Source organism: Gopherus evgoodei, chromosome 7, assembly GCF_007399415.2.
Source record: "Gopherus evgoodei ecotype Sinaloan lineage chromosome 7, rGopEvg1_v1.p, whole genome shotgun sequence".
NCBI classification, from domain to species: Eukaryota; Metazoa; Chordata; order Testudines; family Testudinidae; genus Gopherus; species Gopherus evgoodei.
The window spans coordinates 106,771,987-106,902,833 of NC_044328.1; the positions used below are offsets into that span (position 1 = coordinate 106,771,987).

The following is a 130,847-nucleotide window of genomic DNA, read 5'->3' on the forward strand; positions in this document are numbered from 1 at the left end:
TTCAAACTGGAACAGGTCCAGAGACGGGCTACTAGGATGATCCGAGGAATGGAAAACCTGGCTTATGAAAGGAGACTCAAAGAGCTTGGCTTGTTTAGCCTGGCCAAAAGAAGGCTGCGGGGGGATATGCTTGCTCTATATAAATATATCAGAGGGGTTAACGTTAGGGAGGGAGAGGAATTATTTAAGTTTAGTACTAATGTAGGCACGAGGACGAATGGGTACAAACTGGATATTAGGAAGTTTAGACTTGAAATTAGATGAAGGTTTCTAACCATTAGGGGAGTGAAGTTCTGGAACAGCCTTCCGAGGGAAGTAGTGGGGGCAAAAGACTTATCTGGCTTTAAGACTAAGCTTGATAAGTATATGGAGGGGATGTTATGATAGGATAGTTTAATTTGGGCAACTGATCTTGGATTATCACCAGATAAGTCTGCTCAATGGTCTGCGGGGAGATGTTGGATGGGATGGGAACTGAGTTACTGCAGAGAATTCCTTCTTGGGTGCTGGCTGGTGAGTCTTGCCCACATGCTCAGGGTTTAGCTGATCGCCATATTTGGGGTCGGGAAGGAATTTTCCACCAGGGCGGATTGGCAGGGGCCCTGGAGGTTTTTCGCCTTCCCCTGCAGCGTGGGGCATGGGTCGCTTGCTGGTGGATTCTCTGCAGCTTGAGGTCTTCAAACCAATTTTGAGAATTTCAATAACTCAGTCCTGGGTTAGGGGTTGTTATAAAAGTGGACGGGTAGGGTTCTGTGGCCTGCCTTGTGCAGGAGGTCAGACTAGATGATCATATTGGTCCCTTCTGACCTATGAGTCTATGAGTCATTTATCCGTCTATGGCACGCCAAGGGTTATAGACCTTGCCAGAGTGGTTTCTGCACAGGTAGTTGCTGTGGTACGTCTCCTCCTGCTCCCTCATTAGTCCTGGGGTATCTGGCTCCCCTGCATTAATCCTGAGGCCAGATTTACTGGGTTGGTTGGCTCCATTCTCTGCTCAATTCGGGCTCCTCTGATGTAGGTTCAGCCGAGAGCCCAGGTCTGTGCTATGTCTCCTCGCCTCCCCTGGCCAGATGCCAACCTCTCTGTCTCAGTGGAGGGAGCAATGCCCCTCGCTGGCTCAGCAAAGCAGCCCAATAGGCCCCTCTCCCTGCAGGCCTGCGATCTGGCAGCTCAAAGGGTCCTTTCAGGGGAGGGCAAAGATCTCCTGGCTCAGATGGAACCGGCCTCCACACCCCCAGCCTGTGCCCACAGCGGTGACGCAGGCCGAGCAGAGCCACAATGCAGGGGTTTGTATGGCACACAATGGGGAGAGACAGAGCCAAGGGACTTGCTGAGCAGAACAGGCTAGGAGTGAGCCACTGGGGAGGGGACCAGAGAGATGCTACCGAGAACATTTTGGCCTTTCGTATGGTGCCCTTCCCTCTCCCACCATTCAGTGCAGTATCCACCTCCCCTGCCCCATGCAGCAGCCCTCCGCCTACACATGTGAATGACCCCACCTCAGCGCACTGAGCACACGAATACCCTGACACCAACCTCCCTCCCCCCACTGAATGCAGCCCCCTGTCCCTGACAGACCCTTTCCACCGACCTCCCCCGGCCCGCGCAGGGCCTTGTCTGGCTCAGACAGCTCCCAGCCACAGTCCCCGTTTGGCTGTGCTCTGCAGGTTTAGTATGGACAGGCCTGAGAGTGGCTGCCTGGTGACAAGCTGCACCCAGGAAAGGCCTGTGGCAGCCGGGGCTACCCTGCTTATCTGCTAAGCTGGCTCTGGCTGGATGCCCTGAGAGAAGCCAGCCATAATCTTCACACTGCTGAGAGACCAAAAAGGTTAAATCTCTAGAGCTCGACTAGCCTGGAGACACCTGCTGCCCCACATTGGACCCCACATGCCCCTGCTTCAGGCTACCCTAGGGCTCCCGCCTATGCCTCAGTGCTCCCCAGAGATCCCACAGGCTCCCACTTCACTCCTCTCGGGACCTGATCCTCTCAGACCCTGCATTTGGGGATCCCGCAGCCCGTGACTCCTCCACATGAAAAGTGGGTATTTCCTGGCCCAGCCCTAGAGGTGGTTTTGTTTAGGGAGGTGCTGTTGGGGTGTTTGCCAGTCCCAGGCACATGCCCATGCTCAGAGCTGGGTTGGCATGTTCTCCTGAGGCTGGCATCCCCGCAGTGCTCAGAGGTGCACACGAGCTGGGCATGGTGACCCTTCCAACTCTAGCATCCTTCCGGGCATATGGACACAGTGAGGCAGCTGCAGGGAGCTTATAGATTAGAACAGAGAGAGGACAAGTAAACATCTTGCGTCCTTGGATCTGGGCTAAGAATAGGCAGCTGGGTGAAGCCACTTTCCTTGGATTGTATGGTAATGAGCGTTATGTAACCCTTCTGCCCTAAGCTGAGTCTTTGTCAGGTCTGAGCGGGATTCCAGCACAGGCAATGATATGCAGGGAGCAACAGCTGAGATCTGTAGGAGTCTTATGATCCTATTCTATTCCCAGCATGGCCTAGCCAGGTGACTGGCCAACTCAGGGGTCCTGCCCCAGGGCGGTAAATGGGTTTTATTTACCAGCATGTGTCTTTCTTACCGAAACACATTAGGCTGTAACTGCACCAACTCCTACAGACTAGTCAAGGGCAAGTGTGGGCAGAGTTTGGCTGAGAGACCCTAGGGAAGCACAATGAGGAGTGAGTTAGCTGACGTTGGTTCAGCATAGACTCAGACGGGAGCTCTGCTGCTGGCAGTCCCAGCTGCTGGGATTTTTACAGTCCCGCATTGCATTATGACAACATAAACGCCACCTGCAGTTTCACTTGGTTATGGGTGGGCTACTACTTCATTTCTCTTCCAGAACTACTGAGCATATTGTGAGGTTAAACAGCTGCAGTACCCAGAGGTGGCTGCATTTCAACGGTGGGTAAAGCAAGAAAGCTAAGGCCAGAGTTTGATCTAATTTCCTCCAGTGTAAAACCAGAGAAATACTACTGACGTGTGTGGTGAAGGGGGGCTCAGGCGCTGGCCCTCTGGGAAGATTGTGGCGTGCTTTGGGAAGTTGGCTTGATGGGGGCCTTGTGCATGTCAGCCAGTCAATAAGATTTTCTTTTCCTTTGTGTTGCCTGGTCATGATGCTTCAGGGGATGCACAGGGGGCAGGGTGCTTTGGGGCTTACTGTAAGTGTCTATTTAGCCCAGTACTTACATGGCCCCAGCGCTGTAGTAGCTGTGCACATCACAGACAGTCATGCCTCTCTCCTCACAGCACCCTGTGCAGAACAGAAGTGCTGTTATCTTTGTTTACAGATAGGGAAAGCAAGGCACAGATGGCCCATATTGTTGGAGCCCTGCTGTTTTTTTATACTCGCTCTGTAGGCATAAAAGACCTATCAATCTGCTATACGGGCCCCACTGGGATGCCCTGGCATAGACAGAGCCCCCAGTAGGTGCAGAGCCAGCATAGTCAGCTCTGTGCCTCCCCTTGCATGAGCCCTTAGCAGAGTGAGTGGGCTGAGTAGGGAGGAGTGGCAGGCCATTCCTACTACCCGGCTTTTCCCAACTGCTGGAACAGCCCATAGCATAGGGGCTCTGTCGGAAGCTAGGTGCAGGTTAGGACAAGCCCTCAGGCTGTGCTAACTTACCCTGCGGGAAAAGGGGCTTCAGCTGCCCCTGACTAGGGAAGGCACAAAAGTGGGATTAAAAACCACCTTTACTCCCCTCCTCCACATCCTGTGCTGAGCAGGGAGGACTTCAACTCAGATATCATGTGACTTGCCCAGGGTCACATGGAATTCTCAGCCAGGTCTCCTGAGCCCCAGGCCCAGACCATTCGGGGCATCAGCCCTCCTGCCACTGGGGAGTTGATGCTGTCCAAGGGAGGTGGCTGTGGTGACTGTTGCTGTCCGAGAGGTGAAGCAGTTTGCGTCAGGTAGGAATGCAATGTAGCCTGAAACACAACATCTCTGCTGATGCCACCCAGGAACCCAGCTTACAAATCACAAGATGATTTTTCTGTCTGCCGAAGCCATGAATTTCTCTGGGACTGAAAACTCCAGCTCAGTTCTTTCTGCTTCTGACGTCCCCTTTGTGGGATGAGCTGCTAACTGGGGTGCAGATGTGCAAGGCAGAGGGGATTCCAGCTTGCTGTCCCCTCATGGGATCAACTGCTGCAGGGTTAATGGGGCTAAGAATTATGTGTTAGTAGGATCAGTGGATCCAGTGGGGTAGGGCTCAGGGGTGGCTCAGAGGAGGTACACAAGCTGAGTAAGGAGCAATTTTTCCAACCTAGTCACCTCTCCGAACAATAAACCCACTGGAAGGTAGCATAGCCCACAGTGTCGAAGTCAGGACACAGAGATTTTAGTCTTGGTTCTTCCACTGACCCATCATATGACTGACAGAGGGCTAGGACCTGTTAGCTCCAACCCAGGAGTACTCAAGTGTTGGAACCTCTCTCTGAGTGGGAGGGAACTGGGTGTGGGCATGCCCTGGGCCTTGGCAGCAGTCTGAACCTCATGTGTGTCTGCAGTTCTGAGGGTGCAGAGGGGAGGGGATGCCGCACATTCCCAGGAATCTTTGATCAAAGTATTTTCCACTTCTGTCTGTTTTCCTACCTGTAAAATGGGGCTAATGCTACCCCGCTTCTGTAAAGTGCTTTGAGACCTAGAGAGAGAAAATACTATGCTAAGTATTATCATTACCAACCCATTGACTGAAGCAGGGGGTGCTTGTGGGTTTGGGGGGTGCAGAGGGGTTATTTGGGACTGAAGCAGAATGGGGGGGTATTTGTATAGGAAGCAGAGCAGGGGCATGGCTTGGGGGGCAGTGGGGGCAGCTGGGTTGGGGAAGGGGTCTTGAGATGAGGTGGCAGTGGATAGGGGTAGTGGGAATAGGAGCCAGCAGTTGCAGAGAGTCTCAGATCTGGGCAGACCTGGAGAGAGGATTGGAGTTTCCTCCCAGAGCTGACAGCAGCAAAACCATAAAGCCAAAGCACTCAGCTGCATTAACTTGTGTCCTGGGCTCATGAGGTGAGAGCAGCTCCAGCTGCTGAGGACACAGACATTGTCTGCAGCTGCTGCCTTGTTACCAAGTGACTCTCAGGAGCAGGAGAATCTGCCCAGAGCAGCTCAGCAGAAATTCAAAGCCCCTTTCTTCTGGGGGACACAAGGCTGGGAGAACCTGACTGCTTGTTTCCCATCCATTCATTCTGGCGGGGGTGGGAGACACTGACTGGAGCTGCAGGAATTTGATCCCTAGGTTGTTATTAAAAAGAGCAAAAGGCCCAGGGTCTCTGGAGCCCTGTAAGAACTTCCCCCAGCCCTGGAAATCTTCAGTGGTTCTGATTTTCTGACCATGGTGCTGGAACCACAAATTTTCTCTCTCTCTCTCTCTCTCTCTCTCTCTGAGGCTGTGTGCAAGATACTGGGACAGATTCTCCGCTGGTGTAATTCCCCTGCCGTTAGTGGGGCTGCTCCTGGGATGAATTTGGCCCATTTCTGTGTGTGGGCTGAGGAGGGGGAATCTCCTTTTCATTCATCCCACTGGACCATCTGTGTGGGAATTGGAATCATTGTATAACCTCTGGCCATTTGAAGGCTGTTCATGCCCCTGAATCTCCCAGGCACCCTTAGCTGAGCTCTCTCCTCAGGCCAGTAGCTGTGCCGAGGTACCAGATCCTTTCCTGGATGTTAATGGCTAGGGAGCCCTAATGTCCCAGGTCTCAGAACAGCTGGGACCAAGCCTGGTTGTTTTTATTTTGCAACGTGACTGTGGGAGAGGTTCCTTCCAGGCTGTTCTGTTCAAGCAGCGAGCCCAGCCCAGTGCAGATGTATTGCAGAGACTGGAGCACATAGATCCAGGGAGGGATGCAGAGAAGGAATCTCCCGGGCCAGAGGCAGCCTGCCTGGCTCATCAGTCTGTCTCTCGTGGCAAGCCTTGAGCTTCACTAGCACTTCCCTCTGCCCTGCATGACTGGCCTGTTTGCCATTCGAATAACCACATGTACAGTAGAGTGCAGTGTCGCTGCTGCCCACGTATCAGCTTTGGGCATCCAGTCTGGCCCATCAGCAGCCTGTTTCTTTCGGCACAGAGGCCTCGCCGTGTACACCCTGGTCAGTGAGGGTTTTGGGTAGAAGGTCCAGCTGGAAGAATTCCTCTGGGCTTCTTTTTCCCTTGCTGGTGGCTGGAGGGATGTGACAGGTTGTGGCAGGGCCAGTGGGAGCCAGTGCTGGCCTGACTGACTTGTCATGGAATCAATTGCTTGATGGCACTTGCTCTGTGCCTGCAGAGTGGAACCGCTCCCTCTCTGGAGCGCTCTCTGAGCTGTGGCTCAGATGGGCTTGCAGCTGAGGCCCCGGACTGGTAGTCAGGATTCCTCATTCTGGTCCCAGCTCTGTCACTGACTAGGTACAAGTAACTTTAGCAGCAGTTGCCACTGGTGCTGCTAACTACAAAAGGTGCAGGGCAATGATGAATTTCATGCTCTGTGATTGAGCTCCTCTGTCTCTGAAATGAGAGTAAAACTGACCTGCTATCACAGATCCTCAGGATCTATCCTATGCCCCCAGCTTTTACATAGCCCCTTGGAGGAGCCCCTTCTTGGAGGGTCCCACCCTTCCTTCAAGGTAGGCGCTGCTGCTTCACCACCTCCAAGACTGAGCTCCGGGACTCTAGCACTCCCGTTTCACACCATGAGTTCTGTCCAGCTGAGCCAGACTCCTGGTAGAGACTTGTCCACTCTTCAGGGAGCAAGGCACCTCAGCAAGTATTTGAGTGGCACCAGACAGTGGTTTCAAAACAGAGCAGGGTTGGTAGTCAACTGGAACTTAGCAGAGAAGAAAATTAAGCATGGAGAAACAAAGATTAAGATATAATCCATCTGGCCAAGCCAGTGCAATTAGCCGGCCAAGCTGCTATGGACTCCATTCAGGCTCTGTCTCCCTGTCTTTTTATTAGACCCAACTGAGAGCAGTTGAGCCTTCCCAGAAGCCAGCTCTTATCCCCTTACTGTCACCTCTCAGGCCTTTGTCTTCTGGCAGAGCCATGCTGAGTTCACATCGCCTGCCTGCCACAGCTTCCCTCTGTTAAGTGTCCCTTGTACAGTACCTGGGGCTTCTATTGTCTCTGTGGGTCCTCTGTTGATCTGGGTCTGTTTCAGCCATTCATTCCACCCAAACAGCTAGGTGACACACACACCCCTCATGTCTCCTGCACTGCCCCAAGAGCAGTCTTAACCCTTTGCCTTCACTGGGTAGCCATGTAAAATACAGAGGGAAACAGAGGCACTCATAGGTGTGATGACAATATTACAGAACATTCCTGCTTTGTCACACTACATTGCAGGGAACTCTGAGGACTGGTTAATGTCTGATTGTAAAGTATTTTGAGATCCTTGTTTGGAAGGGGCTGTGAGAACCTTTCAGATGATGCATGTGAAATGGGGGGCTGGATGCTTTGAACTTGATTTCGTGGTGCAGCATGTCTTGTCCCTGTATCACAGACTTTGCAGGAGCCCTAGGTTTTGCTGTGCAGAGTGGGGTGCAGGAAGCTAGCATCACCACAGGTTACAGGGGTGCAGGGCTGGCAGCATTGGGAAGTCTCCTGTAGAGCATCCTCCTCTGCACCATGGAGGCCGTGCAGCATGAAATATGGTCAGTGCAGGCTGAGGAGTTGTCATAAACAGATAGCTAAGGGTTAATGTCTCTTTCACCTGGAAAGAAGTAACCTGAAACACCTGACCAGAGGACCAATCAGGAAACAAAACTTTTTCAAATCTGGGTGGAGGAAAGTTTGTATCTGAGTCCTTTGTCTTGTATCTGTCCCTCTCGGCTATGGGAAGGATTTTTCTATTTCCTGCTTTCTAATCTTCTGTTTCCCAGTTGTAAGTACAAAAAGATAGGTTTGTTTTTTTGTAGTTACATGTGTGTAATTGCTGGAGTGCTTTAAATTGTATTCTTTTTTAATAAGGCTGTTTATTCATATTTCTTTTAAGTAATTAACCCTGTATTTGTCACCTTAATACAGAGAGACCATTTTTATGTACTTTTTCTTTCTTTTATATACAGCTTTCTTTTTAAGACCTGTTGGAGTTTTTCTTTAGTGGGGGACTCCAGGGAATTGAGTCTGTGCTCACCAGGGAATTGGTGGGAGGAAGAAGTCAGGGGAAAATCTGTGTGTGTTAGATTTACTAGCCTGACTTTGCATACCCTCTGGGTGAAGGGGAAAGTACTTCTGTTTCCAGGACTGGAAATAGGGAGGGTGGAATCCCTCTGTTTAGATTCACGGAGCTTGCTTCTGTGTTCTCTCCAGGAACACCTGGAGGGGAGAAGGGAAAAGGTTTATTTCCCTTTGTTGTAAGACTCAAGGGATTTGGGTCTTGGGGTCCCTAGGGAAGGTTTTTGGGGGGACCAGAGTGCCCCAAAACACTCTAATTTTTTGGGTGGTGGCAGCTTTACCAGGTCCAAGCTGGTAACTAAGCTTGGAGGTTTTCATGCTAACCCTCATATTTTGGACGTTAAGGTCCAAATCTGGGACTAGGTTATAACAGGAGTGGGTATGTCTACTGATTCAGTTTATTCCTTGAGCTTCTGTGGAGCTCCAGCCACCAACCAAAGCTGCTTTACTTAAGGAGGTGGGAGGGTGATCACCCTAGAGCACAGCAGCCTGGGATCACAATATTGGAGTCTGTCTATCATGGGCAGGGCAGAGGGGTGGCTCAGTTTTTGAGTTCTGGATGAAGAGCCTTGTGCAGCATGTGACACCCTGGGCTGCCTGATTCGAATGCCCAGGACAGAGAGACCTCCCTCTACGGACAGGAACCAAGGTTGGTAATGTTGGGTCTGCCAGCAGTGGCCCAATGTGTCCCATACTCACTGCAGTCCTGAGCAGCAGAGAGGGCAGCCTGGCTCTTAGGTACCCTTCCTTGGCTCAGCCCAGGCCCTAGCCCTGGCGCGTGCTAAGTGTTAAATATTTCCTGAGTTAATATGTTACAGTTTATAGTCCTGTCTCTTCCCCCGCCCCACCAGGACCTAGGGCTATTTACCTGTGCAGGAGTCATTCCCTGGCTGAGCAGCTCAAAGAAACCCTGAGCGCTCGCTGCCTGGCATATATGACAGGGAGAGAAGTGTTACCCAGCAGAAGTGCGCACATCCCAGGGTAAACAGGACACAGTCATGACATGCAGCTTGCTGTGCGTTTCAGTCTAGGCAGCTGAGAGCCTTAATCTAGGGAGCCCCTGGAGCACTGCAAGGAAGGGGAGAGCTCCCCAGGGTGGGTCAAAGGGCCCTGCACATGCGAGTCTTCCCAGCAAAGGAGGAGGGAACCCAGTCATTGACTCCGGAACAGGAAGCTCCACAGCACCAGCAAGTAAAGGATCTAGATGTGTCTGGTTTGTGCAGGTGATGGGCATGAACCAGCAGGAGAAAACAGTACGTGCCATAACACAACCAGACACCAGCTGGGGCCCAAGGCAATGGCCCAACCCTAGCCAGACAGAGGAGAGGGACTGGCCCAGTCAGCTCCTTAGGTAGCAGTGCCGGCACAATGGACCTCAGAGCCGGAACTGGCATTGCATGGGGCTGAATGGAGGCCAGCAGAGCAGCTGCACTGTGATACCAAGCAGCACTACGCTCCCTGGGGCTACGTTAAATTATGCACTCCCAGCACCGTTCCACACTGGGCACTGGGCAGGGCAGTGTTACAGGCCACAGTTGCTCTCTGCCTTGCCCGGGATCTCAGTGTCTCTGCCTTCCCAGCCACTTGCAGCAGCACAACTTACAAGCCAATTAGGCCCAAAATGTGTGTTTAAAACATAAAAACAATTGTATAATCTGCCCTATGATCCCCCTGCCAGGGCAAAGACACTGTGTTTCCAGACCCTTTTATTCTCTTCCACACCCTCTCACTCCCCCTGCTTCCCAGCCCAACGCTGCCAAAAGCTTCCTTTTGGACTAGTTTCTTCCTCTCCCCGCTTTGACTTTCTTGTAACTCGTACCCCAGAACCGACACTAATCGTCCTATTTGTATGCCTGGCTGGAGGGGAATTCCCATACTCCCATGGAGCTGCACTTAGATGCTAGGTAATTTTGTTCTCCGCTGCACCAGTGCATGGACTTCAGCGGGCTTGCATGGGTGTAAAATGAGAGTAGAATTTGGCTCCTTCGCTCTTTGATCTCGCAGTTTCTCCTGCCTGCTTAATGGATGGTTCTATTACTTCACAGTCAGGGGTAGAGGATATGTCTCTGTCACAGGGAGGACATTAGCTGCTGGTTACTTCTGGCAGCAGGCAGTTCTCCAACCCACCCAGCATAGTGATGGAAAACCAATATGCTGCCCTGGCAACGAGCAATGAGGAATCACCCCCAAAGGTGGAGGAGGAGAAGCCATGTATCCCCAAGGCTGTGAGGACTGCAGCCACACTCCCAGGAGGAGATGTAGGGTAGTGTCTGTTGGTGACTTTCTTCTGAGGGGGACAGATGTGCGCATCTGTCACCTGGACATGGCATCCCAAGAGGTATGCTGCCTTCCAGGGGCCCGTATCCGAGACATTACAGAGGGATTTTTGAGGATCATCTGGCCCTCTGACTACTATCCCATACTACTCATCCATGTGGGCACTAATGATATTGTGAGTATCACCCTGAGCAGATCAGAAATGACTACAGGGCTCTAGAAGTAAGGGTGAAGGAGCGTGGGACTCAGGTAGTGTTCTCTTTGATCTTTCCAGTTAAGGGTAGAGACCCAAGCAGAGACAGATGTATCCTGGAGGTGAATGCCTGGCTGTGAGGATGGTGTTGCCAGGAGGGCTTCAGCTTCCTTGACCACAGGATGGTGTTCTGGGAAGAAGGACTGCTAAGCAGAGATGGGGTCCACCTATTGTGGAAGGGGAAGAGCATAGTTGGATACAGACTGACTAACCTATGTTCAGTGAGGGCAGGAGACAATGCCCATAGGTAAGTCAAAAACATGGAGACCTGGGAGAAGTGTCAGAATCTGGGGGTAGCATGGGCAATTATAGCATGGATGAGGGAGAGAGAAGAGAGAACATGGGGGAGGGAATCAAATCAGTATCTTAGATGTCTGTATACTAATGTGAGAAGTATGGGGAATAAGCAGGAAGAATTAGAAATGCTAGTTAATAAACACAACTATGACATAGTTGGAATCACAGAGATTTGGTGGGATAATACATATGACTGGAATAGTGGCATAGAAAGGTACAGCTTGCTCAGGAAGGACAGGCAGGGAAAAAAGGGAGGTGGTGTTACCTTATATATCAAAAATATATACTCTTGGACTGAGGTTGAGATGGAATAGGAGACAGACTTGTTGAAAGTCTCTGGGTAAGGATAAAAGGAGTAAAAAACAAGGGTGGTATTATGGTAGGGGTCTAATACAGACCACCTAACCAGGAAGAGGAGGTAGATGAGGCCTTTTATAAATAACTAACCAAATCATCCTAAGCACAGGACTTGGGGGGCAGGGGACGGACTTCAGCTGCCCAGACATCTGTTGGGAAAAGTTCTTGAAATGTATTGGAAACAATTTTTTATTTCAGAAGGTGGAGAAAGCCACTAGGGGAGAGGCTGGTCTAGATTTGATTTTGACAAATAGGGAAGAAGTGATTGAGAATTTGAAAGTGGAAGGCATCTTGGGTGAAAGTGATCATGACATGATAGAGTTCATGATTCTATGGAATGGTAGGAGGGAAAACAGCACAATAAAGATAATGGATTTCAAGAAGGCAGACTTTAGCAAACTCAGAGAGTTGTTAGGTAAGATCCCTTGGGAAGCAAGTCTTTAAAGGAAAAAAACAGTTCAAAAGAGTTGGCAGTTTTTAAAAGAGACATTAAAGGCACAACAGCAAACTATCCCACTGCGTAGGAAAGATAGGAAGTATGGCAAGAGACCACCCTGACTTAACCAGGAGATCATCAATTATCTGAAACTCAAAAAAGAGTCCTACAAAAAGTGGAAACTAGGTCAAATTACGAAGGATGAATATAAACAAATAACACAAGCATGCAGGGTCAAAATTAGAAAAGCCAAGGCATAAAATGAGATCAAACTAGCTAGAGACATAAAAGGTAACAAGAAAACATTCTATAAATACATTAGAAGCAAGAGGAAGACCAATGACAGTGTAGGCCCGTTACTTAATGAAGGGGAGAAAACAACAACAGAAAATGTGGAAATGTCAGAAATGCTAAATGAATTTTTGTTTCAGTTTCCACCGAAAAGGTTCATAGCTATTGGATGTTTAACATAGTGCATGCCAGTGACAATGAGGTAGGATCAGAGACTGAAATAGGGAAAGAACAAGATAAAAATTACTTAGACAAGTTAGATGTTTTCAAGTCACCAGGACCTGATGAAATACATCCAAGACTCTTCAAGGAGCTGACTGAGGAGATATCTGAACCATTAGTGATTACCTTCAAAAAGTCATGGAAAATGGGAGAGAATCCAGAGGACTGGAAAAGGGAAAATATAATACCAATCTATAAAAAGAGGAATAAGGATAACCCAGGGAATTACAGTCATCTTAACTTCAGTACCCAGAAAGATAATGGAATAAATAATTAAGCAATTAGTTTGCAGACACCTAGAAGATAATAAGGTGATGAGTAACAGCATGGAATTGTCAAAAACAAATCAAGTCAAACCAACCTAACAGCTTTCTTTGACAGGGTAACAAGCTTTGAGGATGGAGGAAGCAGTAGATGTGGTATATCTTGACTTTAGTAAGGCTTTTGATACTGTCTCGCCTGACCTTCTCATCAACAAACTAGAGAAATGCAACCTAGACGGAGTTACTATAAGGTGGGTGCATAACTGGTTGGAAAACCATTCCCAGAAAATAGTTATCAATGGTTCACAGTCAAGCTGGAAGGACATATCAAGTGGTGTCCCGTAGGGTTTGGTTCTGGGTCTGGTTCAATATCTTCATCAATAATTGCGATAATGGCATAGAGAGTACACTTATAAAGTTTGCGGATGATACCAGATTGGGAGGGATTACAAGTGCTTTGGAGGATAGGATTAAAATTCAAAATGCTCTGGACAAACTGGAGATATGGTCTGAAATAAATAGGATAAAATTCAGTAAGGACAAATGTGAAGTACTCCATTTAGGAAGGAACAATCAGTTGCACACATACAAAATAAGAAATGACTGCCTAGGAAGGAGTACTGCAGAAAGGGGCCTGGGGTTTTCAGTGGATCACAAGCTAAAATATGAGTCAAAAGTGTAACACTGTCGCAAAAAAAGACAACATAATTCTGGGATGTATAAGCAGGAGTGTGGTGAGCAAGACACAAGAAGTAATTCTTCTGCTCTACTCCATGCTGATTAGGTCTCAGCTGGAGTATTGTTTCCAGTTCTGAGCACCACATTTCAGGAAAGATGTGGACAAACGGGAGAGAGTCCAGTGAAGAGCAACAAAAACATGACCTGTGAGGAAAGATTGAAAAAAAATGTTGTTGTGTAGTCTGGAGAAGACAAGACTGAGGGCGGACATGGTAACAGTTTTCAAGTACATAAAAGGTTGTTACAAGGAGGAGGGAGAAATTTGTCTTTTTAACCTCTGAGGACAAGACAAAAAGCAATGGGCTTAAATTACAGCAAGGCCAGTTTAGGTTGAACATTAGGAAAAACTTCCTGTTGGGGTGGTTAAGCACTGAAATAAATTGCCTAGAGAGGTTGTGGAATCCTCATCATTGGAGATATTTAAGAGAAGATTAGACAAACACCTGTCAGGGATGGTCTGGATAAGACTTAGTCCTGTGTGAGAACAGGGGACTGGACTAGATGACCTCTCGAGGTCCCTTCCAATCCTATGATTCTATGATTATTTGGACAAGTTAGACGTATTTAACTCCTTTAACCTTTCCTGGGAAATCAGGCCTCCTAGGCCATTAATTGCATGCATTGTTCTTCCCTGAATTCTCTTAGTCTTCTCCATCTCTTTCTGGTACTGAGGGGCCTAGAACTGAACCCACTATCCTTCGGAATGGGGCTTAGATCACCCATTTTACTAGATTATTGCCACACTTTGGCTATATAACATGATGATGGATAAGTCAGAAGGTGGCAGGAGCGTGGATCTCATCTCCTGTTTCTGTGAATGGAACACAAGAGCTGCCTGGGGGAGGGCAGAGCTTCACTTGCTTCAATCCCAAGGAAGGCAGTTGTTGCTGAAATGTTAACTGAAAAGTTGTTTACTCCCAAATTAAAATTACTGGAGAATATTGGAGAAACTGAGAGGCACGTGGTGTGATACGTATGCCAGCTGGCTACTGTCACAGAGTGGTGGCTGGGGAAAAGCCCGTGCCAAGGGGGAGAAAGCCCAGTGTTGAGCCTGTCTTTGAAGCCAAGGCCAATAATGTGAAGAATACTTCAGAAGCGGTGCCACCCTCCAAAGGCCTGAGAGGGAATATATGGAGATGGTTCAAGGAGGCTGTAGGCCAGAGAGCTGGGGACTTGCTATGGGGAGGCCTGCTGAGGATGCTGCAGCTACAGGGATGGCAGAGGCTGGCTGTAAGGGCCACAAGGGGTGTGGATGGAACTGTGAGGCAGAAGGAGAGACTGTGGGTTTCAGAAGGTACCGTGGGGAAGTTGTAGGGAAGTGGCAGGGAGTGTTGCAGTCAGGGGAGCCGCTAAAGGCTGCGTGGGGAGGGGACTAGGAGGCACCAGAACTCTTTTAAACTCCTTTCGTCTCTGGCATTTTAAAAATAAAATCTATCTATTTTAAAGGGTAAAAATATAATCTCAGCAGCCCAGTGTTTATACAGCTCTGCTGCTCCAGCCTCCAATTATCCCCCTCATGCCGCTGTATAATTTATTTTCCTGAGGAGAAGCTGTTGTGATGTGGGAGGTAAGATCTCGTGAGTGGTGATCACGGTACCTTAAAATTACCCCCCGCGCCCTATTGGGTGTCATTATCTGGCTGCCTCAGAATAGGCTGTGAGCTGTTGGCTACTTGTTTGCATTTTTTGCCCAGGAGCCCCATGTTTGATAAAACCATCCTACCTGCTAAGCAATGCAGCCAGCCCCCCACCCCCCAAGGGACCTGTGGCAAGGGAGGGTGAGCTGGGGTGATGATCCCTCTGTCCAGGACACAATGTTGCTCTGGGAGGCAGCAGAAGAAGCCAGGATCCAGTTGGAGCCATGGATGCGCAGGGTGTAATATCCATTGAGTTTTATTTTCACTCCCTCCTAGGTAACTCGCCATCTTTGAGCTCTCCACCCACACTGTGGGTTTGGATTTCAGGTGTCTGCTGCAATTCGGTAAAGCACCCCAGAAGCCAGCTGGACCCCCCCCATCCGCTGCATGGAGCTGTCATGAGGGCTCAGAAGTGAATTTCTGCAGTGAGTGGGATGCCAGCTGGGCAGTAGTGGCGGCGAATCCTCCATTTGTCTATGCTCAGCGCAGGTTCAGCCTGGGCAATGGCCAGGGGAGCTCCCCACCATGGAGGCACTCACTTCACTTTGCCCATTAGCTTGACCATGACCTAGAGGCTTCCTCTCTAAATGCAAGAGGGGAGCGCAGTCTCCGTGGCCCATTCCATCCTTGATGTCTCTTCTGAGGCAGCCAACAAGGGGCCACACAGGAGCCATTTTTGTGATGTCCCCTGGTACTGGAGTGAGAGCCCCCATTCATGTCACAGAGGGATTCAGATGGTAATAACTTCTTGTTACTCCAGACATGCTCTAGAATAGAACCAGTGTCCAGGTGCGGAAGGCTCTGTATCCCATTCCCCTCGCTCCTAAGCCATCCAGTCCCCTTTGACCCAGGGTCTTACTAAGTGCAGTGCTATAGAGATGAAAGGCCGTGTGGCCCATTCACAAGCCTCCCTGAGCTGTCTTTTGAAAAGTGCTCTGGATGAACAACCTTTTCTTGTTTCATGGGTCTGGCATACAGGAAGGATGACTGACTTTGCAGCTGAAGCACAGGACTGGGAGTTAGGACTTCTGAGTTCTAGTCCCAAAAACTGCCACATACTTGCCACTGGATGGTGGGCAACTTATAACACCCCTTGGTGCTTCAGTTTCTGAGAGGATATGTTTGTGAAGTGCACTGCGCTCCCCCAGTGAAAGGAGCCAGAGAATGGCAGCGCATGGTCACTATTAAGGTATAATCACTAACAGACTCAGAGCTACAGGGGCTCATTTCTCTAGCCCTTGGCCCCACATGGTGCAGTGCAGGCAAGATGTCATTGACGTCACTGGGGTGTGAGAGGGAGGAAGTGGAGCACAGGAAAGCTGCTCTAAGTTTCCTTCTACATCCTTCTGCACTCTCTGCATTTTGTTAAGTGTGTTGGGGTAGCTGGAGGAGGAAAGGGGCAAATTCCAGCTCTGCGCCTGTCTGGTTTCTGCCTCCCCCAGGCAAAGGCATTCGATTTCTTCTGGGGTTTTATACCTATAGCTACAGAAGGCAGAGAAACCCAATCCAGGCCAGGCCCTGGACATGGGCTAAGGAAATTCAGCAGAGAGCCGATCCCATGGCATGCGGCATTACTTTTACAGATGGGGCGTACCTGCCTTTCCTTAAACCCTGTGATCAAAGTCCCAAGCAACAAACTACATGGTGGGTCACTTCAGTTCTGTAATTACAGCTCCACTTTAAACATGCTGATGGGGGTGACATACAGGATCCTCAGGGCTTGGGAAGGAATACATGTCAAGAGGCAAATGGAATGTATAATCAGCAACAGAGAGCAGCTGGGTGAAGGCAAAGAGCTTGTTTTTGCTGAGCAGAACTAGCTGGGGCAAGCCAGGCGAAAGGCTGTGGTAGTTTGTCTTGGGACGTGCAGCGTGCGAGTCTGCATAGAAGATCCCTTTGACAGCACTCTCCCACAGGCCACTCTGGGAGAACTGGCTTCTTTCCCCTGCCGTGCTCCCTGGACCCACACAACCTTTTGTCGTCTTTGTTTCTAAGAATTCCAGCTGTTGACAGCAGCTGAATGTTCCTTCTTTGCAGTCTGGAGGGAGGGGCCCAGGGCTTGGGAGTCTGTAGATTCTGAGCACAACAGATTATGCAAGAGAACTCCTGAAAGTGGAGAAGAAGGAAACAAAACAAAACAAAACAGCCCTCCAGCCAGTCACCCAGAGACGGCCAGCACTCTGACTGCGGTTTCTGTTTACTTCTTGCTCTCTCACTGTGAGTCAGGATTGAAAGCAGTGGCTGGCTGGGCAGTCTCTCATTGGTGTTTTCAATTAGGGCTCCTCAGATGCTCCCTTTCCCTCACCCCTTCCTGTCAGCCTGCTGGCCTTGTTTACACTATGCTGCTGCTGAGATGATTTATTCTCTCTGTGAGGTGAGCGCCTTTCCCCGATGCTGGCAGAAAACCTTCATTTTGGTGCTTGTCATCAGTGGAACTGGGGAGGGGAAGCTGCATCCATGAGATTTTAACAGTTAAATTCACAGGTGTTAAGCACTGACCGTCCTAAGGAACATGATGATCCTATGGAAGTGAGTTCAAAGCAGTGCTCCCCGCCTGGAACCGCGTAGCACTTAAAGGGCCTACATATAAACAAAGTCATAAATACATAGGTCAACGACTGACACCCAACCACCTTCTTTCCTTCTGTGTTTATTTCCATACAATGTGCACCTCTGCATGGCACAGTAATGCCACATATTACATTAGAGGAAGTAAAGATCACACACGAAGGATTCAGCCCTGGCAAAGACCGATGCATCTATGTAGCATGAGTGTCAGCCATCAGTTATGTGCAGCTGCCCATATAGACAGATGTTGACCTCACGTCCAGCCACTTGCATCTATGCAGCACCTCTGTAGTCACCTGCAGGCAATGCATGGGTAGCTGGCCATGGGCATGCATGCCTTTGGTAATGGAGAGCACACACAAAGCATATAATGTGTGAGCATGGAAAGGCTGCCCACCTACTTGTATTGTTTTGAAGACAGAAAGGCTCGTAGCACAGGTACGGTTGCCATGTGGCTAAGCATGAGAACTTGCACATTACTAGAACAACTTTACCTTCCTGCTCAGAAGGGGAGAGCTGGTTTGGGTTTGAATAGGGAGGTAGCTCAGGCCCAGCAGTCTGGGGTCCAAGAATTTCCCCCAACCCCCAATAAAGCCAGGGGGTTGTGTTGTAAACTACAGACTGGGCTGGTTTGTCTAGGATAATCCAAGCAACAGCAGGATGCTGAATTGGCAGCATTGCTAAATTGTGTGCAGCAGAAGCTGGGCCATGCAAATGCCGCCCTCACCTGCAGACACAGGAAATAGCATTGATTAGACCAAGAGGAAAGAGGAAACCCAGGGGCCCCTCAGGGCGCTGTGCCTTCAGTCCCCTCTCAGTACATTGCGCCAAGCACAGGGTGAGGCCCTGGCACTGTCAGAGGCTGCGTGGGAGGTGGGGGGTTGCTGCATTCACTTCATGGTACATGCTGTGCTGCTGACTTCATGGAAATAAGGCTCTATTATCCTCTGTGCAAACAGCAGCTGGGCACATGCCAGGGAAGGCGCTGCCTGCACCTGGCCCCAGAGGTGCTTGCTGTGTGCAGAATGGAGACGGTGCTGATAGCCAGGTCTTCAGCAAAGCCCTGGGCCGGTTGCACGGCCAAGGGAGTCTGGGCAGGGGATCCCATGGGATGGCCTGGCTTGGGGGGCTTGTGTCTTAGTGCAGGATACAGGTGGCACCACTGAGCAGGGTGTGCAGAGTAGGGGGCAGGATGTCTCAGCAGGAAAGGAGAGGACACGGTGTGGGAACCAGAAGGTTCTGAAAGGGGCAGGCTGCAAGGGAAGTGCACTGTCAGCAGCAGGAAGCCCTGGGAGGGAGCTAGTGGGGAGAGGTGCAGGAAAGGGACAGAGCAAAAGGAGAAGCCAAAGGGCTCTGGGAGAAAGGAAACCCTGCCCCACAACAGGTCAGTGCAGCTCATTGGGGTGGGGGGGAAGGTTGCTCCTGACACTTTAAATACCAAACAAACCCCCTTATCCCCTCCGGTGCCCTCCCCCAGCTGGGTGAAATTCTCACCCCCGAGGCAAAGGGGCACGGTCTCCCAGGAGGAGAGAGCAGGCTCAGGGGGGCAATGCAGGTCACGAGGGATTTACGCGACATGGTGTGGGGATTAGGCCCAACCAACACAGCAGCGGTCCCAGGTCACTCATTGCCAAGGGGGGCTACAGGCATCAGCACGCCAAGTGCGTGCTTGGGGTGGCAAGCCGCGGGGGGCGCTCTGCCGGTCGCTGCAAGGGCAGCAGGCAGGCTGCCTTCGGCGGCATGCCTGCGGAGGGTTCGCTGGTCCCGCAGCTTCAGCAGACCTCCCGCAGGCTGTCGCTGAATTTGCAGGACCAGGGACCCCCCACAGGCAAGCTGCCAATGGCAGCCTGCCTGCCATGCTTGGGGTGGCAAAATGCCTAGAGTCGCCCCTGCTCATTGCTACTACAGCGGGCAAAAATCCTCCCCCAAACCAAGGTTTAAATCTTCAGAGACAGAAAATAGTAGCACAGTATCCATCTCCCCAACACACCAGGAACTTGCATTGCTCTGATCCTGTTCTGCTACATCAGAGTCATAGGCTTTAAGGCCAAAAGGGACAACTAGGCCATCTAGTCTGACCTTTAGCCCTACGATTTCACCAGATACCCCTGCACAGAGCCCAGTAACTCGTGTTTGGCTAAATCGTATCTTCCGGAAAGGCAACCAGCCTTGATCTGAAGTCTTCAGAGATGGAAAGATCCACCCACCTTCCCTTAGCGGTTTGGTCCAATGGTTAATCACCCTCACTGTTAAAAAAATGAATAAAAAACGATGCCTTATTCCTATTCTGAATTTGTCTGGCTTTTACTTCCAGCCTTTCTTTCTTGTTGTGTCTTTCTCCGCTAGATTAAAGAGGCCTAGACAATCACCAGTTTCCAGTTCAGTGATCAGTTCATCTTTATCCATTATAATGATCACTCCCACCTGGGCTTTTGTTAGCCGGCACGCCGATCCATATGTATTCAAGATCCTGAGGTTCTATATTATCAATAACTAATATCAGGACTGGTGCCTTGATGTCACCCTCAACACACACACACCTCTTCTACTGACGCAGTCCTTCCTAAACAGGCTGTAACAGTGAATGTAACATTCCAGTTAGGGCAATCGTCTCGTCAGGTGTCAGTAATGACTGCTGACAGAGCGCTTTGTGCCCTTTACCTGTGGTGCACTGTGGCCTCCCCAGCACCAGAGCTGCTAGGGACAGAGCTTCATTTACACGCAAACCCCTGGCTGATCTGCAGTGCTGGAAAAGGCAGGTGAACCTGCAGGGGTCTGGGTGAAGTCCAGCTTTATCCGAAGAGGGATGGGGTCTGGGCAGAGACCAGTGCAGACTTTATCATTTCATTTTTTTTTTTGTTTTTTAAAGGGAACTGAATTCCCCCAGTCAGTGGGAGAAATGTCCCTTGTCTTGCTGTCACCCCCTTCTCCGTGCTGAGGGGGTGCCCTTGGGATTGGGTTTGTTATACTAGCTGTGTTAGGTAAGGGTTTTGTCCCTCTCCCCCTTTGCATGCACACAGCCCCGGGGCCGTGGGAATTAGCTGTGATCCAAGCCCCTTGCTGTTGTGCTATCTGGTGAGAGTTTGGGTTCGGCATGTGGAACATTCCTATTTTTGTCCTATAGGCCCTTTGTGAGGTTCCTGGGTGCAGTGTGTGCAAGTGCACGTGACAGGGAGAGGCATTTTAGAAAGACGTAAGAGAACAATAAGAACAAACAGCAAAGAGTGCAGATACAGCAGATCCCTGCCCTCCTCCAGAGGGCTGCAAGCTTACCACCAGGACAGGTGCAATGCTCCCCCCACTCCACCCTCAGAGCAGGGCAGGGAGATATTCCTTGTTCACTGGTAACAGTTGTAAAGCATTATCGCCCAAGCTCTCGCCCAGGCAGTCATGGCCACCCACTTTTCCTTGAGGGCTAGCTGGGACAGGGGTCCCAAAGGTTTATTCTGTTGTAACATGAGGTTGTGGTATGGAAACATTGAGAACCACTGTACTGTACAAGTGTTAAGGTTGGTTCTGCTTCATCTGTGACCCCTTGGCAGGTTCTGAACAGTGACCCCTTGACAGGTCTGATCACTCTGGGTATGTCTACCCTGCACTCAGGCTAGGGCAGCACAGGCAGCTGCATGGGCCCTGCCCAGGACCCTGGATGCACACTCGAGTAGTCAATGCTGCTGCTGCTGCACTGCTATTGTTACTAGAGCTAGCTTTGATCTATCTAGAATAAAGTTAGCTCGGGTGGGTCTACACTTGCTGCAGACACCCCTGATTGCAGGGTAGACCTACCCTCTGAGGATGTGTCTACATGTGGAGCTGGGGGTGTGATTCCTAGCTCAAGGACACAGGCGTTAACTCTCAGAGAGCTAGCGTGCTAAAATAGAGTGTAGCCACAGCAGTACAAGCAACAGGCAGGGCTAGCTGCCTTGACTTATGTGCCTAGGGTCTCTGGTGGGTATGTGCCCTCCCTCTGGCTGTGCAATCACAGCTCTCCTTTAACTGGCTCAATCTCAGCTAGCGTGAGATTCACACCCCTAGCTCAAAGTGTAGATATACCCTGAGAGGTGCAGGGAGGGATCCAGTGCAGAACTGCGTGCTCAAAGAGCTTTGCTGCTTTGATGAAATACTTGCTTAATTTTTGCTGCTTCCATGCCTGACCTGCTGGATCACTGCATGCAGAGGAGGCTTCATCTGACAGCCAGATTCCTCCTTCCCTCTCCCATTGCCTGTTTTACACACTAGTGGAGTAAAAAACATTAAAATGACAATCAAGCCCAGCTCCTAGCAGATTCCACAGAAATATGTAGGTCTGCACTGGACAGAGTCTAACGTTCCCGAGAGACAAAGCTAACCTCTGGCCTTTTCCTGGGCTCTCATTCTGTCATTAGCTCAGGCCCTCTCTCTCGAGGAAAACCTGGCTGAGGAGCTGCCTGGCCTTGTGCATTAGGCTATTTTAATCTTGGCTGTTTTTTTTTTTAAATACTAGTGAGATCATATAAAGGGCTAAATGGCAGATGAGTGTCCTCTTACCCACTTTCTCTTTCACAACCCACCTAGAAGCGGAAATTTTTGGTTCATCGGTCGCCTACATTTCTGCCCAAGAGAGAATTGGCTCACCATAATAAAACACATGGGGCCAGAGCCTGCTGTCAGTGACACAGGGTGGAGTCCTCTGACTGCCATGAAACAATTCTGTCTTTGCCCTCTGTGAGAGCCAAATGAGCCCTATTGACTCAGGGCTGATCTACACGGACAACTTGCACTAAATCAGTTTCCCAATGGATGTAATTAAATCATTGCAGCCCTTTCATCGGGACATTCTTAAGCTGGTTTAAGAAAGTCAATAGAAAGCACTCGGATACCAAGTGAAGATTTCACACCTGAGGGGTGAGTGCATGGCATCCATTTCACTCAATCCATTTGGAAATCTACTTAGTCAAACCGGGGCAATTTCCCGCATCTCAAACTGTAAAGCATCAGAGGTAGCAAAAGCCTGAATGAGGTTCTTGGCCTTTAATTGATTGTCTGGTGTCTTTTAAAAGTTAGTGGCTAAAAGCAATTCTCCTTTACATGGTTCTGTAGTGACCTGGAGCACGTCTAGAGCCCCTGCAGTGATCATCACCGTAGTCCTATGGGGAAGTTAATTTACATGTTCCCTACCATGTAAGTTGCTGAGCACCCAAAAATCCCATGGAGGCCAGTAAGAAGCTGTGCAGACCAAGTCCTTACTGTGCGAATAAGACAATACAGACCGTGACAAGGGAAGTGAAGTAATATCTTTTATTGGACCAACTTTGATGTCTTTTTCACCAAGAGAAGTTGATCCAATACAAAATATTACCTTACCCGCCTTGTCTCTCTCATATACTGGGACAAACACAGCTGCAACAACATTGCGACCAATAAGACAATGCAGCAGATAGGCGAGGGAGTATGTTAGGTTATTAATGATGAGAAGGGGCTGTTTAAAGAGATGGCTTCTAAGAAAGGATTTGAAGGAGATATCAGTCAGGGAGACTGTTTTTTACAGGGGCCAGCACCGTAGAAAGCTCAAAGCAAGGGAGCATGCAAAGGAGATGAAGATAAGAGGCAAAAGAATTGGGATGCATGTATGAAGTGGGAAATTAAATAGGAGGCTCAACACTGGGAATAAATCAAGGGGCACCAGTGTGCTTTGATGTACTAGACCCAGTCCCACCCTCTGATCTGCTTACACACTTCTGGTGAACTCCATTGTGTGAATCTTGGGGCACAGTTGGGCCCATTGCATTCTAAAGTACCTGTACAGAAAACTGACAATGAACCACGATCTGATTGTTTCATGAATCTTGACTGCCCTCTGCTGGGTATTCATCAAACCAAAGACTGCTTCATTTCCACTGTATTTTTTGCATTGTTTGCTGCTGGTCACTGTTCTTTGAACTTTGTCTCATTTTAAGTGATTTTGTGAATTCTAATTTTGTCATTGAATGATAAGAGTCCTTCAATATTACACAATATTACTTTCTAAATGTACCTGACAGCAGCCCACTGCCTGGGTAGAATGAGTGAGAGACTGATTTCAGAACATAGTAATTGTTACACTGAATCAGACCCTAATTCCAACTAGGCCAGTTCCCTACTTGTTATGGTTAGAGGTTGACTTCAATGCTAAAGTAAGAAGTGTTATATCCCTGCTTCATTTTATTTTATTTTTATTACGATAACTCTGCATATTCTTCCTATCCATATAAATGTTCAGTCCCTCTTTGAATTAGGCCAAGTTCTTGGTTTCAGTGACAATTTCTGGCTGTGAGTTGCACAGATTAATTGTGTGTTGTGCAAAGAAGTGGAACCCAGGGACCCTCACCTTCTCAGGGAGGTGAGTGGCCATTTTCCTGGGGTGCCCTCCAAAGTGGCAGGCAGGCTGCCAGCCATGCTGCCATTCTATGAAAACTTCTGAGATTTTTTTCCCTCCTGTTCTGCTAAGGAATTTTTTTTTTTCAAAATCTCAGATTTTTGAACAGAACAGAAAATCCTGTATCCATCTGCTCAGCTCTGCTTTTGACCTTAATCTCTCTGTGCCTCAGCGCTCATCTGTAAAATGGGGATAGTAATACCCAATCATCTGACAAGGCAGTTGTGAAAATAAATTAATGTTTGTGCAGCACTCAGATGCTATAGTGATGAGTACCATAGAGAAAACCATGAGGAAACTAATAAATCTGTCTTAGAGCAAGGTTTGGATAACGTGCAGCAAATAAAGCCTAGGGCCACAACTGAACAAGGAAAAGACAAATATTGAATAGCAGCTCATTCAGTGAGCACTGTGCATCCAGCCTATGAACTAAATGAGGAAGGGGTCTGGTGGACAAAATAGTGCGTGATCATGTAATTAAAGACTGTACTGCAATGCAGATGCACAAGGGGGTTGAATTAACTTTATTAATGTTCTTTTAACATCACTGTTATGTCTGTAATGATATATACATATATCATGTCCCCTCTTCTTCATCTCCTTTCTAAGGTAAATATCCCAATCTTCTCCAGCTCTCTTCCTGCACGCGTTTTTCTAGCCCCTTGATCACTCTCCTTGTTTGCGCTGAACCTGCAATATTCTGCAGTAGTCTTTTTGAGATGTGGTGATCAATACTGCAATACTGTACTGTGGTGATGAATACTGCACAGGTATTCCAGACAAGAGTAAACCTTTGATTTACATAATAGTATTGTGTTTTTTTTCCGTATTATTCCCTATCTCATGCTGTATGCATCCTAATATTTGTCCCCAACCGTGGGGGATGCTCTAACTTACAGTAGCTTAGTGGGCATCCAGTGGGGTGTTCTGCATCTCAAAATAGCCAGAGTACAAAGTGCTGCGGCCTCACTCTTCCTGCCCCTTCCACCTTCGCCTCTACCCTAAGTGTGGCAAGGTGCTGGGGGAGCATAGGGCAACATATGTCAGACCTATGCTACTCCTGCACCATGTATTTCCCCCAGGGGCTCTTGTGGGCCCTTTACACTGCTGGAGCAGCATAAAGGAGATGGAATCCATCCCAGTGTATTTTATAAAACTCATGTCCACATTCCAAAATCATGGTTCTACAACACTCTGCAGTGACTGGAGTCACATACGAAGCATGGGGTGAGGAGGGCACCAGGGGAATGGTAGTTTGATACTGGAGGCAGGGAGGGGGGCAATCAGCAAGAGTGATTCAGTGTGGGGATGCTCTCTGAGGAAAGGCAATGGTAGCCAAGCAGCAAAGGGTTTATATGCCGAGAGAGGGCAATGTGGTGGCAGAAGTATTATGGGACTTGCAGGAGGAGATGGGAGTGATGTGGTACGGGAAAATTGGCATATGCTGGTGGAGGGGGGACGGAACACAGTAATGAGCTGGGGGGAGAAGCTACATGCAGGGGGGAGGGGATGCCCTGTTGGGGGGGACAGAAACCACGCGGGTAGAGTGGCTGCCGCTGTCCCATGCGGGGGGACAGGAGCCATCCAGATGGGAGGGGATGCCCACTGCGGGGGGAGCAGGAGCCATGCAAGGGGGATGGGATGCCCACTTCAGGGGGGGTGCAGGAGCCATGCAGGAGGGAGGGGATGTCCCCTGCGGGGGGGGGGGGGGCTGCCCCGGCAAGAGTCACCCGGGGCGCGCTCCAGCACACTCGCTAGGCGGGCCCACCAGGGAGCGCTCACGTCTAACAGAAGGTGCAGGGAAGAGGGCGGGGCTACGCGATGACGTCATTAGACATGGATGACGCGACGCGCTGGTGGGTGGGTCCGTGTTGACATCGGGAGCCGGCACCTGAGGGCCGCGTTGAGTCGCCGGCCACTCGCCCGCCCGCCGCTATGTACCGGGCCCTGTACAGCTTCCGCTCCGCCGAGCCCAACTCGCTGCCCCTCGCCGCTGGGGAGACCTTCCTGCTGCTGGAGCGGAGCAACCAGCACTGGTGGCTGGTGACCCGCGCGGGCTCCGGGGAGACGGGCTACGCGCCGGCCTCCTACCTGCAGCGGCTGCAGGTCAGGGCAGGGCAGCGGGCGGGCGGGGCCGGGGAGATGGGCTCGGTGCTTCGTGGCGGCGGCAGTGCCCTTTCCCCAGCGGAGAGGGGCTGGGTGTGTTGGGGGGGCGGAGCGGGGAGCGGGAGACGGGGTGTGTTGGGGGGGCGGAGCGGGGAGCGGGAGACGGGGTGTGTTGGGGGGGGCGGAGCGGGGAGGAGAGAGCGCAGGTTGCGTTGCAGGCAGGCCAGGCTGTACGGGGTTGCTGGAAAGGGGGAGGCCAGGCTGTGTTGGGCTGGGATGGGGAGGATACTACAGGCTGTGTGGGTGAGGGAGGTCCGGCTGTGTGGGTGAGGGGACACACTACAAGCTGTGGAGGGGACCCTCTCCTGCAGTGGCTGTAGACTAGCAGTTGGGGGTACAGGGCTGGACACTATCGTGGCTGTCCCACGTCAGAGGCTGAAGCGTGGCCTCTTATCTCTGTAGGACAGGGCTTAGCATGAAGAGCAGGGAGACTGTGCATCAGAGACTGACTGTGATCTGAACTTCTGGAGTGCAGGCTTTAGAGGGTACATCTGGGGAAGGGCTATGTGCAAGCCTCTTCCCTCAAAAGTTACAAGTCATGGAGTGCTATACTAACAAGAAAGTCTATGCACAGGCCTCCTGTCCCCCAGAGAGGCTTGTGTCAAATGATAGTCATGAAGTTCTTGGATCAGCTTTTACTGCCCAGGGGAGATGTGACTTATCTGCAGCAATATAGGATCATGAGGCTAAGGGCAGGTATGAGGACCTCAGCCCTGGAGGGATGGACTTCTTGCATCTTGCTGAGGTGACACTTTGGATGTTTTGGTGGTCAAGGACCAGGAAGCACTGGCCTGGTGATGTGAGCTGTGCACTGAACTTCCATGGTCCTGACCTACACAGAAGAGATATGGGACTTAACTCTAAGGACACAGGTTATGTGTTGGGCCCTACATATTATGGTTACTGATGAGAAGACAAAGGAGTTGGGGGGGGGCATCAGTATGGGAGAAGAAGTTTTGTGCTAGTTCCCTATCACCTGCACTCATCAGAGAGCCGAAGAAGGAGAAGTTCACATGGCCTATGTCAGTGAGACTATATATATACTTAGTCTACTCCCAGAGGCTATGAGTGAGTGGATGGCAGGCTGTGTGCGGCTTATAACATCTGGAGTTACCAGTGTGGGTTGCCTTTAAATTATACAGTTATCACAATCTATGTGTTGAAGCAGATGTGCAGAGAATTGATTTGAGAATGACTATTCACAGCTACTACGAGTATAAGTGAGAATGTTTAGCAGGAGATCAGCAATCACACCCATTCCACTAATGTAGAGAGTAATACAAGGGCTAATAACAGGCCTGTCCGAGCACTGATGAGGGGGCTGGAGAGGAAGCCAAGAACAACAAGCTGTAATGATAGGGGCAGTAATTATAGTTAAGTCAGTGACATTAGTAATTATAGAAAATAAGAGTACAGATTCCTCCAACCCTAACAGGAGTCAGAGTGATGAGGGCTCATGTGGTAATCACAACAGCAAGGATAACCCATACGTTTTTGTTGGTGCTGTAGAAAATAAAACTGTATGCCTTCTTTTATGGTGTGATGGCATGTTTTAATGGCGGGTTCCTGGGCAAAACATGGATCCTGCAATACCCTTGTTATATGTACAGTTTGGGTCAAGCTTTTTATCCTACTAATCCCAGGATTTACAATGATGCCTACAACATCTCTAAGTTGCATACACCAAATAAGTCTGTATAGAAGTACACACGTTGCAGGTACATTTTTGGTCTCCCTGAGAAATACAGCCCAGAATGTCAATAGAAGACAATTTATTCTAATATGCTGGTGATTTTCAGATATCTCTAATCTTGTAGTAAAAATAGTAAATTTTGTTTCTAAATAATTTCAGTGACTTGGTGATATGTTCTATAATTAGATTTCAGCAATCCAGTAACAAATGTGAACTCCTGAAGCACTGGAACAATCTTATCATGGAGTCACAGACAATCCTATTGGGTACACCAGTCTATCTTGTCACCCCGGCAATCTGGATTTAGTGATAGTTGGTTTCTGTACACCAAGGATCACAAAAGATTCAGGTTGTTTCCAGTCTCAAGAGATCAGTCACTTACCCTAGGTCCGTTTATACCTCAGATCTCACACCAAAAACGCTTGTAGCCAATCCTATAGTAAACTAAGGATTTATTAACCAGGGAAAAGAAATTAGAATTATTTACAGATTAAAGCAGGCAAACCTGTATACACAAATTAGTCTATGGTTTTAAAAGATTAGAGTTGTAGTCACCTGTCAGCACTGAATGCCTTTTAGGGCTAACCCAGGTTGACCTAGGACCTCTTTGCTTCTGTTTCATAGCTCCAGCCCTGTAAGAATCAAACAGCAAATGAGAGAGAGAACATTTTCTTGCATTCCTGTTTTATCCCCTTCTTCCAGCATTCAAGCTGATGGGAGAGGCTCCTGCTCCAAGCACCTTCATGGGTTTCAGAGGGACATTAACCAAGGCTTTGTATCCTGATGTTCCACAGTGGCTCATTTAGTTTTGATGGTCCTTCTTGATGGGCAGTGGACCATTCTTCATGACTGGCTTCACAGGTTCAGAGCAAGCATTTTTACATTTGTAAAGCAAAACTTGCATATCACCTTATAGCATGGGATAGAGACATTATGAGACATTTAATATTAATAACTAATTTTAAAATGAATATGAAAGCAGGGTTTGTCATAGTATAATTCCCAATTCTGAACCTTAGCGTCCAAAATGTGGGTACTAGCATGAATTCCCCCAAGCTTAATTACCAGCTTAGATCCTGTAGTGCTGCCACCAATCAGGACTTAGAGTAGAGTGCCTGATAAACTCTGGTCTTCCCCAAACCTTCCCTGGGGACCCCCAAGACCCAAATTCCTTGAGTCTCACAACAAAGGGGAATAAACCATTTCCCTTCCCCCCTCCTCCCCTCCAGGTGTTCCCTCCCTGGGCTCCTGGAGAGATATACAGATTCAAGCTTTGTAAATCTAAACAAAGGGATTCCCCCTTCTCCTTTCTTCCTCCCAGATCTTTCCTGCCCTGGGTACCCTAGGAGATCACCTTGAATCACAACACAGAGAAATCAGGTGGGTTCCCCCCCTTTCTCTCCCCCTCCCTTCTCCTTCCCTGTTAAGTACAGACTCAATTCCCTTGAGCCTCAACAAGGGGAAAAATTAGACAGGTCTTAAAAGCAAAACTTTTAATAAAAGAAAATAAGAATAAAGATAATCACTGTAAATTCAAGATGGAATATTACAGGGTCTGTCAGCTTCTAGAAACTGGAGAAAAAGCCTCCTCCAGCAGAAATACAATTTAAAATACTTCCAGCCAAATACACATTTGCAAATAAAGAAAAACAAATAAAAAGACTATTCCGCCTTTCTATCTTTGTACTTACAGGCTCTCTAATCTTCTGTTCCAATTTTGTAGGTACCTGTGGTCACTCTCAGAGCCCAGAGAGAACAAAACCAAACCCAAAAAACACAAACAAAGGCTTCCCTCCACCGAGATTTGAAAGTATCTTGTCTCCTGATTGGTCCCCTGGTCAGGTGTTTGATTCCCTGTTTGTTAACCCTTTACAGGTAAAAGAGACATTAACCCTTAACTAGCTGTTTATGACAGGGTATGACAAGCCATGAAAATGGCTTCTGGTACTTCTTATGTGTTCTCCTTTAGTTCAAACCTGACTTTCCTAACTGCCATTTCAACCTGTTACCAGGAAATAGCATGGAGGTTTTTCTGCCACCTCTGTATTTGACAATAAAGATTCTGGAGCCAGAACTTGACTGGTGATCACGCTGATGACAAATGAGGCAGAATAAAATTCAAATGGCTGCTCTGTCGTTATAACAATGCTTAATTGTGTTGACTGCCTCTCACTCAGTGATGTGATATAGTGCTTTCAGGTCAGCTTTTCAGAGCTGTTTGGAGTCAAAATTTGCTTTTATCAGTTAACCAAGTAGAACTGACATGGAAAAAACTTTTTCTGACTGAAGCTTTGCTTTAAACAGTTCAGTGGACTGTCTGAGATAAGAATGCAAACAAGTCGTACCACATCTCTCTTTAATAAGTTTAATGCTAATTAATGACAAGATGCTGAGAGGTAATTAATGTCACCATGATCACTACAAGAATAATGAAGCTAATGATTAGTGACAATGTATACTGAGCAGGGAAAGAAAGCATGTCAGCAACGGGAAGGAGTCACCATGGCAAACATAAGTCAGCAGATTCATTAATAGTGTAGTCAGGTTGTTGGTAAGCAGTACATGTCACAACAATCACAGTCAAAAGAAGTAAACATCTCATACTACTAATGCTTCCCAGAGGAAGGATATTAAAGTAATGTCAAAGGGGAACCTTTGCAAAGAACAGGTGAGTTTTCCCTGGCACTGTCTGTACCAGGAGAATTACCGTATATACCCATTCATTAGCCCGTTTGTTTAGAAGCCGACCCCCCAAGATGGATAGATAAAAATAGCAAAAACTATATGACTCTTTCATAAACCAACCTTGTATTTCAGGAGTTGGCAAACGTTGGCTCCTGGCCCCTTAGGGTAAGCTCCTAACGGGCCTGGATGTTTTGTTTACCTGGAGCGTTCACAGGCATGGAGCCTCTCGGCTCCCAGTGGCCATGATTTGCCATTCCCAGCCAACGGGAGCTGCGGGAAGTGCTGCCACTTCCCGCAGCTCCCATTGGCTGGGAACAGTAAACTGTGACCACTGGGAACTGAGAGGCTCTATGCCTGCAGATGCTCCAAATAAACAAAATGTCTTGACCCGCCAGCAGCTTACCCTGACGGGCCGGGAGCCAAAGTTTTTCAACCTCTATTACGTTTTAAAAAGTTAGTGTCACAAGAAACATTCAAAAGTTTTTGCTAGAATTATTTTAATGTAATCTAACGAAAAACCAGTTTATAATAACTGAACAAATATGTATTCACCTTCAAAATTAGTCAATATTTAAAATCAGTAAATAGATATTTAAAACAAGTAGCTTAGAACAATATGAGACTTTAAAAAGTCTTAAAATCCTTCAAAGTCTGACTCAGTCTTTGATTCACCAAACAGTTCATTAAACTCGACTTCAGTCACAGCTGCACCTGCATTGTCATCGCTGATGTCGGCAGTGTCGTTTTCAGACTAGATTCCTTCTCATCATCAGCTTCTGTTGTGTCATCATCAAATATGGCATCATCTTCTGACCCGTCAAGTACATTGCTGATACAGCATTTCTGAAATGATTTTTCTATCATTTCCGAGAGAATGGACACCCACGCATCCTTGATCCACTGGGCGAAGGGATTGATTTCGGGCTTCATAAGATTCCTGCATTTTGTCAACTTCGCCATGCCTGAGCACATCCATTCAGACCACATTTTGCATAGCCTGTCTTTAAAGGGTTTGTTCAGGCAGACATCAAGCAGTTGTAGAACTGAAGTTAAGCCTCCAGGTATTACAGCCAAAGTAGTTTTCATATTTTTGGACACATTTTTCACCTCCTCCATCTCATGTGCCCTGAACATGTCCCAAACGAGCATAGCAGGTTTCTTGAAAAGTGCTACTGGTCTCTTATTCCACACTTTTTCCAGCCATACAGTAGTCCCACTTTCATCCATCCATCTTTTTTCATGTGCACTTACAATGACACCAGCAGGAAATTTCATGTTTTAGTCAAGATTTTTCTTTTAAAAATAACAGGAGGGAGCTTTGATCCATTTGCCAAACATGATAAAACCACCGTAACATGGATTTTTTCATGGCCAGTGGATTTAATTAAAATTGTTTTTTCATCAACACGAGTTACCGTTCTGTTCTCGGGAAATCAAATGTCATTGGTGTTTTTGTCCATATTTCCTATTCCTGTTCCTTTCAATATTTTATAATAAACCTTTGGAAAGATTCTATTTTTTTCTTCCAGACGTCTTGGCACTTTTGCTCTATCTTTGTTTGCTGATGAAGACAGAGACCGTGACGGGTTCATGAAGCGAGTACACCAACCCCCTGATGCAATAAACATTGATGGCTTTACTGACTTGTATTTGTCATCTTCTGACATTTGGACAGCATGCAGACGAATTCCCGTTCTACTGACAATGTACCTATTTTGTCGACATTCAGCAACCTAATTATTGAGATCTTTTTGCAGCTCAGGAAATGAAGCGCACCTCGTTGGACAGTTTTTCTTGCTTCTTGGCATGTCCTTTAGTGTTTTTACTTTTTTGCCATTCTCTTACTTAATTCTCATTGGTACAGAATTCACCAGCAGTGGTGCAATTATTGTTTGCTTCTGCATATCTAACAACTTTAAGTTTAAACTCTGCGTGATAAGTAGACATTTTCTTTTCATTTCACCATTCATTTTAAATACTAGTATGAAAATAGATTATTATTATTATAGTTATAGATTTTGTAGGACTTTGTATAGGAATGTCACCTGCTTTATCACTGTCAAATTATTATTGTTCTTTGTTTCAAAGCAGCCCTATAGATTGGCATGTCTGTGACGATAACAGGCTATTTAAATTTTATTAGAGATTCCATCGATTCTGCACATTATATTTTCATATTGGCTCGAGACTTATGAGGTCCTTTGGTAGAAATGCATGAAGAGATCAAATTACACAGCGTACTGACACCAGTGCTATAGTACTATCGCTCGTTGTATTTTTCTGATTGGCTTGTAAGGTGTAGCTTTTTGTGAAATGCATGGGTCAAATGTCGTGCAGATCTGCAGCACTGCTCTTTTAGTATTCATTTCAAGCCAATCTAGTCCAGTAAACAAAGCCTTTGCAACTTTAAAAGGCTGCAGTATTGACATCAATAAATGAGTCGGCAAACTTTGGCTCCTGATCTGTCAGGGTAAGCTTTTGGCAAGTCGGCACATTTTGATTACCTGGAGCTTCCACAGGCATGAACCCTCTCAGCTCCCTGTGTCCACGGTTCACCGTTCCCAGCCAATGGGAGCTGTGGGAAGTACTTCCTTCAGCTTCCATTAGCTGGGAACATCCAACTGTGGCCACAAGGAGCTGAGGGGGTCCATGCCTGCGGATGCTCCAGGTAAACAAAACGACAATGTATTAGATATTCAATTCAATGATTCCATAGAGTTAAAAATCATCAAATTTTGGTGGATCTGTTGATAAGCCAACCGCTACTCTTTGATGTGTCACATTTTTACCAAAAATATTCAATTTATGAACGAGTATATATGGTACCTTTCTTTTTAAGTCATCTCTGATTTTCAGGCTTCTCCCTTATTTATAACACAGGTGGAAAATTCATACCTTAACTACTTTGGGAAGAACATGCAGTCCATATTAAAAACAACTCTTCTAAACATATTCTTCATAAGCTGCCAGTGAGTACAGGAGTAGATTTTCTAGTTTGTTGGTATCCTCCACTTACAAAATTGCTGACATTTTCTACTTTAATCTCAATAATTTAAATGGTATTGCCATGAAATAGGGAGACTCAACTGTAGAAGCAAATACCTTTTAGAGACAGCTGATCCCTTTGCTTAGCCCACAACCTATTTTCTAAAGGCAAGAATGCATGGTGCCTGGTGTGATTTGGATGTTGCAGCTGACTGCAGTTAACGGCAGGTTGCTTAAAAAACATTTAATTGCTGTTGATATTTCTATAAATTTTTCACTCCTGTAGTTCTGTGTTGGCTATATTATGGATTAGTAAAGAGTATTTCAATGGTTCGATGGGTAAATACTAGTGATAGGTTCCCAAAAAATAAACAAGGCCCTGTCTACACTTGAAAAGTTTTGCCGGCATACCTATGTATATAGAGCTATACTGGCAAACCATCCTAGCATAGATGTAGCTTATACTGGCATAAATGTGTTTCTGCTGGCACAGTTTATGCCAGATCTCCAAGAGACATAAGCTATACTGACAAAAGCATGTTTTTGCCCTTATAAACTGCATCTATGTTAGGGCTTATACTGGCATGGCTATTCTTTGGTTTTAAAAAAAATCATTCCCCTAATCAACATACCTTTTCTGGTATACATTTTAAGGGTAGATTAGGCCTGAGGGAAAGATAATGGGCCCGCTCCTACTTTTGCATAAGAACTAGCACACAGTTTGAAGCAGAAATAGTTGCTTGCTTGAATTTAGACCTTATATGTGAAGCCTCGGTTGAGCTCTAAACTGTAAATAGAGATTTCTCGATGCTGGCAGACTCTGAAATAGCAATATTAGCAAGCAAAACTGTAACAAACAACAAAGCTAACAGGTGCCGCTGATCAAACAAGTGAGAATCTGTACCCGACACTGAGCCGTCCGGTAATGGCAAATAAGATAATTGCCTTGAGTTATTGACATAGCAGAGACAAACACTGCTAATAGCTAATGCCAGGCAGATGCTGTCATAGTGAAATCATCAACACAAAAGCTTCGTATCTTCTGATTAAATGGGAAGGAGCCAGTTGGCAGGAGGTTTAGTTTTCGTCACAAACTGCATGGGTGACACTTAAGTGGTTTCTGAGCAGTAGAAGAATATGGAGATTAAATTGGAGTCTGACTTTTCAGTCGGAGACAGTCATTCATTACAGAAGATGAGCCTTTTGAAGTTTTTATATGAAGTAGTAAAAAATTCATTTTTAAAAGCTTCCTTTGGAGCAGGGGTTTTATTCTTTGTATCAGGGAGGAGAGTGGCTGCTGAATAAGGGAGAAGGCTGAGTGTAATGAATAACAAGGGTCCTTTCACTGGGTTAAAGAGCCCATATGTTATCATCATCATGGTAAAATGTGAAATTACTTAATGGGAATCTGGAACTCTTCCAAGTTCTGGCTTCCAGCCTATGAAGGTTTGGATTGTACCACCACAGTGCTAGAAGACCGCCTACTCTCCAGCAGAGAGGACAATGGAGTTGACACTGGCAGTATCCAGACCGCAAGGCCAGAAAAGGCCACTTGGTACATAGAATCTGGAGTTTGCAAGGCTAACTTCTCCTTCCTTGGAGAATAAAGTAGAGAATAGTTGCTTCAGCCTTCTTACTAATACTGACCTAGCCCTAATGGCCAGAGATCCAAGCATCAGTTTTCAAACACCTAGCTTCTTGGGGATAAGTTTCAATCCTGGCATGGTCACCTCAGTCCTTTATCCTTCCTAGCATTGAAAAATATGGGTTCCATGTTCTCAGCTAAAATGTTCCCTCCCATATCCCACTGTTGTGCATTGTTGACATTCAGCCAACTCTGGGGTGGCAGGCAGCAATCCACTAGCACACAGCAACAGTGTTGTATTTGTGTAGACTGCAAAGCATTTTATCTAGTATCTTCTAATGTCACTGCAATCAGGAAGCCTCCACCCACCAACTACCTCTAAAAATATTTCCCTAATGTGTAACTGGAACTCTTTCTCTTTTAGTTTCTGGTTATTCCTTTTTGTCCTGCTGTCTCTGAAACTGAATAATTTCAATCCTTCCTCTTAAGGTTGCCCTGAAAGTATTTATAAGCTGTGAAGAACTGAAGATTCCAGTAAGATATGAACTACTCTGACACTTGGTTAAGAAGGCTAGTGTTGCAGTCCCTGAGCCCTGGATCGGTGTATTGTGGCAATCAGTCTATTATAGGGTTCTCCTGTGTTGCTGACTACCTATATGACTCTGAAATGACAAGCCTGTTACAGGGAGGGGCTACTACTTTTCTCTAGAGCAGTGTTTCTCATTGACTGGTCCATGGACCGGTGCTGGTCCTTGAGACATCTGTGACACAGTTTAGGAAGGCAGTAAGCCGGTCCCTGGTATCAAAAAGATTGAGAAACAGTGCTCTAGAGGCATCTGGTATTGGCCACTGCTAGTGTCAAGACACTGGATGTGACTGACCACTAGTCTGACCTGGAGTGGCAAATCCTATCTCATGAATGCCTTTGAAATATTAGATTTGTTGCTGCAGATTTGCAGTGATCGCATTAGTGGAAAGCATGGAATGAAAACCTTCACACTCTGCGTTTTTAATGTAATCTTACCCATCTGCCACTCATGCATTGCTCTCACCATGCCCCATTACAACTCCTGTTCTTCCCTCTCTTCCCCCCAGTGACTCCATTTCCCCTTCCTTGTTGCTCTCTCCCCTTTACAGTTCCCACAAGTTAAACCAGCTCCTTTTTCCATCCCCATCCCAATCTCCCTCTCTCCTCCCATCAATCCACATCCTTATCCCACATCACACCTTCCTCCTCACCCTTGGTGATGTTTGCCCGAATCAGGCTCTTTCTCCATCTCATCTGTACCTTCCACACCCATTCCCACCCCTCTTATGCTGCTATTCCTGACCTCATGCCTATCCTTCCTCCTCCATTTCTCTTTCTGGAAGGCCCACTCTTTTAAAACCATAGCCATCCATGACTGATTCATATCTCACTCCCTCAAGTTCCTGGCTCTGAACTCTAGCTCCCTTTGTCTGACACTGCTTCTTCCTCTGTCCTCTCTTACAGAGGCCTCTCTTCCTGTAATGTTCCCTCCATTGTGTTAGATCATGGTGGGGATGTTAGGTTTCCCCTCTCTCTCTCTCTCTCTCTCTCTCCCCCTTCCTACTCTTTCTTATTAGAACAGCACTGAACCTGACTTTTTTCTTCTCTGCCCCTCCATGTCACTGTCATCTACTGTTTGCCCAATTCCTCCCCATCAGCTTCCTCTCTGATTTCAGTTCCTGGCCTTTACTCTTCCTCTCCTCACAGTGTCCCACCTACACTCTCGGCGATTTCAATTTCCTTGTTGATGACCCATCCAACGCCTTAGCTGCATGTTTTCTCATCCTCACCTCTTCATTCAACCTGCTTCCCTAGTTCAACTGTCCCAGTCGTCAGAAGGGCCGCTCACTTCATTGATCTTTGCTAAGCACTGCTCTTTCTAATCTCTCTGCTGCCCCATTCCCCCTGTCCAGTTCTCTCCTGGTCTCTTTCAGCATCGCCCTACAGCACCTCCCACGTGCCCTGTCTGTGACTTCCATTCCATCAGCATTGATGATTCTTGTATGCTCTCATCCTTCTTCCTGTTGTCTCTTACTTTCTTCCATTGAGGGATAGCTTAGTGGTTTAAGCATTGGCCTGCTAAACTCAGGGTTGTGAGTTCAATCCTGGAGGGGGCCATTTAGGGATCTGGGACATAAATCTGTCTGGGGATTGGTCCCTGCTTTGAGCAGGGGGTTGGACTCAATGACCTCCTAAGGTCCCTTCCAACCCTGATATTCTATGATATAGTTTTTTATTCTCTCTGTGCTTTACTTTCCACCATCCTTGACTCTGTTGTCTCTCTCTCCCTTTACAAGGTTTGCTCTGCCAACCTCCAGACCTGGCTCACTCCCAGCATCTGCTTCTGCCACTCCTGCTTTTGGGCTGCTGAGCAGTTCTGGCAGAAATTGTATCACCAGACTGACTTCCTCCCTTCAGTTATGCCACCTTCCTTGCTAAGTAGCTGTACTTTTCAGCTTAATTGAATTCCATGCTCACAATTACCACCTTTGACCTACTTCTCAAACCTTCCCTTCCTCCCGCCTCCAATTCTCTCTCCAGTAGGATCTCTGATGGTTTGTTTTTCTAAGACACCATATTTTGTCAATTTTATAAGTCCCTCGGCTTGCCTTCCTTTCCTCTCCTCTCCTCTCCTACAACTGTTGCCTTTCTCCCCTCTGACAGATGCAGAAGTTTCTCATATTCTATAACCTTGCTGTTGCCCCAGTGATCCCATCCCATCTCCTGATCACTCTGTCACCCATTGTCATCCCCTCCCTTACTCTTTTCCTTGACCTCTCACTCTCCTCTGGTTCTTTCCCCTCAGTACAAACAAGCTTTAATCTTTCTCATCTTAAAAAAACAACCCGATCCCACCTGCCTCTCCAGCTACCACCCCATCTTCCTTCTCCCTTTCATCTCAAAGCCTGGTGCACCCTCTGTTTACGATTGCTCTGTGGAATCCCTCTCCCCCAAATTCCATCCTGAACTCTCTTTAGTACAGCTTCTGCCCCGACATGTCACTGAAACTGCTCTTGTCAAAGTCTCTAATGACCTTTTCATAGCTGGCTCTCAGAATTACCACCCCATCCTCATCCTTCCTGACTTGTCAACTACCTTTGACACAGATGACCGTGCTCTTCTTGAAATCTTGTCACTGACATTCTGCGACTGTCTTCTCCTGGTTCTCCTGTCCCTTTAATTGATCCTTCTGTGGAGGATCCTCTTCATGTGGGTTCCACAGGGATCTGTCTTTGGTCCCCTTCTCCCTCTAGCTCTGGCTAATCTCCTCTGCAAACACACATTTAACTGCAGTCTTCATATTGATGACTCGAGGATCTACCTCTGTACTCCAGACCTATCTCCTGCTGTCCAAATTAAAATCTTTCTGTCTCTCTGACATCTTGTGAACGTTTAGCCACCAGTTGAAGCTCAAAGGCGAAAATAAAGCTCTTAATCTTCTCCCAAGTTGCCTTCTCTTCCTCCTTTCTCAGTCACTGTGAGCAACACCATCATCCTGCCTGTTATGCAGGCCCATAACCTGGGTGTCATCTGGACCTCTCTTCAGGCTATGTCTAAGTATTGCCATTTCTTTCTGCATAATAGCTCTAAAATTTGGCCTTTCCTGTCCATGCACACAGCTAAAATTCTCATCCAGGCTGTCATCATTTTGTGTCTTGATTACTGCAATATCCATCTATCTAACCTTGACAAATGCAGTCTGGCCCAGCTTATACCCATTCAGAATGCTGCTGCAAAGATCGTTTTCCTAGCCCGTCACTTTGACCATGTCACCCCCTCTTTATATCCCTCCATTGGCTTTCCCCTTTTCAATTGCATCCACCTTAAGCTACTTGTCTGCACTTTCAAGGCTCTTCATGGCTTATTCCCTACCCTATTGAGATGTTGCTATTGAGATTTTGCTTCCTGCCGCTGATCAGCCCAGGATGCCAGCCTCCACTTGCCTCTTGTTACATTTTTCAAACAAGCACCTCTCATGCTTGGGAGGTGCTCCCCATAAAAATCTTCCCAGTATGTTGGAGAAGAGATTTTGGGGGGTGGCGGCACAGAGCTCCTGGCATGAAGGAGAAGTTGGGAAGTGTTGCAGGGAACCTATGAAATAGAGGGAGATGAGAGGGTGACACACGAAAGCCCTTAGCGTGTGCAGCCTACTGAAGAAACTAAGTGTGCAACCCTCTAGTTTTATACTGATGTACGCTCTTTGGGGCAGGGACTGTCTTGCTCTGTTTTTGTACAGTGCCTAGCACAATGGGGTCCTTGTCCATGTTTATGGCTCCTAGGTACTTCAATAATAGAGGCGGTAATAAATTAAATTGATGGGCCTAAATGGATATAAAACACCAAATGTGCAAGGGTAGACTTAGTATTTCCTTTGGCCTTTGGAGGCCCTTTTGGCTGGAGAGGTGACTTTCATTCATGCTCTTTTCAACTTAAGGATATGCCTTTTTGTTGGTCTGGGACTTCATTTTTCTTTGTAAAAAGGAGTTGATTCTGAGTAGGAAAATTACCGTGGTGATGCTATGGCTACATTGGGAATAATTGATGTTCCCCCTGCACAGGAGTTCCTGACAGTGAGAGAAGGTTCCACTGTTACATGGCTTCCTACTGTAAGAAGGAAATAGTCACTCTAGTTCGCTAGTTTAACTTTCTGTTACGGCAGTTATTAGAGAAGACAAGTCAAGCTTGGGGCAGCACTTCCTGTTTGCACCTGCTATGCCTCACTTTGATCTCAGTGTCTTTATCAGAGCCTCTGAGGCTCAGCTTGGCTTTCGCATCATTTATAAGTCTTTTACTCAGGGCTAAGAATTGAGAAACTTCTCTGTACTCCCAGTGCTGCTCACTTTGAAATGGCTTCCTTTTTCTGATCTTTGACTGGGTGCTTAAACTACAATTTAGCCCTGCCTCTGTGGCTCAGTCTCTACACTGTCCAGTCCCTAATCCATTATTAAAAATAACTGATATTAATACTGCATTATGTAAAGTGAGGAGATAATGTCAGTCTTATAAAACACTGGCCTCCCATTCCTGGACTGGAATTTATCAAAAATAAGTGGCAGGTGGAGACGTTTCTGTCTAAAGTGGGAGCTATTTGTCCTGTAACAAATAAGCTGCTACTCAGCTATATTATGGGAATAAAAAATAGCATAGAAAATATTACACTAGCATTGTCAAAATCATTTGAGCACTCCCTAACTTGGATATTGCATTTGGTTTGGCGGTCTCCATCTCTGAAAAGCAGGAAATACAGAAGGTCTAGAGAAGGACAACAAAAGTAGGATACTTGGTGGAACAACGTTTTCATTTCTGAGGGGGTGAAAAAGTATGGGCTGCCTAACTTGGAAAGGTGATAAGACCAAGAGAACTAAAATGTTTGTTAGGGAGTGTCTCGGGCTGCTATTTACCCTGTCCCTTTGTACAAGAATAAACAGGCACATGATTAAATTAAAATACTGCTTCATGCAGTCTATGTGTAAGCAATCTGTGAAATTCACTGTTGGAACAGAGTATTGAACCAGTATTTTAGTGATACTCTGGAAAGGACTGGCTGTTTATATGCATAGGAATAACAGTGTTAGTTACTTAACTGAGGTTGCTTTAGGGTGTGAACTTGAGATAATTCCTTGAAACTCGTCATTGCCCTCTTATTAATTTGTATTGCAGGATTGGAACCCTATTATACTTAGTGAGGTAACAATGCAAAATAAGGCAGTTCTTGTTCCAAAGAGCTTATTATCTCAATCAGTTGTTTTCAACCTCTTTTGATGTGGATTTCACATGGAGGTGCGGCCCCTCTGCAAATTCAACCTGTAGTCTGTGAACCCCTACCATAGAAAACTTAGACTGAAAACTGATTGAACAAACTCAACGATAAATGTTGCGCATGCCTGGCATGGCATTTGATGCAGCATGAGAAAGGGCGCTAAACTGTGGGTTTCTAAGGTAACAACAATAATTCTGGGTTTTGACCTATAGGGTGGGGTATTAATAGTTTTGATTAATCAGAAAAACGGAATGCCTTTTCTGGGATCTGAAACTTCATTTTCCCTTAGACATAGTGTGCAGACCACCAGAGGTCCGTGGAGTTGAAAACCACTGATCTAAATAGTGAAGTCATGTCAGGTGGCTGAGCTAATTGAGATGGAGGAGAAAGACAAGAGTGACAGCAATATGAACTCAAAGTTACATATATAGTAAAGTGCACAGTGTTGCACAATTAACCATCAGCTCTATTAGGTTTTAACTCTTTCTGAGGAAGCAAGTACTGGTCACTTCCTGGGATCATGGGAGTTGAAGCATTCGTGGGTAAGTTCTGCCTAATAAAGGCTCTCCACAATAGCTTATGGATAAAATGGGTGAAATTCTGGTTCTCTTTAAGTCTGAATTTTGACACTGACTTCAGTGAGTACAGGGTTTCACCCTATATAAATAGAGCAGGGGTCGGCAGCCTTTTGGAAATGGTGTGCCAAGTCTTCATTTATTCACTCTGATTTAAGGTTTTGCGTGTCAAGTAATACATTTTAATGTTTTTAGAAAGTCTCTATAAGTCTATAATATATAACTAAACTATTGTATGTAAAGTAAAGAAGTTTTTTTTAAATGTTTGAGAAGCTTCATTTAAAATTAAATTAAAATGCAGAGCCCTCCCCCGGACCGGTGGCCAGGACCTGGGCAGTGTGAGTGCCACTGAAAATGACACATGCCATAGGTTGCGTACCCCTGAAATAGTGTTCCCTTGTAAGAAGCAGAACTCATTCTTGAACAGTGCAGATAAATGTAAACACAAGTGCAATCCGTTATGTAAATCTCTTAAATTTCTGTGGCACTTGAATAGCTTTTTTCTGTGTGCTTCTAATGTGGCAGAGCTTCTAACGAGCAAGAGAGTCTAATCAGGGCATTGACACAGTACTGAATAAGCACTTAGGCTAAGAATAAAATTTTATTTTAGAGCATAAGGAGCGGGTAGCAATTTACAGCTGAGCCTGCACTTCTAAGCACTCTTAAGAAACTGAAATAAAACATTTTTCTTCAGGCTGTCAGAATAGCTGAGATGATATGTCAGGGCCCACTAATGCTTTGAGATGAAATTTTATTTGAAATTAAATTACTCAGCCAGAGGAATTATAGCCCTTTCTAATTACTGTAGCTAAAGACTTCATGTTTTAACCTGAAATTCTAGAATGTTTCACAGTTTTGAATGATTAAATTAGAAATACACTAGTGATCTTTAATGCCTTCCCTCTCCCCCTTTTTTTTTTTTTTTTTTTTTGTTTGACTGCTAAGATAAGCTCTCATCACTTGTGACACATTGATTAAAAATAATTAGGCTTTTTTGAATCCAATAAAACTTGTCTCCATGCCCTGGATTGCTGCGTGTGAGCTATGTTGGTGGCCCAGAGGACAAATCCGTTACTCCTTAACATTCATGAACATGCTTAATAAATGTGTACAGTGGTCATGACTGGGGGACAGGAGGGACCCTCAGTGGTCTCAAAGTAATTGCTCAAAAGTGGAGATTTTACATTGAAACCAGTGGCTCTCAACCTTTCCAGACTACTGTACCCCTTTCAGGAGTCTGATTTGTCTTGTGTATCCCCAAGTTTCACCTCACTTAAAAACTACTTGCTTACAAAATCAGACATAAAAATACAAAAGTGTCACAGCACACTATTACTTTCTTGTTATCATTTAGTTATGAAATCTATTGGAATATAAATATTGTACATACATTTCAGTGTATAGTATATAGAGCTGTCATTCTCTGTATGAAATTTTAGTTTGTACTGACTTTCCTAGTGCTTTATATGTAGCCTGTTGTAAAACTAGGCAAATGTCTAGATGAGCTGATGTACCCCCGGAAGACCCCTGCTTACTCCCATGGATATATGTACCCTGGTTGAGAACCACTGAGTTAAAGGGTCAAATGCACCTTTCAGGTGGACGTGGCACTTCCATTTACTTAAAATCAATTAATGGTATAAGTATGCATCTGAGAGCACAGCTTCATTCCTAAATAGTGTGGGTTTGGTTATTGTATTTGAGGCTGTTAATGGTAAGGGAAGAGAAAGGAGTATGAAGGGGAGATACGAAATGAAGGATTGGTGTGTGCTGTCTTCCTCTAGGGTTTCAGGAAGCACTTTAGTAGATTGGTTGATATTGAGGATGGAAAGTGTCCCTGGGGTGACTCAGTCAATTTTGCTGCCTCCCCATCACATTCAGTGTCTTGCAACAGTCAGAGAGTTTTGGTATTGGTTTTGGAACACATCCCCCCCACATAATGCCTAGCCTCAGCCGTTCACAGCTAGTTCTCATCTAATTGTCCACAAGTTGTTTTTGGGGTTTTCAGTTTCTGCTGCTAAAGTTTTGTATTATTACTTCCTCACTACCTCTTGGTCTGTGATGTTGAGACTTCAGATCTGTTTAATCAAGAGATCAATTAAAGTTACAAAATGCATGCAGTATGTATGTATTAAAGAATCTTTCCTATTGTTTACATCTGAACAAATGATAAACCATTGCTTAATTACAAGGGATGAATTGCTGTTTCAGACACAACATCTGTACATTGCTCTTACTAGGTGATGTGTCCCTGGAATGTGCTGTCTGTGGTGAGGAGCAAACACAGATGTCCTTGTTTTGCACGGTACCTGTTTTCAGGCAAGGTCTTTTCTTCTGATCTGAGATTACATAGCATGTGGTGTTTGTGAGCAGGCCTGCTCTTGTGGTTAAGGTACAGGACTTGGAGTTAGGCTTCTCTTCGACTTGGTGCATGACTGTGCAGGTCTCTTAATTTTTCTGTACCTTGTTTCCCAGTCTGTAAACTGGTGATAGTACTGACCTACCTCACTGGAGGATTCAGGTTAAATTAATGTTGTTGTCAAAACATTGAGATACTTAGATGAAAGGTACTAGCTATGGACAAAGGACAAGGAACTTAAAGGCAGACTTTAACAAACTGAAAGAAATGATAGGCAATGTCCCATGGGAAGAAAATCTAAGGGAAAAAAGGAATTCAGGTTCAGGAGAGCTGGCAGTTTCTTGAGGAAACAATGTTAAAAACACAGCTGCAAAGTATCCCAATGTGAAGGAAGAAGAAGAAGAATATAGTAAGAGGCGAATATGGCTCCATCAGGATCCTACAGAAAGCAGGAGCATGGACAAATTGCAAAGGAAGTATACAAAAGAATAGCCAAAGCATGTAGGCATAAAATCAGAAAGGCTAAGGCACAAAATGAGTTACACCTAGCAAAGGACATACAAGTCAATAAGAAGAGGTGTTTTAAGTCCTTTAGGAGCAAGAGGAAAAATGAATACCTACACTTTCCTTCTACTTAGCAGGGAAAGAGAGCTAATAACTGATGAAGAAGGCTGAGGTGTTTAATGCCTGTTCTGCTTCAGTGTTCACTAAAAAGGTTAATGGTGTTCAGATACTCAACACAACTAATATTAACAAGGGGGAAGGACAGGTTTAAAGAATATTTAGGTGTGTTAGAGGTATTCAAGTTGGCACGGCCTGACAAAATTAATCGTAGGCTACTTAAGGAACTAGCTAAAAAAGTCTGGGAACCATTAGCAAATCTCTTTGAGAGCTCATGGGTGAGGTCCCAGAGGACTTGAGAAGGGCAAACATAGTACCTGTCTTTAAAAAGGGGGTCAGTGAGGACTCAGGGAATTACAGACCAGCCAGCCTGTCTTCGAAACCTGAAAAGATACTGGAACAAATTATTAAACAATGTTGAGAATAATAGGGTTATAAGGAATTAGCAGCATGGGTTTGTCAAGAGCAAATCGTCAAACCAACTTAATTTCCTTTATTGACAGGATTACTGGCCTAATGCGTTGGGGGGGAGCAGCAGACATGATATATCTTGGGTTTTTTTGTTTTTTTTTTAGTAAGGTTTTAGACAGTCTCACATGACATTCTCATAAGCAAACTAGGGAAATATGATCCAGATAAAATTACTATAAGGTGTATGTACAACTGGTTGAAAGACCATACTCACAGTAGTAATCAATGGTTTGCTGTCAAAGTGGGAAGGCGTATCTAGTGGGTTACCACAGGGGTCAGCCCTGGGTCTGGTAGTATTCAGTATTCTCGTTAATGACTTGGATAATGGAGAATCCATATAATACTAGATAAACTGTTCCAATAGTTAATCATCCTCACTGCTAAAAATGTATACCTTTTTTTCTAGTCAGAATTTGTCTAGTTTTAACTTCCAGTCTTTGGATCTTGATATACTTCTGTCTGCTACACTAAAGAACCCATTATCAAATTTTTCTTCTCCTTGTAGGTACTTACAATCCGTGATCAAGTCACCCCTTAACCATCTTTGTTAAGATGAAAAGATTGAGCTTCTTGAGCCTTTTACTTTAAGGCATGTTTTCCTGTCCTTTTAATCATTCATGTGTTGTGTAAGTATTGGGATTATTGCTTAGTTTGTCAGAGTGGTTGTGTGGGCCCTTCGGTGGGTCTCTGCAGGGCCCTCTGCAGTAAGGTGGTGGCACAACAGTTTAGAGTTACAAAGGACTTTTATTGGGAAGGGAGGAAGATTTATTTTTTTGTTCTGTTTGCAACTGACTCATAAAACAGTGTAAACTAATCAAGGCTCTAGTCCCAGATACCATATCCTAGTCCCTTGCTAATCCTCGGATATTCCTTGCATGAACCAGGCATATTTATGTGGCCATGGCAAAAATCAAATCCAGAATATAAAATAAGCTCTTTGTCTGACAGTGAAATTTGGAAAACCGATGAATCTGTCTGTTAACATCATTGTTACTAGAGCTCTGCTTTCGTTCCAAGAAACAGCCTTGCCTTTTTCTTCCCCTGCCTGTAGAGTTTAGATGTTATTAAAAATTCTGTTTATTTTTATTTACATCTTGGCTTGTTCCCTAGTGAAAGATTTAAATTTCATGCCATTACAAACCAAGATTATCTATTCAGTAACTGAGCTGTCGGTCTGGGCACTGGTAAAAGAATCAATTCCGCAAAGGCTATTATTAGAAAAAGAAATACAAATAGCTTCAATACATAGCACTGTACAGTCTGCAAGAAAATTAGACTTCAGAGACAAGGTCCTATATAGTCAACGTCATAACCCAAATTTTATGAGTCATAGGTTCTAGTGGAACTATGTGTGCACAGATTTTAAATTAAATGCATGTGATCTATAGTTGTTCCAAAAGGCGAGGGTGTTAATCTGAAACCTTTTTTCTTGGCAGTAGCAATTCCAGTTTTGTAATTTATTTCACCACAAGATGCATTTTGAATACAGAATTCTTACTGTTGCAAGGGCCAAATGTGTCCACTGCCAGGTTGGTGATCAACTGGTACTTAAGCTGTAATAGATCTACCCCAGATCAGTGGATTTCATTGTTTGACATCTTATCTGTTGTTTATAGTAGTGTTTGTTGCAAAGTGCCTTGTTGATTCAGATGGGGTAGGAATGTCCTTTCTGGTCTAGTTTATTTAATTGCTGTGAGAAGAGCAGCCTTCTCCATGACTGTGTGTTAAATGTCTAGCTGTGTTCTCCACATGCAATGACTCCACTTTGAACAAATGCAGTAAACGTGCTGCACTTCATGGAGGAAGGAAACTGATCTGACAAGGGTAGGTGACAGACTGTATTTCTTCTTGCTGCAGTTGGACTTGTGATTATTCGTTAAATGTGTGCACATGGATTGCTTTGTCATCCCCTTCAGGAGTCAATGAGATTAACTTCTAAAGGGGAAAGAGTAGCCATTCTCAAGTCTTGGCAAGTGGACAAAGATTACTGTTGTCATCAGACAAAGTAGGAAGAATTTTGAAACTAGATGCGTTCTCCCCCAGTGCTTATATTAATGGGGTTCAAGGAGCAGCAGTGCTACAGTAGAGAGATGGGCCTATCACAGGGGTCTCAAACTCAAATGACCATGAGGACTAGTACATTGGCCCGAGGGCCGCATTTACTGACACCTCCCTCGCACCGCCATCGGCCCTGCCCCCACTCCAACCCTTCCATGAGGCCCCACTCCTGCCCCACCTCTTTCCACCCCTTCCCTGCTGCCATTCCAACCCCTTCCCTGAAATCCCCACCCCAACTCTGTCCTCTCCCTGCCCCCAGGGGATGCAGGAGGGGTGTGGCGGGGGCTCAGGGCAATGGGTAGGAGAGCAGCGGGGGCTCAGGGCAGTGGGTTGGGGTGCAGGGTGCAGCAGGAGTGTGGGGTGTGGCAGAGGGCTCGGCTGCATGAGAGGTTTGTGGGGCGGGCTCCCTGCCTGCCTGTCTGCCCTTCCCCTGCGCCGCTCCGGGAAGCCGACGGAACCTGGGGAAGGAGAGGCGCAGGGGTTCCCCGTTCCCGGCAAATGGGAGCTGCTGGGGGCAGTGCCTGAAGCAACAGCCCCACACACCCCTGATCCCCTCCTTCCACATGTTCTGCTGGCTTCCCGGAGCAGTGTGGGGGCAGGGCAGGCAGGCACTGTGAGCCTGCCCTGCCCCGGTGTGCGTTGGGCAGGAGCCGCTATAGGTAAACACTGGGGGAGGAGGAGGGGGCGCAAGGAGCTTGCGGGCCTCAGAAAATAAGCCTGCATGCCACGTGTTTGAGACCCCTGGCCTAGCATGTTTCCCACTTTCTCCCCTAACCTTGACAATCAATACAGAAATCTCCATTTGAACCCTTTGCTAAGGTGTTGTCGAGTTTCACTTTGAATTACTTAATTGCAATAGTGGGCATATCTTTGCTCTTGTGTATCTGAAGACCCCAAACCATTTTACAAACACTAATACGTTTAAGCTTCAGAGCTAAACCTATAAGGTTAGGTAAATTTTTTATTCTCATTTTACAGCTGGGGAAACTGAGGCAGGTGACAGGTAGGTGATTTGCCAAAGACCACCTGGAGAGTTAGTGTCAAAGCAGAAATTAAACTCGGGTTCCTGATTCCCAGCCCTGTGCTCATCTTTTAGAACACACAGCCTGTGGTGTTCTAGAAACTTGGTGAAAGTGCGCAGCCCCCTTTTCTGGCTATTCTCTTCCCATATAGGGTCGGGGGTGAATTCATCTGTCCAGATGCTGCATCTTTCTTTTGGCTGGGAGTGGGGCTTTCTACGTCATTGTTGCTCCATGAATTGGATGAGGTTGGAATACCTGACCTTCTGAATCTGCACATAATCTCCATTGTCTAGAGGGAAGTGAGAATCCTAGATCAAAATTGTGAAATGTCTTGCATCTGTCTTGAGGCTTGTCGGGACACTTTTGAAATGAAGGTCCCCCTTTTCTGTATAGGTTGGCCAAGGATTTCCATATATGGGTGTGAACAGCTTCCTTACATACCCTTGTGGTCTCCAGGGGAGTAGCTCTGGGGAAAGGGCTTCATGAGACTACAAAGCCCAGCCAGTGGGGTCTTGATGAATAGGACTTTCGCAGGAACTCACATAAAACTGAAAGTCTTGAAATTTGTGTTTGTACCTCTAGACCTCTGTTTGTCTCAGAGCCCTATATGGAATCAAAATAACATGAAATCTGGTCTGCTCACTTTATTTCTGTTTATTCAAATGCTAAAATCCAGTGAGGAGACTGGATCTAGCCCCATGGGAGGAATCAAAACCATGTTTCTTTTCAGCAAGTTCAGGAGCAGGGGAGATGTGCTTTTAAAAATTCCTGTGTGTGTTAAGTGACAGTCCCAGTTTAGATCTGGTGAGACTGGGTTCCTCAGAGATTGATGAAGATGAATGTAACTTTTTCTCAACTCTTTTTATTCTAGAGCTCAATCTTTGAACCATTTTGACTTTGACCACCCTGTGCCCTCATTGTTTGTCCAATCTCATAGTGGCAGAAGCATCAGGGTCCAAAGTAACACAATTTCAATTCTGCTGTTGGTGGCTCTTGAATAAATAAGAACTTTGACTTTTATTGAAGAGATCAGCCAACCCAAATTCTCCCTGATTTATTTCACACAGCAAAACCTTTGTGATACAAAATGTAAGAGACTTGTCATGTGGGAGGAATGGAAATGAGACTGAAAACATGATTCATCAGCTACTGCATCTGTTTCTCTATATTCCCCCCCGCCCTCTCCTCCCCATGGTAGTCTGCAACAGTATTCTGAGCAAAGATCCATTACCACTAAAGAAAGATCATTGCTCTGGACCCAAGGCTTATTAACTTGCAGCAGTGATGAGGGTTAGCTCTATTTTAATTTTGTATTCGCTTCCTGCCATGTATGATTAATCTAACTGGGTAGCTTGCTTTTTCTTGTGAAAGAACAAAATACTAGATTGTGACCCTGAGAGCCCCTCAGTACCAACTGGCAGAGGGCCCAATGTTCTGTGGGCGCCTGTCGGGCCTGAAACACTTACTACAGCTAACACGTTACTGTCATAGTATTTATCTGTCAAAAGTGTCGTGTAGTATCAAACGAAAGCTTGTGACATACCAGTCAATAATATTGTATAATTCATGTATGGATAGTGTATAAAGAGGGGTGGGTGTGGGTGTGTGCGCACGCGCACGCTGGAAATACGTTCCTGAAATATTTTCAGAGTCAGACTTTCCCTGAGCTTTGCAGAATCAAAGGTATTGGAGCTGAGAGCTCTTTTCTGGTTAGCCAGAAGAAAGCGCAGTTCCTTGAAGCTTTTCAGTTTTAAATAATGAAGTTTGTGTCTGCCCTAGCATCATCTTTATTGACTACGAACCCCGCCACCCCTACAGCCCTTTAATTGTTGGAATCGATTTCAGGCTTTTTCTTCCGTTATCTTGATGGCATGAGATAAAAACAGTATTAGAAATAATTATGTGGCTGTTATTCCAAAGGATGATCTTGTGTGCTCCAGGAGGTGGGGAGATGGAGGGAAATCGCCTCCAGCTGTAAGGTTTGGGGAAGTCTAAACTTGTTTGTGGTCTTAAGCTTTCCTTGTAAGAGCTTGGGCTGGCTTCAGAGACTATTGTATGTGTGGACCACATTTGATCTTGCTGTCTAAATTCTGAAGTTCTGGCTCAGAAGCTTCACTTCTTTCCAAGCCAGGGGATTGCTGTTTGCCTAACCCTGGTGTAGTGGCTTCCTGAAGAATGCACAGCAGAGAATTGAAATAGTGGCATGCCAGGCCTAAAGATGAACTTTTATTTTTTTTAAGTGCCATCAGACAGTGGGCACACATGTGCTTGTTAAGGGCTTATTGACTTGTGCAGTGATATTATCCTGGTCCTAAAAGTCAGCCCAGGCTGTGCTCCTGTTTCAGAGGGTCTCACTGTTGATTAATGGGACTCCAATTGATAGAAATGTTTAATGTGCAGCAACCACTTATCAGACCCCCTTTCCCACAACGTTATCATTAATTGGCTGGAATTCTACAGCTCATAACTGACTCATAGATTCCTAGATGCTAAGGCTGGAAGGGACCATTGTGATCATCTAGGCTGACCTTCTGTATAACACAGGCCAGAGAACTTCCCCTAAAATATTTTAGAGCAGATCTTTTAGAAAAATATCCAATTTTGATTTTAAAATTGGCAGTAATTGAGAATCCGTTGTGACCTTGTAAATTGTTCCAATGGTTAAAAACCCTCAGGGCTTGTCTACATCAGAAAGTTGCAGCGCTGGTGAGGGAGTTACAGCGCTGCAACTTAGGAGGTGTACACATCTGCAGGGCACCACCAGCGCTGCAACTCCCTGTTTGCAGCGCTGGCCGTACTCCCGTTTTGTCTCGGGTGTAGAGGATCCAGCGCTGGTGATCCAGCACTGGTAATCAAGTATAGACACTTACCAGCGCTTTTCTTGACCTCCGTGGAATAAGCAGGTATCCCAGCATACCTGAGGAAGCCTCTGGTAATCAAACTGGTCTCCTTCCCCAGCTTGCTCTCGCGTTCCCCGAACCCCGAGCAAGCAGGTCTCCTTCCCTGAGGTTTGCTGGGTGGTTCCGGGAACGCGAGAGCAAACCGCGGCGAAGCTGGTCTCCTTCCCCGGTTTGCTATCGCGTTCCCCGAACAAGCAGGTCTCCTTCCCTACGGTTTGCAGGGTGGTTCGGGGAACGCGAGAGCAAACCGCGGCGAAGCTGGTCTCCTTCCCCAGCTTGCTCTCTCGTTCCCCGAACCCCCGAGCAAGCAGGTCTCCTTCCCTGCGGTTTGCAGGGTGGTTCGGGGAACGCGAGAGCAAACCGCGGCGAAGCTGGTCTCCTTCCCCGGCTTGCTCTCGCGTTCCCCGAACAAGCAGGTCTCCTTCCCTACGGTTTGCAGGGTGGTTCGGGGAACGCGAGAGCAAACCGCAGCGAAGCTGGTCTCCTTCCCCGGTTTGCTCTCGCGTTCCCCGAACAAGCAGGTCTCCTTCCCTACCGTTTGCAGGGTGGTTCGGGGAACGCGAGAGCAAACCGCGGCGAAGCTGGTCTCCTTTCCCGGTTTGTTCTCGCGTTCCCCGAACCCCCCTTGAAGCCGCCCAACAGCGCTGCAGTGTGGCCACATCTAACACCACTTGCAGCGCTGGTTGCTGTAAGTGTGGCCACTCTGCAGCGCTGGCCCTATACAGCTGTACTAATACAGCTGTAACAACCACCGCTGCAAAATTTTAGATGTAGACATGGCCTCACTGTTAGAAAATTTACTCCTGATATCCATTCTGAATTTGTCTAGCTTCAAGTTCCAGCCATTGGGACATGTTACACCTTTCTTTGACGAGCCCATTGTCAAATACTTTGAGTGCTGGCCCCTCTGTGTATTCCATGAACTTGAGACTTCTAGCAACCAGTGTCCCTGGGTCTTTGCCTGCTCCCTTACTCTCCTTGTGCTCCATGCTGAGGGCAGAAGGGGCAGTACAGAAAACTCTCAAGTTCTTTCTTACAGCCACGTGGCCTGAATTGGAATTTCCGGAACTGAAATTCTTTGACAATTTTTTTTGTAAATATTTCAAAGTTCTTGAATAGTTAGTTGCTATTGTTAGGAGTTTTTATAAGTTTAGATAGTAGTTAAAATCTCTGCCCCAGGGGAATTCTCTGCTCTCCTGATTTAAGATTTAGAGTATGTCCAGTGTTCTGGTCTTTAAGAATTGATTCCTGCCCCTGATTATTTTTTAGTCATCGGTGACCGCTTGTACTGCCTCTGTTTCCTTGAAGAAGTTCATATCTCCACTAAGTGCACTACCTGCCACTCCTTTCCCAGCCAGATGTGGCAGGCAATAGAACTCCAGCTTTGGAAACACCTTTGGAACATGCCATCAGGCCCCAGTCAAATCCAGGGGAGACCTCTCTGTACATTGATCTGAGACATCCCGGAGTGCACCTCCTAGTTCAGTGTCTGACTCAGGAGCAGAAACAGTTGGAGCAAAGGATCCTTCATCTAGGCCTTCTCATAAGCGTAAGACACGAGCACTCTGATAAGCTTAAAAACAGATCCCTTCCTAGATCTACTAAGGGAAGGTATTCCTCCCCAACCCTGTCCAGGTCGGGGAGTCCTCATGCCCAGGACACAGGGACTTAAGGAGTCTAGTCTGTGAAAGAAGCTTATTGGAACATCTCTGAGGGTGAGATATTACCTATAATCAGTTTCTTAATGTAGTAGGCTTAGACTTGCATGTTTTTGCTTTATTTTGCTTGGTGACTTACTTTGTTTTGTCTGTTATTACTTGAAACCACTTGAATCCTACTTTTTATATTTAATAAAATCCCTTTGGGTTATTAATAAACCCAGACTAACTGATTAATACCTGGGGGAGCAAACAGCAGTGCATATCTCTCTGTCAGTGATATAGAGGAGGAACAATTTATGAATTTACCCTGTATTAACTTTATACAGAGTAAAATGGATTTATTTGGGGTTTGGATCCCATTGGGAACTGGGTGACTGGGTGCTGGAGACAGGTAACCTGATGAGCTGTTTTTAGTTAAAGTCTGCAGCTTTGGGGGCATGGTCCAGACCCTGAGTCTGTATTGCAGCAGGTTAGCGTGTCTCGCTCAACAAGGCAGGGTTTTGGAGTCCCAAGCTGGCTGGGAAAACGGGCTCAGAGGTAATTTCAGCACATCAGGTGACAGTCCCAAGGGGATCTCTGAGACCGAACCCATGATACCATCATCTTCCCATATATAGACAACTGGGATCTTAAGGCAGGACATGTCCAAAAATCATAGCATGAACCTGGTCACTGCACCATCTCTTTGCATCTGCCATGGGCAGACTTATAGATCAGGTTATGCACAACCCTTGTACATCTGTCCATATTTTCCTTACTCTCCTGTGTCACATGATGTCATGTACTTACATAATGCTGTTTTCCAGATGTGTCTGCTGCCTGCAGGCTTGGTTTGAACAGTATACACACGGAGCAAGCAAACAGTATGAACGCTGTAGTGACCATCTCCCCATCAAGATGAGGGCCTCTCTGGCTTAGTGGAAAGAATCCTGCAAATTACTGGGGGATGGGTGGTGATTAGGCCTTTCTGTAGGTAAACTCTTGGGCCTGGTCTATACCTAAAACTTAGTCCAGCCTAGCTATGTCACTCAGGGCTGTAACAAATTTCATCCCCTGTGCAACGTAGGTACGTCAACCTAACCCCCACTGTAAACGAAGCTACATCAACAGCAGAATTCTTCTATCAGCCTAGCTATTGCCTCTTGGATTTACTACAGCAATGGGAAAAAACCCTTTCAGTGCTGTAGTAAGTGCAGCAGTGCCACTGTAGTGCTGACTTACCCTCAGATTGCATGCTGAGTATAATCTGTGTCCAGTACACTGGAGGCTCCTTTTCCAGCCTGGCTGTTAATTGGTCCTATAGGTGGCAGGCTGTCTTTGATCCTCAAGTCCAGAATAATCCTTGTTTAAGGAACTTCTCATGGCTTCTTTAAAGTTTATGCTGATGTTAATGAAAGGTTGGTAGAAAGGAGCACAGTCTTTTCTCTCAGGCCCTAGGGTTCTGTTGCAACAGCTGCTAAAAAGGTCCTTGGGATTTTCTGTCTAGTTTACATTTTCTTTTGTGCAATTCTCACATCTGTCCAGAAAAAAAAAATTAACTAATGACTTTCTGCTCAGTCTGCCCCTTGAGGGTAAGTAGTGCTTTTTCCTCATTAGTGGCTTTAATAAAGTACATATTGTTGTGTTTATGGAGCATATACCTGAAAGCTACATTTGTGCTCTATGTGGCAGACTTAGGTTTTGTCTAGTCTAAATCCACAGCTTACCTGCCACTCTCATTGATTCCTGTCTCTCAAATCCCTAGCTTTTCTTTCTCTGCACCTGGCCAACCCTGCAGGTGACAAAGGTGCTGTGAGACTGCTGGCAGCTTCCCTCTAATAACTGCTTGTTGATGGTTGCTATTGATCTAGCAGCAAGCAATGGCTCAGGGGATTGAGGTCAGCTTTATTTTTCTCCCTTCTCTCTCCTGTCAAGTCAGACACTCTCTTGAAATGGTTGAAACAAACTGTAGAACTTGCTGCTAATATCTGTGCCTGTGGTTATTGGCAGTATGAGTATTGACAGCAGAACAAGGTTGTGATTCTCCTTTTCCACCACCCCCTCCTGCCCCGGGGGAAGAGAAATTACTGTTGGAGGAAGGGACACACCTAAAAAAACTCTGCAAAGTGGTAGTAAATAAAGCACAATGCACAGCATCTGATTGATCTTGTAAACATATCCTTCAAACATAAAATTGTCTAAACTGAAAAGCTTGAAATTCTGTAGATATACAATAAAGCCCAATAAAGCTTTGTATTTGCCCCAGTTTTCTGTGCCTGTCCTTGAATACTGATATAATTTTACCAGTTTGTGTTTTCAGCCCTAGTTTGCTACAAAGATTCGACCATACCAATCCTACCACAGCTGCTGAGCTGGGTATGTAGAAGAGTTCTTTTGAAAAATGACAGCATTCTAAACTCAACTGTTCTGTCTTTCATGATTTTATCTTCCATTTTCCACCATTTTGCTGCAGCCTCCTTCCTAAACGTAGATTTGGGTAGAAATATGGATCGTCAATCTTAAATGCTAGAACAGAAGAAAGGAACTCAGCTTTAGGTTCCATCAGCCATGTTTCAGCTGTTGATTCCTCTTGTGGACGCCATCCTGTGACCTCTGTCTTTAGGATCAGTCATGTTTGCCAAGTAATGGGACAGTTCCATAGCTTCTGTGAATAGTCTTTCAGTTTTCTCCTTATGTAGGTCCAGTTCTTTACTAATCAGTTCAAGACAGATTTCAACTGAGACTACATCAGTCTGTAATATGGCAAGTACCTCTAAAACCACCTTCAACTGCTTTTGTAATTAGTGGTCATATAAAATGTGAGCTATGTTTTGACCAAAGTTTGCTTGTGCTTTGTAAACATTTCAATATACTTGCGGTAATTGGATGCAGATAGAGACCAAATATCACTGAGAAACTGGGGCATCAAGCCTCCTTTTTCAGCCATTAAACTGGAGGCTAATGGTAGTTGCGGAAAAATTTTTGGACTTCTGTAACTACTACTATTACTGATTTTTTTTTTCAGTGAAGTTTAAATAGAATGCCAAACACCCATATGTCAGAAGTTTAGAATAATTGTCCTTGAGGAATTCTGTCCTTTTTCATAGCTTCATTAAAGACCATCTTGTCATACTTTTCACTTCATTCTTGAATGGCATCTTCAGCAAACACAGTGGTCTGCAGTTTCCTTTTCAACTGTAGAAACAATAGCTGAAAGAAGGTGCATGTTTTTCCCCATGTAAGTGTTTGTAACCATCATGGGTCACTTCTCAAGATTGACTTACCATTTTGTACTTGTGTCTATGTGGATTCTTTTTCTTCTTTAATTTGTTCTCTTGTTTCACTTCTGCCATCTAATAATGGCTATGTGAACTTAAATCTGTTCTGAGAAGCATATTCAGGGTAAAGTGCTTCAATCATTTCTTTAAACTGCTCATCTTATATTACATTGATGATTATGATGTTAATGTGAAGGGTGCAGGTTTGATCTGTAATAATTTATAAATACTGTATCTTACGTAGTCATTGTCCTGCTGGGTTATTGGATGCATTTACTGCTTTGTTAGCACAAATCTTAAAGAATAAGACTTTTTCAAGCTGGTATCTTTCCTAGGTAATGTCCATCTCTAATCTTTGAGTAACAAAGAATCAATTTTGTGTTGTATCATAGTCCTTGGGTGCATCTGCTATGGAAAAATAAATATCCTGATTTCAACAGTCATCAACAGTGCCATTGCACCAGAACTGAACTGCTAATGGAGCGCCTGGTGTTCATACTACTGTCCGGAGACCGTGAGCAATGACATGATGGTAAAATAATCTGAACCCCTGTCTATGCCTAGGGAGGTTGTGGAATCTCTGTAGTTTAAGAGCAGGTTAGACAAACACCTGTCAGGAATGATCTAGATAATATTTAATCCTGCCATGAGTGCAGGGGACCAAGCTAGATAACTCTCGAGGTTCCTTCCAGTTCTAGGATTCTATGCTGTCTTACAGCATTGGTAACACTGAAATGTGCGTAATGACTTTGCTAAAGCACATGATCAGATGTCCCCATGATCATGAAGAATTGGGAGAGACTGGGAGAGATGGAATATTGTTACCTTCTGTCTAACCTTCCCAAAGGCAAGGAAAAGCTTGTTTTAGAAGGGAGACTTTGTAGGGCCTGTCATATCTGTAATGGGCCAATGCAGTAAATATGTAAATCTTACATACGTGTGTGTGCACAGAGCATGGCTGCCGTCCATTTTCTGTTCACTCAGCCCATAAGAGTCTATTTGTCTAGAAGAATGCTTGTCTGAAACGTATGATTATTCTGGACTGCTGAACAAGTTCTTCGCTCTTATTTGCATTTAAAGAGCCCAGGCATTTTGTAGAATGACACTTTTTCAGATTAATGCAAAATGAGGAAGGAGGGAAAGTTTTTATTTTTGGTGGTATTAGGGAAGTAGGGAGGGAGGACTGTTGAGGTGAAAGGTTAGAATGCCATTGTACACAATACACCCACTGGGGTTTCCTGAGAAATGCTAAAACCCTGAATCAACTGAAATTTCTCTTCCCAGTGCTGGAAGAAGGATAGCAAGAATACTGACAAATTCTGAATTTTATTTTTCAGGAGGGGGAAAAAAATTCAGATTTTTAGAGGGTTTAAATATTTCCTGCCCTCAGCTGAATGAGGATATCAGGAATGAGAAATGCATGCTGGTTGTCCATCCCTGTCCCTTTGGGATCTGGGAAAGGTGTGCTGCTCCAGTCACAGATTGGCTGGTTGGCCAATCACTGGTTGGCTGTGCTTGGTGGCACAAAGTGTAGATCTGTATTAGCCCCTTCTCCCCCCATCATAATGTTTGCTCTCCATGCTACGGGGTAAGAGGAAGCCTGCAGACCAGCTTTAGCGACATGCTTCCTGTTTGGTCATGCTATCAGTAGAGAGAGAGATACTGATTTATGGAAGGTAAAGAAGGAAACCTCAATTCTTGTATACTGTTCAAGTGCATATTTAAATATAACCTGTTAAGTGAATTTCACATGCATAAGAGATTCTTGTTGTATTTGAGGAGCCCCATTTTATAGGCTATAAACTGAGGTATAACTAACCCAACACTAGTGTGGCCAGTGGCTGTCAAAGTTAGCTGCTCTTCCCTCTGCTTCGCCTTCGGTATCCAGCCTACCTGTGCCAGGCCAGATGTGGCGCACAGTCTCTCTTGATACAATTTTTTTTAATTGATTTAACAAAAAACTTGCAATTAATCTCTCTTCTCGTACGACCTTCTGGAATGAAAATCAGTATAAATGGTTTTTCAAATAAAATCTATCACTACTGTCATGGTTGCCAGGCTAGCTGCACCACTAACCCATCTATGGATCTTACCAAGTGTATCACCCCCCAGTTTGAGGCCTCGAGCCTTTGAGGGTATGTCTACATTGCCATGCCATCTGCCTTGGGCTCGTGGGGCTCTGTCTGCAGGGCTGTTCGTTTGCAGTGTAGATGATCAGTCTCTAGCTGAAGTCTAGCTCTGGGACTCTCCCACTTCTCATGGTTGAAGAGCTTGGGCTCCAGCCCACACTCAAAAGTCTACATTGTAATTAACCAGCCTTGCCCTGGAAGCCTGAGTCAGCTGGCATGGGCCAACTGTGGGTTTCTAATTGCAGTGTAGATGTAGCCTAATCCTTGGATGGAATTCTGCAGTTCACCTGCTCTGACTGGGACCTGGATTACAACCCTTGGGCACCAGCTGTGACTACTTCAGCAGGTCCCACTGGGCTTGGCACCCAGAAGCCCTTTTTCTCTGGGTGTCTGTGACACTATATGTTTGTAGTGATATAGAAATAGCTTCTTCAAAAGATGCAAAGCATTTATTGTATTTCCACAATGCAGTTAAAAATCTGCTGCTGGCCCACATCAGCTGACTCTGGCTCTTTAATTGCTGTGTAGACTTCTGGGCTCGGTGATAGGGTGCCAGAGCTTGGGCTGCCCGAGGCCAGAAATCTACAGTGCAATTAAAAAGCCCTGCAAGCCCGAGTGAGGTGGCACAGCCAGCTGCGTGTGTCTAATAGCAGTGTAGACATATACTTTTCTCTAAGCATAACAGTGAAAGGCTTACACTGATATTAGTTACACCAGCATAAATCCCTCATATCCCAGTTAACTCTATCTCTAGCTGGGTTTAGCTGCCTGCTCACAGCATATGTCTCTCCCTGTCTCCCAGCTGTCAGCTTTTCCTTTCTGACCCAAATCCCCTCTCCCTTTTCTGTGGTCTCTTAAATTGTTTGTGTTCTTTGATCCCAGTTGGCCTTGGGGAGGGTACCCCATTCTAGCCTGGATGGAGCTATCAATTGTTATCTTCTTTACAACTGTGCAACTGAAATGGACTTATCTGTGTCATTGTTTTACATTTCTTACTTGGCACCTCTACAGCCCCCTTTGGTTTAGCTGTATGTGTTCGAGTAGGCAGCAGTACAAAATAGAACAGGGAAACTGAGTGACATATAATATTAATCAAAATATTTTCCCAGTTTATTACAAATACATCTCTAAAATATCGGTCTGACTCCATCCATGTTAGTTAAGAGTATCCTATTGATTCTTCTTAAAGCACTATTGTTTAGAATTGTGGCTCGGCAGCCCGGTCATGGTCCACCACTGCATTGTACAAACACAGAACAACAACAAAAAATTTTCAGTGCGGTTGGTAAAAAAGCAAGGAACATCTGAATAGCCCTGTGAGTACACTCTGCTGTATCCTTGTACATTCACTTCCCCACCTGGGGATATATTAGAAAGTGCAGCTTCCACCACCCACTCACTTTCTTCTAGACGCTGTAGTCAGTGTGTCCATTTAATCCCTGTCAGCCCTTGTTCCTTTCCAGGAAAGTGAGCGTTTCCTTGTCTACGCAGTATTTTTCATAGTCCATATAGTCAATAGCTAACAAGAATTTTATAGTTCCACTGACCACTTAATTATACTTAGGGCTCCATAATCCGGTATCCTTGCTGTTGGGGGCCTGCTGATTTGGTCTAAGTCAAATGCATGGGCATTTTGCCTTTATAGAATCCATAGTCCTTTCTGACTGCACACAATTTTTCTCTTTTCTCCGACGAAGTGGGTATTCACCCACGAAATCTCATGCTCCAATACGTCTATAAGGTGCCACAGGACTCTTTGCTATATTCATTATAATGATGTTTATTATGGTAGTGCCTAGGATGGGACTCCGCTGTGCTAGGTGCTGTACAAACACTGAGTAAGAGAGAGTCCTCTGCCCTGAAGATCTTAGTCTAAATAGCCAAGTCACCCAAAGGATAAGAGTAGGGTTGCCAGGCATCTGATTTTCGACCAGAATGCCTGGTTGAAAAGTGACCCTGGCAGGCCTGCTGTTAAAAGTCCAGTTGATGGTGCCGAGGTGGCTCAGGGCTAAGGCAGGCTCCCTACCTGCCCTGGCTCCATGCGGCTCCCGGAAGCGGCTGCCAGGTCCCTGCGGCCCCATAGGCACATGGGTGGCCAGGGAGGTTTTGTGTGCTGTCCCCACTCCAAGCGCTGGCTCCACAGCTCCCATTGGCCGGGAACCTTGACCAGTGGGAGCTATGGGGGTGGCGCCTACAGGCACGAGTGTAGCACATGGAACCTCCCTGACTGCCCATGCACCTAGGGGCCACTGGGACCTGGCAGCCCGCACCCCTTGGTTCCAGCCCGGAACCCCCTCTTGAAACCCTGGCCCCATCCCAGAGCCCACACCGCTAGCTGGAGCCCTCACTCCCCACACTCCAACCCAGAGACTTTTGCACCCTGAACTCTTCACTTCTGGCCCCATCTGGAGCCTGCACCCCCATTCCAGAATCCATATGCTCTTCACCCAAACCCCCTACCTCAGCCCGGAGCCCTCTCCTGCACCCCAAACCCCTCATCACCCCAGAGCCTGTACCCCCAACCGGAGCCCTCACTCACGTCCTGCATCCCAGCCCAGTGAAAGGGAGTGGATGGGGGGGAAAGTGAGTGACAGAGGGAGGGGGCTCAGGAAAGCAAGGATGGGGGCTCAGAGAAGGGGCAGGGTGGGGCCTCGGAAGGTGAGGCAGGGGTGTTCAGTTTTGTGCAATTAGAATGTTGGCAACCCTAGGTAAGAGAATGGGATATATAACATGTAAGTAGAGTTAACAGTGTGGTGGATTGCAAATTTCTTGTTAGTTCTGTACCTTGATTTTGTTGTTTCATTCCTTTCGATGTGGATTAGCTGAATGGTAGAGTAAAGGAATGGAGGGGGCAGGAGAGGCAGCAGCAAACAGCCAATCAGCACAAGGTATGCAACACAGTTATATAGCACTGCAAGCATGGTGCTTAAAGACCAAAGGTGTAGTCCTTGCCCTGATGGGCTTCCAGTCTAAGTGAATATGTAATGGAGCAGTGATTAACTAAAGCACTGAGCCTTGGGGAGAGTGAGATGAGTCACCGTAAGATCAGGCAGTGGCAAGATTTGGTAGTGGTGCACACTTTGTGGAAAGCCTGAGAATTGTTTTAATTGTGCGGTATGATGTGAATGGATATACTGGGAAGTGAGTGCGTCATTTGGTAAGCAAGCCCTTTGACCCAGGTCAGTGGTGGTACACCTCTACCCCGATATAACGCTGTCCTCGGGAGCCAAAAAATCTTACCGCATTATAGGTGAAACTGCTTTATATTGAACTTGCTTTGATCCACTGGAGTGCGCAGCCTCTCCCCCCTGGAGCACTGCTTTACCGCATTCTGTCCGAATTCGTGTTATCGGGTCATGTTATATCGGGGTAGAGGTGTATTGAGAGGCAATGGCAAGTGCTGCATCACACCTTCAGCGAGGACATTTTGGAGGCAGTGCAGGGGCTTTGCAGGTGGAGGGACTAAAACATTTTTATCAGAGGAGCTGTTGGTAGCTTTCAGGGAAGTTGCCCTCCCTCCTCTGGGGAGGGAACCACTGAAGAGTTCCTTACAGTTATACTTTTCCTGTCCCAGAGGGGAAACACAGCTCACCTAAGTTTTCTCCTATCTTCTCAGAATGTGAAATGCCTTCTCTGAAATGCTTTGCCTTTCCTCCCTTTCCAAACACTGTTCTAAATATATTCAGGTACGCCCTGCTTGGGCTTTTAAATTAGATCTTTCATTAGAGGTGGAGAAGTCTGCCTATGAGGGGAGGGGTTGAGGGGGATTTTTCCCTGGGTGCATGCTGGGCTGTTAGAGGTAGCTTAGCTCACATCTGTGGTGTTTAATGAGCAGATATTTTTATTTTAACATACTTTGGATTTGTCTCCTAAAACAGATTCCCCTGCTGTTTTCTCCTTATTGCTTGTCTTACAAAAAAAACTAAAAATGGTCTCTTTGAAAAAAGTGTTTCAGAGGCACTTTCATTCCCTGCCTTGTTTGGCATTTTTCAGTGTTGTCTGCAGGTTGCTGTAAATACACATTTGGCTTAGTAATTAATCAATGTATAAATAATACATAGTGTGTTATCAGAGCCTGCACACCAGTGCTGTGGAGGCAGCGCATTCAACCCTTGTGGAGAGGGATTGCCTTGTGCTGCTCTGCAGCAACCCCCCATGGCCAATTAAGGTGCATCCTTGATGAGCTTCCAAATGCTCTTTGGCCAGATAAATGGTTGCTGTGATGTGGGCAGGGGGTAAAGCAAGGAAAAATGAAGGAGATCCTCAGCATTCAGACAGATGGAGTGAATGCCTGATTACAACCAGAAAACTCATATGCACTGAACTGAGAATGCAGGCAGTGGTTTTTTTAATGGTCAGCACACTCAACCCAGGAGTATTAATTCCCAACTATCTATATTCAGGGTTCTACTACTGACTTGTTGTGACCTTGCACAAATTACTCACCAATACATTGTCTGCCCTGGACCTCAGTTGCCCTGTGTCTAAAAGTGAGACTTGCGTAATGATTGTAAAGCACTTAGAGAACTTCAGGTGGAAGGTGCTGAATACGTGTAAAGTCTTAATATACAAAATCTTTTAGGAATATTTCAGGCATAACGGCTAACTTGAATTTTTCCTGTCCTTTCATTCCAGTCATTCCTTGTAGTGCAAGCTATTTGGCCCTGGTCCAACTTGCCTTGTGTGGATAAGCACCTAGCCCGGGTTTTGTAGCATGGTGCCTCCTCCATCTCTGCTAAGTGGGTTGGGAGAAGTGGATCTAGGAGTTGAAGTCTAAATAGACAAAGCCATGGTGCAAAATCACTGGGGAATGGAAGGTCCAAAGTCCATGTTAAAGGAAGATTGACCTGTAATTCAACTAGGTTGGGGAAACTGCTGCAGTTTTAAATCCTGCCAGTGTGGTGCAGTATTATTTTCCTGAATGCACAGCCACTGTGAATGACAGTTAAACCTGTTCCAAGGCTTTTGGACATGGTCTGACTGATGAATTAGATGTTTTCTGGTGTTTTTCATCTTGAAAAGCTGGTATTGTCAACAAAAAAAGTGCTAAATTGACTGGCAGGCGTGTAAATAGAAGAGCAAATGATACAATGATGACTTGAGTGGGAATCTGGAAAAGCCATTTCAGCAGCAAAATTGTTAGAAAACTAGCAAGAAAAATGTGAATAAAAGGACAAACAGTACCGTAGCCAACTGGCATGAGAGGGTCTCCAGATACTTGGTGTGCGTGTTACTCCAGAGGTGGGTAAATGTAGCTGAAGGAATGAGCATGGAACAAACTGTGTGTTGCAGTGGAAACTCAAAAGCTTACTGCGGCAATCTGAATGTGAAATTGATCTGAAGAGCTGTTCCATGCTCTTTGCGATTGATCTTCATGTAATGAATTATTGGAATTCAGGGCTTGGAAGGCAAGTGCATGGAGCTGTGATGTGTTTTTCATCTCTAACAATAAATCTTGAATAGACAGAATCCATTTTGTGTACACCTGCACATTTTAAAAAAATCAGTTTTTAAAAAGTTGGTTCTTCAAAGAGGTAATGAACAGACCAGAACAATTGACACTATCATCATATGCTGTGGTTCTGGGCAGCTGAAGCCTTTTTCTTGTTTCTATTAGTCATCTGAGTTCTCTGCACTGCCTGTTCCTGTGGATTTCTTATGCTATCAGCTTCCCTCACTGTGAAGTGCAATGGAAAGGAATCTGAAAATTAAGATATGGTAACCTGTAGCGTGTTGTGTTCCATAGGTGCTGGAACAAGATGTGGTTTTGCAGTCTATTGACCGAGCTATTGAGGCTATCCACAACGCAGCTATGAAGAATGGAGGCAAATACAACTTGGAGCAGAGGGATGTCCTCCAGTAAGTACAGCCAGTACCTGGGACAGATTGGGACTTGACAGCTCATGCTCTTTCCCAAGAGGCAGAGAAAGAGTGAACTTAGTGGTACAGCCATGGTGGGAGTTTGATCACTGTTCCAGTCCTGGGTGTGGTTAATAAGGGATGGCCGGGTTGGCTGTTGGTAACTGGCGCCCCACTGCTGCTAAGTAAACAAAGGACTGAAGTACTCAGGGAGCCCTCCAACTCACTGATGTGGGAGCCAGGTGATGAACAGCTGAGTCTCCAGTCACCACTGCAGTGCGTACTCTCAATCTCTGCCCACAATTCCATTTTCCTCCAAGCAAAGCAGTTTCTCCAACTCACGGGGCTCCTGTCTGCCAATCTAACTCACCGCATGTGGTTTAGAGTGTCACATTGGCTAGAGGCTTGCTTAACAGTTCTCTCTACAAGTGTGAGGGAGTGGGGGATACTCTGGTTCAATTGCAATCCAGGTTGGGAAAAGAGATTTTGCACCTTCTTTGGCCGTTCCAGTTTGCCCTCTCAGATGCAGCTGTCCCTCTGGTTCCTTTCTCCCTGCCCCCAAACTCGTAGGTCACTTGGCCTCTTGACCTTTATATTTAAATCTGCTCTTGGTTAAAACATGAACTAGAGAACATCTCTCCGCTAAAGTCAGTGATGGAGTGTTAAGGTCTAGAGACGACTTGTTTCTCTCTGTCCCTTGGCCCTTGCTCCTCCAGGATGAGGACTCTTCCTTCCCTGGTGATAGCACGGTAATTGCACCTTCTGCAGTTGCTGTCCAGCCAGTGACACTGAAACACCTAGGCACTTTTTAGAAGATGGCTCAGAGGTGTGATATTTCAGCATCATGACATTGCTGCTAAGTGGTTTCAAGGTTGAATTTGCCAAATGCATCATGTAAAGGAAACTATGCAGCTAGTAGAGTGACACAACTCCCCTGCCCTGAAATAAAAACCCACCTGAGCAGTGGTGCTCACTGCATAGTGCATGGCTTGCATCTCCTCTCCTTGGGTGGTCTGAGTTGTGCTTAAGGCTCCAGATGCAAAGGTATTGATCCTATAGGCACTGATGATTTTTGTGTATGTGTGTTCACCCAACCACAAACACACAATTTGTAGTGGTTGGATTGGAGAAGAGCATCTCTAGAAGGGCATCTCCACTGTGGATACTGGACCTCAACCCTCTGCATCCCTCAGAAAAGCCCAAATAAATCACTGCATTGTACGCACAATTTTCTCCATGGGAGAGGGTCTGAGGGAGAATACATCCGCACATGACAAATGTCAGCCACATTGCTTAATGCACTTCTGGAAGGCTCTGAGACACTACAGTGCTGAGGACAGTATAAGAACCTGTACAGAATACAAAGAATAGGTATGTTATCTTCAGTGGGCAGCAGTTGCAGAGTGATCCTTCAATAGCCCACTCCTGGAGGACAAAGAAAGTGGCATTTAAAGATGGAGAGAGGCTGAATTGGTGTCCAGAGCTTGCTGAAGTTGGGTGCTTTTGTTTCTTTCCTTCATTGCTTAAAAATGTAAATCTGTTGGGATTAGCGAACATCAGAGCAGGGTGTCTTTGTAATACACCATTAACGATTGCTTGCTATGAGACTTTCGATACCTTGAGTTATGGATTGAGGCATATCTATTTCACCTCAAATCAAACAATCATGGACACTGTAAGGGAGCCATAGAGCTAAGGTGCAGGCAAGTCTAAAGCGTGTGGCAGAACAACTAGCCCTCTGTACTATGAAGTGTAGATACATCTGTGAACCCTGATTCACAAATCATGTGCTTTTTACAAAGACCCTTCCTTCCTCTTTGAGAGGTGCTTCCTTAGTAGTTCAGTGGAGTTGGACTTATTCTATCCTCAGTAAAGATCCGTACTATGGAGACGTCTATTGTAACCACAGTCCAGTTTCAGACTTAAGCTTCTTGGCATTGGGTACTGACTTCATTGCTTCACCCATGTCCCTAATGCCCCTGTTTCCATTCCATCTGCCAGGAAACTGATCCATCATCGGAAGGAGACTGTGTCACGGAAAGGTCACTCACCAGCCAGTCAGGGAATGATTATGACCCCATCGTCCAGTGATCACCATTTGGATTTAGCACGACAGCCCAATGGCATGTGCCGGACAGGTTATGAGCGACATCACAGCCTGCCAAACACAGAGATCCAAGAGGATGATGAAGGTCTTTACCAGGTAACAGCATCTTGGCCTCTTCTAAATTCTTCCTTAAAGGGTCCCTCCCTCTCGTATCATACATAATATTCCCTGTGCAGTTTTAGTCACACTTGTTGCCTTGAGCTATAGTGTAGCTTCACTATTTGCTACTATACAGTTGCTGTGTCCCATCCCAGGCACGGCTGGTATGATCTCTGTGTATTCTTTACATTTATAAAGCCCATTGGGATCCCTGAGGATACAAGACTATGTAAACGTGCAAGATCTTCTCTAGTTTGTGTTACTGGCTCTTTCTTGACACCTTTTTAAAGAGCTACTGATTCATCAGAGAATACTTTGAAATACATTGTTTTTAGAGACAGTTCTGCTTAGGTCATTTTTTTTTCTGTGCTTTTATTTCCTCCTTATTAAATCTGCACAAAAACAGGATCTCTGTTCCTTAGGAATTCCTCTGTGTATCTGCTTATTCCTGTGCTCAAGTTATGAAGATCCTGTTTTCTTGTGAACATCCCTAGTAGTAACGAATTAGAGGAGGAAAACACTGGAAATGTGACTTAAAAGCAGAATTCTATCTAAATGGAACCAAATTACTGTGAGCCGTCAACAAGTCTTCAAAGAGACAGGCCAGGACAGACTTAGCAGCAATTGTTTGGAGTAGGTTATGTAACTGATTACATGGTTGGACGTAGCAAAGAGATGGGAGTTTCCCTCACGCAAATGGGACATGTTGGTGTAGGGTTGCTGCATCTGTCCAAGATGAGAGTTTATAGTGGCACCATTACCCCGTCACTGCTGATAGGAGGAGCTTGTTACTGACTTAATAAGGAAACGTAAGTCTATGGAGATAAAAAGGGGCTGGTCTACAGGCTTGCTAACATTCTCTGCCCCAGTACTCTGCCCCTGTAGGCAGCCAAACTGACCCAGTTCTAAAGCCCTCTGATAAAGGAGAAAACCAGCTATGCTTTTTTAGGATAGCCAAATGGTGTGACAAACCTCCAAGTAATGCTGGATTCCCATCTTCTTTTGTAAGTCTGCACTCACCTGGCTGCAGGGAAGATCCAAAGGAACATAAATTCTTTGACTTAAGAGGGAACAGTGCCCATCTGTGATGGATGAGAGACTGACAACTTGGGGTGTGTTCTCATTAGAATGTGCTTATCCATGTTGAAAAGCTAATTAGATTATAATAACCCCTGGATGGGGATATTTCTGATATGCTGTGAAAATACAAAATGGAGCAGAAATATCCCTCCCACACCTTATGCCAAAAAGCAAAAGCCACACTACCCTGTCTGTAAGGTAATTTCCTCCTTTCTGCTTCTAAAGCTGCCTTAGATGGAAAGTGCATTTTAAACCCTTTCCTGTGGTGTTTGAGAGGAGCAGAGGCTTACAGGGAGACACCTTTTGACTGCTGTGGGTTTCTAGTTAAGTCCTGTTGTTGCACATACTGTAACTTTTGGCAAGATTTTGGTGGGTGATTTATACTTTAACAGTGCTGCTGCCTCCTTGCTTCTCAAAGGCTAAACTGAATGGAGAGTGTAGCTGGGCACTTCTTTAATTCATCGGCCTAAGGTAGTCATGTGAGCACCAATTCCTATGGAGGAGGAGAAAAATCTAGAGCATTATAGCAGAGTGACATCTCTGCTAGAATTAAGGTTAAGGCCAGTTTTCTGTTTAAAGCTTGACTGTTCTAAGTGCTCTGAAATCCATATTGTTAATCAAATTTTGTTGAAATTTGATACATCTCATGGAGACATGGGGCACCGTCAGTGATCTAAATTTGGAGCCTTTTAACCAAGGTGTTCCTGAGTTACAGCCCATGGAGAAAAGACCGCTTTTCTTCAAGTTGACACGTTTTTTGCCGACAGACAGATCAGATCAGGGCTCACATCATTGTACCAGGGACTGAGTGACAAGGGTTACCCAAACAGAGTGCTTGGTGCCCACCAGCCTTTGAGGGAAATCAAATTAAAATGTTGTTTCAAAAAGAGTTTGCTTCTCCAATTAGGCAAGCTAAGTCTCGCATGCCTCATCGCCCACCTAATGGAATACAGTGAAGTGGATTTTAGCCCACGAAAGCTTATGCCCAAATAAATGTGTTTAATCTCTAAGGTGCCACAAGGACTCCTCGTTTTTTTTTATGTGCAGAGAGAGGCTAACTCTCGGAAAACTACCTCTACATCACAGGACCTGGGTGTCCAAGTGTGTGTTAGTCATCGAATCTGAGCACTACCCCGAGCACTCTGAGGAGGAATGGGGCAGAGGCACCTGTCAGCCCCACATTCCCCTCCCATGTGTATGTCATGATCTAGGCCACCTGGCCCATCCACAGGGATGTGACCCCCTCACTTAGGCAACCTTCCTCCAGAACCTGGCTCACATATCTTAGGTTATACCCTCCCTCCATCTCCCTATCCCCCATGTGAGCTGAAATCTGGCATCTCTGCCCCCTGGTGATGTATGAGCCTTTCATCTGTGTGTATGTGCCAGAATATGAGGCTCCTGCCCATCTATGGGGATGTGAGCATCCAACCCTGCGCCCTCCAGAGTCAGATTTGAGGGGGCTTGTCTTTCTAGGGTTGTCTGAGCCCCTTTCCCCCCTCCCATGTGAGTCAGGATCTGGGGAAGTTCTTCCCCTCTGGATGGGGAGCTCAAACAGGTATGCACCAAGAACATACTGCTGAGACTAGGGTGGGGAGCTGAGAACATTCATGCTTGACACATATCATAAACTCTCCAGGAGAGGGGGGGGGGAACACTGTTGTTAACTGATTAATAATTCATTGATAATTAACATCCAATTGATAACTAATACTTGTAAAAATTGTAAATGTGATTAGTGAGAGGGGTTCTCTCAAGTCCAGGTTAGTTTATTAATAACAAACTTCAGATAAATCAGCTTTGTTTGGATTTGTTGGTTTAACAAAGACAGCACCTGCCCAGGGAGGCATGAGATACCAACAGCTGCAGAAGCCCTTCCCCAAACATACTTGTTGTCAGTCCAGACTGTGGATGGTGTCTACTTCCTCTTTCTCAGGGCTGTTATACCCATATTACTCTTTTGTGTTTCTCATTCCAATACTTGTCTATTTCCTCCTTTTTGGTACCTATTTCTTATCTTAGGTCATTTTCTAAGATTTTCTGTTCCCTTGTAACTTTACAACTGCCTCAGTACCTTATGGTTAGTCATTGCTTATTTCTGTTTTGGGGTAGCGTTGTTAACTCTTTTGTGCACATTTTGTGGCTAATATCCCTAAAATATCTCTTGCAGCAATTTCAAAAGTTTATTGCTTAGTAAAATTCCACTCCTGAAAATAACTTACCTGCAGAGCATCATGGGATTCTTGCTGCCAAGTGAAACTTAGGTTCTTTCTTTGAACTGCTCCATTCACATCAGTGGGTGGTGTTGGTATTTAAGACATCTCCATCAGGTATTGTTTCAGCTGGGAACATCTCACTGAGATGCCTGGGCCACTTAACACCTCTCTGAGCCTGCTGAGTTGCTGATGGTATGTAGAGGTCCCCCCACTTCATTTTCCCTTCAGTTTTATGCGGTATTACAAAATTGAGCAGCAGCTCTGCTCTAGATTAGGTTAGAAGCCCTTCCTGTTAAAAGGATGACTCTTCTTAGTGCTCGGGAATTGGTGTGCTTACTTGGATTGGCTTGAAATTTGTTATGTCTCATGGGAGTGTAGGGTGGTGGTTGTAATCCAAGGGCTTGTCTACACTTACATTTTATAGCACTTTCACTTGCTGGCTATGGGGTGTGAAAAATCACCTCCCTGAGCTCAGCAAGTCTGAGCACTTTAAAGCTCTAGTGTAGACAAGCTCCAGGTGCTGGGAGCCAATCCCCTCATGGAGGTGGATTACCAGGAGTGCTGGAAGACCTCTCTCCCAGTGCCCATGTGCAGCCACACTCACACTTCAAAGTACTGCCGCCGGAGCGTTCCTGCAGCAGCGCTTTGAAGTTTCCAGTGTAGACATACCCCAAATGTTGGGTCATTTGAGCAAGGGGTTCCCAAGATACAGCCCCAAGGAAAAAACAGCATTTCATTAAATTCACAGGATCTAGCAACTTTGAAATCAACCCTGGGCAGAAGTCTGAGAATGAACTGTAAACTTTTGGTAAAAATCTGCCCCTTGTAAGTTTTTTTGAAAAATATAATCTGAGTACAACAGAATATTCAGAAGGGAATGAAACTATTTTTAAAAAGAAAAGAAACTACACTTGAGACCATTTAGAGGGTGGGGAGGGGTGATTCGGGGCGCAAGATAAGATGGTATGGTAACGGGGGAGAGGGGGTTAGGTCTGCAGCGAGTGATACAGGTATTATGGGGGGATAAACAGGAATGGGTAGTAAGAGAGGGGTAAAAGGATTGGGGGCCTTAAATTGGGGGTAGGAATTGGTGATGGGGGTGAGAAGATGAGAGAGGTTGGAGAATGGGAGGGGTAACAGGAAGTTGGGGGTTTAGTAGTGGGGTGGCTCTCAATCCTGAATTCTCCCGTTCCCTGTGAATGCTGTGATCTGGGGGAGTCCCACCCCTCTGCAGGAATCTGAGCCCCTCTCTCTGCCCACTGTGTGGTTTGGGATATGGGGGATCATGCTCCTCTTGAGGGGTGTCTTAGCTTCTCTTCCTGACCCTCAGTGTGATCTGGGGTGGGAGGGAATGAAGGTAACACAGATTTACACAGCTGAAACTCAGGAAATAGTTAAGCTACACACCACTCCTGTGTGGGGTGGGGAGGCTGTTCAATGTGCAGCAGGGACATGATTTGGAGGAGAGGCAGACTGGGTGCACCTCAGGCAAGACCGGGAAGCCTGGCTGAAGCAAGGGCAGGAATCCCAGCTGGCAGCGTGAGCGAAGGCCCTAGCTCGTTGTGCAGTTTGGGCTACATAGCCAAGATAGTGTGTGGCCCTCCAGTAAGCTGCTTCCTGCAATGTGTTTAAGCAGTGGTAGGGTAAGGCAGGACACTGCAAGGAGCAACTTCTTACATGTCAATGGTTTCTGTGGTGCCAGCTAATGGCTTTTTGGGTTGAGAGGTGAGGGGAGCTAAAAAGTGGGCTGGGGACTACATGTTGTGGGGATTGGTGGGGCAGGAGCAAAGAACAAGAGACACACACACCAGTCTCTCTTTCTCACTTGCTTAAAGTTACTATAACCATCACGTAATGAAATTGGCACGGTTTTGGGACAAAAGTCAGGATGAGGTTTCTCTCACTGGCCTTCTTGGTAACTACACGTTGCAAACATCTCCGAGCATGGCGATTATCCCCAGCCCACTGTAACAAAATGTGCAAGAGAAGGAAGGAGCATTGAAGAATCACACAGCAGTTGTGTGGTCTAGTAGGAAGACCACTGGACTGGTCTCTTCCTAGCTCTTCCACTGCTCCGTGCCTCAGTTTCCCAGCTGTAAAATATGGATAGTGATGTAAAGTTCTTTGAGATCTGGTGATGAAAAGCACTGTAGAAAAGCTGTCTTTCAATTATTACCTAGCCACAGTAGCATATCAGCTGCAATCGTAGTTGAGAACTACAACTGTCTAAATGACCATTAACTCCTAACAACAAACAATTATTTCTATTTAAAAAATGAGGAAATTAAATGGCAAAACACTTTAGCATAGAGTTAAGGTTACCTGGCCATAGCTTGTGCCGTTCCAGAACGTCAAATTGAGCAAAACTCAAACTTCTGAAAACAAGGAAATACAGAGTTAAAGTAAATGCCCACATAACTTTAACTCATATAAGGGCAGAGTTATGGCCTGATAACCCTAACACACATCCTCCCATTGCCTTTTCACTGTAGTGGACAGGTGCTACTTGCACTCTCCCTACCCTCAAACACTGAGTCTACTCTCTGGACAGAATACCACACTTTTAACATTTAAGAACCACTTCCTACTCTTTTATAATCCCTTCACACTTGCACACAGGATGCCACCTAAGCCTAACCAGCATTAACTCCACAGTCTGCTCTAATATCCCACTTCACTACTGCCAGTACCCATGGCAAGAAGGCCCTAGTGCCCTGCTACCAACAGCCTACACAATTCTGTATTGAAATAATGCAGATAGGAACCTCAAGGTACACATGCACTTCTCTCTTTCGATAACACATGGGAAGGACTCAAACCCAGATCTCCTCATATTACAGTCACCATTCTTCCAATCTGCTCCAGCCTATTCCGCTGTCATTCAATACAACTACACTCAACACAGTGAAGGCAGCTGCAGTTCATACAGATAATTCCCAGTGGCTGTTGCTAGCTCCAGGGGGCAGAGTTAAGGTTATGTGGGTGTTTACTTTAACTCTATATGTCCTGGTTTTCAGAAGTCTGAGTATGGCTAAATTCAACATTTTAGAAGGGCTTGAGCTACCACCAAGCAACTTTAACTCTCCCTTATTGAAGTTTTTTTTGCCATTTAATTTTGACTACCTAACACAATAGGGGAAGTTTGAAGCCTTAGAAACTGGAAGAGTTATAAAAGCCGCTATTTGTTTATGCTCAACAAGCTATTTTCCTGAGTATAAACTAATTGTGCTCCTGCTCTTCAAGGCTTTGTTATATACAGTAGTGTCCATCCTAGCAAAACTTTGCTAGAGTATATTATACTTGTTTTAAAATGAGCACAAGAACTGCACAACTTCAAATTTTCGGAGTTTGAGGATCAATCTTGATCTCTTACTACCCAGCCTTGTGGGATAGGAGTTTCACTCTCCGGTGCCCCCCTTCTCTTCCCAGACAGTGCTTGGAGAAGTATTGATTAGTTCCTGCAGCACTCTTGCCCTGTCTGGCCAGAGAAAAATCCTGCATGTGTCTGGAAGGAAGGAAGTGATGGACACAGAAAAGGTCAGGAATGAATGGACTTGGGAGTCCCTCTCCCTTGCAGAGAAGTCCAGCACCCCAGCTCCTGGGAATCGGGGGCCAGCTGAGAATCTTACAGGGGTCTTCGTGGGCTCTGCCTGGAGGCATTTTTTTTTTATGTAAGTCTCCATATAGCAGGTGTCAGATCAATTTGAAGCCTCTTGCTCGGCCTTTTCTCACTCCCTGCTGGACGGGAAGGGGATGTCACCTTGACTGTTGGTGTGCGTCTGCCTGCCCTAACCTGCTCAACTTCTTGGTGCCCAGGGTACAGGAGTAAGAAGGGAAGTGTATCTACTGTTCTATCCCTCTTCCAGACTCCTCTCATTGGGAATCCTACCTGTGCTGCTGTTCACAGCTTTGCCACCCATCAGCAACATGAATCCACCTGATTGACACCTTTCACTGAGTTATTCAGAATTAAAGGGGTATCAGCGAAACTCTCACTGCTGCCCACTTAACAGTACTCAGTTGTGAAGGTAAGCCTTTCAAATGTGCTCAAGGCAGGGGAGTCTGTCACAGTGGAGTCATCTTCCTCAGTGTGCATAGAGAACACCCAGCACCTCTGCTACTGCTCACAGCTTTGCCAAACAGGAGAGGTTTCGGGTGTTCTCTTTGCACATTCAGGAAGATGGCCCTGCCTTGTTCACATTCCCCTCGCAACTGTGAGGACTCAAGGCTTATTTTTGAAAGATAACCTTAAAACAAAGGTTAGATTCTGCAGCAATCACTTTTTCTTTCCACCCCGTGTCAGGAAAAATTTCTAGAGCTCCATGTATAGGTTATGTTCCATGACACTTTGAGTGCTGTACAAACACTACTCTATAATAGTAGGGGTCAAATATGTGGCAAATTTGGGAGGGTCAGTGGAGCCAGTAAAGTGTCCTAGATTGAGCCCTTTCCCTTGCTGCCCCCAAGTAGTGGCATGCTGATCTTATAAACTAACTGAAGCAGGTTGCCAAAACCTACCTCCTATGTAGGTGTGATTGTGCTGAGCTAAGCAGTTTCATGGCTATAAAGATGGGGCTGACCTTAGCACAGCTGCACTTAGGAGAGCCTGGGAGGGCCTTCTGCCAGCATTTTACAGAGGCCTCCTCTGTTGTAATTGTACTTCTCACAGCTGTGCAGTCGCTTAGGGCCAAAGACTAATAATTTTTAAAAGGCAAGTAGGTATGGTGCTGGATTCTGGCCAATTCTGCCTTGAGAAACAAGCCTTCAACCTGCAGCAGCATGGTCTGGATCTTAGTAAATTCAGGCCCTGAATTGAGAGAGAGAGAAAGCAGATTCCACAGTCAAGAATCTTTCATTGAGAAGAATCTGCTTCCAAACCAAAACCCCCTTTCTGTTTAAGCAGAAGCTTGAGTGCTGCCATTTGATCTCCACTTTCACTGTGTTGTATGAGGAGAGGGGTTATGTCTGAAGTAACCAGAACCTAATTAGTTTACTGTTTAGAGGGTAAGGCTGACACCTTAATTGAACCCAGAGGGGAAAAAAAGCCAGCACAGATTGCAGAGCACAGGTGAAATGAAACATCATTGAGCAGGCAGCTGGGACTTCCAAGTAGAGCAGCCTGTGTGGAGTGCATTGTGGTGATCTATCTGGTGAAGGGTCTCTTCAAGAATGGTGTCACTATTAGCCTTCAGAGATAGACTTTCCAAGAAGAGCAATCTTTGTGTTCTTGAAGCTGCTAATGTTGCTGGGGATGTGCTCCTAGTGCTGCAATTGAGATGGAGCATGGTGGGGCCAGGTTGTGGTTAGCCCTATGCCACTGTAGTCCTATTAGAGCTTTGTATGCTATTTGGGGCTCTTATTCATTCAGATTTCTAACATGCCTTGTTCAGGGCAGCGTTGCCAACTTTCGCAATTACGTTGCAAGTCTTGCGACATTTTCATAATGCTCTTGCTGCTAGAGGAATCATGTTATGGGAGTATCTCGGGTTTCATTTGGAACAAAAGTTTCTGGCCCTCATGGTTGCAGAGAAAAACTTTGAACGTGTGTCCCCAGTTGGCTCATAAGCAAGCTGAGTAAAAAGAAACTAAAACTTCTCTTAAAATCTCCTTATTTTGGAGAGCCCGGTTCATGATTTTGAACTCTTGACCCCACTGTTTGCTTTACAGGCATTATAAAACACACAGAAATTCAGTGTGTCAAAAAAGGCAGCTGCCTTCCCAGCCCATCAATATAAAATCCTCTCCTCCCAAATACCATTAAAGAGGAAGTCTGGAAAAAATGAGTGTTGTAGCATGACCTCATTGTTGTCAATCAGGGCTCTGTGGGACCAAGCTGGAGTCTAGTGCACCTCATTGAGACCACTGGCACCAATGCCTGCCATCTGATCCGAGGATTCCAGTGTGAGCACTTCTCCTGAGTGCAGCCATTGCAGTATCACATAAGGATAGAGGCATCTTTCAGGCAGTCAGGCCCCAAACAATATGTCTTTGTAGGTCCAAAACAACATCTTTAGTTTCCACATAGAGATCAGTCTGTGCAGTTCAGTGAGTTCTGGTGCAATGCCTTTCCTTGAGGGAAACACCACTTAAGTTGGCTGCTATTTTCAGTGCTGGCTGCAGTTTCTCACTGGTCTGGGGTCGTAGTCTTACATGGAGCAAACTACAGTCATGCAAACGCTAAGCAATAAAGATGGTTAATCATGATGAGGTTCCTGTATCCATAAGAGAAGGTGAGAATTTGGGAGTCATGAGGAATCACGGTTATTCCACCCACAGTCATTGCCAGGAGGAGAGAATTAGATGGGAAGTACTAGCTGTAGGGAGTTTTGTGAAGCTCTCTTGTTGAAACTTCTTGCAGCAGGGAACAACACAGGGGTTGTGGCAATACAGCTACTCTAGCCCTAGTTTCTCACTCTCTGTGTAAGAAATTGCTATCCATGGAAGTATGAATTAGGAAGGAATTTACGTAGCTCCAGTCCTTGGCTTTGTCTTTCTGCAAGGATATTTGTAGCTGATGTAATGGATCTCTCCAAAAGTGTGTTTAAATATGCACACTGTTGCTGCCTCTGTGGGGCTGTTGAGATCACTGTAAAGTCATAGTGAACGTGTGGGATTGCATCTGGAATAAGAAAAGAGTAAATGCTTGACAGGTCTATGTGACACAAATACTGTGTGCTGCTGAACATAGCAATTAAACAAGGGCTGCTTTTCCTGTCAAGGGGAGGAAATAAAGCAAGGTTTCAGAGTTTCTGCTTTGTTCTTGCAGGAAGCCGCCTATTACATCTCTCTCATCATTCCATAAAGATATTAAGGACAAATTAACACACACACAAAGGTTTTATAATAGGAAGTGTATCTTTACTGTCAACCTCCTTTGATTGTTCTAAAATGTTCCCTTTTAGATCCCGCCACAGCCCCGACGTGCTGCTCCTGTCACACCCCCGCCACCAGAGAAATGCAAGAATGCGCAGATGGAAGCACCCATTAGAAGTAAGGAAAAGCTCTTTGTTTTTTTATTTTGGGTAAGAGGCAGACAACACTGAACTAAAATATAAGATGATGTGTAATAGTAGCAGCAATTCTGGCTGGTTTTGGTCTGCACCTCAGAAAAGCATCTCTTGGATTTCTGCTCAGGTGACTCTAGGCTGAAATTTCCATCACAATTTTAATCCTAAAATTCCAGTGTTGAGGACTAGTGTTTCCCTATGTCCTTCCCTGGTCCTAAAGCATGATTTGTGTCTGACTGGCACCTATGGCTTCTTCTCCCAGCAACTGTGAGTGCATTGGATGCTGGGTGTGGTGTTCTCTGGACTTCATAAGTTGATTAATTTTGGGGGAAGACAGTGTTTACAGAAGAAACTTTAGAATATTCTGTTTGGTTGTATAGTTTTTCTGACAAGCATATGACCAGAGTTTTGGGGTTCTTGTATAAGTTTTCTCTCAGGAGTATCATAGGGATCTTTCAACAAAGCAGCATGAGAATTTGTGTTGGTTTTTTTTCCAGTCTGGATGTGATGATGCCATTAGATCACCAGGGGGCACTCACTATTAATGCAATGTCGAAAGTCTCCGTTAAGTAAAAGCTTTTTGATAGCTGTCCATCTAGCTCTTTGGTTGTATAATGGCCACATCAGTCAGACTTTTGCATAGTTGGTGGCTTGCCTGTGCAAAAGACAGGAGTGTGGTGTCTTCACCCCTAACCCAGGAGAAGAACAGAGGTGCACGTGCTGCAAACACAGTAACTGTGTTGGTAGTGAGAACTTGCAGTACTGATCAGTGGAGTGCTACTGGCAATACTAAGCAAAAAAATTAATTTGCAACCTTTAGAGGTTAAACCTATGGGGTAGAGGAGCAGGGAGTGAAAGTTATTTCGTTGTGACACAGTTCATATTGTGGTGGTTGTGTATTGCCCCAGTGCTACATTGTGCTCATACAGTTACATTGTCATGATGGGTTGCTGTCCCCAAGCTCAGTCCAGGATTTATTAATGCCCTGTAAATGAGCTGTGCAGGACAGATCTGTTTCATTCTGGGCAGTTCATTGAAGTTTGGAACAGGCAGCAACTTGCTTCATGGTACTGAACCATTCCACACTGAGAAGTTCTACCCTTGGGAATGATTCTCTTGAATCCATTATCTGTTTCCTTGATTCAATTAAGTCTACTGGAAGTACGTGGATGATCATCTTCAGAAGGAGGAGGAGGAAAATGAAGAATGGTAGAGATCTCTGTGGGAGATGTGAGCTCTTATTCAGCCCCACATGTCTTTGGCCTGAACAGTTGGCGTAGCCAATCCCACTGTTGCCTTATTCATAGGGGTAGAGGCCTATTGACGGGCTTCTTAGCCACGGATATGCAACTCGTGTTCTGACTTTCGACTTGGGAGTAAGATTGTGAGATTACCAAAACATCACCCAGGGCTAGCAGAAAAAACAGAAGGGTCTTGAAGAGGCTCTGCCTCTTCAGTTTGGGAGGGTGTTCGTTGCCTAAGGAGATTATTTTCTACGGATAAGCAGGAGTTAATAAGGAGCAGTGTTGGCTGGAGGTACGTTCATGCAGCATGCAAAATTAGAATCCATTCACCTTGGGAATCAAGGTGTGCCTAAAGCAGAATTTTAACTCTCCTACAGATCTCAAATATCTTCACAGAAAGTAGCTGATTGATGCCACTTTTTACCCAAGTAACTATCTTCCTGGCCAAGCTATGAGAGGTTGGGTGTTGGATGAAAATATCCGCAGCCCCATTTTTACAAGTTATAGGACAAAGTATATGAGTAATGAAAAATGTAAGCTAGATGTTAGGAAAAACATCCTAGCAGTAAGGTTGGTTAGACAGTGGACTAGTGTTTCCCTAGAGAAGTGATATAAGTACCATTGCTAGAGTTAGCCAAAACTAGACAGGAGAAAGCACTCAGAAATATACTCTAGCAAGTACTCCTGACTGGGTGGGAAAGGACAGTATGAGCTAACAGGTTTATAATCCGATTACCTTGAGTGCAGAAAGCGGACAACAGGTTCCTGTCAGCCAAATGCTTTTTTCTTGCTGTTGACGCCAAGCAGAGCGTACAGTTAGTGCTGCAGGGAAGGATCTTTACAGAAGGAGGAGGTTTGCCGCAATGAGTAATCTTATGTACCTGGAAATTTTCAGATACATCAATCAAAAAAGTACTGGCTACATGCATGCAGTATATTTGGGGGAGGAGGGGGAAGTTATTGTCTAAACCAGGGGAAAAAGATTCCTCTCTCTAGTTACAGTGAGCCTTTTGAAGAGAATCTCTATAGAACAGCTTTCTTCCCCTTCCTGAAGGGGTTATTTTACTGGAATGCTCAAGAGAGACCTAATACAATTTTGCTTTGAGATAAGTGAGCCAGGAAGAGAAGTTAAACCGCTTTGGTAGCATGCACAATGAGCTTCTTAATGGATTCTGCTGCGGCAGTTTGTTTTTCTTTTTTTCTTTGATGCTGTTGCTAAGGCCTTTTAATTGTTCCTTTTCAGATGCTGTTGAAATCACCTCTGGGTCCATTTCCAGTGCCTCCTCTATAAGTACAACTTCCTTGGATACCTTGTACACTGGTTCCACTGCATCAGAAACAGTTCTCCCAACAGCCACTTCCAGCCCCACCAACACCCCTCCCCCTGTCCCCAGAAGGAGTGCCCACACCACAATATCACGCAGCTTGGATATTAGCCCTTCAGCCCACCTGAAGCATGGGACTTCAACAAAGGGTGGTGCAACCAAATCTCCCCAGACCAAGAAGGCTGCCCCAGGACCTCCTGTTGAAACAGCGGGTCAGAGGGCTCTCCCTATGGATGGGGAGAAGAATCTGCAAGTCAAGACGACTGCTCCAGCTCCATCCGGGGGCTTAGAAGCCTTCAACTCTCTTTGCCTTGATGATAAGAAGGCAGCTACTTTGGAGCTGTTGGCATCAGAATCCAGCAGCCAGGCAGTGTCTGTGCCAAAGACAATAGGTGCTGAACTGATTGAGCTGGTGCGCAGGAACACCCACCTCAGCTATGAGCTGTCACGGGTTGCTATCGGTGTAGTGATTGGCCACATTCAGAGCTCCATCCCAGCAACCAGTAACATCATGGAGCAGATCCTCATCTCATTGGTGGAAAGTAAGGTAAAGGAAATGCTGAGCTCTGGCAAAAGGGGACCATACAGGGACTGGGCAAAATATTAAAATGTGATTGAAGTAATATTTTGCAGTTTGCTCCTGGAGCTCAGAAGCCAAATCAAGTGAGAGGAGACGAGTCCAAATTAAAATAAAATGAGTGAGTAAACAGAGGTGAGGGGGTTTCAGGGAGGAGTGAGCGAGTTAGGAAAAAATAACTCAGGTAGGTTTAGCTAGCGACAAGCAGGGAAATGGTAGTCTGGTACATTGTGCAGGATATTATTCCAGACAGGCTATGAAAGTAAGAACTGAATCTTTGGGGGAATAAGTGAATGAAAAGAAGAAGCAGGTATTGAGAGCTGTTTGGTGATCAGCTTGGGTTCTAGAAGCACTGTGTGTAGGCTGGAGGGGAGCTGGGCATTACAGGAGACTACATATGAAGGGATGGAGGATTAATAGTTTGAGTCCTGTGACACTAACAACAAACAGGTGAGTTGGTAGGAGCAGAGCTGGGGGGATAGAGTTTCTAGATCTAGAGGTTAGTGCTAGCAGTAAGATGTCAATGGGCACAAATACAGCAGGATCCAATGCACTCTGGGGAATTGTACTTTGGTCCTGTTTCTTTATGAAGCTGGGGATGGCTACATATGGACAAAGTATAAACTGGCTGCTCTCCCAGAGGAGAAGGAGATGGTGGTGGAGCATTTCTCCATGGAGTTTATTTCCCATACTGTGACTGCCGCAGGGATGAAGGAGAGAGAACTAGTGGCTGCCAGTGTGTTGTATTAGCCTCCCTGTTGCCCACCACTGAATCACTTCTCTTTCCTAAAGTCTGCAAGCATTCGCTGGATTTTTCAAATGCATGGAAATTTTCAGCAGAAGTTCTGAATTCAGCATTCTTCCAACCGTGAATGAGAGGATAAGATTGAGGCAAGTCTGAGGACAGATATCCCGACTAGTGAGGGCGAAGCAAGCAAGCAGAGGGAACTGCCACCACGGAAGATTCAACAAGCATTACTGATGAGTCATTCAATGTCTTGGCCATGTGTGACTAGACACAAGCCACTGGAGAGCATGCTACCTCCCGGATGGTGGATCTCCTTACATAGAAATACCCAAATCCTTTATGTGGGAGCCTACAACATGAGGGAGTTGGGATCTGAAAGGCGCAAGAATGACTTTCAGTACCAGGAAGAAAACTGGAGATTGGTTTGGTCAACTGAAAAGATCCAAGAGTTTTATGGTACCTAGTGTGAGTGAAAATTGAAGGAAACACGTTAGAAACCAAGGTGTGAGATTCAGGAAGGCTTGAGATGCACTGAGGCTTTTTCGGATGAGGTCTGACTTTGGGTACCCTGCGATCAGAATTTCTGGGGCTGGTTAGCAGGTGTTTTAAACCTAGATAGGAAAGGGCAGAGGCAAAGTTTTTGCTTAGCTCAACTGGTGAACATTCAGCGTGTGGTAAATAACTGAGAAATATTAGAGAACTAATGAAAAATAAGAAAAATGGGATGGGATTTATACTAAATAATGAAGACTGATCTGGTGGGCATAAATGGAATAGTAACATTGCTATACTGTACCTGTGTAGGGGAGAGACAGGAGTTGGTGCTTTAGTTCTGGGCAGCAGCTAGGGGATAACTTAGGGATGAGCTGAAGAAGTAAATATATTAGTCATATGACCTGGGTACTGTGCATGCCAACATCATACGAGAATTAGCCAAAGAACTTGAGCCATTAACAGTCAGTTTTCTGAGAGTTTTTTTAAAAACATGGAGGTAGCACAGGACTGGAGAAGAAGTTATTGTGGTACAGATCCTTTTTAAAGAGTGGCAGTTATTTTCTGCAAGTAGTGGAACAAATATTAATGCAACATCTGTAAATGAGGGAAAATAGAACCATGACTAATGAACAGATGTTTATAAAGAACTTCTGTGCATAAACCCACTTCTTTCTCCAACAGTGTTAGAATTACAGTGCAGGGGTAAGTGTATGCACAGTTATGCAACGTGTGACTCTAACAATTAAGCACCTTATTTTTTGTGACCACAGAATACACTAAACTTACTTCGCACCTTTTAGGCTCTTTGGTCTTCCCATGAGGACCGTAAAGATTCAAATAGTTTTCCCCGAGACAAAGTTTCTCTATTGCTCTCTATATTGGGCTGTTCCACAATACATTCTTCAGCCCTCTTTTAACCCATTTAGGGAGTAATTCCCAAGCCATTTGAGTCATATCACCATCTGCAACCCATGCCTAATAAACTAATACCAAGCCCCCACCACCTCACTTGATTACATATGTGCACAGACAAAAATAAGAAGACTGCATTTTGCAGTACTCATTGAAACAGACAAGTGTCTAGGCAGCCTTTACCTTTGAATAGAGCGATAATAAATTTAGCTCCCTCTTGTTAAATACAAAGAGTGCATTCTACATTCCCTATAAACATCTAAGATTACAGTTCCATTGCTGATGGCAAAATTACAGTGAATTGTTCAGAGATGTTCAGATGTGCAAAACTACTGGTATTTAAAATTTAGATCAAATCATAATCCAGTTAATTATATACATTGGAAAGATCACCCATAAGTAATCATAACAGCTCACATTTTTGTGGCCACAACCAATTGGGTAATTGTTTTCAGACTCAATAATATACTTACTGTCTGATCTAGATTCAGAAATAATTTGTAACTGATGTATCATGCAGATGTCCTGGATTTGGCCCAGGCTGTATGAATCCTTGCTCAATTTCCTTTCCCTTGGACCCTGAACAACCCTCTAAAAATACTTTGAGCTTTATCATGCTCTGAGAAAACAGATTTTTTTTCTTCTTTTTCTGCAAAGAATCGCCAACTTTCTGCGTTGTGGAAGTGAAGACTGTGTGCCAAGTTCCTGAAAGTAGGATCCCTCTTCTGTTTTATCGCTGTGGCCACATCAGAGGGAACATGGGATTAAATTTTGTAATTCATTGGAGGAGGAGCAATGTATTTGCATTTTGTACTTGGTATTGTACAAGGAACAAAAGACAGTGCCCCAGTCCAGAGAAATGTAGTCTATCAGTATATCGTCAGCAGTATTTCTCTGAGGGTAGACACCAAGGCCTGGTCTACACACACAGTTTTTGTACTAGTATAAGTATTCTGGTTAAGAGGAGGATATTTTTTAACAAAAATAGTTATGCCAGTACATCTCCTAGTGTGATGTAGTTACACTGATACAGAGGTCTCTTATATTGGTAGAGTTTATTCACATTACTGTGTAGGACTGGCAACTTTGTACTTGTATAACTAGTTGTACCACACTAGCCGGGGTTGTACTGTTTGCATTATACAAGTATAGTTAAAACAATACAACTTTTGTATGTGGACAAGCCCAAAAATAATTATCGTTATAAGCTTATATCCTTGATTATACCAAATCATTCCATGTTCCCAAGGGGACTGTATTTACAAACTGACACAATATACAGGGCTTTGGCTCAGTTTTCAGCTTTAAGTCAAGGGCATATTTTTTAAAACACTTCATAAAACTCTTTGGATCCTCTCCTTTCATTTCATACAGTAGAAACACTTATCCATGGGGGGATTCTGTCTTTTTTTTTTTTAAGTGAAGTGAGACATCATTGATTAAAGCATCAGTGTACTCCATAGTAAATCTCATGCTCATTTCAGGCTTTGTATTACATTCTTTAATTAGTTGTGCCCTTTCTTCTATTCTTCTAGTTTTAATTTGAAGTCAAATCACTGGTTTACTAAATCAATTTTAGACAGTTACCTCCAGCTTATTCCCAGCATGCTCTTCTGAAGATTGAATTGCTTGTGTATTTTCCATTCATGTATAGTGCTCCTCTTCTGTAGAACCCAGTGCAAGGCACTGATCTAGGAGGAGGAAATGACCTCTTGTGCCTCTGATATTTCATTTCCCCTAAGTTAGTCTGGTGGATGTCTGATGCTCACTTTGTAATGGGAGTAACTTCTAAAAGCGTGAGCTCAGTTTACTAATGAGCCATAGTTCCCCATTAAACCCTTAAAAAGGGGAAGCAGAATTAACCAACCACTGTGTGTGCTCAGGATACCTAGAGGTCCTCCCATTATAAAATGACACCAAGACAGAATGTTTTCCTTTGGGAAACCTGAGTCACAGCAGCAAATCTCCCTAAGTGGCTTCCCCAAGCAAGCATTGACATTGCCTAAGCTATGGTCACTCTCCTCTTGTCCTGCCTCCTTTTTTAATGAATTACACAGTTAATAGGTGATGAGAATGAAGGAAGATGAAAAATCTTGCTTTTACAAAAGTATTTGCTGCAATGTCTATTGGAAAGATATATTGGAATTGGCATGCATAGGAGCACATGTCTCAGGAATTGGAGGAGTTGGTCTGAGGATTAATTGTGCTGAATATCAGACAAGAAAAATTGTCTATCCAATATATTTTAAATGGTGTGACTCCAGTCCAGGTGCTGCACTGCTTGAATAATCTAGAAATAGACTAGACAAAGCACTCAAATGCTTTGTAAGGACAATTCTGCATTTAGCGGGTGGATTGTGGGGGTGAACAAGATGTCACCTAATAGGGGTAAAGACCTACCTCCTTTGGTTGCTGTATGAAGTCTTCAGAAGCATAGGAATTGCCACACTTTATCAGACCAGAAATCCATCTCGTCCAGTGTCCTGTGTCTGATAGCCAGAACCAGATACTTTAGAGGAAGGTGTGAGAATCCCAGTGGGTAAGAGGGATCATCTGCTCCCCATGTTAGAACTCATCCTGGTCTCCAGTAGTTAGAATTGGTTTAAACCCTGAGGTTCATTACCCTTCCAAAGGTTGTGTTAGGTCTAACTACAGCAATTCTGGTTATTCTTGTTATCCATATAGATGTCCACTAGTCCCTTTTTAAATCTTGCAGAGTTCTTGTCCTTTTAGTGTGGCTTTTGACACAGTCCCACATGACATTCTCATAAGCAAACCAGGGAAATGTGGTCTAGATGCAATTACTATGAGGTGGGTGCGTAACTGGTTGCAACTCTATACTCAGAGGAGTTATCGACAGTTCACTGTCAGTGGGAGTGTGTGTCTAGCGGACTACTGCAGGGGCTAGTCCTGGGTCTGAATATTATTCAATATTTTCACTAATCACTTGAATAATGGAGTGGAGAATATGCTTGTAAAATTTGTAGATTATGCCATTGTGGGAGGTGTTCAAGTACTTGGGAGGACAGGATTGGAATTCAAGACGACCTTTGCAAATTGAAAGATGGGTCTGAAATCAACAAAATGAAATTTGATAAAGACCAAATGCAAAGTACTACACTTAGAAAGGAAAAATCAAATGCACAAATACAAAAAGGGACATAACTGGCTAGGTGGTAGTACTGCTGCAAAGTATCCAGGGGTTATAATGGATCACAAAATGAGTGTGAGCCAACAGTGTGGTGCAGTTGCAAAAAAAAAAAAAAAAAAAAAAAGCTAATGGCATTCTGGGATGTATTAACAGGTGTATCATATGTAACACACAAGAGGTGGTTATCCTACTCCATTCAGCACTGGTGAGGCCTCAGCTGGAGTACTACGTCCAGTTCTCAGCACCACACTTTAGGGAAGATGTGGATAAATTGGAGAGAGTCCAGAGGAGTACAACAAAAATGATAAAATTTAAAAAACCTGACCTGTTACCCAGTTTTTTAAAAAATTCCTATGTTTAGTCTTGGAAAAAAGACTGGGAATGGGAGATACTAAGTAGTCTTCAAATATGTTACAGGCTGTTATAAAGAGGACTGTGATCAATTGTTCTCCATGTCCACTGACGGTAGGACTGCTTATCTGCAGCAAGGGAAATGTAGGCTAGATATTAGGAAAAACTTTCTAACTCTGAGGGTAGTTAAGAACTGAGAGAGGCTTCCAAGGGAGATTGTATAATCCCCAACATTTGTTGGGGAGGTGTTTTAAGAACAGGTTGGACAGACATCTGTCAGGGATGGTCTCTGTTTACTTGGTCCTTCCTCAGCACAGAGGGCTGAACTTGATAACTCCTCAAGTGTCCCTTCCAGCCCTACATTTCTGTGATTTATCTTGTTATGTGACAGCTAGTTATACAGTCTGCCTACACATTGTGTGAAATATCATTTCCTTTTATCATTTTTGAATTTGACACCTTTATAATTTCATTTAATATCTCCTTGTTCTCCCTGTCACTACAAGAACAGAAGCTCCTGATGTACCATCTCTTGACAATACATTATTTTATATACTTTTATCATGTCCCCTATTATTCATCTCCTTTCTAAGGCAAACAATTGCAATCTTCTCTCTTCCTATGAGAGTTTTTCCAAGGCCCTGATCATTCTTGTTACTCATCTCTGAGCCACCTCTAATTCTGCAATATCTTTTTTTTTAGATGGGGTGACCAGTACTGCATGCAGGATTCCAGATGAGGCTGCATCATTAAATTACATAATGGCATTATATTATTTTTCTCCATGCCATTCCTTACTCCTCCTAGTATCTTGTTTGCTTTTTTGAGCAGCTGCACATTGAACAATCTTCAGTGAGCTGTCTGCAGCAATGCCCTATCTGTGGGATTAGTTACCTTAGAACCTTATAAGATGTATGAATAGTTTAATTTTTTCCTTCTAGTGTAGGTTACATTTTCGTCTGGAAGAAGTTTAATCTATGTCTCCTGTGAAATTGCAGTGTCACAGTGTTCCACGTACGACACAGAAGTCAGGATCCATCTGCACTTCCATTAAAATCAAGTTTTAAAGCTGTTGACAGTACTGTAAGCTCTACTTTGGTCAAAGGAGTTCGAACGTAAGTGGGATGGCCAGCGTGAATTGGCACAAGTCATGTTAAACCAGTCGTGCTTACAGCTAGCTGATATTTTGGTTTGACCCTATGCTTTCTGGGAGGCCAGACTACATTAGAACCCTGTTTGGACACAGCCTGCGCACGTCAGCAGTAGGTGTGCTCCAAGCCCTGAGCCCTCCAACCAACCCCCTGAAGCGTCAGACCCTGTTCCACTGTACACACTCAGAAATCACCAATTTACTGTTCCCAAACCAGTGGAACACCAGTTTACCAGTTGCACTTCAGGATCACCTCTCAGTTCAGCTTACAGGACTTAAATTTGTGTATAGTGAAAACAAGTATGAATAGAGATTTGAGAAAAATCAAGTAGAACTAATGGAAATTGGAAACAAATGGGTACATAAGTTTAGGCTCCAGCAGAAGTGTTAGCTAACAAGATATTTGCCTGTCTCATAAAAGTTAGCTCACCCAAAGTTTTTCTCCCAGTGTTAAACAGCAAGATTGGGTGCGATGCGCTGTTCATAAGACAAGCCAATAGGCTGCCTGTCTCGAGGTGAAGGATACCTGTATGTACTTCTGCATCCCCAGCTATACCATAAAACCTGTCTTAGAGATCACCCCTGAAGAGAGATCACTTGTCACAAGTCACTACTTGCAGAGGCCACAGAACATCACCACGCTCTGATGTGCAAACCTTTGCAGAGGGACCACCTCTCTTACAAGCAATCACTTTTGCTAACTTCCATGAGAGGTCGCTCTTGGCAGGTTTTACTGTAGTTCTAACCATCCATTGTCTTCACTTGTAAACTGGATACCCCATGCTGCTTATTTATTTCCTTCAGAGAATCTCTCTTGAAGATTTTGCAGTCTCTTGATTTAGCATTTTGCTCTGTCTGTAAACAGGCATCCATTGTGAAATATACATTACGTAGTTTACATGTAGCTAGGCAAGTAGGTAAGCATTTCCTGCCTGAAAGAAACCTGTTTGTTACCTTCTGGTGGCGAGCCCCAGCTAGCATAATTATCAGTGTATATACTTAACTCCCTACATATTATCCACACATACCTCTAGCAATGATTAAGCGTGAAACAGGCTTTCAGTGGAGACCTCACATGTCACCCGTTGACAAACTTATTTAGAAACCGGACCAAGGGGATCCCTGTAACACTGTGCACCCTGCTGGTTGGCATCAAGAGGTCCCTGAGTCACAAGTGCCAGTGTGTAAACCCATTAACTTCCTAGGGATTCTTGCTGGCACTGGGTTATTATGCATTTAGTGTGTGTATGTGAACTTTACTACCTTTCATTCTGTAACTAGCCGTGACAAATCTCATTGCTGATACTGTCAAACTGTTGCTCCACTTCTGCTGCTTCTGGAAGCAATCTGCCCTTTGCACTGAATGCAGTTTCCTTCTGTAAGTCTCTGTTGCTTAACACGAATGACATTTCCGTCTTGTTGAAAAATTTCTCCCACTCTGCGCACGTTTAGCTTTTCGCAGCCTTGTAAGGGAGGCTTGTTCTCCTTGCTTGTTCAGAAGCGTGGGGAGCTCAGGAGTGTTAACACTTGGGAGACACTTGTACAGCAGCTTTGCTCTTGGCACAGGCCGAGAAAGGTTCCTGCAGTATCTCACTAAGAGAGAGGGCATGAATATTTTTTGAAAATTGTTAGGGCTTAGGAGGCCTTTTGCTCATAATTTGCTACGGAAGTAGCCCTGTTTGGGGAAGTCATTGCCAGACCTCCCCTTAGCGCACCATCCTGTCATGGTAGTTCTTGATCAAGGACTGCCGTCAGCCAGAGAAATCTGCTGCTGAATATATCTGTGGAGTGAAGGTTTGTTGGCCTACAGATGGCTGGAACACCTGAATGCCGAAGTCTGGAAGATGTTACTGAAGCGTAGCTAATGTGGTGGTCGAAAGCCAAGTAACTCCTCTCCTCTCTCTTCCTGTGACACGCTTGCAGAGTCTGTACACACCAGACTCTGCCTCTCTGCAGAACAATCCTGCTTTCTAACTGGATTATATTTCCAGTGAAGATTTCTCTAATTATTATATGCCCAGCCAGGGAGCAAAACTTGCTCCTAAATGAAAGCGTTATGTGTTCAGAGAGGTTACCCTGGAGAGTTTGGCTCAATAAATTAAATTGTCTCTGTTAATCTGGACTAGAGTCTCCTGGGGAGAGCTGTTGAGGAGACCAGCTCTTCTCTGCATTAGCTGCTACTTATTGAGGGGGGTTTACCCCTCTCTGGTGAAGGATGGAGTGCAGCCTTTGTTACAACAGCAAAGAGTGAAATGCAGAAGAGTCCCTTTTGTGTCTCTCCTGAAGAGCTGCTGTATGTTGGAGCCACTGTTGCTGTATGCTGATCTGGAGGAGAGTCTCTGGGAAGGTGTTTGTACTCAAAGCACCAGTGATTTTCCAGAACTGGTGGCTTGGGGAGAAAGGAGAAGTAGAAAAGGAACAAAAACAGAAGAAAGAAGAAGCAGGAAGAACAGCTCTGCAGCCAAGTTTGCAGACCAGAATCGACAATCTGTTTGTTAGCAGAGGGGATGAGGTGGCAATAGAGAAGCTTCTGAAAATAATCATGTTCTGTTTAGCAGAAATGAAAGCCCTGCAGCAGCGTATGGTTCTCCTTCCATTTGGAAGGGACCTGCTGTTTTGTTAAGAACAACAAACAAATGCAAAGCAAATTTCATTATGAAAACAGTTACATCCACTCACTGAAGGTGTCCGCTGCCTTCCCAAGTAACAGTCTGATTCCTGGAAATGACCTCGTGGAGTGTGTGCAGGGCTGTAATAGCTGCCAAGCTGCTTAATAAACAGAGACCTGATCTCATTGCTGGGGCTGGGAGAGATGAGAATGGTGCTGAGATTCCATTAAGACAGCACATGGTCTGGTTCTACTAGTCAGATTGGAGCATTTTGTTAGGAGATTGATCTCATTCGTGGCCATTAGCAGATTTATGTTCATTGGAATTGGAAAGCCTATGGAGGGGGGATTATAAAGGCAGAGATTTGAGTGTTGAGAGGCTAAGAAGAGCTTGGGTTAATTATCAAAACAAGTAGACGATCTTAAAAGGCATCCCGACTGTTAACTCTATTAAGAGCAAATCTGCCTATTTCTAGACACCTGCTAAGAGATACCGGTCACAGTTAACCCCCTCACAGGGGCTGGCCCTTGGATATAGAATAGTCTCCCAGTGAAGTTCCGTCACTTGAGACACTTGAAAATGGGCTAGCCAAAGCACCTGAGCTTGTGCAGCAAGAAACAAACCTGCACAGGCAAAGGGAAGGGTGTGACCAAGTAGGTGTCTTCCATCTACCCTCTGATTCTGTGATTTAAATCACTGTTTAGCATGGTTACTGTAATCAGTTTGTGCTTTGTGTTTCTGAAAGTCACCCTCTGTCTCATACCAGCCTGCTGGTAATCTAGCTGGCCACTCGTCCTTCCGCAGTGTCCCAAGATGCCTTTCTCAAGAGTATGTAGTGGATTGTAATAGTTAAACCAACACGTTCCCTCCTTCATCATCTCAACCTGACACAGATTGTGTAATTAACAGCGACAAGAACGCTTTGATTCAGTGCTTCAATTATGTAGTAAAAAAAAAAGTCCTAATTAGTTCACACCTCAAATGCCACTAAGCAAATTATGAACAAGTGTCTCTCTAATAAAACAGCTTAAACATTGCACTCAAGTTTTCAGTTCAGGGTTGCTAGGTTTCAGCTGCATTGGCAATAGCTTGTCCTTTGACATTTTGAAGTGCTTATGGCAGCTACCAGTGCATGCTTTGAGATGAACTGGGCTGCATTTGTGCTTTATTAAAAAAAGATTTCTGCTCTGTCCTCTAATATGAACTTAAGCTGCTCTGGTTTTTAATGTGAGTTACTGCTCAAAGGTTTTACTGTCTGAGGTGCAGCAAAAGTGGCAAAAATGAAGTGTGACTAGATTCCGTTCTTGGCCTCACCTGTCTCTCTTGAGGCCAAGGCCCGGTGCACATTGTATCATACATGTAGTGAAAAATAAACTGTTCCCAAATTTAAGTAGTGATGATGGGGGCGGGGGGGGGGAGAAGGTGTCTCTTTTCTCATTGCACAGAGAAGGGCAATATTTGTTATTCCCTCGTAAACCACTTCCTTTCCCATCAATGTGGCCCATCAGTCTGACCAAGTCACTCCCATCTTTGAACCTCTTCTGGCTTCCTCCCTCCATTTCATCAAGTTCAAGCTGCTTCTTCTTGCCTTCAAGGTCCTGAATAATTTTTCTCCTTCTGATAGTCTATGCTTACCTCTTCTGGTGTTGTACCCTCCCAACCTGTCCCCATTCTCCACTTCTTCTCTGACATCTCAATTCTTCCAGTGCTGCCCCTTTATCATAGAATGTTCTTCCTGAATTAATCTTCAAAGACAATACCCTCTCCTCATTCAGAGTCCTCTTAAGGACTCCTCTACCATGATAGCTATAAGCGAACTAGTTTTTTGTGGCTAAGATGTATGGTAAACTTTCATTTATAGAAAACAGTGGCATATAAAATTGTCAGGGTATGGCTGTCTGTCACCTTGCCACCTTTCTCTTTAGTTGTTAGCCTTTCCCCTACCTTCCATTTCTCTGTTTTGTCTCAAGAATGTAAGCTCTTCAAGGCAAGGATTCAGCGTGTGTGTGTGTGCATGCACACGCAGTGTTTTGCACATGGTAAATACTACCAGACATGTTGTTAATAATCTGAGAGAGAGATCTGTGCTGAAGGAAGATTTACTGATCTTTGTGTCTACATACAAACTCATAAATCTATGGTGCACTGTCATCTCACTTGGCTATATAAAGAAAAGCAGAGCCTAAGCAAATTAAGAGGAATTGATTCCTGCACAGGTTAATCCAAAAGGTAGCAATCCTAATACTTAACACTTACTGCGCTTTAACATCTTCAAAGTACTGTACTAATATGAACTAATCTGTTACTAATTATTGACACAACTGGCAGATGAAATGAAAATCTGCTAGTTTTGAGTGTGAGAAAAATGGACTGTATTGCTGGGATCACATCCAAAGAGCTGCTGGCTGAACTTTCAGTTTTGTGGGACAAAACTATGTCTTATAGACAAGGCTGGCTTTAGGCCGATTTGCCCAGTTCCCCGGAATCAGGCCCCACGCCTTAAGCGCCTTTTTAATTCTTTTTTTTACTCATCTCAGCAGTCTGCTCCACCGGGGTTTTCGGCAGCCCCGCTCTCCCGGCCGGAGCGCGGCAGCCCCAGGGCCTCGCGACAGCGATCGGAGCTCCAGCTGGAGCGCGGCAGCCCCAGGGCCTCGCGACAGCGGTCGGAGCTCCGGCTGGAGCACGGCCCTGCTCTCCTGGCTGCAGCGCCGGCCGGAGCATGGCAGCCCCAGGGCCCGCCCCGCCCCGCCCCCCCACACACTATGTCTCTGTCTCTATCTGTCATGCTGTCTCCCCTCCCTACATTTGTGCTGCCTTATAGAGTATGAGGCTACATTAACAACAATATGTTAACCCTTGAGGGCTCAGCCGAGTGCTAATTCATCATTTAGCAGTAAGGCATTCGCCAGGAAATATCCCACATTCTAACTTCACCACCTCAACCAAGCTTCACAATCATCATTGCTGTGTACAGTATTAAATTGTTTGTTTAAAACTTATGCTGTGTTTGTGTTTATATATTATATATATATTAGTCTTTTTTGTCTGGTGAAAAAAATTTCCCTGGAAGCTAACCCCCTCGCCCCCATTTACATTAATTCTTATGGGGAAATTGGATTTGCTTAACATCATTTTGCTTAAAATCACATTTTTCCAGAATATAGCTACAACGTTAAGTGAGGAGTTACTGTAGCAGCTAGTTGTAGATTATTTTTCCTCTGATGGAAAATAAACTTCTCCACTCAGCAGTGTCCTTCCAAAGCATTGACAAAACGTGTTCTTTTGTAGACATGTGGCACTCCCATTTCCTGTTAAAAGCGAAGGAAGGATTTTATGTACTAAACTGTACTTATCTGGTCCATGCAATCCCCAGGTATAAATTCCCATGGCTGTAGGAATGTTTTCTGGAGCTGATCAGATGTTAGGCTTCTCATTGATCCAACTGAGGCAACCAGCTGCTCTGGTGTCCAACCTTATGTTTCTGCACTGGAATCTCTGATGAAAACTCAGCATGATTTTCATACCCTCTGAAAGCAAAACTGCTTCTTCAGCATTGCGGTCAAGGTTTTGAAGATGTAAAGATGATTTCTGACTCTGCCCCAGTCCTGGAGCCTCCTTTCACTGATTCAGTAATTTCATAATCTTTGCAAGGATGGAAGGGGGAGAGAACCAGAAAACAGTGTTTAGAAGTAGCAGAGAGATAGGGGTGTGTGTGTGTGAGAGAGAGAGAGAGAAACTGTCCACCTGTTGCCAGTTATTATCTGAATGAAGTGACCTCTCAGGACTCAGGTAAAGGATACCCATGGAAACAATTACTCTGCAAAAAACTGCTAACTATCAGGACCCCTATTACTGGTATTTCTTTTCTGTCTTTTTGCAGAATCTGAATTCTGGGCTGCCTTCAGGGCAGATCTGCCATGATGAGCAGCGACTTGAGGTGATCTTTGCAGATCTGGCCAGGCACAAAGAAGATGCCCAGCAGCGCAGCTGGGCACTCTATGAGGATGAAAATGTCATCTGCTGCTATTTGGAAGAGCTGCTCCGTATCTTGGTGGGTTGCTTTCTTAAGTAGGTTTAGTGAAGCTGAGATCCCCTTGTAGATTTCCTCTGTCAATATCCTTTCCTTAGGGCTTGTCCGTGTGGAGCGTTAGGGTTTGGCAAGCCAGGCGAGATTTGACCGTGCACCAGCTTGCTGCAAAGTAATTCGCTGTTTGGTCACTGCTCCAGTGCAGTAAGGGCCCTGGAGTGTGACTTGAAAGCACAGTATGCTGAGGCACACTGTGGGACTTTTGCTGCTCTATAGCAGTGTCCACACAGTGAGTTACAGTGGAGCAAGCTGGGGCATTGCAGTCACATCCTGGCTTGCACCACTTGAACTCACCCTGTAGACAGACCCTTAGTGAAATCATCAGACAGCTGTTCGAGAATATGTTGCCGTTTATTAATAACAGGTGTTAAACAAGCCCTGTCGTGTGTGTGTGTGTGTGTGTGTGTATATATATATATAATATAATACTGTAATGCAGCCTGCGACTTAAGTTGCAAGCTTATGAATAAGACTCTGCCTGGGGTCTGTCGTGCTTAGGAACCAGGATTAAATCCACCTTGCAAGATAATCATCCACCCATGTTTTACAGTGCCAGGTTTATTATTCATCCGTCTTTAAAAAGTAAATAAATAAATAGCCACCAAAAACCTCCTCCCCAGACACACTGCAAGCTCAGCTGAACACTGTTCCACTGGAAACTTGTTTCATGATTTGGCTGGCCAGCATGCACAGGCCAAACAGTATTAGTGTTCTAGCCTAAGCCCTAACAACATGCTAACACTGCCTGGTATTTAAACTGTGTGAAAAGTGTTATTGGGACTGTTTAAAAACACTGTTTCCAGCACTGTGTGAAGGCCAGTGTAGAAGGTCTTAACTCTTAATTTCTTCTGAACACATGAGCTTCAGCTGCTTCTCCAAGGGCACGTCTACACTGCGGACGATAAAGCAGCACAGCTATGGAGCTACAGCAGTGCCTTAGTGTAGATGCTTGCTATGTCAACAGAAGGGTTTTTCCTGTTGATGCCATCAGTCCATCTCTCCAAGAGACAGTAGCTAGGTCGACAGAAAAATTCTTCTGTCGACCTAGCTGCATCCACAGTGGGGGCTAGTTCAGCACTTAGGGCATGAAGATTTTTACAGTCCTGAGCAGGGTTGTTAGGTTGATCTAATTTTTAAGTGAAGACCAACTCTAAAACATACAGCTCATCAGATGGGCTTAATCCAGCTTCCTCTATGTTTCTTCCCCCACTAACTCTGCAGGGTGAGATCTGCCAAGTTTAAGGAAGACAATGGAAGCATAACCAAAATGTTTATAGATTGCAAGCATCATATGCGTGTGTCTAACATAGCAAGCCCAGCACTGACTGGGGCTTCGGGTGTGACTGCAACACAAACAGTATTTTCAAAACTCTTCTTGGTTCACCTTTTTCAGATGCTTTCAGCATGTAAGGCATGCCGAGAGAGATTGCACAGCACTGAGGCAGTTCCAGGAGTTCACTTTGATATGGAATCTGTAGGGCAACTGTTTCCCCAGGCACTGTCTTTTTGCTTGCCTCCTAATTTCTTTGTAGGGTGGTTGGGCTGTGGAGACTGAAGTCCTGGGGATGGAGGATGAGATGGGAACAGTTCTTTATCCTGCTGAAAGGCCAGCCTGACTTGGGGCCTCTCTGTGTTCCGGATAGAGATCCTTTGCCTTCTCCAGTATGCCAACAATCTCACTTGTTCGATTGTGTTTCCAGACAGATGCAGATCCTGACGTTTGCAAGAAAATGTGCAAAAAGAATGAGTTTGAATCAGTCCTATCCCTTGTGGCATATTATCAGATGGTAAGAGGTGTTGCATTCTTCCTATCTTCTATTGGATGTTTTCCTGTAGACCCAAAGGAAAAAGGTTAACAAGCATGAATGTATGTAAACCTTTTCCCCATTTGGACAGTTTGCTCCCTGAACTAGACTGAGTTTCAAAAAATCCTTCTTGCACACTTAGGTAACTATGTATTATACTTGTGGGTTGTGCAGAGCTTACATGGACGATGAGGAGGTAGTACTTGAGTCTAGTTTCAGGAGCAGTATCTAGTACTGTACCTGTAAGCAGTCTGAAAGGTAAAGATTGCCGCTTTCTTTTTAGCTCCAAAAGGAACAGAAGCAGCAGCTCTACTATAGTTTAGAGGAAGGATTTCTGAGAATGCCTTGGGAAAGCCAACAGGCTGTGGCTTCTCCTCTCTTAATTGATGCGTGGCTCTACATCTGTAAACAGCTCTGATTAGGAAAGTGGGTTGTGAGGAGCTGCCTTGGGACTGAGGAAGGAAATTGATGTTCAGAGGAAGAAGTGGGAAGTTTGCCTTCTGTGCCTATAGAAATATTTCTCTGCCCCATTTTCTTCCTAAGGCTCACTGCAGTAGCACTTAGACATGGGTAGAAAATTTTTTCCTTAGTCCCCAGCCACAGCACAGCAAACAGTGCAATCAGCTTTTAATAAAACATTGCTCTGATAAACCCAGAGCTTGGCTATGGAAGAGGCCGCAACATGTTAGAGAGAACTGGGAAGCCCAGTCAGGAGTACGCAGCGCAGGCTGCTGGCTTTCCCAGTGCATTATTGTTCTCCATGGTGTGCTCTGTGAACGTGACTTCACAGGATGAATGACCATATGGAGAGTGGTACAGTTACCCATTGGACTTTAGTACCTGTGATGCTTGGTGCCAGGATTCTTCTCTCTGTTCTGGGTTTCTTTTGACCTCTCTGACCAGTTTGTCAGCTGATGTTTGGAGTGATATCAGGTGAAGCCTAGCTTCAGGGCTCCTGTCAGGGAGAGGGTGGGCTTCAGGATCAAGCAGAACCACTGCCTTGAAAAGAGATTTGATGATGGAATTTCTGCTTTGTGCACTCAAAGCCTTCTGATTAAAAACCCATTCTCAGCATGAAACCTGACAACTTTATAGCAGCCCTTCAAGGTCCTTTTCATTAATTATCAGAGATGCTGCAAAATCGGTTTAGATTATAATAGATCCTGATAGATCTTGAGGTGCTAAAACTCCTTTTCAGTTCCACACTCAGCACTTCACTATGATTACTCCCGAAGTAAAGGGAGGAGTTGCAAGCTATAGATCTTCTAGGAGCACTGTGTCTGCCCCCTCTACCGGGGTCAAGAAAACTGTGCATCCCTGTAAGAGGCACAGGCATTCAGATTGAATCAGATCTGGTTTTGGTGGGGCCAAAATAGGATCATACACCCTAGGCTCTCTTTATCTGTCTTGTCACAACAGTCAAACTGTGGATGAGATGCACGGTATTTCAGGTGTGAGCTATTGCTGCCCTGTACCTTTTGTTAGCATCAATAGTACAGGCATTAGTAGCTGATTCCAGCACAAAGATGAATTTAAAAAAAAAAAATCTGCAGTTTTTAAAAGCTGATATTGGGGCTAGATCAACTTGTACACTGGAAAGATCTGTGCCATATCTGATAATGGGTTGAAACGGGCTGCCTAGCACTTCTGCTTGTTCACCTGCACTGGTCACAGTAAGTGTGGACTTGAAAGCTCCCTGCTTGGCTTGAGTCTTGAACCGAGTACTCAACTGTGGTTTTGTCTAACTGGAAGGATTCCTTTCTTTCTAGGAACACCGAGTGCCATTGCGGCTACTGCTGCTGAAGTGCTTTGGAGCAATGTGCAACTTGGATGCTGCTATTATCTCCACTCTCGTTAACTCCGTCCTTCCAATGGAGCTGGCACGTGACATGCAGACTCATACGCAAGGTGAGCTGTAGTTATAGACTGCTCCTAGGGGCACGGCTTTCCATTAGAAAGGTTACGTGCTGTTAGGGAATTTTAAATTTTGGAGTTCAAACCCATCCTGAGCTTCCCGTTCAGTGTGTCCTAAGCATTCTAGGGGAGACATGTACACTTATTTTAAAATAAGTATCAACTTGATTAAACCTTATAAAACCTAGCTTTGGTTTTAATCCTTTGATTTAGGGCTAAATAAATAAATGCCTTATATATTATAGTACCCCTCACTTTTGCTGTTGAATATACAGGTATGCAGGAAGTGGCATAAATTAATATTTCATCTTATTCTTTATTTCTGCCAAGTGTTGCTTTGAGTCTCAGCTTTCTGTTTGGTTCATGGTGTTAATGGAAGATGCATGCAGATCCTTGAGGAAGAAATCTGGCCTCTTTCAGGCAGGCTTTGTCTCTGTACACCACCCTTTTTACCCCAGTGCTAAGTGTGCATCCCTTGCTGACGACTGGAGAGATGTGTACTGGCTAAAATGGAATAACTCTCCTTGCGATTAGTCTTGTTGCTCATTAGCGTCACCAATGTGCTTGGAATGGATGCTGATATTGAGGCTTCCAGTTAGTGCAGTGTGTGTAGGCATAGCTCCTGTCATAGGTCTTCTCTCCTTCCGGTGGTCCTTCATTAGGGTCAGGAGCCACTCTGCCAGGGGTTTAAACATGCGAGACGCCGAGAAGCTGAAGATGGGGATAAACCATCATCTATCAATCCACCAACACTAGGAGTCAGTGCAGGATTGTTCCTGATGCTATACTTTCTGGCCACTTGTCCAGTCAAGTTTTCAATGCAAGCAGTGGAGCTTCTACCCTTTCCCTGGGGTGATGTGGCCCAATACATCTCACCAGTATGACAGTTCACTTTACTATGTGTAACTCTTCCTTTAATTTTATCCCTTCAACCTTGAACCTGTCCTTCAGAGGAGTGCGTGCAGGCAGCCTACGGGAAGTGGTGTACGAGTGAGTGCCATGCAGACCATGTTCTGGATTCATGCTGTGTGCCTGGGTCCCGGGTAAAGGACAGATATAGAAGCTGACGCTTCATTAAGTTTAACAGAAAACCTGCCTCACAGGTGTCGTCAGCACCACTGGCCTGGGAACACCCATACTCTCCCTCCCACTGAAGTCAGCTGGATCCGGATCCCTCATTTAGTCTGAGCATATCTGAGAACTGGTTGCAAATGAAAGCATCCTGCAATGACAGGAATGGGCTGGCTCTGGTGTGTAGGGCTCTCACTATAGGTTGTCCCAAAGGCAATGGATTCAATACTCTTCCAGGTGCTCTCTTAATCAATTAAAGCTGGTTTATTCTGCTGAATTTCTCATCTACTACCTGAAACTAGATGACTGAAAACAACCCCTCCTTACCAGGGGCTGGTGCGGGGAAGGGGGGTGGGAGACATGTGACGCTAATGTGTCAATATGTACAAGTTGAATTGAGGGAATGGGTGGTGCTTCCATGTCAAACACAAAGAAAACTGTTTAACAAGCCCCTCTAGGCTGCTGCTGCCTCTTAGAAAAACCAAAGAATAAACCTTACAGCTGGAAACTCCCCGGAGAACTTGTTCACTTTTCCAAGCTGAGCACGGTTCTCTTTTGCCTTGTTACACGATACCCGTGCTCACTGCAACCCTCAGTGCAGGGCGTGAGGACACTGTCACAGTCTGCCTGCCTCTCCCCTGTGTGAACTGTCAGATGCAATCCAGAGAAGGAAAGCATTAATTAAAGCTGTGTGGAAATGGAGCAATGGACTGTGTCCTCCCTTGTATCAGATGTAACTCTAAAAACCCCTATTATCTGGGAGGGAATAACGGGAATGGGTGTCCTTATCCTTATGCAATTGAAATGGAGCCCCCTCTTTCCCTGAAAGGAAGAGGATCAGGCAACTTCCAAAGTCTGTCTGCAGCTTAGACTTGTCTAGCTCTGTGGTGTGGAGCAGTGGACTGACAGCTGAACTAGGGAATGGTGTGCAGTTAAAACCAGGGACAGAAGGGTTACTTATTTCTCACCTTCACTCCTGAATGCACTGTGCAGCGTAGTCTCACTCTGCCTGCACTAGAACTACACCACTGCCAAGGATTCTGCCTTCCCAGCTGTCGGGTTGGTTCTCTCCTGATTGCTTTCTATTTGATGTACATATTCTCTTCAGAAACCTGCCCTGTCTATTCCTGTTGGTTTTGGAGGAACCGTTTAGCTAGGTTTCTATAATGCAGGAGGGAGCGTTAAGAGGTTTGTAGTAAATACAGGTCAAAAATAGACCCTGGTCTGATCCAAAACACAGATTTTCAAACCTCTGCCTCTCCATATGATCTAAATAATGAATTAAGGGCAACTCAGCACTTAACCAGCTGCTCATACTGCTTAAACAGAATAGTTTGTCTGTGCTGAACAGGTCCCATCTGTAATAGGTTGTGCTGCATTTACTGTTATTTGCCATTTTCCCTTCACTTGTTTCTCTTTTTAACCAGAGATCCGGGGCTCGGGGTGGATTTGGCTTGAAGATTGGTTTACTTTAAAATGTTTTTTAAAAGTTCCATCCATGCGGTTCCCAGACTCTTCAAGCACCTGCCAGTTTAAGCAGATCTAATTGACCTGATCAGCAGCTGGATACTCTGGTGATGGACGCTAGAAATGGTACCACGCCCAGGTTGAGATCTCAGCTATACTACTACTTCCCGTCTCTTGGATGTCAGGCCACTCTTGCCAGACCTTATGGAGTTTAAGTGTAGGCTAGAGTCCACACAAATGAGTGGGAATTGGGTAGTTGCCAGAGGCCAAGCACAGAGATTCAACACTAATGACAGGAGTAGGAGACCAGAGTACCAGTTATCAGTGAAATGGTTAATTTTTTTACAGTAGCCTTCGGTAATTTTGCTATCTCTGGATTCTCTGGGACTAAGGAGGAAGAGCAATTAACTCTGAAAAGCCATGACATTTTGTAATGAGTAGCAGTAGCAATGCCAAACAGCCTTCTCTGCTTTCCAACACTCAAATCTCAGGTTGCTATTCCACTATCCTTTGCCTTAGCAAGCCAGAAAGCTGGGTCTGATCTTCCTTTTCTTTTCCAAGACCACTGTTGAATCAGCCTGGCTTCAGTGAAGGGTGTGGAGAACATGGAAGGCTTATGCATTATTCTTAGGAAATGTTATTTTTTGTGACTCAGTTTAATCTTGTGCTGGTTGTTACCTGGTCTCAAAGAGTTAAAGTCTGTCTAGAGAGGTTCTCTGGAAGCAGGGAATAGGCAGTCAGAGGGTTAGGGTGTGTGTCATGTAGCCATGTCTGGGATTGGTAACTGAGCTATCAAGAACTGTCAGCAAGTGAATGAAGATGCCCTGAAGATACAATGGAGCCTGACAACTAGACCATAAAAATTGGTCCTTGTCTCAACCAAACCACCAACTTTTTGGAATGTGGATGAGAGATAATTTATCTGAACATAGTTCCTCCTCTGCCTGAACTTGGAGAAGGAGCAGTGCCCATGAAAACAGGCCAGGTGACTGGGACTTGAGGCTTCTGTTAGTAACGTGCCCTCCACAGCTGGGGAGACTTCTCTAATCTGGGTCTCCTGAGCTCCACTGTGGGCCAGGCAGTAAGGAAGATGCTGTCTGACAGTCTCCCAGTCCAATATTAAATGAGACCTACCGACCTACCTACCTACCTAAGCAAGGGAAAGCAAGACAGGTAAGATTCACGTCTATGGACTTGTATTTTAATCCATTTCTCTGAGCACTGAGCTAAGGAGCCATTGAGAGAAATGCATCCTGAAGTCAGGGATCCAGTCTGAGTAGGAGGGCCACAGGGCTCCCCTTGAGCGAAATGGAGGCCCAGAGCCTATCATGGAGTATGTTTACACTGCAGTCTCTGCATCTGTGCCACTCAAGTGTAGCTGCTTCCTGCACTGACAGAGTTTTCACATCAATGTATACAATGCACCTCTCAAAGAGTTGTTAGTTTCTTCCGTCAACCTAGCTACATCTACACCATGGGTGATGTCGATCTAAATATATCACACAGGACAGGACATTTCGCACAGCCCTAGCAATGTAGTTTGGTCAGTCTAATTCTTAAGAGTAGGCCAAGCCTAAGAGGAGTGCACTGATGAGAGACTGTGGAAGACAGAGACATAGTGTGCCCTATGGATCCTTGGCAGAGGGCAGCTTGTTATCAAAACATGTTCAATTCATCCCCTTAAATTTGGGGCTTTCTCTGAGATGGCGACTCTGTACTTACAACTAGCTTGTTTTGCTGGGGCTGAGCTGCTCCCATTCAGGAAATTAGGGCCTGACATTTAAAACGTAAAATTAGTTTAGTAGCTGGGATATTTGTGTGGGAGATTGGAGGCCTGTGACTTTAGAGCAGCTTGAGATGTAAAGCCATGTGGCAGGAGTCCATTAAACGTCTCTCTTTCCACCCCCCTTTTCTCATGCCCCAAATGCTTTTTTTATTTGGAAGCTGTTTATAAAATACTTGTTCTTGCAGCTGCTGCCAAACCCAAATGATCTAGAATTAACCATTTCCTGGCACTCCAAAGCTTTTGACTCGGAGTCCTGGAGTCTTTCCTGCTCCCCCATCTACCCCAAAGTGGGTCCTCTTGACATTTTCTTGTGGTCTCTTCATCATAACAGAGCTGATGTTGAGGGTTAATTTGCATATTCCTGCTGCTCTTCCTCTTTTCGTTTTCTGTTAAACACGCCTACAGTCCTTCGTCACAAAGACTGGTAGCAGGCATTGGAGGGTGGTTTTAGTGGAATTATTGCGTGTAAAAAGTGCTTGACTCTCAGCCTTGGAGACTGACACCCTCTGCTCACAGATATGATGCAAGAAACAGCACTCCAGTCTTCTTCCACGCTTCACTGCTTATATGCCTAAATCTTGCCCTGGAGGAACCACCTCTGGGATAAGAGGGGAAGGCAGTCTCTGTGGTCTGTTCATTCCTAGTCTCTCTGCTGAAACGGTCAGATGGCCAGCTAATGTCAATGGCAGTGGTGTGTGTTATTTTTTAACATTGATACTTTGCCTATTAGAAACTGGATTGAGAACCCATTGCCTCACTTTAAATGGAGGCCCACTGGACAGCCCATCAAGTGGTGGTAGTTTTTAATCACTGACCACTTGGGCTAGATTAGAATCAGTAATTTAACTGAAAGTCTCTCTCATTATTAATACCTTGAGCCCATCCTGTGCCCCATCCAGTCTCCTGTGGTGTTATTAATATGCAGTGATAACCTGATAGTTTTCTACCCACTGAATGAGGAGTCAGTCTCCCCTTGTTACACAGGTACCCTGGTTTGAAGTCTCTCTTGCAAAGAGATGTTTGGGCAAAACTTAAATTCTTGGACAAGTTCGGCTGATTATGAAACCTGCAGAAGCGTCACCTGTTATGTTCTGAGTGAGGACCGTGTTTTCCAAAGGGGCTAATAGGGCTGTTATCCTTCAGTTTGGAACAAAGACCATCACATACGTTTCCCTGGAGCTAAGTAAATTCCACGCAGGCTGCCTCTCAGAGATGGGGATGTGATGGGTTGGATCACAGAAACCCCTTTGGGACTGCCACATTATGTGCCTGGGCTACCTCTGAGCCCACTTTCCCTGGCAGCTTGGGCCTTCAGTATCTTGACTTGCCCGCTGCAAATACAGATCCAAGTCTGAATCATGTCCCCCACAAGCTGCAGGCTTAACTGAAAACAGCTTAAGAAGTGCTCCTGTCTCCAGCACAAAGATATCCAGCTCCTGAAATAAACCCATTTTACCCTGTATAAAGGTTATACAGGGTAAACTCATAAATTGTTTGCTCTCTATAACACTGATAGAGAGAGATGCACAGCTGTTTGCCCCTCCACCCAGGTATTAATACATACTCTGGGTTAATTAATAAGTAAAAAGAGTTTTTATTAAATACAAAAAGTAGGATTTAAGTGGTTCCAAGTAATAACAGACGGAACAAAGTAAATTACCAAATAAAATAGAACATGCAAGTCTAAGCCTAATACAGTAGGAAGCTTAAATGCAGGTAAATCTCACCCTCAGAGATGTTCCAATAAGCTGCTTTGACAGACTAGCCTCCTTCTAGTCTGGACCCAATCCTTTCCCCTGGTACAGTCCTTGTTCCAGTTCAGGTGGTAGCTAGGGGATTTCTCTTGACTGCAGCTCCCTTTGTTCTATTCCACCCCCTTATAGATCTTTGGCACAAGGCAGGAATCCTTTGTCCCTCCCTGGGTTCCCACCCCTCCTTCTAGATGGAAAAGCACCAGGTTAAAGATGGATTCCAGTTCAGGTGACATGATCACATGAGTAAACAGAGCCATTTACAACCAATCATCCTGGCTAATGGGAGCCATTGAGATTCCAAACCACCATTAATGGCCCACACTTTGCATAACTACAATAGGACCTTGGAGTTGTATTTTATATTCCTAGTTTCAGATTCAAAAATGATGCATTTATACAAATAGGATGAACATACTCAGTAGATCATAACTTTTGCAAAGATACGTTACATGGCATATTAGCATAAAACATATTCCAGTTATGTCATATTTACACTCATAAGCATATTTCTATAAAGTATTATGGGGTGCAATGTCACAGAGGTCATGGAATTTACTGTGTCTCTTAACTCAGCCTGCCCATATCAACCAAGCAGTCTGTGTAATGGAAAGGACAGACGTCGCTAATTTGGTGTCTGAATGGTCCAGTGGCAGGAAGTTGAAGCTAGACAAATTCAGACTGGGTGTTTTTCTAAAAGATCTGGTCTAGGAATGGTTTTGGTGAAGTTCTCTGGCCTGTGTATAGAGGAGTTCAGACTAAGATGATCACAGTGCTTCCTTCTGGCCTTGGGGAATGAGGGCTGAGCCTAATGCGGTGCCCTCTGCATTCCTCTGTGCTTAGACTCTAACATTATGCATTTCAGAAGGGGAGTGACTGAAAAATGCTTTAAGCTTGGAGCAGCACAATGCATATTGGATTAATACAGCAAGGACTCAGTTCATTATGCTTATACCATTATAAACTTTCTCTTTAAATTACGTTGGCTTATCAACCATACACAGGCTGCGAGTCTCTCACTGAAGTCACAGATTCTGTGACTTCTGCAGCAGCTGGTGCTGGCCCAGGAGCTTCAGGGACACAGACCTGGGTAGGGAGCCCCAACCCTGTCCTCAGTACCACCAGGAGTCCTGGGCCATGGGTCGCAGCCTGGCCCTCCCTCCCTCAGTACCACGGGGGTCCATGCCACAGCCTGCCCCCCGCCCAGTACGAGCGGGGGTCCCAGGCCATGCGCTATGACCCATCCCCCCCCTCCTCCAGCACAGAGAGAGGTCCTAGGTCACCTCGACCCCTCCCCCCAGCACCCAGGGCACCCCCGGACTGTCTCCCCCTCACAGTAGGTATTTTTAGTAAAAGTCACGGACAGATCATGGGCCCGTGAATTTCTGTTTACCATCTGCGACCTGTCCGTGACTTTTACTAAAAATACCTGTGACTAAAATGTACTCTTAACAATGAGTATGACACATTGCCTTTCTTTCTGTCTGACTTGGAAATGCTTGGAGCTGGAGCTCTGATTGTTACTGTAGCAGGATGCTTGCCTCCAGTTCAAGGTTACTGCTGGTTTGCTGCCATCTAAAAATAAACTTTCTCTTGCATCCATAACTAATTCATAAAGTTTGACTCCAGACGGATGTTTTCGTGCTATACTCCGTGCTAGGGCAGTGCCGCAGTATTCAGCCTCTCTCTGCCCTTCATCTGTGCCGTCCCTTCCTTTGGAGCCCCTCAGCATTGCTCATTAACTGGCCAGAGGGGTCACTGTTCCCAGGAGCTGTGTAGCTCCCAGTGCTGCTAACCTAGGAATCAAAGTCTGGTTCCCTTAGAATGGAAGTGTCAAGTTCCAACAGTAGCTGACTTGTGCGTCTCCTTGCTGAGCTCCACGTGAGTGGAGCATCGTAATCCTGTTTGATATGTACCCAGCTTTCTTTGTAGAATGGGGTCATCCTATAGCTCTTCTGGTAGAATCTGGCTTCCCTGCAGCATAATCTGTCTTCACTATTGAACAACTACAAAGCACCACAGTGGCGGATACAGGTGGGGTGGGGACTGAAACATTTTCATTTTCTCCTGTTGGACTCCTGCCCTGCAACCTCCCAGGATCTGTCTACACTCTGTTTTAAAACCCTGTGTCACTGAGTCTGAGTCAGGGGCTGCAGACTCAAGCTTGCGCTATGGTGCTGAAAACATCAGCACAGTATAGATGATGTAGCTCAAGCTGGAGCCAGGCTCTGAAGTTCAGGGAACAGGAGTGGGCTTCAGAGCTGCAACTCCAACCCCAATGCCTACACTGCTGCTGTTAGTGGCATAGTGTAAGCTCTGCAAGCCTGAGTCAGGCCTGAGTAGACCTAGACTCTGAGACTCATTCTCAGTATCCCCTCCCTCCCTAACCTTCACCTGATGTCTTTAAACTGCAGCTGCATTCTACCAGTATAAGACTTTTGATCCATGCAGCACTGTAGTGTTTAGGCATCAGAGAAACACATCAGGAAAGGCTCCCATTCTGCCTAAAGGAGGTGTTCCCTGGTTTATGTGGCCGGAAGCAGAGACTGCTTTTAGCTGAGGTAGCTTTATAGAGTCGTGTCTGGATCCTGTGTTGCCTTGTGTTATGCATGCCAGGTGCACCTCATCACGTGTGTTGCCTGTGCTGCCAAAAAACCCTGTGTGTACTGATGTTCCATTCACTTTAATGGAAAGTTTAAACAGCAGCTCATCGTAAAGCTTCAGCCGCAGGAGGGCTTCAGCCACAGAGAAAGCAAGTGGTGAGAAGTGATAGCATGGGCCTGTATTCTTGCCCCTGGCCAACCTGCAGTGTGTTTTTCCTGTCATCCAAAGATAGATTTGTAAGGCTTTACCAGTATCCACATACCATTTTGGAGCTAAACACTGAGGTTTCTGCCACGGAGAACTAACTACAAACAGTACTGTGAGTGAAATGACCTTGAATCGTGATGTGACAAGCTTATTTTGGCCCTAGGAATTTGAGAATAGCAGCTCCTCCATTGTCTGATATATTATAGAGTATCTAATCCCTTTTGTGGCTGGTAGGGGCCAGAGCAATCCATGCCAGCCCTCAAGCAATTGGGGATTGTACAGCAGGCTGCAGGAGTTCCACAGGATCCTGCCTGACTAGTTACAGAGGAACACTTGAGGCTCAAGCTCTCTGCATGGATCCTGGACGCCTTTGATATGAGAGCCTTACCCTGGGGTTGATGCAAGCACGTTGGCTGCTGTCCAGGTCTTCTGACAGATGCTTTGTTTTTATTGCTCCTGGACAGTCATTTTCCTGTGATGCCGCTAGCTTGCAGATCTATCCATGTGTTGTTAGAAAGGTTTATAATAAGACACAGTAAGGCAGAATTAACCGGAACAATTCTAAGGAAAACAGACAGACAGTCTCCTCTGTAATCATGACCATTCCCGCTTGCAGTTCAATATACACACAACTCTACTGTCAAATCTTTTCATTTGAACATTGGAGACAATCTTCACCAGTGCTTAATTTGTGCCAGGACTGACACCTCTAGCAGTTCATACCCCGGCACTTCTGTGTCAGTTATGAATGTTTAAAAAAAAAAATCACTTGAGCCCTGGCACCTCTTTCATTACAAATTAAGCGCTGATCCTCACCTGCCATACCCAGCTTTTCCATTGCTGCATTTTTAGGTGGGGTAGGGTGGGGTTTATGAAGACCTTCAAGAAGCTTCAGAAAATATGTTTCGACAAAGGGCTGTCGTACAAAATACCACAGTGAGTTTGAGAAATCTGTGGCAGGAATTCACTAGCATGCCTTACTGCATCTTGTTAACTACTTGAGCTGTGTGCATGCCATCTGAAGTCAACAGAGCCCCTCAGCTGAATTACAGTCTTGTATTCTTTCAAAATAATTGTATTAATGCTATTTTTTCCCCCATCTGGCCATTGGTATGATCCTAAAAACAAGTCATGATTGATTATTGCCTCAGTTCTTCAACACAAGGCTGGCATTATAGAGGATACAGTGAGTGTCCAGTATCTTGAAGGGGACTAGGGAGGGTTCGAATGCCCCAAAACATCAGCCTATCATTCGATATACTGATAAAAAACCATGTACTTGCTTCCGTACTGAGTGATTACACTACTGTCAAGTCAGCGTTTATTCATGTTCCAGTATTGCCTTTAAAGCTCAAGCACAAAGCAGAGCCTTCATAGGAACATAGGAAGAGTCCACAATACTGCCTCTCACAATGGCCCCCCCCCAGATGCTTCAGAGGAGGATGTAAGACAATTACACTTGGACAGTTATGGCAGGAAATATCTTCCCAACTCCAGGTAATGAGGCTAGGTGACTGGTGCCTTCCCATATTGGGTGAGTACCAACTAAAGGGAAGGACACGTGACCACCTGACATGTCTCCTCTGTCCAGTGACCCCTCCCGCCCTGTGCCCAGCCCAGGGCCACAGCACTGTCCCTGTCCCATGTTCCCTGAGGCAGGGGAGGCTCTGTCCTCCTCTCCCTGTATCTTCTTTCTCCCTTCTCCTCCTCCCCCTGTGCGTTCAGCTGTTCTCCCTGTCCCTGGCAGTTGGGTGGGAAGTGGGATGGAGCTGCTTCTGCCTGAAAGAGCTTGGCTGGGGGGTGAGTGTGTGTGTATGTAGGAGCGTTCCTCTCAGCCAGGCTCTTTAAGGCAGAAGTGGCTCCATCCTGCTCCCCGCCCAACTTCCAGGGACAGGGAGAGCAGCCGAATGTGCCGGGGAAGAGGCGCGGGGAGAGGACAGAGAACCTCTCCCTCCCCACTCCCTGCTGGCCAATCTGGGGAGTCACTTGACCTCCCCCCTCCCCCCCATGGTAGGTTCTATCACAGAAACCCTCTTGGGAGCTGCCACCTGATGTACCAAGACTACTACTACCACCTCTGCTTTCCCTGCCAGCTCAGGACTCCAGCACCCTGTCTTACTGAGCCAGACACTTCCGTCTGCTCCACAAAGACTCAGGGTCTGAATTACTTGCCCCAAAGCTACAGGTTTACCTGAAAGCAGCTCATAGAAGTGTTCCTGTCTTTAACACTCAGATGCCCAACTCCCAATGGGATCTAAACCCAGATAAACCCATTTTACCCTGTATAAAGCTTATACAAGGTAAACTCATAAATTGTTCGCCCTCTATAACACTGATAGAGAGATATGCACAATTGTTTGCGCCCCCAGGTATTAATACATACTCTGAGTTAATAAGTAAAAAGTGATTTTATTAAATACAGACAGTAGGATCTAAGTGGTTCCAAGTAATAATAGACAGAACAAAGTAAGTCACCAAGCAAAATAAAATAAAATGCACAAATCTATGTCTAATCAAACTGAATACAGATAAGATCCTGACCAGTTCCAGAATGCTCCCTTATACAGACTAATCTCCTTTTAGCCTGGGTCCAGCAATCACTCACACCCCTTGCAGTCACTGCCCTTTGTTCCAGTTTCTTCTAAGTATCCTGGGGGTTGGAGAGGCTCTCTCTTTAGCCAGCTGAAGACAAAATGGAGGGGTCTCCCAGGGGTTTAAATAGACTTTTTCTCTTGTGGGTGGAGACCCTCTCCTCCTATGCAAAGTCCAGCTCCAAATGGAATGTAGGAGTCACCTGGGCAAGTCACATGTCCATGCATGACTCTGTTTTTACAGGTAGCATCCATTGTTTACATGCTACCTTGAACGTCCTCAAGTAGCCTTCTTATGTGGATTGGAGCATTCCAAGATCCATTGTTCTTTAAGTATTTCTTGATTGGGTACTTAATTTCAACATTCCTTTCTCCAGGAACTGACCAAATGCTCTACTAAGGTTATTTAGAAATCAAGCCAGTAGACAGCCAACATTCATAACTTTGAATACAAAAATGATACATGAATACAAATAGGGTTAATACATTCAGTAGATCATAACCTTTGAGATATGTTACATGGCATATGTAGCATAAAACACATTCTAAGCATATTTCCATAAAGCCTTATGGGAGGTACGGTCACACACACACCTGCCCCATATTCTCCCTACGCATCCCCTCTAATTGCATGTTCCCATTATCCATACAAATGTCCAGTTCTTTTTTAAAATTAAACTAAGATGTGGTCTCAGTTATACCTCGTAGCAGTGAGTTTCACAGATTCATTCTGAATTTTGTTTTTCAAAATGTCATTGAGTGTCCCTCATTTTTGTATTATGAGACTAACCAGGAGTGCCCGGTTTACCTTCTCAGCCATTCAATCTATAGACCTCTGTCAGGTAATCTCTTAATCTTAATAATGCTGTAATATTTTTGGTTAAGCGTCATTGACCTAAACACAATCTCTGCCCAGGGAGTTTACAATCTGAAAAGTTCTGGACAAGCAGCTTATGTGTGATGGTGTATATGTGTTTGACTCCACGCTTCAACTGGATTCCCTCAGTCTGTGTGTAAGAGACCATTAGTATAGATTGCTTTTCAGGAGCTTTAGACTGTATATGGTTCTCTGGCAACTTCTTCTCATGATACAGCTACTGCACTCAATAATGATCGCCAGGTTTCAGTCAATTATGTAGCAGTAAGATACCACAGTGATAGAATTGTAGTCTGTACATGCAAGAACAAACTCTATGGCACACAACCCTTCGCAGATGGTATGTTTAGATCTGGCAGGATTGGGTGAGGTGCTCTGGAAATGAAGTAGAGACAGAGTGCCTCTTGTAGTAAATATGGCGTCATTATGGAAATATATGTTAGATGGAAACTTTTTCCAAATCTACATTTTCAAGGCATAAAAAGTATCTTTCTGTTCAACTTAAAAAAAAACAAAACCTGGGTTTTATTTATATCAGATGTGTAAGTGACCCAATCACTATCAGGTAGATGTAACTGAGCATAGTATTTAGCCTTTATCTAGCACTGTGCACTTCTAGAGCACAGCACAAACATTAATGCTCCACTTCCTGAAATCTTCCAGATGGAACTGAGGGGATAGAGACTGTATTTCATTGTGACATATGCACTGTTCTATGGTTCTTCTATAGATCCCTACTGAAGCACACCAGCTAATTAAGATTCAGGGAAGGCAGTGGTTATGATTCTGTGGAGCATTCCTGTATAGCTACTGCCAGTGACAATTGTGATAGACTAGCAGGTTGTGGGACAGATTGATGCATGAGACAAGTGTATCCTGGAAAGCCAGCAGAATTCACACCTGGAGTCTTGAGCGTTGTGTGCTGCAGCCTCCAGTGACTTTAAACAAACTTAGCCACATCTGATCCATTGAAAATGGAAGAATGCAGACACAGTAGCAAAGAAACTTAGCCATGACATGTTAACCATTGAAGCAGGAAGTATTTAAAGATGGCTAGAAAGATGGGTGCTTTTCTGGTTCCAACTTATTACATAAATTGTTGGAGGTGTCCAGGGATGGCACAGGGGAGATTTTAATTATTCACTTGTCATGTTTATTAAGAGCCTCTTAAGAAAGAAGGAAAAAACAAGAACATTCATTAAGATCCCAAAATTGATTGAAAACGTTTGTCTGCCATGTTCATTCCCATTCTGCTGCTTTTGCCTCTTCCCTTTCCACTGAAGCACGTGGCTGATGTGTTGGTGTAGTTCAACAGGGTGTCCTCCAAAGCTGGATGAATTATGCAGTTTCTATAGAAATAATACGAATCAAAGGAAACTTCAGCCCATCAAACTCCTCCCCTGCCTCTCCCCCCCCAAGTGTATTTTCCAAACTCTGTGTAAAATACATGAGTCTGGATGACATGAGTTACGGAACTGGCCTGTCTTCTCTACAGACGTGGATTCAAACCCTGCCTTGGGTCATGGATGAAAATGGGTTTCCTCTTTTTAACCCTGGCCACCTTTCATGAACTTTTTATCTGTAACTGCTCTTTCTTGCAGGTTCAGATGTTGAGATGCGATCTGTGTTAGTGGTTAACACGTGTTTAGTACTGGACCTCATATTCACAAGAAGTCCAAGATTAGACTAGCAGGCACAGTACATGTCAGAAGAGAGGTGCCTTGGCTGAGCTAGATGTGTTCTTGTACACACACCTGTGAAAGTACAGGGTTATGGTAATAGAGGATGGTGTAAATGAAGTGTGAGCTGCATTGGCAGAGCTGCAGGGAACAAAAAATCCTTTCAAAATGCTGCTTGGGGTTTGTTTGTTTTTTTGCTTGGTTTTTTGTTTTAGAATGGGTGTTGGGAATTTAAAATGTGGCAACTGAACTGAATCTAGATTTCCTAAATCTATCCTGTGCTACCTCACTGTGCTGTTAGTTAATGTGTTTATCACTGCAGTGCTCAGAGGCCTCCATTAGGGTCAAGGCTTGTTGTGCTGGGTGTTCTCAAACACATAGGAAGACCTGATCCTGGTCCCAAAATGCGTTGACTGGAATATGACACATGATATGTGAAGAGTGTAGAGAGAGGGATACAGTCACATGCATGTATTGTTAGATACAAGTGTTTATTTGTATTGCAGCATTCCAGCTGTCCTGAAATGCCCCTCTGCCTTGCCATCATTAATTGGCTGGGCATCTTTTCTAAGCCTCACAGTTGAGATTCCTCTTAAAAAGGGAGAGGGTAGTTGCCTACCTTCCTATATGAATTAAATCATTTATCACCTCAAACCAGAGGGCAGACACTTGGGAGTATTAATGGCTGGATCTATGGTTTTATCTTGCAGACCATCAAAAGATGTGCTACTCTGCACTGGTGCTGGCTATGATATTCTCCATGGGAGAGCCGCTGCCATATCACCACTATGGTAAGAACTGAGTGCATTGTGGAGAGGGAAATCTGCTGCCTAGACATCTTGGGGGAGTTCCTGGTGGCCAAGAGCTCTCCAGAGTGCTAGAGGGGGATTCTCCCTGCTGCATGCATGGGAGGAAAGAGATGCCCCCTACACCTTCTCTATCCCCTCTCCAAATTTTGCACCAGCACGACGTAGGAGAGTCATTGGCCCAACATTGCCAAGAAGCCTAAAGGCTTGTCTGCCCTTGACACTGCCCTACAGTGGCACAGCTGCGGCAGCGCTTCAGTGTAGACATACACTAGAATAACAGGAGGGATTCTCCACGTCCCTGAGAGATGTAGCTGCTGTTGGAGAGGTTTGTGTAGGAGTCTCCTTAGATAGTTCACTAAAATCCATGGTAAAGATGCACAATCTCTGAAGCCAGTGAAATGGGGAGCACAGAATGAATCTCTCCAAGCTTTCAAAAACATGTATTCCTCTCCTAGTATAACCCGGTGATTATTTCCTGCAGGTGTCCTTGTTTGCATGGGCTGCAGCACTTTCCTAATAGCTAGGTTAAAATTAATTACTACTAGTGATTTGGATTAATTTTAAATGGACTAAAGTACTGGGCAAGAATATAAATCTCTTGCCCATAATGTTTATGGTCGTTGGTTGGTTTGCTGCTGGGACAGTAGCTAGAATAGAAATTTGGGAATGCATTTACTCAGCAAAGCTGCCCATCAGGTGCCCTGCTGTGAAATGTGTATAGTTTTTTTTTTCTGAGCCATTCACATCTCCTACCACAAAGACCCCACAGCTGGCCATCCAGTGACCAGGGCATTACCTCCTGGGTGGCTGAAATTGCAGCTGATTTATGCTTGTAAATGTAAAAGAAGCAGGCGATGTCTTGCATCAGGGAGGGTAGCGTGTTTGATCAGCACTAGATACTGAAAGCCCTTTTCTCCTCATGTACAGAGCACCTCAACTCACAGTTTGTCCAGTTCTTGTTGGATGTGATTGAAGAGGGGCTGCCCTCAGATACCACAGAGCAACTGCCTGACCTGTTTGTTAATGTCCTTCTGGCCTTTAATCTCCACATTCCAGGTCAGTGACACTACTTTTCCTCCCTTTCACAGGATTTCGGTGGTCTACAGGAGGGAAATTTCTTGACCTCCTGGCTGCACTATGCTAACTTGCCAAGCTCCCTTCTCTTCTTTATTCCCTCTTCTAGTCCTCCAAGCCTTCCATTGTAGGCACTGAGCAAGGACTTAGAAAAAGAATGCCTTTGGGGGCAGAGCATGATTTTAATCACCCACTAAGGAACGTGTGTGTGTGAGAGAGAGAGAGAGAGACACCCTGACCCCTCATTCTCTGGCCAGGACTAAGTCGACACATACAACCCCACCTGGGATTCCAGGTGAAAATACCGTTCTAAGTGAATGACAGCTTGTCAAAACCAGTTAACCCCTTGAGGCAGGCCAAGCCATCCGAGCCCACATGATTCCCTCCACTCTTTCAGTCAGTTATTTTGGTGGGATGTTATATCATGCCATGCACTTGCGTGGGTTAACTTCACAGGAACATCTAACTACTTTAGTGGGCACGTATCAGTATAATTGCACAACTACTAATCTTCTCTCTCCTTCAGGTGATTGGCAGAGCTGCTACTTATCCCTGGCTGTGCCTCCTGAATCTCATTAAACGTAGATGCATTAGGGTCAGTCCCATAAACATATTCTGCTAGGCATCACTTTCTCCTGGATTTCTTGATCCCTCATCATGCCTACCATGTTGAGCTCCTTACTAATAGGCAAAAGATCTAGTCTTGTGGAAAGAAGCTTAACCTCTCCCAGCTGCTGCTGTTTGCAAGAGTTTTGGAGTCCGTAATCATTTAGAGGATGGCAGTGTAATATTAGGGCCTAGGCTTGGATTAATCCCGAATATGCAAAATCTCCTGTTGCTATGTTGTAATTGTCATGTTGTTTCCTTGCTGTTGTTCTGTACAATGCCTTTATCCCTGGCTTCATGGAGAGAGAAGGCTGAAGCAGCAATAGCTCACTCATTATTTTGTATTCCTTTTCGTTAACGTGCAGGTAGTTGTGGTTTTGTTTCTAATTTCATATGAAAGTTTATCGCACAAACACCGATTATGTATGCTCTCTCGGTTGCTTTCATTCATTATCCTTTCTTACTATTACCCAGTGCATTTGCTGGCTTCTGTAATTAGGCAATAACACTTGAGAGGCGGTGCGTTTCTGGGGGATTATTGCCCACCTGAAGTGCAGCAGGAAGCTGAGAGCAGAGTGACGTGTTCTCGTCTTCCGAGAACTTGCTAAACGATGTTCAGGCTCCTTATTAGTAGGTTGAATTTTTATTCCCAAACCTTCAGAATCTGTCAGAACATTAGCACTTCACTGATGGAGAGGTAGTTAAAGCTTTCTCAGCCCTCGTCCAGACTAACCCGCGGCATCGGCGGGTTAAAATCGATTGCTCGGGGATCGATATATCGCGTCTAGTCTGGACGCGGTGTATCGATCCCCGAGCGCGCTTACATCGATTCTGGAACTCCATCAATCCGAACGGAGTTCCGGAATCGACACGGAGAGCCGCGGACATCGATGCAGCGCCGTCCAGACTGGTGAGTACCTCGATTTTAGAAATTCGACTTCAGCTACGTTATTCTCGTAGCTGAAGTTGCGTATCTAAAATCTATTTTAATTCCTAGTCTGGACGTGGCCTTAGGATCTGTTACTAGATTAACTCCTTTCAACCTGATGGCTCCTGAAGTACTTTACAGATTAAACAGTATAGACCGGGATCCCTATCCCCACCACAGAAACACTTCGGCAGTGTTCCAACAGTTCACAGCAGGAAGAGATGAATAAATCCGTATTCAAACGAAACCTGAGGGAGGCAATATAACTCAAGTAAGAATTTGGCCAGGACACTAGGATTAACCCATCTATTCTTGCAAAAATGTAGGTCTTCCACTAATCTGTTTGTCACCTCATACAAAAGATGGCACTTTCTGCCTCCCTCTTGCACCATGCTGAGGCTTAGAGGTCATTAGTGTGGTGCACTTCATCAGCACCTGGGTTTTCCTTTGGGGAGTGTTCTACAAGTACATGCTCAGCCCTTATTTACTTTTGAGCTTGGAAAAGGTGCCAGGCCACCAAGGTATTGCTGACCTGACAAAGTGAAGGAGATCCTATAGTGGGGTGGGTGAGTCCTCTGGCTTCAAGTGTTGGATCTAAAATAGAATGGAAGTGATGTTTCAGAGTATAAAGCCTTGCAGGGTATTCCAAAGGCTGCTCTGATCCCCTGGATGGGAGCTAGCAGCAAGCCAGCTCACCAGGTGCAAATAGAAAGTGAAATTCCAGTGTTTATGCATTAAATTTGGAGGAGATTTCCTGTCCAACTCTCTGACATTCTCATTCTGAGCACAGCAATGATTGTGACATCCCAAAGATTCCCATGTCAGTGGCATGAAGACAGGCTTAAAATTTTTTCTTTTCCTTTGCCTCTCACTTTAAGCCAGCCTGAAATGTGTTGCAAAGAAATCTGTCATTGCTAGTGAGCCTGTTTCATCTTTTAGTTCCAGAACACAATGTGATCATGACTACGCTGAGCAAGCACTCCAACGTCAAGACCTTCACAGAAAAGGTGCTGTTGCTACTGAACAGGGGAGGTGAGTGTCTCTGCAACTTTATTACATTCCCAGCAGGTGGGAAAGGTTAATGGCAGCACAGAGCTAGAGAGATGAGGCTGATTCATCGAGAGGTCAGAGAGTTAAAGGGGGCGGCTGGCAGATGAGCTTATGGCTTCACTAAGATTTGCTGCTCTCATACAAGTCTCAGTGAGCTGGACAAGGCTGCATTCCTGAGGAAGAAACTGTCTGAAATAAAGCCCTGCTGATGACGTCTGCTAAGTAACTAGTAACGGCAGGTGGACTGATATTCTCTTGCAAGCCGATCCCTATGAGCTGAGATTAGTGCAGCCTTTTGTGGGAATGGCTAGGCTAGGCTTGGTGGGATTCACTTTTAATCAAGTACTGTAGGTAAGAGTCCATTTTCAGCCAATGCTGAAATCGACTAAAAGAATCAATTGGTTACAAATGGGCGTGTTGCAGAGATCAGGCGTCCCCGGCCCCACTCACTCATCACCAGCCAGGAGTGTAGGAGCATTCCCCAGCAGGAACTATTCAGCAGTGGGATTGCCTCCCTGGGAGCCAAGGGCTCATCCTTCTCCTTGCAGTCCTGGCTGGGAGTCCCTGCTCCATTGGTCCAGAACCCCAGCCTTTCCCACACCTTGTGTCTGCAGGGATTGGGTGTCACCAGCCCTGCGGCCACGCAGGGAGCCCTCTGCTGAGCCAGGGTGACCACAGCCTCCCCTGTACCTTGTACCCCAGTGTCTTGGGCCTCTCAGCCACACAGTGAGCCCCCTGCAGCCCAGCTGTCAGCACTGCCCTAACCCCAGCCCTACCCCCCACAACCACGGAAATATAGTTTAAAATAGGGAAAAAAATCTTTAAAATAAGAATCAATAACAATTCTTCACAATTAGAAAGCTAACAATTGAACTCTGCTGAGCCTACCTGCAGCACAGCAGCGTTATCTCCTCCTGAGAATGGAAGGCAGTTTTTCCTTTGTCTTCATGCCCCTCCTGGGATGGCATTCAGTACCCCACATGCCAGGATCTGCCTGCCTGCCTTTCTTGTCTGTCAAGTTCTGAATCACTCCCCTGATTGCCCATGCTGGGGAGCAGATGCCCCAGATGCTGGGTCTAGAGGGATACTGTCCTCAGAGAACACTGCTTACAGGTACACTTTCCCTTTTCAAATCACCCATCTGATTTGCCAGCTCCAGTATAGTGTTTGTAAAGCAGATCATTAGAAACCCATAAAGCTCAGCTCCCAGTCAGCACAATGTCAAGTATTTCTACCTGTTTATCTGCCACTGCATTGTGCTTTTTAATACCTTCTGGAGCACTGGCATTAGCTTGATTCTGTTGACATGCTGTTAAATAACCCATCCTGTGTCTGTGATACGTGTAGTTCTTTTCTCTGGCTTCAGTTCTTTTCAGGGTTGTAAATCATAGTCTTTGGACAACATCAGTTAAACTGCATACAGCCTCCATGCTGTCCACCTGACTTCCTTCCAAAGCCTTTACTTAACCCTTCCACTACCTGATTACCTCATGCTGCCACCTCACCCTGAATGGCTGCAAGAAAACAGCAGGAGTTGAGACCCTTTGGTAGCAATAATCTTTTGGGGAGACTTCACCTTCCTCCTTCCCCTGAAGCAGAGGAGAGGGGCCAGTGTACTTCAGAAGCTTCTCTGGGATGTGTATGAATAGAAGAGAGTGGAGATGCTGCTGGCCTATTTAAACCTGGAGGTGTTTATTATTTTCTTGCTTCTGAGTATGTTATTAGGCTGGTCTCCATGGTGAAAGCTCATTTCAGATACAAGCTCTGCTGGACTAGGGGGCTGTTGAGGGAGTTTTGCACCAAAATTAATAAACTCCGGGGAGAAGAAAATGAGTGTGGCTGCTCAGGGAGGCCAGCAAGTTCTGAGGGGTGCTGGGTAGTGCTGAAGTAATGAGCTTTCCCTGTGATGTGTTAGTGAAGCACAAATAATGATTAATACTTAGACTAATGTACGAGTTCGGTCTCAGCTCAGTGCCCTGCAGAGCCGTCATCCCAATTATGCAGCTCGGAATTAGGCACTGTGCATGCTGGTGCTCTCCCAGCATTCACAGCTGCCGCGCATGGTGTAGTGTCTGAACTAGTGCCTTGGAGTAGCTGTCTTAGGTCAGGGAAGGCACCTGGTGCTCAAGTCCTGGCTCTGTCCTGGTGCAGAGATTCAATCCAAAGAAGGTGGCCAGAGAACTTGAACAAATGTTGACTATAGATTTTAACACAGACTTTTTTTCTATGACAACCTGCCTTCATCCCTTCTCTGGCTTGGCCCCCAGATGATCCGGTTTGGATCTTCAAGCACCAGCCTCAGCCGCCGCATTCGGTGCTGAAGTTCCTTCAGGACATCTTTGCCAGCAAGGATACCGCAAACATCTTTTACCACACGGACATGATGGTGATGATTGACATAACAGTGCGGCAGATTGCCGATCTCTCCCCTGGAGATAAGGTGCTGAGCCAGAGGGACTGGGGCTGGGATGTGGGAAGGAAGGGAGCTTTCCAGTGCAATGGAAGAGAAGACCTCTTGCTACCCAAGCCATGGTGGGGACGGGAAGAGAGGAAGCAGGTTCTAGCAGTGAAGCAGAATAGCCCAGATGAGTAATGGGTGCTCTGGAAGAGAGTAATCAGTGATTGCTGGATCCCTTTTCTTTCCTGTCCTCTGCCTGTCTGGCAGAGCTGGCTTTAGGCCAGGTAACACCCAGCGACTCCTGGGAGTTTCATGGCCCATTGCTAACTCTGCAACTATAGGCCAGCCAGCTCTCCTCAGCAACAGGACAAGAGTGTGAGGCAAGCTCAGTCTGCCCTTGTAGCAGCTGGAGGAATGAGACAGTCCAGGTACTTGACTGAAGGCTCCTTTTAGGGAGTTGTTGCCAATTCTTTGTCCCTCACAGAGCCCCCACTTTGCTGTCAGATCAGGTGTTTCAGCCCTTAGGACCACTACAGTGATCAGGGAGCCGGGATCAGGTTTGAATGGGGAGAGGCATTAAAATTTGCCCCATCCATCCTCCATCCACTCACAGAAAGATATAGGAAGAGCTAACCTGTGAGAATCATTTCTCTGCGTTTCAGTTGGTGGTTTCACTGCCCACCCCGGGGTAACTGGCTGCTGTCCCTTCCCTCTGGGAACTCCCAAAGGACAGGGAGCTCCTTGCTTTAGCCCCCTCCCTAAAAGCAGATGAGTGGGATCTGTTGATGTAACTTTTGTAAGTTGCTCTGGGAAAAGCATCAAGATTCCATAGATACTAATGAGTCCCACAGAAGAGCAGGTGCTTACAATGGAATCTCACTCCTGATGGTAACACCACAGCAGCTGTTCCAGTGTTAATGCTTTTTGGAAACTGGGACACTTGTTTATCTCATTTAAATATTGCATTGTGCTCTGTCTCCCCCCACTGCAGCTGAGGATGGAGTATCTGTCTCTAATGCATGCGATCATGCGTTCCACACCCTACCTGCAGCATCAGCACCGTCTCTCTGACCTGCAAGGTACCTTGCAGCGCATTTTGGCTGAGGAAGAGGAGGGGCAGCAGTGCCAGATGGACAAAATGATCATCTGGGAAATGTATAAGGAGTTCCCAGAAATGTCTCCAGGAACCAGCTAACTGACCATCAGATTGGACTGAGAGCGCCACTTGGAACAAAAATGTATCATGTTGACACTTCTCCCCATCCCCTTCCAGTCCTGCTTATACATATTATTCCTCCAGGTGAGACCTAGGGTTCAGACAGGCCCTGTAGAAGTGTCAGCAATGGAATACCCCAGCAGAAAGCATTTTAAGGGCACTCCTGAGGTCTGGCCCTTTATGAGAGTTGTTACCCTGAATGGAAGAGGACGATTGGCACTAGTGTCATGCTCTGACTGGGACAGGAAGTCCATTCATCAGCTGTGTGGGTATTGTTAGCAGTAGGGGACACAGAGCTTGTGAGGGACTTACCAGCCTGGATGCTGGATAGCTTTGGATGTTTAGCTGTTCTGGGGTCTGAGGTCCCGAAGTAAAAAACCTTTGCCGTAGAGTATCCTTCATCCACATCCACATCTCTCCCTGCAGTTACCAAGTGGAGTAGGCCGGTGTTCGGAAGAAGCTTTCATAACATCTGTTTTGTTTTCTGCTGCTAGTGCAAATATGCTGCAGTCCTGGCAAATGGGATAGCTAGCTACATCTCCACTGCTGTCTGGTGAGCCTTTCACTTCCTCCTGGCCTCTGGGTTACAACCCACCAACTGGGGTCATAACAGCGTGGTCCAGCAGCTGCTTTTTCCAGTCTGCTTTACATAGTGATGATTAAATCCAAGATTCTCACACTGTGTCCGCGGAGTAGTAACAGTTGTCCAGGCAACGTTATTCTTTTCAGAGGCCTCTGGCCTAGACACAGTGCTAAGGTGTATCCTGCTAACTGAAACCTGCAGCTTGTCTCCTAGTGTCTTCCCAGCCTCTGGTGCATCACATGGAGGTGTGTATTCGTAGCTAGGGGCATGAGGTGCTCTGTTCTTAAAGCCTGTGGATTTCTTGCCTTGAGCTTAGTAGCGATTGGTTCTGCCTAGCTGTACCTCCTCTCCTTGTGCCAGTGGCCTGAAAGTTGCTTGAGCCTGATGTCCAGTAACTCTGCTTGTGAATATGCACAAGTGTGGAGAACCCGCTATATTTTCTCTAGGTCTCTAACAAAATGGATTAATCTGTTTCTTATTTATATGTTACAGATGTGGTCATAAGCTAACATGGGTCTGTAATATCCATTGCTATGCACAGGCACTGCATAAGTGATTGCTCTCCTTTGCTGGAGCTTTGCAGTGTTTTGTGTAGATGCTGTTAGAAATGAAACTGGAAATACTTAGGCAACTGGTTATTAGCAGATGAATGAGCAAAACTTGAAGTCTGTGTGGTGAGGGCTTGGGCCTCAAGTGCGATGTGAGTGTGAAGCCCAGGAAGGGATCTTGTGATGGCCCTGCAGCCTAAAGAGGGTGAGTGGATCATGAAATCGGCGTTGGAGCATTCAAGGCTAATGAACAGCCCGTTAGAAACAAATCTATTTTCCCTGTCAAAATGTCTGAATGCCAAAAAGGAGCTGTATTTTCGTAATCACTAACGTAAATGTAACACGCAAAGAAATAAACATGTCTTAAACGCTGAGCGCCTGAGAACACTTCTGTTGCCTACTGCATTCGGTCACTATCTGAGACAGCTGTATCCTTATTGTGGGGACTGAGGAAAGGCCACTGCAAAATGGTGTGAACCCTTGTCCTTGGTTTGTTCACTAAATGTTAGTTCAAAGTATACGGTTGCTAATCTTTAAATGGGAGTTACGGTAATTCAAGAGTTGATTTTTTTCAAACACCAGAGCCCCAGGTAGGGAAATACATGAGCCGAAACCCAACTCTCCTGCCCCATCTCAATGAAAGGATGGGCAGAAGTGGGGAGAGCTAACTGTTCTGGCCTCTGGGTGTTTCTGATCCGAGTAGGAAGGAGTAAAAGTCTGAGGGACAGTGTCGGGGAGGAGGTTCCAGTGAAACAGCTCTGCAATCAATAGTCTGCAAAATAGCTCTCCAATAGATTAAGGGTTTGCTTAGAGTTGCAATTCACATCCTACAACACACAACTTCAGTCTTCTTCCAGCAGAGCTTCCGTTTCATTTGGCATCCTGCATCACAGAGGATTTTTTAACTGTCTTTGTTAAGCATTAAGGAATCAAGCTTCTGCTGTTGAAGCTAGCTATATACCTGTTACCAACCCTCAGCCCTTCCCATGGGATAGGTAAAAATGAGGTGGGGACAAGGGGTTGCTCCAGCCTCATTCTGAGGTGCTCGTTAGCATACTATGATAGAAAGGGTATATGTTGACTCTGCTATGGAGAAACCTGTCACAATTGCCTTGGAGGTAGGACTCGTTTGGCTGCTACGCTGAACGTTGGGCTGCTGAAGTCTGTTCTAGGCTTGCATCATGGTAATTCCTTTCAACTTCAGCCCCTCTGAGCTGGGGCAAAACTTACCAGAGCCTTTGGCTTACTGTGACGAACTGGGAAAGTTCTTAATGTTTTCTCTGAATACTGTGTTGGTGCCTCAGTGTCCCCATGGCAGTTCTTAAGTATCTGGCAAAGCCAAGGGCCAGTGCACCTAAATGCCTGACACCCTGTCTCCTAGCAACTGATGGCCTGGGCCCCTCCCCTGCAAAGGTGCCAGCTGAAGGTGTTGGAGACAAAGGGATCAGGTGACCTCCTGGCCCAGGAAAGGGGCTGAGCAGAGAGGAGGGGCTGGGAGGGGTTGTTAGGCTGGAGCTGGCTGGGGTCGAGGGTGGAGGGCAGACCTGGGGGTCTGGCTCACTGCCCCCCAGAATGGACCCAGCTGAGGGGTCCGGTTCGCTGTATCTACAAGCTCTGTTTTAGACCCTGTTCCTGTCATCGAATAAACCTCTGTTTTACTGGCTGGCTGAGAGTCACGTCTGACTGCAAAGTGGGGGTGCAGGACCCGGTGGCTTCCCCAGGACCCCGCTGGGGTGGATTCGCTGTGGGAAGCACACGGAGGGGCAGAGGATGCTGAATGCTCCAAGGAGAGACCCAGGAGGTGAAGCTGTGTGAGCTTCTTGCCCTGAACAAGTCTGCTCCAAGGGAGAGGAGGTTCCCCAAAGTCCTGACTGGCTTGGTGGGGTGCAGTTCCAGAGCATCGCCCGGTGACTCCGTGACACTTACCTGCGAGCCCTCCTTCTCAAATGGGTTCCTCCCGGAGTGCTATTTCAGTAGGGGGACAGTTGCCCTCCTGCGATTCCTGCCACCTGCTTGGGCTGGCAGGTCTGAGCATCAGAGCAAGTCAGGAAGAGACCTGCTCCCCTCTGCTGGCGGCAGCAGTGGCTGCAAGATTGGGTCCCTGCTCCAGAGGAGTGGGCAGTGGCTCTTGTGTCTGGAGAAAGTCAGCAAGAGGGGCAGGACGTATAGAGCTGTGGGGAGCAAGGAGGCAATACCGCAATGGGACAGGTGCAGTCTCTGGTGGAGAACCAGTGTTCTGGACACTGATGCCTGCAAGTCTCTGTGATGCTGGGAGGCTAGATGCCAGCTCGTGCCCAGGCTGCAGGCATTAGCTAAGAACTGACAAACTCATATCTGGAGACCAGACCAGCTCACCTGTATGTTTGTTTTGCTCAAAACAGGTATTTGTCTTAGACTGTATTTAGTGTTCAGGCTCTATGAAATGCTTGTTAATTGCTGCCTGCATTAATCTCACCTGTAATGTCGGGATTCCACACTAAAGAAAATACATATGTTTTGCCTTATAACTGAGAGTGTTTGCTCTGAACTTGTGAACCCAGGTGTGGGAATAATCCCCCTGCCCATCCAGAAGCCATCAAAATCAGATGGGCCATCAAGGAACATGGCAATATAAAAGATTAATTAATGGCCTTATCGCACCATGGAAATTCTATGTGCAAGGAAGCTTGTCCTGTGGACTTCGAAGCTGAATGAAGGAAATAAAACAGTCACAGAAAAATGTTCCCGCTCTTCGCTGTTTGAACTGTCACAGGGCCAGGGCCACCAAATTGAAGCCAGTGCTCCCCCGGGGCTGTGTGCTGGGGTGTTGAACAAATCTGCAGCTGCCTCCCCTGGCACTGATAAAATGTGAGCAGTCACCCTCAAACCGTTCTTGAGAAACCCCAGGGAGACCACTGTCACTCTGCCCTACGGCTGGTCTGGGTGCTCTGACAGGTAAACCCTCCAATCTACAGCCTGAGTGAGCCAAGCTGGCTGAGTGCCAGACTTGGTGCTAACGTTGGCTCAGCCCAGTGGGGAAGCGTCACCAGTGAAATGCCCTGCGCTGTTGCCAGCACAATAGAGGGCTCCCTCAAGTGTCGGTTCCCCAATGCACTTGTGGCCTTGGTGCTACTGAGCTCTGGCTTTGTTAGACAAGATAGAAGCTGATACAGAAGACAGTAAGGGGACCAGCAGCTCCCCAATGAACCTCCTGTCATAGCTGCTAGCCCCATGTTGTTCTCTATCAAGGCCACTGTCTTTCCTCCCTACTTGCCTGCTCTAAGCATGGGGGGGAATGTCTCTGAGTATCAATACATTGCATTGCCACTTCACCCATTGACTCCTGGTCCCCTGCCTGGCTGTTGTGATGCTCACAGTACTGGCTTCAAGGCTCTCCACTCACCCTGTGTTAGGAGCTGTTGGACCTTTGTCCAGCTGGAGCACTTGAGCTGAGGCAGGTGCACCTGCACGAAGAGTTGGTGCTTTTGGTGCAGGAAGCTCTTCTCAACACTGCCCCCTCTTGTGCCAAGGACTCCAGCCAAGATATCGTCGGTGCTTCCTGGTGTGTTAGAGTGCACCAGGTCCCCACGTTGTGTAGGGAACTCCAGCCACCTGTGTGGGGGCTGTCTGAGGATCAGCTGCCGTTTGGATTGACGTGAGCCGAAGGATTCTTTTGATGCCCAGAACTTTTCTGCTGTGCATTCCCTGGATCTCGGCAGTCATGGCAGAGTGGGCAGGGTGGCAGATGAGGAGAGATTGGACAATATGACCAGCTGATCATAAACATCATGAGACAGGATTCACCTGCCCACATGGGAGGAAATGGAAGGGAACAGCGATGGGTTGGGAAAGCCTGAGCCTTCTAAACAATAGGAGATCACTGAAGTGAAGGAGCAAAAAATATCCGAGTTGTGAGGTTTCACTTCAGCTCTAATGCCATGGTGAGAGGCTCTCTGCCCCCAGCCAAGAGGGCGAGTGGCTGTGCGGTTTCCCTAAGCTAGTGAGTTTCTGCGTGAATGGAAATCCTGTCAGGTAATCCATGTAACTGCAGTGAGAGAAAAGGTCTTAGTAAATCGGAGAGAATCAAACTAGCTTTCCCTCTGTAAATTCATTATTGTGGCGCCTGTTTAGCCATGCCAAGGCTGAAGACAGGCAACAGGCACAGATAACACACTTGAGTTTTCATTATATTTAATGGGCCATTATTAGACCAGTATCTCTTCAGATGAGTGTGTTTTCATTGTGCCTCAGCAGTGAATGGCATTGGGAGCTAGCATAGGGGAAGCTGTCTGTTGTCTATGATCCTTTGCGTTTGTCTTACTAGCTGGAGTGATTCAATTACAACTGTTGTGCCATGCCACTGCCCTGATGAATTCCTAGCCCTCCCCAGTGACATGAGCTGGGTAATTAGAACAAATAAACTTGGAAACCCTCACAGTTTTTTTTAAAGCATCCTTCTCCTCCAATTGGATTTCTTGACACAAATCCTGTGTTTAAGGAGGTGTGATGTGCAATCAGTTTGATGGCTGAGGCTCTCATTAGTTGGGTATGTCTGTTCCGTGCTTGCATTTACACTTCCCCTCCTTTATTAAGACCTCTGGAGATTTCTCAAGCATGTCCGTCCATCTATTTCTGACTTGTGTAGCTCCAGTTTCTCTCCCCTCCTTTCTCAGTCAGGATTGTTACTTTATTTTTACCCTGTCCACCCGTCTGGCAGGCACTGGAGCACTGCCTGCCAGGACCTGCGGGACACCTCTGGGGGCAATGAGCCCCATGACTGTACTCTGTTCGGGGGAGATTTATGAAGTGGGGTTTAACCTATTAGGGACTGGTTAGGAAACCTCCATGTAGTTTGTTTGTTTGCTTGCCAGGCCATGGGCAAACACCAGCCTGAAACCTGGGACTTAAATTTCAACAAAGCAGCTTGTGGTACTGGCTGTTGATAATCTGCCCTTATACATTTCAGCAAAGCTGCTTGTCTGCTAATCTGTGTCACTCTGCTCCTCCTAACAGTGAAATATGGCAGTGTGTGTGGAGAAGCAACTAATAGTACAGAGAGGGAGTTGAGAAGTGATTTCCAGGGTACTATATGAAAAAGGTGGACGGCTTTTGTATAGCCTTGCTTGTATTTCAGTAAGCACAGCTTTGTAGTGTCTCCTGTATGTTGTGACATAGTTAACCAGAGACACTGGAATGGAGTTGGACAATAGTCAATGCACTGTAGCAGTGGTTCTCAAACTTTTGTACTGGTGACCCATTTCAAATAGCACGCATCTGAGTGTGACCCTCCCTTATAAATTAAAAACACTTTTTTATATATTTAACACCATTATAAATGCTGGATGCAAAGCAGGGTTTGGGGTGGAGGCTGACAACTCACGACCCCCAGTTTGAGAACCCCTGCACTCTAGTCTATCACATGCAGCCTTATAGTGATGTCTGTAACTGAAAAAGCCATTGAGGGAGGAGATCTGTATCTTCCCATGTGCTTGCATCAATTATCTCCTTCCTCATTCAAAATGGGCTTTTGGTGACCAGCAGGATGCTGAGGAAATGAGGCTGCTGATTATTTTTATATTCATGTAATGTGTGAACCACGACTGATTTACTGCACACCATTGCAGTAAACTTTGCCATGTGCTGGAGACAATACTTTAGCTTTATGTACTCCCATATGTTGTTAGAACCTATTGTAGCTTTCCCTTAATGTGTCTTCATGAGAGGGTGGAGCTTATTTCTGTGCATAGAGCTTATCCAATTATGGAAAGAGTGACTGGACCTAACCTGAAAAAGGAAAATGGCCAGTGAGTTCCCATCTCCCTCAAGGAAACTGGGAGAGACCAGAGGAGAGTGGGGCTTCCAGCCAGGCTTCTGACCTCCACACTGGCGTAGCATCAGCAGCTGGAGCACTGAGAGCTTGGAGACTCTCTTCTCTACTTAGTGTTGGTGCCACAGCACCCCTGAGTAGCGTGGTGAGTCACAGCAGGGAAACCCATTTCAGTACCTGCAATGCTACTAAAACCTTCCACTGGAAGCAGTGGGAGGAAAAGCCTAACTGGTTTCAAGGCTGAGTTTGATACATTTATAGAGGGGATGGTCTGATGAAACTGCCTACAATCACATGCAGTCGATCTGCAACTGCTAGTAGCAAATATCCCCACCAGCTAGAGATGGGACACTAGAGGGGGAGGGCTCTAAGTTACTCCAGAGAATTCTTTCCTGGGTATCTGGCTGGTGAGTCTTGCCCACATGCTCAGGGTCTATCTGATCACCATATTTGGCGTTGGGAAGGAATTTTCCACCAGGTCAGATGGGCAGAGACCCCGGGGGTGAGGTGTTTCACTGCCTTCTACAGCATGAGGTATGGATCACTTGCTGGTTTGAACTAGAGTAAATGGTGGAGTCTCTGCAACTTGCAGTCTTTAAACCATCATTTGAGGACTTCAGTAACTCAGCCAGAGGTTAGGGGTCTATTACAGGAGTGGGTGGGTAGGTTCTGTGGCCTGCCATGTGCAGGAGGTCAGATTAGATGATCCTGATGGTCCCTTCTGGCCTTAAAGTCCAAGTCTATGGGCTTGGAACAAACCCAGAGGGAATATGACACATCATCTCTGGCAACTATTTGCATTTTACTCCTTTTAAAAAAAAAATCTATAATCTTGAAACTCAAAAAGTAAGAGACAAGCTTCAGGCCGCCTTCTTTCACATGCTAAAAGGCTTGCATGAACACATGGCAAGTGCTACTGTGAAAAGTCAACACAGAGCTCAGCCAGGAGCAATAACACAGCACCGTGAAGACATGGATTCACTATGCATCTCCCTCATCTTCAGTCCAATGGCCTGCAGCTACCCTAGCTGGACAGAAGGGAGCTAGAGAAGACTGGGTGTGGGCTGAGAAGGCCTGAGTTGGACTTTACTTCATTTTGAGTTCCTTTTGTGACTAAAACCCCACCCCCAGGAAGTGGGTAAGCTCTGACTTCTCCAGCCTGAGTAGATGGTGTTTGGAGGAGGGTGGGGAAGCCACTTGCTCACCGGAAGCATCTTCAAAATGGCTCCCTAGTAACCACTGCCAAGCTCACTGTAAAATGCTGGAGGGGAACATGCTTCTCACCTGCTATTAAAACAAGAGGGAGAGAAGTTAGTTCTGGCGCCGTGTGACCTCTGACAACAAAAAGAAGCCAAAACTAGCAGAGGCAGCTTTTGTGAGTGGTTCTGTTCCTGTTTCCTAACACTCATTACGTTCTTGTGCTGGCTCTGGCAGAAGTGAACTAACCCATCCCAGATTAGCAGGGTATAAATGTGACCAGATCTCCTGGGGTGAAGTGAGCTGCCCAGTTCCAGGTCCCATTATCCTTTCCCATGTCCAGCTGTTTCCCTAGAATGTTATTTCTTCTCTTGCTGAGCTCTCCAAAGTGATGTCACTTGCTTCAGCCCTCTCCCCCTATTCCCTCTCCTGGCAGCAAGCTAGTCTCGCTTGCCCTGACAGACTGTATAAAGTGCTCTGTGACCCCTTTGGTGCCTTTGCCCTGGGAGACTCCCTGCCTTATAAAATGCAGGCTCGCTAATTGCCTTGCTCAATCCCAGGATCAAACAACGCCAGACTGCAGTTGCACAGACTGACCTCTGCCCAGAAAAGGAAATACTGTGTCTGTTGAAGCGGTTCCCAGCGAGCTGTCCGTTTGGACTCTTGTGTGTCTGTCTTGGCCGCACATCTGCCTAATCCCTGCACTCCCACAAGGCGCTCTGCAATGTGATACCAGCAGCCTGCTGTCCAATTAAGGATAGCAAGATGAGACAGACGCGTATTTAAACATGCTGGGGGACTTCTGCCTGGACAGGGGTTAAATCTGATCTTAGGCTAAAGCAAAGCTTGAAAACTCGGTGCAAGTTCCCTGCCTTTTGTATTGCCATGAGGAAGGTCACTTTCCTTACCCAAGGCATGCCGCCCTTTCTCCTTAAAGTTTGCTTTGCATTCTCCTAATACAGAAGATGGTTTTGTGCTGTACAAACTGCATGTTGTGATCTGGGCCTTGCTGAGAGGAAGAGTCAAAAGTCTCCTTGGCCTTGGAGTGGAATAACAGTAAGGAGAATACTGGTGACAAAAGGGGCAAAGCAGTGCTAGGAAAGGCCTGTTGCCATCAGGTCCACAGGCCCAAGTTTAGGAATAGCGAGCCGAGAGATTGGCCATGCTGGGGATTGTAAGGAGGCTAGAACGGGGAGAGCATTCAAGAACTTGCATTGCCAGTTGTGCCACTTGTAGCTTTGCTAGCAAAACCACTTGAAGCAGCAGCCCCCATTTTAAAAAAAAAACAAACCCACCACACACACAGGCCTTATTAGTTTTGTTTGAACTTTATTTCAGCAGTGACAACACTCTCTTCTTGGGCTTAATTCCCCCTTGGGGTCCCTGGGCCCTCACTTCTTCCCAGCCCATCTTTAATCCCTAGGAGTTACCCTGTGCTGTGAGTGGTTCTTGCTTAGACTTTAGTTGTTGAAGTAAGATGAAATTTCCCACTTGTTTCCCACTCCCTCTATTGCTGCGGGGATGTCAATGAACAGACAGAGCTATGTTGGCTGTATATTGTTTTGCTGAAAAGCAGAAACTGAATCCTCCTACAAATAAATGTGTCGTCTCAGATGCCCTGTTAAAGTCTCTTAGTGAATGCAGATAAAATGATTCTATATGTGTGAACTAGGATGTTATCGGAAAAGTCCACAGCACTGTAACATCTCCTCTCCCCATGGTCGCATCAGTTCTGTGTATGTTGTTCCACATTTGCATTTCAGAAATGAAAAATCTCTCAAATCAAAAGCAATAAAGGCTCTTGGTGATTTATTTTTTTATAGCATCCAAGATGGCAAGCGAGGCCCTTCTCAGAGGACATAAGATGTTTACTTGTGAGGTGTAGACAAGGGCCAGTGAAATAAGGGTGATAACCAGGTGGAGGGAGGATGAGGGGAACAGACAAAAGAGCATGTGGTTATTCTGTGTAAACCAGGGGGGTTACATATGAAAATAAAATAGATTAAAACACTGAAAAATACTCTGCGGGCAGCACCAAAGGTGGCAGGGGCAGAGACTTGAACGAGGAGAGTAGTAGCTTGGTAAGTTAGTCGGGCACATTTCACAGGCCAGGGGAAACTTATGAGAATGCACAAGGGACCTACTGTTCAGTGTTTTCAGTGGGGGAGGGAATGGTCTCTGGTTTTTAAATGGTCTGGAATTTACAGCTTTGGTCTCAAGACATTAAATGAAATACTGTACTACAGTGAAATGAAATACAGATGCTTCATCAGCTCTATACTAAACTGCAGTGTTGTGATCTTAGGCTCCCCAGTGCACATCCTCCACTGGAACGAATATAATGCTTCAGATTTTCTCAGCCATACGTATTTCTGGAGCCATTGTTGGTATGACTACAAAGAAGTAAGGAATCTGGGGCCATGTCTAGTTGGACACTGGTGGAAATGGGGTGGTTGTGAATTGGTGTTTCCCAAATGCATTGAAAGTATATTTGGGCTTCTAAGGGTATCATACAAAATAAAATAAAATGCCTCACAAACAAGAACAGATCTAACCTCAGACATAAGAATGGCCATAATGGGGCAGACCAATGATCCATCTAGTCCAGTATCTTGTATTCCAATAGGGGCCAGTGCTAGATGCTTCAGAGGGAGTGAACAGAACAGGGCAACTTATTTAGTGATGCATCCCCTATCCTCCAGACCCACCAGCTAGCAGTCAGAGGCTTAGGGACACCCCTGTAATGGGGTTGCATCCCTGACCATTTTGACTAATAGCCATCAAGGGACTTATCCTCCATGAACTTACCTAATTCTTCTTTTAACTTACACTTTTGGCCTTCATGAAATCCCCTAGCAGTGAGATCGACTATGTGTTGTGTGAAGTACTTCCTTATGTTTGTTCTAAACCTGCTGCCTATCAATTTCATTGGGTGACCCCTGCTTCATGTTACGTGAAGGGGTAAATAATATTTCCTTATTCACTTTCTCCATATCATTCATGATTTTATAGACCTCTCAGTTCTCTCTTTTTCTAACCTAAACAATCCCAATCTTTATAATCTCTCCTCATATGGAAGCAGTTCCAAACCTCTAATCATTTTTGTTGCCCTTTGTACTTTTTAATTCTGATACATCTTTGTTGATAAAATTATATCAATATTTTAGCTCTACTCAGTAAAAATAAGGAGGACAGGTCCACCAGCTGTTCGACTCAAAATTTAGAAATCTTGCTTTGCAGAGTGAGACTGAAAAGGCTTGATCTATTTAATTTATCAAAGAGAAAGTTGAAAGGTATCTTGATCACAGTTTGAATAGCTCTCTGAGAAGATTTCTGATAGCAGAAGGTCTTAAATCAAGATTGGATGTCTTTCTAGAAGTTTTATGCTATAGCTCAAATAAAAGTTAGGAGCTTGATGTAGGAATCACTTGGTGAAATGCTATGGCCTGTGTTTATCCTGGCAGCAGGCCTAAATTAACCAATGTGCATTCAGTGCACTTCTACCAGGGCCACAGGTCAGGAGGACCCCCCCCAACCACCAGATCTGGGTGGGTGGCATCGCAACCTGGCTCATGGGGTTGCAGTGTCACTCACGTGTGGCCTGAGTGCCCCTCTTCATGCCAAAGGAGCAGCTAGACAAACCTGAATGAGTAGCGTTGCGACCTGGCACGCAGGGCTACAGAGCTGCTCACGTTTGATCCGGCCACCCCTCTGACATAATGGGAGCAACCAGGCCAAATTGAGTTAAGGTGGGGAATTTCCATAGTGCACAAGCCCCCAAAATAATCTGGCACAGTGGTCAGACTAGGGCCATGTCTACACTGCCACCTACATCTGCAAAATTTGTTGCTCAGGGGTGTGAAAAAACACACCCCTGAGTGCCATAATGTTTGCCAGCATAAATGGCAGTGTGCACAGCACTATGTTGGTGGGAGAGCTTCTCCTGCCAACATAGCTACTGTCGCTCATTGGGTGTGGTTTAATTATGTCAACAGGAGAGCTCTCTCCTGT

General features: G+C 45.6%; 1 protein-coding gene across 2 annotated transcripts; it reads left to right on the forward strand.

The window, feature by feature from the left end:
• The first annotated feature begins 25,769 nt into the window (after positions 1-25,769).
• NCKIPSD (NCK interacting protein with SH3 domain) lies at positions 25,770-120,207 on the forward strand. Of its 2 annotated transcripts, none has more exons than XM_030570058.1 (13): positions 25,770-26,002; positions 63,599-63,711; positions 65,713-65,914; positions 76,116-76,203; positions 78,708-79,336; positions 92,663-92,833; positions 94,570-94,656; positions 96,444-96,582; positions 111,332-111,412; positions 112,358-112,486; positions 114,978-115,070; positions 117,356-117,528; positions 118,478-120,207. In XM_030570058.1, exons 1-13 carry the CDS (start codon positions 25,832-25,834, stop codon positions 118,679-118,681), a joined length of 2,280 nt encoding a protein of 759 aa, XP_030425918.1. In that variant the 5' UTR covers positions 25,770-25,831; the 3' UTR covers positions 118,682-120,207. The 2 variants fall into 2 exon arrangements, with proteins under 2 accessions (XP_030425918.1, XP_030425919.1); XM_030570059.1 differs by lacking the exon at positions 25,770-26,002 and adding an exon at positions 45,362-45,451.
• Positions 120,208-130,847: the final 10,640 nt, after the last annotated feature.

Coding starts and splice junctions, on each gene's coding strand:
- NCKIPSD (XM_030570058.1), top strand. CDS start 25,832: ATGTACCGGGCCCTGTACAGCTTCCGCTCCGCCGAGCCCAACTCGCTG. Junction 115,071..117,355: donor GTTGCTACTGAACAGGGGAG/GTGAGTGTCTCT, acceptor CTTGGCCCCCAG/ATGATCCGGTTTGGATCTTC. Junction 117,529..118,477: donor ATCTCTCCCCTGGAGATAAG/GTGCTGAGCCAG, acceptor CCCCCACTGCAG/CTGAGGATGGAGTATCTGTC.